Source organism: Oreochromis aureus, linkage group 23 (genome assembly GCF_013358895.1).
Source record: "Oreochromis aureus strain Israel breed Guangdong linkage group 23, ZZ_aureus, whole genome shotgun sequence".
Classification (NCBI taxonomy): Eukaryota; Metazoa; Chordata; class Actinopteri; order Cichliformes; family Cichlidae; genus Oreochromis; species Oreochromis aureus.
Genome location: NC_052963.1, coordinates 12222127 through 12353440, shown reverse-complemented (window position 1 = coordinate 12353440; position 131314 = coordinate 12222127). Strand labels below are relative to the sequence as shown.

The 131314-nt window shown below is 41.6% G+C and overlaps 4 protein-coding genes across 10 annotated transcripts in view; 2 read left to right on the top strand and 2 right to left on the bottom strand.

Moving 5' to 3' along the window:
- Positions 1-10134: 10134 nt before the first annotated feature.
- On the bottom strand, positions 10135-82861 carry LOC116319214 (fibroblast growth factor 14-like). 4 transcript variants are annotated; one of them, XM_039606221.1, is made up of 5 exons: positions 81547-82861; positions 46376-46486; positions 40675-40778; positions 17424-17622; positions 10135-17315 (listed from the first exon to the last, which is right to left on the bottom strand). In XM_039606221.1, the coding sequence occupies exons 1-5, from the start codon at positions 82223-82225 to the stop codon at positions 16930-16932; spliced, it is 1479 nt and encodes a 492-aa protein (XP_039462155.1). In that variant the 5' UTR covers positions 82226-82861; the 3' UTR covers positions 10135-16929. The 4 variants fall into 4 exon arrangements, with proteins under 4 accessions (XP_039462155.1, XP_039462157.1, XP_031594340.2 ...); XM_039606223.1 differs by lacking the exon at positions 81547-82861 and adding an exon at positions 54456-54547; XM_031738480.2 differs by lacking the exon at positions 81547-82861 and adding an exon at positions 53811-54424.
- Positions 82862-90665: 7804 nt separating this feature from the next.
- Positions 90666-98926, top strand: rcbtb1 (regulator of chromosome condensation (RCC1) and BTB (POZ) domain containing protein 1). 2 transcript variants are annotated; one of them, XM_031738467.2, is made up of 13 exons: positions 90666-90771; positions 91508-91796; positions 92275-92425; positions 93033-93199; positions 94027-94185; positions 94269-94376; positions 94515-94657; positions 94920-94983; positions 95102-95228; positions 95329-95455; positions 95635-95786; positions 95878-96008; positions 96842-98926. In XM_031738467.2, exons 2-13 carry the CDS (start codon positions 91674-91676, stop codon positions 96980-96982), a joined length of 1593 nt encoding a protein of 530 aa, XP_031594327.1. In that variant the 5' UTR covers positions 90666-90771; positions 91508-91673; the 3' UTR covers positions 96983-98926. The 2 variants fall into 2 exon arrangements, with proteins under 2 accessions (XP_031594327.1, XP_031594326.1); XM_031738466.2 differs by lacking the exon at positions 90666-90771 and adding an exon at positions 90786-90904.
- Positions 98927-99532: 606 nt separating this feature from the next.
- On the top strand, positions 99533-107531 carry cdadc1 (cytidine and dCMP deaminase domain containing 1). Of its 3 annotated transcripts, none has more exons than XM_031738446.2 (12): positions 99533-99587; positions 100841-101037; positions 101463-101563; positions 101699-101876; positions 102630-102927; positions 103839-104045; positions 104139-104239; positions 104443-104492; positions 105127-105296; positions 105388-105577; positions 105834-105882; positions 106014-107531. In XM_031738446.2, exons 2-12 carry the CDS (start codon positions 100938-100940, stop codon positions 106118-106120), a joined length of 1551 nt encoding a protein of 516 aa, XP_031594306.2. In that variant the 5' UTR covers positions 99533-99587; positions 100841-100937; the 3' UTR covers positions 106121-107531. The 3 variants fall into 3 exon arrangements, with proteins under 3 accessions (XP_031594306.2, XP_039462666.1, XP_039462665.1); XM_039606732.1 differs by having other exon boundaries at positions 99548-99587; positions 100922-101037; XM_039606731.1 differs by lacking the exon at positions 99533-99587 and adding an exon at positions 100431-100449.
- Positions 107532-107728: 197 nt separating this feature from the next.
- The window catches only part of cab39l (calcium binding protein 39-like), a 25508-nt gene continuing 1922 nt past the window's right edge, over positions 107729-131314 (bottom strand). The window contains exons 2-9 of the mRNA XM_031738458.2: positions 122194-122333; positions 115930-116094; positions 115446-115564; positions 115156-115324; positions 114611-114670; positions 110746-110811; positions 110470-110613; positions 107729-109618 (exon numbers count right to left, since the gene is read on the bottom strand). Of these exons, the coding sequence (XP_031594318.1) occupies positions 109439-109618; positions 110470-110613; positions 110746-110811; positions 114611-114670; positions 115156-115324; positions 115446-115564; positions 115930-116094; positions 122194-122295 (1005 nt within the window). The 5' untranslated portion in view covers positions 122296-122333 and the 3' untranslated portion in view covers positions 107729-109438. The remainder of the gene's footprint in view (positions 109619-110469; positions 110614-110745; positions 110812-114610; positions 114671-115155; positions 115325-115445; positions 115565-115929; positions 116095-122193; positions 122334-131314) is intronic.

The following is a 131314-nucleotide window of genomic DNA, read 5'->3' as shown; positions in this document are numbered from 1 at the left end:
TCCGTATTTAAACTGCTGCAAGTAACTATAATATGGGAAATATATGTCAAATGTATACCTCATGAATGATATCAAGTCATCTTGAGCCACAAACAACATTCCTGTCACAAGAATGCCACAATCAGTTTTTGGCAAAGTGACTTTTAGATATTCTTTATTTATCCAGTTTAAAAATCTCTTTGACATTAAAAATGTATTTTTAAGCGTGATCTGGCCAAGAGTGTAGCTGAAATTGTAACAAATATAACAATAGTTCTGTAAAGTTAATTATAAGTGGCCAAAGAGGACCGATCGGTTATAATGTAGATACAATAATAAACAGAAGATACTTGGAAAACAGGTCATTTAAAAAAATTATATATGACCTCATTGTAAATCCTGCACACTAAAGTATATTACCTAATAAAAATAAAGACATTGCACATAAAAAAAAAACCCCACACGGAAACATTGGAAATTAGTGTTTGGAAGAAGACCACTTTTTGACACAACAAACCCCGCACACATCTGGACAATTACCTGCTGTGAACGAGCTGAAATGGCTGAGTGGCGGCTGCACCCACGGGTGAAATTGCTGGAAGGTTCGGCGTGTCTCACATCATCATCATCAGCTGACAAAACCGTCTGACTCATCGGGCTAAAAGGCTTCTTACCTATTGTGTGCCTGAAGTAGCTGCTCGAATGTGGGACCGAGCGGCTTTTATTTTGAAAACACACGTTGCGCATCTGTAAGTGAAGAATGTATTGATTTTACCGTTTGGAAATGTTGACCTCCTCCCCTGCCCGTGACATACACACACGCGCACCATGTTGTGCTCCACTTCCCGGTTGCCAAGGTCACCAAGCCCGCACACCTACTGCTCCCTAACAGCAAAGAAAAACACTTTATTTTTCTTGCTGTTTGTGCTGCAGTCGGGCATTGATCTCTCTGTCTGCCTGACTCTCTCTCTCTCTCTCTCTGCTCCAGTCCATTTTCCTCCTCTTACGCAGAAGTAAAGAGGTAGACAGAAATAAAGTGGGCCTATTCTCAGAAATCTCCAAAGGAAGTGCTCCCTCCCTCTTTCTCTCAATCCACGGAGCTGTGACTTCAAAAGCCCCTCTCTAAAAATGTGGGGAGGGGAAAAAAAGGCGCTCGATATGGCTCCTACCTGCTATAGCTTAGCTGTTTTGTGAATGAACCAACACGCTGTTACCTGTTGTTGGTTCTTTTTTCCACTTGGAACCATCTTGCTCTTCCTTCCCATTCCCACAGTGATCGTTCCACAGCGGAGAAAACCCCCCAATTCATCCTCGAGAAGCTGCAAATTGCTGCACTCATTAAGAGGTGCTGTCCGCTGTTCGTGTGACAGCACTTTGAAAAAGTGCTCAAGATGTCAGTGGGCATTAAGGAGGTGACCAGCATGTCAGAGCTGGCACAGCTTTACATTTGTTCCACTGTAACGGATTTATGTCGGCAAACATTGTTACCTCGTTCGAGCCATAAAGAAGGCAGAGGCGCCCGTCTCATCCTGTTCTAATGTGCACCTTGGATGCAGGACGTTTCATGTGCAAAATGACATTTGCAACATCTCTTATCTCCCAGTGCAACACACGAGGCATGCATCAATGAGTTATTGTTTGGTAAATGATTATTAACATAAGCTGCTGCAATTCTATTAGTGCTCACTAATGGGAAAAAACACCATCCGCCCATAGATAAATTCATTTTATTCCTAAATGAATTAAAAAAGAAATCAATAACAATAACAACAATAGCAATAAAACATTGCTGGGAATATATAGAGCTGCCTTTGTTTTCCCTGTGCTCACTCCTCCAACCACACTGAACTGCTCACCCCAGGCTGACTACACGTCTTGTTGAAAATTATGTTGTTGGGTTTTTAGAGAGAGAAAAAAAACATTAAATTCATTCCATGTTTATATGAATAGATGGAGAGCATCTCTTTCCATATGCATATTTCTGTAATTTTTATTACAGAGGTCAACTATGTTTTTAATGAGGTCTTCTTACTGGTGGAACAGCTCCATTTTCACGTCTGCTTTCTATATATCTCATATATTTCTTTTCGAAATTGCTGTATATTACTGCATGGAATATTCATAAACTCCGGGAAAGAAATGCAAATGAATGCAGTGGACATAACTGTGAATATACACACATTCCAGATGTTTTAAATTAGGAAGCCCCCTGACTGAGAGTTGCTAAAGACCCCACAAAGCCAAGCACTCCAACTAGAATTTGTTTTAGCGTCTTATTAGTAAGTTAAGAGCTGATGAGGCAGCTCAATAATAGAAGATTTGAACATCTCAAATTATAATAGGATATTGGTGTGTGTTTGTCTGATGAGAGCCAGCCAGGGAAATCACAGTGAAATGAAATGCAATATTTATGAATTCTGATATTGAAGGCTTCTTTCTAACTTCAATATTAAACCTGCCGAGGTGCCCTTCAAAATCTCGTAATAATCCACTCCTCCCTTTCTCTATTCTCCCCCCATCTGTCTGTCTAATAACCCTACTCGCACAAATCCAAACATAAAGCAGGTGCTTGCTCCCACAATTTAGGAATTTAAAGGAATATTTTCCCCCGGTTTTCCTGTTGCTTGTGCACTAAAATGTTGGGTAGGCAATTACAGCTTAAAAGCACAAGGTCATCTGTCAACAAAGTGAGCTAAACCCTGCAGTCCGAGCTACATCTCAGACTCTACAGGCCTTAGTTAGCATGTTAAATGTTAAAGTTCATGACAGTGCAAATAACAAAAGCCTGAACAAATATGGCTTGTTTCGAAGGGTTGCTGGAAAAAAATCCCTTCTCTCTGAAAAGAACACAGCTTAGACTTATGAAGTTGCATCTGAGCAAAGCACAAGACTTCTGGAACAATGTCCTTTGGACAGATGAGATCAAAGTTGAGGTGTTTGGCCATAATCCACAGTGGCGTGATTGGAGAAAACTAAGCAGCATATCAGCACAAACACCTCAAAACAACTGTCAAACGCGGTGGTGGAGCAGTAATGATTTGGGCTTGTTTTGGACTCCAAAGAACCTGGACACCATGCAGTCATTGAGTCGACCATGAACGAGTAGGGCAGTTTTCCCATATACAATTGGACTTGTTCTGAGTCGCCCCCTGATGGCATTAGAAGAAATGTAGGTTTAATGTAATTCTACCTTAAACCAGAAGGCCAGAATAAGTCATGAATAGGTTAAATAATTTTCTTCTTCTAATCTTCTCTGAACCTCTTTGGAGCTAAAGCTAGAACAGTCTTCCTCTTAAAAAAATGAATACTAATAAGCATTTAAAATACAGCTTCTATTCAGTACAGTCCGCGATTGCAGACTTTATTATTCTTTGCTTGTTTCACTACAAGTTTCAAGACTCTTTAGGTCATTTCACTGAAGTACCTTTATTCCGTCATTGCCATTGTACGCCTTTATGGATTAATACAGTTAATCCAACTGGGTACTGGTGCTTTTGTCGTGAGAGATTTGGTTCACTTTTGACCTAAAAAGGAATCAGCTGAAGAAAAAAGAAAAATACCTTGTTGGATGTTCTTTTCTGGTAAATTTAAACACAGTTCTTTTTATACGTGCTGCTTTTTGTGTAGTAAGGACAGACTCTGACTACTCGGGCTTTGTGGCTAATCCAAAAGATTCAAGGAAACACTTGTTAAACTTTAATCCAAGGATATTACAACTGAGGGTTAAAGCAAGGATAACATTCCACTCAATAATCCTTCAAATTTCCACCTGGCTTACAGTTCATCCTTTGATAGCGGATGCAGTTCACGACCAAGCTGATCCTGATCAAGTGCCGGGTGAAAGACGCCGCTCGTGCCCCCGAATTCTCAAGGTAAATATACTTGTGGTTTGTCTGTTTGGCAGTACAATAGTGTTCAGTGTTCAGTGGTCAAAGCTAAACACGACGCAGCACAACAGAGATGATAAGTGATGCATTGGCTTGAAGTGGACGTGATTACTGTGAAAACCTCCCTGTGACTCACTGCTGTGTGAGAGAGTGTTTCTGCCAGCATGGATGGGGTGTGCAGAGAAACCTAAATCTTGGGGATTGGATGGGTAAATAAGGCTGTTTGTGCATGAAGCGGTTCTGTGCTATAATAATCTCCGAATGTGCAAAATACTGGGGGACACATAAAGGAAGTGCCATGTTTTAATTGCACTCATTTACTGTGGGTTTCATTTTTAGGTATGCTGTGGGGAAGTGAGGATAAACGTTAGCCATTTCAGGGTTACATCTACCTTTTAATGGTGAACAATGGTGCTTCCATATGGAATAATACATTTCAATAACTCTCTCCCTCACACTCTGCCCGTTTCCCCAATGTTTTCCTCAGTCCGCTGCTCCTCATTTGCATGACAGTTGAGAACAATATTGCCGAAGCAGTCCAGACAAAGGCTCTTTCTGTCTTTAATTTTGTTCTCTTTTCTCTCTTTCAGAGCCTCTCAGATAATGGGATGTTTCGCAGTCATCAAAGCGTGACCCCCTGTCCAGACTGAAGCCAGCAACAGGTTTGATCACGTGGACCAAATCACAGAGAGCAGTGATGTCACGTGGAAATAATATTCTTCTAATAATCTCCATAAATCTTTGTGCCTTGTGTCAACACACACTTCTATGGTAGTTTCGGTTTTGCAGCATGTTTACTGCTTGTTTAGTGGTTCAGCTTCGCATTTTAACGTTGGAAAACAAATCGTGGACATTCATCCACATGCGCACACACACACACACACACACACACACACACACACACACACACACACACACAAGTCTGAAGTTTTCTTCAGGAGGAAGCTGCAGCAGCATTTCCAAATAAATGAATTTATTCTGCTTCAAATCATTTTTAGGTTTGAATTCAGCTGAATAATTAAATAGGCCTCAGTGGATTGAGGATGTCGAACTTGGTTTTTAAAGGCAGCAAAACCAAATATTCTGGAGCGCAAACTGAGCGCTTCCAGCTGTCACACACATTGACGTACTGCCTTCTTTTAAAATAGTAACGGCGCGTTCTCGTCCCGGGGCGTAAAACACTGCCATTCTGAGGTGGCTGGTGTTGCACAGACAGGCACAAGTTGCCCCTTGGTGCACCGGTCGCAGTAATGCTCAATGCTGACAGGTAACGGTGCTCTTCTAAAGAGCGGGAGGATGATACTGGAGGAGTTGTTGTTTATGTTCTGTGTAAACTTGGAAAGCTTCATAACAAACGATGTGGAAGTGATCATTTTAACATTAGATACTGTCACACACACACACACACACACACAGCTGCACTTCTTTCCCTCTCAGCTATGATGCTTTCTCGGTTGCCATGGTGGCCAACAAGTATCTCTGGTGCCGGGCAGAAATGGCCTCTGATTGGCTGATCAGTATTCCGACAGCATGCTTGCTTGGCTGGATGCTACCCTACCCTGCTCTGTGTGTGTGTGTGTGTGTGTGTGTGTGTGTGTGTGTGTGTGTGGGTCTGTGTGTCCATCAAATGTCACTTATCACCTGAGCGATGAATTATTCCATCCTCTCCTCTTTCTCTTTCTTCAATCAACTTTTCCTTTCCTTTTTTTATTATGAAGAAGAGGAGAGAGAGGGAGGACCAGCGACTGAGAAGGAGAAGAAAGATGGATAAAAAAAAGGGAATGAAGTGGGGAAGAGCAAGAGAGGCAAAGAGATGACAAAGAGTGAGTGACAGCAACTGTATGACCACTCTGACCAAGTGCCACTCTGAAGACTTTGATCTATATGCTTTTGGTCGGCTTAGATTGTCAATGCAAACTGGGTTTTCAAGTATAACGAAGAATCTGGATAATAATACACATGAGTAGCAGTGTGTTATACATTATGATCATCATCCTGGGCCTCACTGGGATGTTTTTGTGTCCTGGGATAATCTAAAGAGAGCCTGGAGAGTGAGAGAGAGAGGGAGAGAAAACAACATCAGTCAAATGGCGATAAAAAGAGTAGGGGGTTTGATCTTAACCTTTCAGAGTGACTGACAGCAGCCTGGTTGCCATGGGGATATAATGAAACCACAGACTGTCATTATATAATGCGGCTGTTGTGTGAAAACCTCACAATGTTGCTCCATCATACTTCATATTTCAGTGAAATTAATGGATCACACATTCCTCTGTTCTCGGGAAATTCCTACCGCAGAACAGTGCCGGGCAACTGAAAACAAACACTGTGGGTTAAAGCTCCTGGCTGCCCTCCTTTGCTCAGTTTCACAGTTGTTGACAGCTTAGGGGATACAAGGTTTTCACGTGACAGGCAGCAGCAGCGGAGAGGGGCATTGCAGCTTCAAGTGGCCGTGATTGCAATGGAAACCGTCTATGACGCACGCCTGTGTGTGTGTGTGTGTGTGTGTGTGTGTGTGTGTGTGTGTGTGTGTGTGTGTGTGTGCTGGAGTGCCTGTTGTCTTTGATGATAATGAGGCAGACAGAAACAGGCTCTCAAGTGAGTTTTCATTGCCACCTCAAACACACACTGCTGCATCCTATCCCTGCACGTGTGTGGGGGGTGTGCGCGTGCGTGGCAGGCAGATAAGAGACCGAAAATCCCAACTCGATGCTGTTTTAATGAAATTAATCAAAAAGGACGGGAAATCGAAACATTTCGTGTTATGTGATAACAAAATGCCATTTTGCTTTCTGGCTATAATTGGCTGCTTTTTAATAAGAGATTACTGCTCTGCCATTTTGCTTTGTGAATAATGGAGTTTTACTTTAGATGGTGGCCAGCGTGATTTCATGGGGGTTGGGTCGAGACACATTCATTGGGTCCACTCATAATTTATCCATTCAGCTATTTATTCGTATATGTATAAACATGTGCTAAAGCTTTTAAATTTAAGCATCTTTTATATACATGTCATTCACAGTTACTAAACCTTTAACCTAAGTATTAATACAATTTAAAGGGGCTAGACAATGCTGTGTAAAATGCTTCACACGCCCCTCATTTCTTCATATTTTGCTAGAATAATGGGAACTAGGGACAACTATATATGGAAATACAGTATATAAGGCAAAAACAGAGGTTGTCATATCTTTAAGCAATCTTAGGGCTTCTTGAAGGACATCCAAAGCTCGTCTTTGGATGTTTCTGCCTTTTGTTCTGTTCTCTTTTAACATGATCCCACACTGCTTCAGTGATGTTGAGGTCCAGGCCCTGGGGAGGCCAATCCACGATTGGGATCATTGTCATGCTGACAAAATAAGCTGGTGCTTGATCCTTTGATCTCTTGATCTTTGATAAGATCTCCAACACCAAAGGCTGAAATGCAGCACAGACCATGATTTAGCCTCCACCGTGCTTTAGAGATGGCTGTAGACACTGTTGTGATATTATGTACATATTGATGACAATTTTAACCAAAACCTTTCAATTTGGATTCATCACTCCATCAGACGTGTTGCCAGTGATTGCAGTTCTTGTATAATTTGGCTTACTATTCCTAGAACCAGTTCCGATAGTCACAGTGGAAGGTTTCACAATAGATGGATCGACCGAAGTGCCAGATAGCTTTCTTTTTTTACCACTTTCAGATAATCAGATAATCTGCTATAGACAATAACATCAAGACCAGTTTAAATATTCACAAGGAAGTTTATAGATATTTTCCATTAAAGGGGAAATTATCTACAGGGCCCAAACTCTATTTTCCTACCAGTCTGCAAACATCTTTATTGCTGCTTCAGAGTTGGGAATTTTAGCATGGGAGCCTGTGGGAACCTAAATGGCCATCCGAGGAATCGTAGTGTTTGGCGGGGTCTTTGTTGGCTTTTTCCCACATTGTTGTCACTTAATATTTTCAGAACTAACTCTTAAAAACAAGCATGAGCTTCATAAATAAACTGAAGTGTATAATGATCAAAACACTTGTTTATATATATCTGGGCCTCCTCATCAACTCCATCCACGATCAACACAAAAAAGAGGAAGATGGATGTTTCCAGAATGCAGACGACACTGCCTCCAGGTAAGGTAATATCAATAAAGCAGGATATGTTATCTCGTCCTCACAAGATAAAACGCTCCATGCTGAGGTCCACGCTTACAGATACATGAAGATGGAAGAAATCCAAACGAGCAGCTAAATCTGATCTTACTATCGCTTTGCTCATATTTAACTAGTCTAATTGAATTTATCTGCAGAGTGATGAATTACACAGTGCGGCACCATGAAAGCAAGGAAGTTAAAGCCTAAATTTATGGAGGGGGCCTCTGATTTCACCACGAAAGAAAGCCTCAATGTCACTGCGCGCATGAGAATATTCCAGATAGTGCAACAAAATGCCTAAAAAATAATAATAAATAACTAAGGTGTGATGGAAGAAATATAGTTAAGTCCAGAGTCTTAATCATAGTACTGAAAAGAAACTTGTGTGGAATTAGAACAAGTTTCAGCTTGAAGGAGAGCTGAAGTTGCAGTTTTTTAATGCTATAGTTGAAGCTGGAGAGCTAACCCGCTAATTAAGCACTGTGTTATTCTTCAGAGAACACTTCATTTACATTACATTTACATATGCAAATTATAATTATATCCACTTAATTACAGTATTTGCTGGTTCATCCGCTATTTAGAGGAGGCAGGTGATGCAACGTGGGAATGTGTATGTGTGTGTGTGTGTGTGTGTAATATCTGTCAACCTGCAGTATCTGTCTGTGTCTATCTGTCTTTCCAGCTATCTGTCTGACAGTGGAGCACTTCAGTGGTACTTCCATCAAAGTCTGCATTGTAGAAACTGAGTGATGGTAATTCTGTGTGTGTGTGTGTGTGTGTGTGCGTGTGTGTGTGTGTCTCCAAGGCTGATCTGGCAGCCAGGAAAAAGCAAGTAGCCCCCAAGGCTCTGGGTTTATTTGTTTGAGGTCATTTAATTAATTATAGGTTTGTAGCAAATTCAAGTTCTCGTGCTAGACGTTCTTTTCGCCTCGTCTTCCTTTTTTCTCAAAAAAAAAATACAAGACTGTTTTGCGTAAAGGAGAAAAACAAGAGCCGCTTCTTCTGACATTTACTGATCACCGCTTAATGAAATTCGGGGAACAACAACAGAATCGAGGCGGTGGCAGGTGTTCTGCGATGTCTGCGTAGTCCACATCTTACTTTCATGATGATGACTCAAAAGTATTCACACATACTGACGTCTAGGCCGGTCCCACACCTCCGAATCGCTGTATTTTGAATGAGCCAGTGTTTTCTGGTCTGAAAGCATTGCATCTGAAGCATTTGCATCAGGCTGAGCACCAGACACCAAGCGTTTATAATAAAAAAAAAAAAAGTGAAACAGGCAGTTTTGCAGGAGAATTTTAGTTCAGACATGATTTAAAACAGGCTTTTGCATTTTCACCTTCTTCTAGATGAAGGTGGGAATCATCAGACAGTCACAATAAAATATTACTGCAATTTTTAAAATTTTTCAATATCCTGTGTATTACAGTAACATATACTGTTATCTATCACCTACAAAAAAATGTCCTCAAAGTTAAACTTCGCCAATATCTGTTTTATCCAATAAGAACGTTATCTCACTTCACTTATCTTTTTGCTGAAAAATGAAATTGTTAGTAAAACCTGCCGTAAATGTTGCCATAACACAGTAAGTCTGTGATCGAGTGTGTCAAGTTGGCAATCTGTTTCTGATAATTCAGCAATTAACTCAAAACTCACATATCTGTTGCTGTCTCCACACACAGAAATTCACATTTAACTGTTACATTTGCACTCAGGAACCTTCCCATTTCACATAACCAGAATACAAACAGTTGAGTCGAGTTTGATGGTTTCGGTTATCTGAGGATGGTGGGAGCCCTCTTGTTTGTAGTATTTTAATTTATTAAATAAAAATACAGATAATTGGCATCCCCCGTATTCATACAATATTGCCATTCTAAAAAATATCGCAGTGGTGGTGTATCGATCCCTCCCCACTATTAAGGGGCTTTTATAATTTCAAATGGCACAGATTGAAAAAATCAAATTACTCTAGATTCACTGACACACGGGGGGTAGTACTCCAGCAGTCTGTTTGGTATTTGAAGACAAACGAATGCAAACACAGTGGACTGAAATGTGAGAAATCAATCAAAGCATTTAAAATCAATCAATGAATCAGCCCAGTCACACTTCCTTTCTATAAATCCTTTATTCAATATCTTTGTTTTCATTGTGTATACAATGGATTGGACACAAACTGTACAGTGCAGACAAACTCTGTTTGCATAAGATATATTTATATATATATATATATATATTTATATATGTAAAGGTAACTGTACATTTACTGACAGACAGAGGAATCTCCTTTAAAGTTAGCATGAGCTACACTTTGCTTTTGGCTCATAGCCTGCATGGCTTGCACTGGGGAGATACAACCGGCTGTGGTTTTGTTATTCTTCGTCTTAACTTTGCTTTTATGTGAGTTACATCTGTTCAACTTAGTAAAAATCTCCTTTTGAAAGCAAACATAAATGTATATACACGCTCTTGCTGTTTCAAGGCTATCAGTGGGAAAAGCCTGGGTAGTTTAGTCACTAATCGGCTCATAAAATATGTTTTATTTGATTAAAAAAAAAGAAAAGTAAAAAGAAAAGAACTAACTGCACGAAAAGAATGTAACTGCATGAAAAGCTGTTGTCTTTGTGACTTAAGAAAAAGCAGCACCAGCTGGGTGCCAGGTAACATAAAGATGATATATTCTGACTAAGAAAAGTGTTTTTTAGAGCCTGGCTTCTGAGTGTACTCACACACCACAATCCAGACACTGAGTGAGGAAGAAAATCTGAGTCAATTCTGGCTTTGCTATTTTCGAGTCACAGAAGATTACTGTGTTTTAGGAATAGGGGGAACAGTTTAACTAAAACAACTTCCTAATCTCTAATCTGCCATCGCTATTAAAAGCAAAGGCTCTCATTCAACAATCTTATTTTCATGTCACAACTGTAACGTTTCTTACTCTCAGGCAACAGAATTAAATATTGATGGCCTGCTTAAAGTATTAAGACTAAGACTTGCATTAGCGTAACAATATTAGCGAAATTGCAATGATGGATAGTGTTTAAAAAAAACAATATTTCTTTGTGAGTCGTCTCTGATGCCCCTGGAAACTGATCCCATAATACTTAAATTAATAAATGACCAGTGCGAACCAACAGCAGAGATGAGCCAGAGGCAATGCTTCACCGGTGCTACGCTGTAAATGTTTGTTTTGTTTTGAGAGCACATTTCCTACATAACCACATGCATTAGCCCCCATCGTCTTTCCTCTTTTGAAAACCATGCAACAGGTGGGGAAACTGTCCAAACAGAGAGAGCGAGAAAGACTGGGGAGGGTTGAGAAGGACCAGGAATTGGGGGGGTTGTTGTGGAAGGATAAGTTCTCTGGCTGCATGATTACACGACGAGCAGAGAGCGAAAGCTAGCATAGTTACAGTGAACAGAAGATTGGGGATCAAAGGATAATTGAAAAGTAAAATAGGATGAGGAGTGACTATCTGCTGCGTGTGTGGGATGAGAGTGTTCAGAGAAAGAAACAGCTGGGAGGAGAGCGCGTTTACTGTCTCGTTGCAGATTCAGATGTAATAAGGCAGTCTTTTGTAAGAGGAATAAAGTAGAACAGAAAAAAAAAGAAACCTGAGGGAGACAGGCTACATCAGGAGTACAGTGCTAGCCATTACATGTTCCTGTGTCTCTAAAGTGCACCTGCACCGCAGTGGTCGAGTCACAAAAGCTTTTTTTCTTTTTTGCCCTGCTATGTCTCGTCTTGTTTTGTTTTTTCCAGAAGCTACAGTTCACAGAGGACAAAGTAAGATGGCTACATGTGTACCTGCCACAAGAACACGAGCGGTACTGGTATGTGGAAATTAAAAATGACCCGGGCTGCCGCGATTGCTCGCTTCTAATTAAATCAGATACTCTCTTCCTGTGCCGAGACGCCTGCTAGACGTTTCGTGACTGTAGCCTTGCTACCCGGCTACCCACCCGGTGGAGAAGAATCTCTCACAGGAGAAGCTGACAGTAATTGTGCCTTCGTTGTTTGAACCAGGAGCTGTGATTACCAGCCTGGAAACACTATTGAAGCTCTATATTTGGTCAGTAGCCAGGAAACCGGGCCATTTTTCGGTGGCCTCAGCCATCATTAATTCTTGAGTATGTCCCATAGATCTTTAATAGCTGCTTTCACAGGATGGGACCCCTGCTGGTAACCTAACAAGCTCTCTGAATAGAGGAAGGTTCGGTTCCCTCTCTAAGTCGATCTTTTTCCCCTCTGCCAGCAGCGAAGCGCAAATTAGTCGCTTGACAATAATTCAATGAAAAGCAGCTGCTGTCCTGGAGCCTTGTTACCAGTTGTATCTCCTAATGGTTGTTAAGTACAAAAACATCGTCCTCTATAGCGCCATTAAAAAGGTTCTGCTTTGACACAGGCAACACCGGACACATTAAGAAATTAAAAAAAAGGGAGTTCACAGACCTGATTGTCAGGGTTTATTTTTATTTTTATTCTTTTTTTAACCTTTTTTTTATTACTAACCCCTAGTGCGACACGACGAGTAGTCAACAAACGATACATCCACGTTTCTTCGATGTAAGACGAGCACAACACCAGTCAAAGACGTCTTCCTTATCAACAAGATCCAAAGTAATGTCAGGCAGAGCAGAGCTGGAGTCAAACCACTCTGAGAATTTGGGGAAATCTTCAGTAAACCTTGGCGAATTCCAGGAAGGCTGAGGGTTTAACACAAATCTACAGCCGCCCTGCAAGCTCACAGCTCTCTTAGCTGGAGATGAATGAGAGGCACTCATTTAGCTAGCAATATATATATATTTTTTTTTTTTACCTCATAACCTGCACATGTACTTGCAGATTTTCAGTATCAAGATTACAGTTTGAAACACGACATGACAAAGAAACATCTCTCTCTTTTTTCATTTGGCTCAATAAGACTAACTAATGTTTTTCTTTCAAAACAGCATTTAAGGGCTGAGAAATTACACCTGCATCACCACATAGACTGGATAAGTTTATGTAACGCTGGTCAGCCACACATACTGGAACATGAAGGCAACAGCTAATGAGATCAGGGAAGGAGAGAAAAAACGTGGCGTATGTGAGGAAAAAAAAAATCTGAAAATTAGAAACACTGTGAGCTGTCTAGTGTTTTTCACAGTCTCTTCAGTCACAGAGGGGATCTTCTGCACAACGCAGCGAGACGACTTTTACACCAGCTCTGCGTTTCGCCCGCTACGGCGACACGTACCTGTTGCTGAGGTCCGCAGATTCGGGGCCAGCGCTCGTTTGATGTAGGTGTTGGGCTTGGTTTGTGTCGGCAGGCTGCTGAACAATGGTTCAGTCGTGTGATTAACGTGCAGAGCGCTTGTTCCCCCCCAAAAACTGGGACTCGACGCAACAGGGAGAGGGAGAGAGATGCACAGTGTCTGTTTTCATCGATTAAAAGCAGACGCACTGCAATCCTGAGCCTCGCAGAAGATATTCATTTGCATGCCTCATTGTCACTGAACGCTAATTTGAAGTGTTGGATCTCAGCAATGTGACCAACTACTTAGTGTAACTTCTCGAGGAGTTAATTGGCATGTAGTGTTGCCGTCACAAGAAAGACGAGTAAACAGAAAGGCTGGCAGCCTGAACAGGATTCAGGCCCAGAACAGACTGGCGCCATGTTGACAGTCACAGTGAGAGGGCGAAGCGGGGGGAATCTATTTGGTTTGATCTCTTTGATTTTCTACCTTGTACTGTTGTTCTCGAGTGTTTCGATTTTTACAACCGCTTTATTCAACGCCGGGATCGATGCGTGCTGTTTGTTGGGTTTTTTTTATTGTGTTCTAAAGAAACTACCTTTTTTTTCACACTTTAAGTAAACTACACAGATTTTTGAAGGCCATTGCGCAGGCTGATTTAAAGCCACTGTGTGTAAATGTAACAGCAAACAAACATTTCTCCTGCCTGATTATGCAGCGCTGATAGGCAGTTTGCTCGGATCTTCACACATCCAGCGTTGACACACAGATCTGCAACCAGAGGTGGAAGGTAAACACATGCTGCATATTTTAATGGACTTAAAGGGAAGCGATCATGCTTTTCCTTATAATCTGTTATATACATATGCTGTTACAGTGGAGTGTGTTCACATCGAACATGGTCAGAGCTTCAAATAAAGAAGTTAGTGTACGCAGGAGTCAAAAGCTCAGGCGCTCGGCTCTGGAACCAGTAAACGAGGGGCAGCCAATCAGAAGAAAGTTGGCTTAAAGGAGGAGCTAAAACAACTGCCTTCAGACACTGGATTAACGAAAGGGCAGCAAATAAGCATTATTTTGAACAGTATTTCATGCAAAGCTAAAAAAAATAAAGCTGGAAATAACCTTAACACGCCCACTTTAAACATTTCAGAGAAACATCTTCTTCTCCTTATTCCACCACATTTATTTGGAATCTGTTAGCTCTCGGATAACGAGTTTACATTACAAAGATTACACTATAAGCCTTATAAAACATATCGTAGGCTAAATTACTTGAGAGGTTTTTTCTTACTTTTAATTATAAGTGCCTCATTTTAGCTTCGTTCGTGTAATTACTGTCGGCCCGACTACATCAAATAACCCGACATTTCACAAACATCATCTTCCTTCCCAGCCCATTCATCACACAGCACAGAGTTATTTTGTGGCTCTTGATGTTTAAAAACCACTAAACTTCTAGACTCAGCTACAATGGCACTTGAACATTGAGGCAGAGGTAACTAGTGACTAATATGAATTTCAGGGCCATTTTTTTTTTGATAACAAGAATTTTTATTTTATGATGACTGAACCTTTTGCAACCCTGAAGTCCTTGTACTTGGACCAGACAGAATCTGTTATGAAACTAAAGCTGACACACTGAAGAGGACCCGCTAATGCTATTATGACTAAAACTGAAGTGGCTGATTTGTTGCGCCTAATTTCTGTTTGTGTGAGTTGAGAGGTTTTAAAATGTGTTTAATGACTCTAAATTACTGTTTACCGACTCACTGTTATAATCCTACAGTTTACAGTTCAGATTATTTTTTTAAACTCACAATGAAAACTGATAATAAAGACACAAAGACCTGTGAAAACCATGGATGAGTTAATTATAACACAGAGCCTCATATTCGCCCTTTGATGGCAGAAGTCTGTCACTTGGACTTGCAGTATACTTAGCTGATAGCACACTTGTATCATTGTTTATAATTTGAGTTTAGCAATTTTTTTCATTGAACCAACTTCACGGTGCGTTTTTGTTAAATTCTCTGAGGAATCTAAATGTTTGACTAATGCAAAAGACCCTTGGCAATACCAAAGCCAGTATAAAAGTCGGACTTAGCCACTGTTACGTCCCCCAGTTCTCAGTAAAGTCTTGCTTTAAAGCCTCGAGCTGAACGTTTTTACCGTCACTGTGTCTTGGCTGTTGTTTACTGGCTCATTTGCTCACTGGCTAGTGACTTGGCAATCACCAGCTGTTAGCCAATGAGCACCATAATTGACAAAATGGACTCGATGTTTTATACAGCGTGACTTGAAAGCACATAAAGCCATCAGGAAAGTGTTTACAGGTGTCACAGACCAAGAAAGCCAAGGCCTGTTTTCCCATAGATTTCTATACAGCCAGAAGTCTTTTTGCAACCAGACGAGTCGCCCCCTGCTGGCCATTAAAAAGAGTACAGGTTTCTAAGGCACTTCTGCGTTTGCTTCGTTTTTCAGACCCAGAAGCTACATCCATATTTTTTACTGGCTTTTGGCAACACTTCACGATCTAGACCTGGTTTTCGTTTCGACACACTGGGGTAGTCAAGCGAGAGATGTTCAAGTTCTACACACAGTGGCTTTAACATCAGTTACCCTGTTCAGTATTACCCTAATTCCTGCTTTTGTTTTCAAGTACATGGGAAGGCAATTGAAAAATAAAATAAAAATAAAAGTTCTACCAGGCTTATAGCGCCATCTGACCAGTCTAGAATATCTGCTACTCTATGTAAACACTGACTGCTACCATGCTGCTTAGACACCAGCATGCCTCCAATACTCTCTGTGCTGCTACAAACAAGGAATTTGTGTAAATCGTTCTGCTTTCAATACTCAGCTACACGCTGATTTGAGCAACTCGATGCCTAAACTCTTCATTTATCAGCCGACCTCCTCCTCTCCTGAGCTGCACTTATGTCAGCGATGTGGAAATCATAGCATTTGTAAAGGAACCAAAACAAAAGAAAGGGGTGGGGAGTGTAAGACACAGAGGTAGAAACTCAAATTTGATTTACGTCTGTACAACAGTGTAGCTCAAAAATCACTAGTGCTTTGTGTGTTTAGAATAATAACTGACAAACAGATAGTAAAGGAATACTGAGAAGTCAAACATGCTTTAAGCTATGTGGTCATAAATGACAAGTCTCTCTTTATTATGTGATCAAAAGTAGGGGCAGGTGAACCGGTGCGTTTACCTTGTATTTAGTGCATTCGGCAATTTCCAAGCACATGTCCCCGTGTGCTTAGTACAGAATGTCCTGTGCCAAATCTTAATTGATCGATGACTAAGCGTCCTCTGAATCATCAGTGTTTGGTTTAAGGTGTTCTCTTCGCCCAGTGTTTGCTGATGCTTTTAATCTGTTCCTTATTTACTCAAAGATCGAACCCGAACGCGCGGTCGATTTCTGTGGGGAGGCTGCGCTGCGTGCATGTGTGTCTGTGGCCACCAGCAAGTGAGCGAACCTGGCAAAGGAAAAAACAGAAAAGGAAAAAGAGGGCGCGGGGGGACGAAAGCCTCATTCTTACAGATTGTCACAGAAAAATACCGGTGAGAACGACATTTTTTTTCAGATTTCTGTTTGTTTTGTTTAGATTTTAAGTCCTGCTTTCTGCCATATGATGAGGACATGCTACTGTCCCAGTTCAGAAATATGAGTCAGACATCAGCCTGACTTTACTCTCTTCCTTCTCCCCTTTTCCCCCCGCCGTCAACTGCAGCGTGGTCTCTACGGGCCCCCCTGGTGAGGCTGGACGTGTGGTCCCACTGTTGTTTGTTTTGTTACCTTTTTTGTTGCAGTTTTTGTTTTTTTGGAGAGCGCAGCAGTGGGGGTGGGGGCGAGTTTGTGGCTTCTCCTGGCCTCCCGTCAGCCAGGCGAGGTGAAAACAAGGAGCGGGGTTATGTCTCCTCCTTGTCGGGTTTGTTGACTGGTTTACCGGTTCAGTGGTTGTGCTTTTGGATGGCGGGCCCCCGACCAGTTTAGGAACTGCCTCTCCTACATCGTGTAACGAAGGCTCTCGGTACATCGCAACTGCAGGGGCGGAGGAAAGGAAAAGCAGAAGGACAGCGTGAAGAGAGACAGAGGATATATGTCTATGTATACATATATAAAGTGAAAATAAAAAGCCCAGTTTGTTACCTTCTATGGGTTTAGGCAGGAAATGTGCTGCTGGTTTGGTCTTTTTGACCCTGTTGCCCTTCATGACCTGTCCCTCTTTATTGAGGCCAAGAAACCAGGCCCGACCCGACTCTTTCTGCCTGTAGAGCATCGAGCTGTAGATCACATAGTAGTTCTCGAACACCGACTCCTTAAACTTGCACTCCGCCGTGAACAGTTCCTGAGGGAGACAGAGACATAAGAAAATATCGATCACATTACTTTACCACAGTTTGCGAGCCACGTTTTCTTTCGCAGTGCTGAACTCATGAAATATTTATGTTTTCTACACTATTAAACCAAATTCTGAACTGAAATGGTATCAGAATAAAATAAATGAACTGATGAAATAGCTGCACACATAGTGTATGTATGCATCACTGTTACAGAAAACTTAATTTACAGTGGTGTTATATTTGCTTTCAGTTTAAAAGGGAAAAAGAAAAAGTTTTTAATGAGAGTCTACCAAGACGTCTCTGTGTATATTATTCTGAATGTGGGCAAATGTGAAAACTTTAGAGCCGTAAATTCCAATAAAATTGCAATAAATGTTATACTGCCTGCATTTCTATGGTTTAACTGTCTTGTTCTCTCATTTCAAGCTTAATACGGTTTTCTATTATGTGTGCTTTATGTATAGATACTACTTTGCACTGTATATTTGCTGCTATTGTCTGCGTGAGACTTTAATAAAGTTTATTATCTGTAAAGTCTCGCTTCCTCACAAATTGTCCCTTTTCGACTCAGTGCTTATGCTTGATCTAGTATTATTTTCTTGCAACAGTTCTGTAGAAAAAAAAGGAACAACCAAAGAAAAAAACCCGATATTGACCAGCCGCAGACAGAGAGTAGAAGCACAGCACCGCCTGAATGATGTACTGCTCTAACCCGTGTCATTCTCGTTCTCCCCTGACGCTCTGGCTATGTGCACCGACAGCAAACTAAACAGATAAAAAGAAAAAGCAGATAGATTCCGGTGACACAAAGCCCCAAAGATCTCACCTCCCCACCTACATCAGCTCTGCTGTTATGTGTCAAAACTCTTTTCCATGGATGCGGGCGCCTCCAGCGGAGCATATTTCAGTCTAGAGACAAGGTGTTATTCTTACGGGGAGAAAAATCGTCTCTCCCCAGTGTCCGCTTGCACTGCCGAGTACGAATAAAAGGCAGGCTGGGATAAAACGTTACTCTTTTCTGGGGGTTTTCAGACTCGGATTTGATTCAGTTTTATTTTTATAGCACCAAATCACAACAACAATCGCCTCAAGACGCTTTATATTGCAAGGTACAATAATACAGAGAAAAACCCCAACAATCAGATGACCCTTATGAGCAAACACTTGGCAACAGTGGGAAGGACAAACTCCCTTTTTCACAGCTACAAACCTCCGGCAGAACCAGGCTCAGGGAGGGCAGGCCATCTGCTGCGACCTATTGGGGGTGAATGGAGGGAGGCATGACAAAAACACTAAAAAAACTCATAGAATAATTTCAGATGACACATCAGGAGGCTCTGCTTTTCGAACCAAAGTGCTTTATACATATTTGTTATCAACTCTGAGCTTACATCAGTCGTTCAAATAACAGTTTGGCTTACTTGGTTTATTTTCTTTTACTTTTATTTAAAACAGGCAGGAAAAAAGCCACACATAAAAGATATGCCTTTTTAAAGTCTTCATCCCACTGTATTTGAACATTTAGCCATGAAAAAATTAATGCACCACAACAAATAAGCACTGGTAACAATGCCTTCATATACAACTTCAGATACAACAATTCCAGTGATGTATAATGTCTACTTGGATCTTTTACTTGATATTCTAACATGTTTATCACAATAAAATAACTTTTATGGCCCTCACATTTTTATGAACCTCATTAATTAAAACTCATACATGCAAATTAATATGTATTTATTTATCTTTTTTAATTTGTCAGAAGGTTCAATAAACACTCCATTTTCAGAAAATATGCATTTTCAAATTATCTCTTGGCTCAGGCTTTAAAGGGATCATATATCCTGTGAAATGCATATTCCTGACATTTCTTTTTTCTTTACCCATAATCTCATAATCTCATAGCTCTCTGTTTTAACCTGGACTTTATTTATTATATTTATTTATTTTAGTTGTACACCATGGGTCAGGGAGAAACCACATTTTGATGCTGTGTATGTGCTGTACATACTACAGAACTGATTTTGATATCATAGCTGATATAAACACAATATGTTTCTTGCATTTATTTCTTCATTCCCTTATTTTTGCTTTTTTAGAGGATTAGCAACACAAGTACTTTTCTTCTTTGTTGTATTATGTAGTTTGTTAGTTTGTAAAATATGTATATGACGGTGGAACGACTCGCCTTTGGCGAATCAAATCTATGTTTGGGGTAGAAATAAAAGTAATATCAAACCAAACCAGCATGAAATCATTTATGGAGAGCGCGCTTTCCCCTTAGGGCTGCACTTAATGATTAATCTCATTATCAGTCCATTTTTGATTAAAACTGTAGGGTTAACAGGAATGGGAGAACATTTTGCATTTTCTCGTGATAAATTATTAGAATAATACAATGGCTGTTCTTTAATCTGCTGTTTTTTTAAAGCCGATCAGTTAATTGAATAATGGTTGGGAGTTTCTATAGTTCTGAGGTTCAAATGCTTTCATTAATGCGGAAGAAGCAAAGAAGAAGCTCCCAAAACGGTATTCACTTTATCTGTTATGTCCTTTTACTCTGTGAATAAGATTAAACTTCAATAGGCCTTGTGGGGAAATTAGAGTGATTTTCAGTCATTATATCAAAGCGTGAGAGATGATTAGAAAACCAAGATTGCATATTAATATACATACCGAGACAGGGAGATGACTTGTGTCTGTGTGGCTGGAAATGGAGTGACTGAGGGTCTAAAAACCAAAACAGTGAGCTAAAGGAGGCTGAAAAGCTTTGGTGAAATTCTTCTGATTATGTGAGGAGCTTTCTTCATGGTCAGTAGCCCACTGTCATAGAATATATATTGATATATATTGACTATGATAGCTCTAACTACCTCTGTTTTACTGTAAAATTTTAATCCAAGCATTCATTTTGATTCCTCCTCGTGCAACAAGAGCACTCTTGTCTTAATCAAGCACAGATATCAATCACGCAATAATTTACAAAACGCTGCTGGAGTAATAATTTAATAAAAATAATACTAAAGCGTTAATAAACTGCACCTCGTTTGGCTGCAAAGGCTCCTGCAAACCCAAACAATCACCCCAGAGGTCCCCAGACCCCAGATTAGGAAGTGTTTGTCTAGACTGTCTCTTATTGGTTGTTGTGGGCCTCTTGCCAGAGCCACAGACACATTGTCATTCAGCTCAGGTCTGTCGGTCCGAGTCTCATAGCAACATGAGGAAGAGTGGCGACACGGTAGCCGTGGCAACCAACCAGCGCTGAGAGGGAGGGGTCAGCGGGTGGGTGGGTGTATGTCTGTGTGTGTCTGAGGGGAGGGCTGCACTAGCGAGAGAGAAACACTTGCATTGGTAATTTAACACAGTAACAATATGATGCATTCGGTGCTCTGCAACATCCACTCACGCTAACATAGGAAGACATTTAAAGTGATACGGTTTTAAAGGTACGGCCGGGAGACGCCGCCAATGCAAAACACACACTTGTGGCTCTAGGGGATGAATGGAGGGAGGTGCAGGAGGGCTTGCTGGGATATGAAATGTGACTACATGATTGGCTGGTGACGAAACAAGGCAGATTATAATGAATGAATGCTCTATTTATTGGCAATGTCAGTGACACCCCTTCCGCACACAAACACAGCGCAGCAAATCAGATGGCTTCCTTTTAAATAAAGAGCATCTCCGCAGAGCTGAGTATTTGTGATTCTTGCAAAACACCAGCTTAATAATATATATATGTAGTCTTGACCTGCACCCTGTATTCATTATTCATTTGTTAAGTAGGGTGATCTTTGCCGGGGCGCGCAAGGAGCGGTGCCAGACACTTATTAATGTCGGTCAGTAAGGTCATACATCATTTAATACTGCTTTTAAAATAAAAGATCTTTGATGTCTGATGGTCTGCAGCAGCAACATATAGTCCAGTATGATTTCAGAAGAAAAAAAAAGAAAAGAAGAAGTGAAGTAGAAGAAAGACTTCATATGAAAATCTCACAGCCTTACAGGTGAGTCATTTTAACAGCGTGGCCCGCCTCGAATGTGCTTCTGTCGTCATTTCTAAATAGCTATGTTCACGGGCTGCCCGCAGAAAGAAAGACAGGGAGAAAGAATGAATGGAAGGGTGGGGTGGGGTGGAGGGGAGGGGAGGGGAGGGGAGGTTGGAAATTGGGACATGAAGAAGAGGGGAGAGAGAATAAATCACCAAGTGAGGAGGACGACGCCTCCTGATTGGAAAAACAGCAGGGGATTCTCTCTCTTTTACTCTCGCTCCCTTTTCTTATCTTTGTATTTCTCCCATCACTCTCCTTTTTTTTTTTTTTTTTTTTTACGCTGTCATTTCTCTGCGCTCTGCAGAGATTTAGAGAAAGTGCACACACACACACTGCACACATGCATGCACACTGTTATCTTTTTTGAATAGCACGCACACACACGCATGCTAGACTGAACAGACGCCGCTTTTCAGGCCAGCCATAATCAGAGAGAGAAGAGCCCATTAACATGTTAAACATGCTGCTCAAAAACAGACTAAATTGATACAGGCAGCACTTTGTCCCTCATCCATTAAAGACCTAAAAAATAAGGAATTCAAAATCAGACCGAGAGAGAGAGAGAAGCAATCTCAAGTCTTGGCTCAGCATAAGGCTGCACTAATAACAGAGCTTGGCACCTAGCTGATAATGCTGCCACAGCTTGACTGCTGGCCACTGGGAACTTCCCAGTAGAAACATGGGCAACAATACACCACTGTAAGTAATTACTGCATTTTACCAAAGCCTATAATCTATTGAGAATGAGGAACATGTACTGCTGAAGGGAGCTGAATCAAACACAGGTTAAAAGAAGACAAAGAGTTCAGACCTGTGGCTGTGGCACCTGCTACATGACTCACAGGCTTCATGATTTGCTTGTCCTGGACTGTGGGCTAAAAGACTAAAGACTGAGTGAGCAAGTTAAGACGGAATTGTATCAGTCTTAACTGCGGTCTTCTCATGAATCCTTTTGAAACTGTTGACAGCAGGCTGGAGTGAGGTTAAGTAATCTGCAGTCCAGTAACATGCATTACTTTATGAAAGTGAATGAAAACAATGTGAACACCATTACTTCAAAATGACCCGGCGGCAGTCTTCCATTCAGTAAGGAGACGAGCCAAACCGTTCTGTCATCGATCTAAATTAATTTAACCAGAGAACGTAAACACAAATATTTTAGGGGCCATAATTAAAACATGACATGGGCTCATTTAAAATCTGATACTGAACAATAAACCAACCCCTCCAGCATGACTTTATACTGTCACACATTTTTGCTTTATCACGTATGTTCTTTGTAAATTACATCCAACAAATGTTCATAATTAGTTACAGCCAAATATAAAAATATAGGGTTTTTAAGACTGATTCCAATGTTTCTGAACTTAAAAATCTGATATTCTGATATATCGGACAATATTTTTTTCTTTCAGAAAAACAAAACATAACCAGAATTTTCTGCCGTATGTTTTGTGTTGTTATGTATTTACTCGCTAACGCTCTGCCCAGCTCTGCTCAGATCAGCTTCTTGTTACCTTTCTGGCATTCATATCACAGGTCGTGAATAGGGAAGCTGCAGAGTGCCCTCTTGTGGACAAACTATGCAATGACATCACAGATAACATGGTCGAAGGGTGTTTCTCTCGTCTTTTTTTGCTTTTTTCATTTTCATTTAGTGGTTGTTGTAAATGCCAATACCAAGATCTAAGATATTATGATTCACACAGAGATCCTTTTCAGATAAAAGTTAAAATTTCCCATCATTTTCTTATGACATCCACAACTCGAAATTTTGAGTTGATAAGTTGAATTTCAGGTTAGCTCTGCCAATCAGGTTGTTTCCTTGTTACCAAGAAGCAGATGGCACAGATGCATGCACCCTCAAAATCAGGTAGTATCATCAGCATGAGTGAGCTACCAGTGTATAACAAACATGACTTAATCAACACCAGGTTCTTACGCTTTGAATGCCTTCTAGCAAATGATGCCAAATTGTTGGACAGCTGCCGTCTAATGCTTCCAATAACAAGGAATTAACGTACTACCACAGATATTCCTGATTGGGAGAGCTAACTCGAAATTTCGAGTTGCTACCTTGAAATTTTGACTGATTAACTCGAAATTTTAAATACCTTACTCCGAATTTTAGGTTATGGATTGTAATTTTTTTCTGTGGCGGAAACAAGCTTCCAAACTTCCTCGTTAAATGTCTACTTAATCAAGTTATTTTTATTATTATTTTTTTAATTGAATAGCCTAGTGTCATGTTTTTCATTATAACAAAAAAAATCTCTATTTAATTGCTGCCGGTGTAAAATCGAATCAACCACCACAAAATGATCATAATATTATATTATCGAGACACCAAGTAAGTTAATGGCAGCGATTATCACCCAACATTACGTTCATTTAATTTGGTTCAAACATCATATAAATTGTACAGTTTTATTATTACCAAATGCTGAGACACGTTGCTCGTATTTGTTCCCCTTTTTTAACGTGAATTTGCTCTCCTTGTAACGAGACTTAATGCGACTTAGCTCAAGAAAGTTGTTTTTCATCCCAATGCGCGTGTGTTTGTGTGTCTGTTTGTGTGCACTGCTCAGTGAGTGGGTGTGTTTGTTTCCAACACCAGTTATTATCACAGCGCTAATTACCCACGGGAATTGTGGGTAAACAAATCATCCTAAAGAAAAGAAGCCCACAGAGAAGGAGGAAGAGGAGGAGTGGAAAGAAAAGTGTTGGCATAAGGAAACAAAAGAGTGAGGAGTGTGCTTGGGAAAGAGACTTGAAAGGATGTCCTCCAGCCCAGGCATACTGAATTACAGCATAAATCTGATTCAGATCACAGCGTTGCTCTCAGCATGTCAGCAACACCACAGTGTTCCTCAACCACTTCAGATCCGCACACCTGATCCAATTACTCTGTGATGAAAATGTGTGGCTCTTAATTGGATCAGGTGTGTTAGAGGCGCAGCAACAACCACAGCACAGGCTCCTGTTAGGGAGGACTAAATATTCCTTTCCTTCTCTTCTGTCATATTTATATTATTACAATGGTGGATGTTCATATTGAATATGGCCCCATCACACTGAATGTGGCCCTCTTACTGAAAATAAGGTCAATGTGTAACAGTAATGTGATCCAAAAGCCCATGCTTGGGCCTGCTGCAAATGCTCCATTTCAGACAGATTCTAGTTTTGACCCTGCACGATGTCAGCAACAGCAGATATCGCTAATATGGTCATCTCAGGGACACAGGTATGGCTATGAGGAAAGAAGCCCCACACACCTTCTCTTTAAACCTTCTATTTGGAAGTTATAGCCAATCAGAAAAAAGGGAGGATGGCCTTAAAGGGAGAGGTCTAGGGAGCTTGGAAAGAAAAGCATCTGGACTTCTTTAAGTTTCCTTGAAGACGTTTCACCTCTCATCCGAGAAGCTTCTTCACTTCTAAGAGCAATTGGTGGAGAGGCCCAGATTTATGCCCTATGGGAGTGTCCACAAGAGGGTCATGGCCCCCCTATTGATCCGCTACTTAATCACATGAGCCAAGGTGTGAAAAGGGTTGTGGGTCCCAATCAGCTAGGGTTTCCCTAATCAAGGTTTCGGGTGAACCCACTGGAAAACCTAGCCCCACCCTATCATGTGATTTACTGAGGTCAAATGGCCCAGGATGTGAGTGGGTGTTAAGGCGTCTGGGAAGCTTTATGGGACACTCCCATAGGGCTTAAATCTGGGACTCTCCACCAATTGCTCTTAGAACTAAAGAAGCTTCTCAGATGAGAGGTGAAACATCTTCAAGGAAACTTAAAGAAGTCCAGATGCTTTTCTTTCCAAGCTCCTTAGACTACGATGAGCAAGATGACTGAGAACCTTCACAGACATACCTGAGAGGCTACCAGGGGTAGGCAACTCCAGGCCTCGAGTGCCGGTGTCCTGCAGGTTTTAGATCTCACCCTGGGTCAACACACCTGAATCAAATGATTAGTTCATTAACAGGCCTCTGGAGAACTTCAAGACATGTTGAGGAGGTCATTTAGCAATTTGGATCAGCTGTGTTGGATAAAGGACACAGCTAAAACCTGCAGGACACCAGCACTCGAGGCCTGGAGTTGCCTATCCTTGGGCTAGACCAAGGCCCAGGCCTAGCATAGAATAAATCAGGATTTTCTACCACTGAACTCTCTGGTGTCTGGAAGAAAAAATATGGAACCGGAAGTGAGAATCATAGGTTATCTGGTTTAACAACTGCAGTCACAGTAAATGGCACTACAACGGCACTTATCATTCTTTACGTTGCATGTTCACCTCTGGTCTTAAACCAGATGACCAATTACAAACTCAGACAGGACTGAAGCTGCATATAACTCAGACAAAATAACACAGATTTAAAGCGAGACAGCTGCTTCAACCAAAGCACAGTAAGGAAAGCACACCATCAAGGCATGAATATATCTGACTATAATTCTATTCATGCACTCCATTAAATTAATATGGCCCTTAAACATATTCCTATGGGGTGAGAGACAATTTTAGCCTTATTTTTGAAGCTGCAACCCTGGCAGTGTTTAATCTTTGAACAAATATGAAAACATAACTCAAACTGGTAAGCAGGCTTACTTGTAATTCTTATGAGGTCAACAAGTGCTTTAATGAGCTTACAAAGATAAGCAGTTCTCTGCGCTGATCTCTCATACCCTACAGGTGCTCGTCAGGTAAAGCCTCTGTACACTCTTGCTCTCTTGAGACCCTCTTAGCAAACTCTGTGGGATCTTCTACAGACAGCATTTTCCAGCAGTATGTTTTAGTTTTAAGGCAGTGCTTGTATAAGTTATAAGTTAACATAACATCACTTGTTAAAGCTCAAATTTGAACATTTAGACACCTAGCAAAATGTGCCTTTTAATCACTGCATTTGGAGACTGAGCAATCCATGATGGGTTGCTCGTGTACAAATTTTAGGTAATTTAATGAAGAGTCATTTCATATTTTTTTGTACATTAGTCTTTAAGGCATAAATAAACCATTTCAACTTGTTCATTTTGACAAAGTAAAATAGTTTAAAATAACATATCTCCCAAAGCCTGGTTCAGCCAAAGGTTTCTTCCTGTTAAAAGGGAGTTTTTCCTTCCCACAGTTGCCAAGTGTTTGCTCATAGGGGTCATCTGATTGTTGGGATTTTGTCTTTATTATTGTAGGGTCCTTGTAGGGACCTTACAATAAAAAGCATCTTGAGGCGACGGTTGTTGTAATTTGGATCTATATAAGCAAAACTTAATTGAATTGAATTATACTGAAATGCAACATGTGGCTTCGGGTGTTGATGTTTTCTAGTTTGGTTCTGTTTGTCTAATCATCCTTAGGATCCCTCCATCACAGAGCTATCCATTTTCTCAGAATCTAATTCACACATGTTGAACATGGTCTGCAAAATTGTCTCCAAGTTGATAAAAAATATTTCTTGTCCTTGACCCAGGGGTGTTTTGAGTTTCTTTAGATTTCTCTATGCCTCCATCTTAGTGATGTGAGTTTCTGCAAAAAGGTGCAGATTCACTGGAGAAAGGTTGAAAAACTGCCACAAGTACTGCATATCACTCATTTCTGAAACATCAGCCGTGGACAGTATGTTTCTCTAAACGTTCAAACCTGCTATTAGAGTGTGAAGCCTGTCCTGTGGTACTTCAGTGTCATGATTCACAGAGTGGTGTCTTTGAAGAGGCTCCACAGCTCCACGGTAACTAATTTATTCTCTAGTTACCAGAAAATGTGTGCGTGTGTCATGACTCACATGGCTAACATTTATTCTCTCTGCCACTCCTCTTCCTTCTCATCTCTCTCTGGATGTAGACATCACAGGACTCACTCTGTCTGAGTGCTGTACCAACTGCGTTTTGAATGGAAGCGCACGCCTACGTACACAGGCGTGTGTCAGATACACAGACATGAACGTACATACAAAGCACACACACCCCTAGTGTTTGCTTAAAACATCTTGTTCTGAAACATGTCGCAGAGCTGTGCAGAGAAGCTGAAAAGGGAAAAAATATCCTCATTGCAGATACGGATGGAAAAGAACTCTTTTAACAGTGTGCTGAGACAAATAATTACCCAATAGATCCGTCACACAATTAGTAACCAACTATTTTCATACTTGATTGACTTTCTTGTCGACAGCTATGCTCTCCAGATCGACTGGTTGCTTTCAATTGACCTGCCTGTCATTGGTCGGACAATAGTCTGTGAAAGCACCACATCAATGGAGTTAAGGATTAAGTCATTACTTTTGGCAGTGGGAGAGTCAGACTACCTGCAAAGCCATTTTCAGCTGAAAAAAAGAAGCTTTCATATCTAATAATAATTGACTTAAGCTAATGTGAGATTGAGAGAGGTCATCGTCAAAAACCAATTGATTAATAGAGAGTAGAGACAATTACAGATTTTCTTTGGTTGACTTGTCATAATAAAGGCCTGTCAACACAAATGTAGACAAGCAGACGGATATTAGGTAAAAGCTGAAACAAGGCACACAAGAAAGCTAGTTATCAAAACAGCAAATAACCAGAAACCACACAAACACTAAAGAGACCAAAAGACTCAAACGTGATTCTCAAATGACAACAGAGCTAAATAATTTCACAAAAATCACAAAAACTCACCATCAATAGAACAACAATGAAATCAAGAGGACACGAGATTTAAGAAATAAAAAAGAACCAAAAGTTCAACATCACCAAACCCCAGCGTGAGAACACGACTACAACCCTCACGGTTTTAGTTTCAAGCAAAAGAATGATATGATATTTATATGTTCTTAAATAATAAATATTCTATGCCTTTCTGAGCATATCCAAATATTTTGCAAACAATCTTTAAAAAAATTATTGATCAGTAATGAAATAATCATTACTTACAGCTCAGTGAAATAATACAAGATTCATCTCTGCAGCAGTTGCTGATTTGAAGTCTTTTGCATTAAACACAGGCTCTTCCTTCACATACTTGCCCCTCACTACTTCCCTGATCTCTTTCTCTCTACACACGCCTGAAATCTTTGCTCCTGTGACACTAGGAATCCGTCCTTTTTCCTTTTCAGCTTGGAGACCATTAGAGAAAGCCTTTTTTAGACTTCTCTCCTATGCATTGGGAGCCTCTCCTTCTCGACATCTGAAATGTCAAAACCCGTCAGTTTTACTGTGTTCCTGATTTTACTTTATTTTATTTTTACAGCGCTACTTTTTTTAATGTAACATGTTTTAAATCATATGTCATTAATTTGTTTTTCTTCCCTACATAACTATATTTTATCATGTAATGCTACTTTTGTTAAATGCTATAATCTTTATTATTATATGTTATTAGTCAGCTTAGGAATCTCAAAAGGCAGTTTTATAAATTGCACGTGTATACAAAGCTTTTGATAAACTAAAGAAGAGTCAAAGATTAGATTTATGGAGTTTAATTTTTAAAGTAGCACACTGACTGTATTCCAGCTGTTCACTTATTTTATATATGGTGTAGTTTCCTTATCACAAACAACAGTTATTACACTTTATTATTATCTTGTTTTTTGTTTCAATATATTGTTTTAGTCTCTTTTACTGTGTGGAGGGTATATCACAGAGGTAAGATAAAGGAAAATCAATACAGTTACTGCAATAAAAACATAACTTTTAATGTTTCATGACTAATAAACGTGTCCGTTAAGGCCTCATCAGGAAAGGTGTGATGACAAATTTTTCAGTTTCAGTTCATTTTTATTTTGGTAAACTAAAATGCTTTCTCACATTGAGTTTTAGTTTTAACTATAATAAACTTGTCATGAACTGCTGTGTATGATGACCATTAGCTATAGTATATAATGTGTAGAATTAGTATGTATACTGAATATCGTGTGATATGGATCTGAGAAAAGTGTATCACATATTACAATGTTTGTGTATATAATAGCAGAATGCCTCTGTTGTAAAAAGTGAATGATTTTATTGGGGCATTAATGGCTTTTATACTTGCAAACTGATATTATTCAAAGCCAAACAAATGGCCTGTCCCAAAACCAGTCCACCTTAATGTATTACATTTACATTTTTATTCACTGAGCTCTTTTATTTTAGTTGACCTTTTTGTATTTTCTATTTAATTATGCTTTCTCTTTTGTACAATTTCTACCTTACTAGCCCCTTATTTAATTTACTAATTTATATAAGTATTTTATTATTATTTAAGTTATATTAGGCTAGTTTCAGTATTTTGTTTCTGTGTTTTTGTTTAAAAATGCTCCTAATCATCTATTTTTTTAAAACAGGTTTATTAAATACTAGAGATGGCACGATACCACTTTTTTATGTCCGATACCGATATCATAAATTTTAATATCTGCCGATACCGATATGAATCCGATATAGTGTGTTTTTTAATCAATAAAACTGGTTTTTTTTAATATCTTGCTGCATTTTGTATAAGTTCATCCTCAAGTTTAAATAAACAACAACACTAAAGCTATTCTGTTATACCTGCATGCAAAAAATACACTGCGCCCGAAATATTTCATAGTTCAGCAACACTGATCAATCTAATAAACTTAAACCTACTCCATCCTCCCTATTCTGGTATTTTAAAGAGTACTTAGCAGAAATATTAAGCAACCTAACTAATAGGGTTGCAAACTCCCAACAAAAAAAAAAATAGGGAACCACCCCCACCCTCCACCTCATGATGCTTAATCGATGTAATCAACTTTAATTTGATGCAGGGTGAAAAAAATGCACAAAAATAAATTATTTTTCAAGAATAATTAAATAGATTCAACATCTTTCTTCAACAGAATTGCAGAATTCACAGATGGTACCTTCCCAAAGGAAAAAGTACTATAGCTTACTAGGGTATATTAGACTTAACAGTTACTATATACAGTAATGGACTTCTATACATTTTACATCAGATTAAAACTTTGGGTGTAAGATTCAGATAATTATTTATTAAAAGCTAGACATTTTAAATGAGAATAAGAAAGAAAAGTATGTCTTTGTGCCCCTTTTCCTGTTCACGCCCTATCGGCCCCCTGGCTAAACTTTGCTAGATCCGCCCCTGCACAGTTACCAGCCGTCAGCTACGTGAAAAGGATCCTGGTGTAGAAAGTAATATTAAATAAATTCTAACAACAGCTTATCAAGTTTAAACGTGCTGCTGTTGTTCAGCTGCTGGTTTCCTCTTTCTGGTGCAAAGTGGGCCAAAAACAAAGAAGAGAGACGGACTCACGACAGAAAAGCCGATCAGCTGATCATTAAGCAGTTTCACGATTGAAGTAGCGGCAGGAAGGGGAGGGAGAGAGAGAGGCAGTCGCTCCATATATCGGTTGTTAAGCTTAACGTGGGTACGCTTTACAAACATTCAGAGATGAACTTACACACTTGCTTTACTTCTCTCTGGGATAACTTCCTCGGAGATGAAATGCTGGTTTGGTAGCGAGGCTACAAATACACGCAGCCGCTCTATCACGTGAGGCATACTGCTCCGACGTGCTACGGTTATGAGCCGAGTTACGCCGTGTCGCAAGTTTTGTGAGGTGCTTTTTTGATATTTAATGGATCGGATTACATTTTTTATTTCTCGCCGATATCCGATCCAGTAATTTAGGTCAGTATCGGACCGATACCGATACGTAATATCGGATCGGTCCATCTCTATTAAATACCATTGTCCTTTTCTTTTAAGGTAATTTATATATTGGTACGCCAATATGTTTCTATCACCTAGTGATACCTGAACAGAAAGGTGACTGAAAAAATAAGAGGGGTGTATAAAGTCAAAGCTGGAAGAGTAGCAACAAGATGGTGTGTAAGCTCACAGGGGACTCCCAAACAAGCAGACCAGGGCTCTAAGGTCGATTCACTGAGACTTCACTGCATGAAGGACTACATTTGCATTTCTAATCTTTGATGGTGGACAGTCAGCAAAATACAGATTGAAAAAAAAGGAGAAAAAAGGAGCTTTCAGGGACAGTTGTCAAGATACACACACCTAATGCCAACACCTACACAAACCTAGCATACAGAGGCCCTTTATTAAATACATCTGTTTGTTAATGCAAATACCTAATCATCCAATCACATGGCAACAACACGGTGCATTTAGGCTTGTAGGCGTGGTTAAGAGATTCTGTTTAAGTTCAAACCGACCATCAGAATTGAGAAGAGGTGCCAGAGGTCAGAGGAAAATGGCCAGACTGCTTTAGACATGGGTACAGCAGCGGAAGACCACACTGGGTATCAATCTTGTCAGCTAAGAACAGGAGATTGAAGGTACAATTCACAAGAGCTAACCAAAATTGCACCAAAAAACCTTAGAAAAACTTTTTCCACTCTGACGATGAGTTCGGTGTACTCAAATCGTCTCCACAGTCACCAGATCAATCCAACAGAGCACATTTGGGATCAGGTTGACAAATCTCCAGCAACGTGTGATCGTGTCATGGCAACATGGAGCAAAATTTCAGAGGAATGTTTCCAGGACATTGTTGAATATATGCAACAAAGAATTAAGGCAGCTTGAAGATAAAAAGGGGGTTCAACCTGGCCCTATCAAGGTGTAACTAATAAAATGGCTGGCAAATGTATTTAAAGTCATCAACTTACCATGTCTACAAAACGTCCTTACAGGCCTGTTGGTAAAATGTATGAAAATATTCACCTTTGAAAAATGTTTCTGTTTTGTTTGCTGTGTGTCACAACAGGTATTATCAACAGGAAATAACGTTCAAAGCTGTCCCTAATGTAATATTGCCTGTCTTTTTTCTCATCCATATACAGCAGCGGTAGAAGAACACAGTGTGGCGGTAATAGCGGTGTGATGCAGGAAATGTGCAATGATTTTGCAAAAAAAAGAAAAAAAAAGAAAAAACAAGGCAAAAACTCAATTTCCTCTTTCACCTCTCAGCCGACATCTTCACACCTACACCTACCCAACACCCCTGATACGTCCGCGCACACACAACATACCGATGCGTGGAATATTCACCCTTCTGCGCAGGGACGCACTCTTTTACCACTCTCGTCCTCATTCACACGCAAACACACACAGTCCCAAACTCATCAGCACTTTTTTTCCACTTCCCCCAGCATGCTCCATAATTATCACATAGCAGCTCATTGCACACTGTGCCATCTGTTAGCTGAGCGCACGCACTCCCAAACCCACACACATACGTGCACAACCACACAGCCGCCAGATGCTGGTTATCTGGGATTAATAAGAGCTACCATGTATAACTAAGTTTGCAGCATATCATTAACAATTTGCAATAAGAGGATAAAAAACACACCAAGAGCAGAGCAGCATACATCCAGGAAGAAGCTGCAAAGAAAATGCACTATACCAGGAATAATGTCAATTTCTGAGGATGATGTAATCTACATACACAGCTTGGATACTGAAAGCAATTTGGGAAAAAGAAATGTTTCCTTTTTTTTGTCTTTTCTGACATTTAAAGAGTAAAAAAACCCACGCAACCCTGAAATGCACATTATTACATTTTACATCTCATATTTTTTGAGATTTGGAGAAGAAAATTCAGTTTCATTTACAATTGAGAACTGTGAGTGATGACATGTCAGAAGAAAATGTGTTAAAATTGATTACATTACTTCACATTTCTTCAAAAATGTCCTTTTCCTTGTTTTCAGTGACAAATGAGACACATTTATTCAGGGATTTGAATGCATAATGTAGGCTGTGAAGTCGTGTGAATCGTTCTGGCACTTTTAATTCCGAATATGAAAGTCGAGATCGATGGAATTATTTTTCCATCTGCAGGAACCTGAACTGGACTCCTGTTTAGTTTAGTCCATCACACTGCACACACACACTGATGCTTAATGGGTCACAAAATAAATGTTATTTAAACTATATCGGATAAGAGACTAGAAATCTTTAAATATACTCAAAAAGAAACACATCCTGTAGAAACTGTGGCTTTTTCAAGCTATTTAGACAAGCAAATATTTTATTTTTTTGGCATTCTGTCACATGAAATCATGTAAAAGGTTATATTTACGTAACCTTCAGATTTACAAAATCGGAATCAGGAGTTTTATATTAGGTGCCAGTGATTAGATCCTCCTTAATGACCGTCATCTGGAGCCTGTTTCATCTGGGGTCTGGTGTTCTGCGTGCTACTGATGTGTCACCACTGGAAAGATCTAAGAACTGTTAGGCCTCTTGGCGCGCATCAATCAAATCAAATGAAATCTATTTTCTATTCAATTTATTTAAATTCTACAATCAGAATAGAGATGGCAAAATGGTAGGTAAGCAAAACTAAGGCTACGTTGACACTGCAGGTCTTAACGCTCAATTCCGATTTTTTGATCAAATCTGATTTTTTTGTCTGCTTGTTCACACTACAAATAAAATGCGACAACAAACGCGCTCTAGTGTGAACGCTCAAAGCGGCCCGCATGCGCAAAAGAAGACGTCACACACAACGCGCTCTGTTTAGACCCAGAGCAAACAGTATTGTTTGACTGATGGCCTTTAATATAAAGACTTCGGACTTTACGTTTCCCAATTTTTGCTTTAAGTTATTTTGTTATTTACATAATAATGTAAATAACCTAATAATGATCCTTATTGCTGTTTTAGAGGAGCGGTGCTTCAAAGGATAGTTGCAGATTTCTGTCAGAATCTGCAGATTATACAGTACAAATAAAATGTTCACGTTGTCTTCCCAACAGTTTCACTGGATGGCCAGGAAGCGTTCGCGATGTCTTCTCGGGCGCTTCTCCGGCGCTGATAATTGGCGTCTGTCTTGTGTCAGTGACGTAAAAGACGGATTTAATGCGACATGACCGTTCAAACAGCAGTCGCTTTCTAAAACATCGGATACGTGTCGGTTCAGTACCACATACGAAAGTGACCCAGATCGGATTTGAAAATATCGGATTTGTGCCGTTCACACTGTCATACCATGATCGGATATGGGTCGCATGGGGTCAAAAAAATCGGATTTGATGCGCTTTCGCCTGCAGTGTGAACGTAGCCTAACATTTTCTAAAAAGAAAAAAAAAACTATGCAAAAGTCTAGAGCAGGGATGACAACCTCATTTTTACATTCAGTCCACTTTGATGATAAGTGGGCCAGTCCAGTGAAACTATATGATTAAATGTGTGTTACAGACAACGTTCTGGTAGATCATTGCTCAGACTGTTATGTAATTATGAATTTAGTATATAACCTTTTCATTAAATTACAGAAAATGTCCTTGTACTGTGCTGTAGTACGGATGGCAGTGGGTGGTGTGGGTCTTTATCGATAGGAAAATACAGTTAAAAGTTCAATGATAATGTTTGCTACCTAGCTTCAACATTAACATTACTGTTTTATTATTAGCCACTGCTGTTATCTTAATGATACCTTAACAGATGGCCGATGTGATTGTGGAATAATTGCTTATAGTGAAATAGCTAATGTTAACACGTGTGCCTGACAGGCTGATGTTTGTGATAACAGTTTAATACTTCAATGTCATTGAAATAGGAGATTTACTGACCTCTTTGAATTCCTCGTAAAGTGTTGTTTAGTGTTGTGAATGTCACCTAATAACATTAAAAAAGTTAGCTGTTCGTGTTTGTGTTCAGCTGTTAGTGAGGTCAGGTGTGCCTGTCTGCAGCACTGCTCTATGAGGTTGTGTTGACTGGAAGAAGCGAAGACGGCTCTGTTGGTATCAGTTCTGTTTGCTGGTAAGTATCTAAAGCACAGGTATGGAACTCCAGGTCTCGAGGGCCGGTGTCCTGCAGGTTTTAGATGTGTCCTTGATCCAACACAGCTGATTTAAATGGCTAAATTACCTCCTCAACATGTCTTGAAGTTCTCCAGAAACTAATCATTTGATTCAGGTGAGTCTAAACAGGGTGAGATCTAAAACCTGCAGGACACCGGCCCTCGAGGCCTGGAGTTCGACACCCCTGATCTAAAGCGACAGTTTTTAGTATCAGTTAGTATCTGACGATCTTTCTTTTTTGACAACCCTACAAACATCAAAGATCTTTTGCACTGGGCACATTATTTGCTGTGTTCACAGTAACGATACTCATGTTTGGCAGAGACCAAAGACAGCTTTGTTAAGAGAAGACTCTTATACCACTTGTCAAGCGTGGTAGTGGAAATGTTACACTTCACTTTTGCTTTGCTTTATTATGGCCTGACCAGATCCCAGCCATTACCTAAGCTGTGGACTTTCTATCATATTAAAGAGGTAATGTGCGGCCATCCGTCTAAAAACTTAAGTTGAACTAGAGGTGGTCCTTGTAACAAGATAACGACCTTAAGAGCATCAACAAGTCTACTAAGAAATGTCTAAAAAAACTGGATGGTTACTGAATAGCTCATAGTTAAACATTAAATTGTTGTGGAGTATTTAATACAGGCTTTATATGGAAGAAACAAGAAGGCATCCTTGGAAAAAAAGGAATTTAGGGAAGCACATAAGTCTTATGTCAAAGATGTACTTAAATTCTCCATATGTCGATATTAGAGGTCAACCAATATATTGGCCCCGCTGATATTAGCTATTTGCCAATATCAGTATTTGCCGGTATATCAGTATTGGCATTTATAGCAGATGATAAATTAAAGTGTAAAAAGTAACAAAGAGCAGGGAGAAACACCCTTCAACCATGTCATGAGTGTGGAAGTTGCATAATTTGTCGGCTTCCCCATCACTGTGACAAAAACAACCGACTGACCTGAGCAGAGTTGGTCAGAGAGTAAGGGGGTAACCCACAAGTTGTGACAATAGATTAATATTATATTGATAATATTCTCAATAAGGATTCATAGAAAAGTACACATAACAGATGTTTGGGAAATCTGTTTATGTTTTGTGCGTTGGAAAGAAAATATCGGCCGATATATCAGAATTTAAAATCACCAAGTATTGGTATCTGTCTTAAAAAAACTTTAATCAATATACTGGTAGAAAAAGCTGATTTTCCTTGTGGTGTTCTTGAAATATATCACCTTTATCTGCAGGCACTGTTTGAAAGGGTTGCTTACATTTTCACACAACTGCGGCTACAAGATAATGTCTTGACACCTGCTAGCAAACACGCTGTAATGTAAAAGTCCTTCCAAGTGCAAAATGCTTTGGACTGCTGGTCTATCTTCAAGTCGTTACAGAACAGACTGCTAACAAGTGCACCATGTCTTCTTGAAGTTGCAGGCACTGGAGTCTGATTTCTATCTAGCCAAGACGGATGAAAGATAAACCAAACTGTGTCCAAAATAAAGCTCTTTGGTTAGTGCGAACCTAAACCAACCAATTACTAAATACATAAAGCTAAACGTCGCTGCTCATGTCCAGAGCAGGATAAAACGAACTGTGATGGCACCCTCGTAACATTTAATGAGTATTTCTACAGGTTGGTTCTTACTACCAGTGCGAGGCACTCCAACAGCCAGGACCTTTGCAGCAACCAATTAAACATCAAGCAGTGCTGACATCACAATAAACCCATCCTGCCGTTTATAATTTATATATTTGTTATCTTGTAGCTGTCTGCACATCAGTCACAGAGCTGGAAAATGATCAAACATGCTCACTTTCCCTCTATGCAGCTTTAGAGGGGATTTATGCTGAGTGTGAGTGTGTGTATGTAGGGGGGGACTCCCCCTCTTCAATTATTTACAGGAAGCCCTCATGCATCTGTGACTTTCAGCGACAGGCTGAGGAAGCCCAGCAGAGCAGCACAGATCTCCGTTCTTTCTCTTCCCGATTACCCCCTTTGTCTACAGGCTTGTTTTTGCTCCTTTTTTTTTTTTAACAACTTTTTCCTCTCGTCCTTTTCCCCCTTCTGCCTAAACATTTTGCCTCCTCCCTCTCCATCCTCTCCCTTTTTCTCTATACATTTTTCATTTGTGTTTTGCACGTCTAGCTCCACAACATTTTACCTCATTTCATTTTGTCTGCAGTCCCCTCCCTTCAGTCTTTTCCTCTGTTTTACCCTTTTCTCCTTCATTTCCAGATTTCTTTCTTATTTAATCAATGTCGTTTCCTCACATTTACATCACATATTTCTATTTTCTCTTGTATTTCTTGCATTCATCTCCTCTCTCCACCTCCTTCTGTCATTTTTTGCGACTTTTACTCTCGTTCCTTTCCCATTTTTCCTTGACTGTCTCGTCCTTTTACTTGCTCTTCATTTTCACCTCTTCTGTCCACATCTGTGTCACCTTCCCTCTCTTTTTTCTGTCTGCAGCCCTTTTCCTCCCTCCTCTTGATCTTTTCCTCATTGTCCTTGCCCTACTTTCTCTCCACTTTCTTTTCTTCTGCCTCACATCCAAGTCTATTCTTTCTTCTCCCCTCTCCTCCTTTCATTTTTTTTTCTGTTATGTACTGGCCTCACCCTTTTTCCTCTCACCTCTCCCTTTCATTTCCCTCCTTTCATCTCTCTTGTTTCTGCCTCTCCTCTCCGCTGCCATCCATTTCTATTCCCCCATCTCCTCCCTCCCTCCCTCTCTCTCTCTCTCTTTCTCCATCACCTCTCCTTACCTCTCTCCTTCTCCCGTCACCTCCTTTCCCCTCCTCCTCAGCTCCTGTCATCTCCAACCAAAAAAAGAAATGAAGGGGAGGAAGCAGGGGTGATGTCACAAGAGGGGACGTCAGTGGAAGAGGTTGAACTTTCTCTGAAGAGTCAGCATGGAAATAATTCATATTCTGCTCAAACATCTTCACGCCGCCACTCTTCTACCTCACTTCCCCTCCATCCTGCTCCGCTCCACTTGCTCTTCACCTCCTCTGCCGTCTCCCTGTCATGTCTTTCTTATTGTTCTCCATGTCTCTTTCTTATTTCAATTATTCGACAAGGTTTTCAGATTTTTCTTTCTTTTTTTTTTTCATTGTCTGAATTTTTTATGTTCAGGAAGGAGATGCTTCTGGAAAGGACGCAGAATCTAACGATTATCAAATAATAAAAGACCGACTGAACGCATACTTGTCTGTAATCAGGCTAATATGCTTCACTGGCATCTATTCAAAGCAATTTATCTCTCTTTTCATCTCTCTCTCTTTCTATCTAATGAAACTGTCTCCAATCTTCTGTCCCACAAAACCTAAAAAATGAGTCTTTCACAATATCTTCTGACATGAAAAAAGCTTTTTGTGCTATTATGCACCGCTGGCTCTGACTCAGTATTCGTCTCTCAATTCCAGTTTATTTTTTAATTGATTTTAAGAATTAATCAGCTGCAGCTCACAACAGTGGGGTTTTTTTTGGGTTTTTTTTCATATTTTAAAGCCAGATTTCAGTAAAGTTCCCCAATGCATGCTGGGTTAGTGATCTTTGCATCTGATTTTTAATCAGTGTACCGTCACACAGAGCAGAAACCAGAGGATCTGTGACGTAGTGGCTCACACAGCTCACGATCCATCACAATTCACAGGTTTTTGTAATGTGTGAAGTGCAGAACGGAAGTGAAAAGTACTGCACAAGCTAATGAGAATCAAAAATCCTTTAATAAGTCAACGGGGCTTACAAACACTCAAATTCAGGACAAAGGAAAGTGTTTTAACACATTTCAGAGCACTGGTCCCAATACAGATGTTAGGTTATGGTAATAGGGAGGCCCTCCAATAAGACCACTCCCTCCACAATCATGACCAATAAGATCATGCTCATCACCATCTAACAGGATATGTGGGATTCAACACATGTGCAAAGTGATATTTAAAGCTATCACATTTTTTTGTATTTTCATGAAGCTCATTCTTTGTACTTATGTGCATGCAGAATTCATAGACACTAAGAATCTTTGCTAAATGATTTCAACTGACTATTGTTCAGTACATTAAGAGTGAGAATTTGGTGAAACTGTAAGTAGTGCGCAAGAAAGTTATGCTGTTAAAACAGAAGATAAAACAGCAAATATGACCTTGAGCTTGACCTCAGTTTGGGTGAGGACCCATGAGATGATTGTTGTGTGAAAGTAAAATATAACTAATACTCTAGGAGGAAAAGCGAATCTTGTGAAAATGGAAAAGTGCCTGTAAAATGACAAACTTGTCCTTGACCTTGAGCACAATTTGAGTCAAGACGCATTGTTGATCACTGTGTGCACGACTGATAAAATTTTGAAACTCTAGGAGGCGTTGTGATTCTTGTGACACAGACAGATGGATAACGGACGCCTAACCACGGCATAAGCTCATGTGTCCTTCGAGCCCAAAACTCCACATTAAGACCAAGGTCCCTGGATACAGTCCAAACAGTCCCTACACCTGGTAACTAAGCAGGGCTGTACAAAAAAATCCCCTCATGTTTCTTCCACACAATACAACGTCAGTGTGGAAGGTGATGATATATGTTTAAAATATCTGTCACATTAGCCGGACAGTGATTCATTTAGTTCATATCCGGCTCTTTTAAAGCCCCAGTTAGTAGCTTTAATTGCCAAGAGGAAAAAACCCTGTAATATTAACTTGTTATCTTTTTAAACTGATTTTTTTCTCCACCAAATTAAACAATTAAGGTGAACGTGACAATTTCTTTAACATTTTATTATTCAAATGTAAAATAAATATATGAAGTTTGAATAAATAATGAAATAACACCTTAAAAACTATCTCTGCTTAATTCCCAAACTATTTTTGAACAGTTTTGAGCAAAGAAATTTACCACTTTAATCAGAGCTAAATTTAACAAACTAATCTCTCAGCTCAGTTTCCCTTTGCAGACAAAGCAAAGCCTTCTGACTTTTTTCAAAGCAATAACATGTCCAGTTCTCAATAATTAAAATCACACAAGAAGTTGTCATTGATAAATTCAGATCCACAAGTAAGCTAAACACTTTCTCCTGAGCATTGCTCCCCAATGCACAAAAAACAGGAAAGCGCCGTAATGCTGGTTGTATTCGGTTAAAGCTCCCTGTGCTGTGCCGCACGCATCAAAGAAGCTGAAACAAAGCATTTCTTGTTGTGTTTGTGTGTGTGTGTCTGTGTGTGTGTGTGTCTGTGTGTGTGCGTGCACTCACCGAGGAGTAAAGGTGACCCTCTCCGTTCATTGCGATGTAGAGACCGGTCTTAACTGATTGGATGGCCACGACTCTCAGACCCACAGGAATTAAGTTAAACAGAGCTGAAGACAAAAGGAGACAAACTCAGTTCATGTGTTTGCGCTTCCTGCACACTTGTTGTGTGTCTCTTGTTGAAATGCAGTGCTCCCAGAACTGCTCAGTTGGTTTGGTCAGCTGGTGAAGGGTGAAGCAGCCTCCACGGTCTCGTGGGGCTGCTTGCAGGGCTTTTAAATTCTGAATTTTACAGAAGAGAGATGCATTCAGAGAAGTGATGGATTTCTTTTCTTCTATCCCAGTGCTCATAGGTGTCTATTAAGATATTTAATATGACTGGATGAGAAATATTATTTGTGTAGCAAAAAAATCATCCATTGTTCGGCTTAACATATAAAAGACTTTGTGACCAAAGTCTTCTTAGAAGCAGGAGAGTAAAAAAGGTTTGTTCAATCTGAATCTGAACACCAGAAAAATAAAGATCAGGTGGAGGACATAAGGATATCTTAACCAAGGACTCTGTGACATTTTAATATGAGCCACTTCTCATTTTTTCCAGAGGCACAGTCCACCTCTCAGCTCCATCAGGTCAGTGTTATTTGAAGAATGGCAGTCAGTGACGGTAAAGAAACAGACGGCTGGTCGCACCCATGTAGCCCGGGGGGCTAGCATCACCGGTGGTTTTGTTCACTTCCTGCAATCACGTAGCATCTTTTATCTTGTTTTCTTTTCTTAAACTGAATAATAGATAAATAATCTAGAATTATAACTCAACAAATACACATAAATTTAAACCAGAATATCAGTAGATGACATTATTTACTTTTTGAGGGGTCAACTAAGGAATTCATTTAGGCAGTTTACAAGAAGAAGAAATAACATTTTTGTGGCTCTCCAATCTCACTGTGCTTTCTAATTATGTTCTTAGCTCTATGACAGTGACTTCAATTTTACCAAAACTGCTTTACAAACATCAGTAAGACAGTAATGGATTCTGCATGCGAGAGAATCAGGATTAAAATTAAATTGATGCAAAAACGGAGCAAATAACCCAATCAGGCCTTGAGTGTCACTTCAGTTAAACAATCACAAGCAGCAAATCTTTCAATTTTAAAATAAACCCGCAAAGACAAAGGCAGGGCGTGAAAAATCACCGATAATATGCTCACGATTTCCATTCTGATATAGTTTTTTAATCTAGATCCTCGGATGTGAAAAGATGAAAATGATCACGCCCGTCGGCAGTTATGACCTTTCAAGGTTGTTAAAATTCTTCTGTCTCTCACTGAGGTCGGCTAAAGTGGTGCCACATTTAACTCGTGTGATCTGCGTGCTGACAGCACCAACACACTAACAGCATCAAGCAAGATTTAAGGTGAACCTTTCTTTCTTTGTGTCCACAGAGGAGAATATTCGGGTGCAAATTTTCAATGTAATTAACAGCTTTGGTTCCTCAGGTCAGCGTAAACTAATTGTGTGTTAGATTAGCTGTAACCTAACATCCACAACATTTTTTTTAACTCATGATGTCTACCCTTGATTTTATTCACCTATACTATTGTACATGTCTAAGTTTCATGAGAGTTTGAAGTCTGTTGTCCATTCCCTCGCCTCCTCTCACCTACCTGAACCTCTCCAGCTGATAAAAAAAAGCATTTTATTAGGTTTTTCATTCTCCGTTGCATTCTGTGAATCCGGATCTAGACTTTACATTATTGTCTTATTGTGCGGATGCTTTCCTCTATCGCTGCCGGTATAATTGTCTCGGGCGTTTGTGACTCCTCTTTTGATTAGCTGCCGCGTCCCACGGCTCGAGCTTAAAGATGTCATCGTTTCATGTTGCGAGTTTGAGGCCCGGCTTCGAAACATCCGCCTCTGAGATTTCTGCCTCCAACAGCAAGTGTGTCTTTCCTACGACAATGTCCCAGATACTCCGGATAATCCACACAGTTCACTGTCAACTGCTGAAAGCTTTTTACGACTGTCAGGCAATGAACACCTATTGATGTGATATGCATCCATCAACCATATACTGTATTTACCCTTAGGTATAGATACTTGCTGATTAACATTTGGATTATTTTTTTCGACAGCTGAAGCCTTTAGAAAGGAAACGAGTGCACACATTATCGCGTAAAAACATAAAAAAACAACCATGACCTAAAATGAAGGTCGCAACAGTGGATGTGCTCTTTTCTTTGTAATCAAAGGCTGATTACACCTGATCAGAGCCCTCATTAATCAAGGTTGCTTAGAAATGGTTGTTGATTTCTCAACCAACATTTACAGTGGAAATATGCCCAAGCACACCTGCGAGCAATCAGACTCGATAGATATCACAGTTAGTCAACCACCATCGTGCTGCACAGCCTTCATTAACATGAAGACATGAGACCAGCTGATCAGAGGTGCTGACAGCTGTCCCTTTAAATGCTGCTGGAAATGTTACTGACCAGTCAAATGGAAAAAAAATAAATAAATAAATTGGAGCTTGGCAACAAGCTTTGTCTCATCTACTTACTGCAGACTCGTTGTGGTAGAAATGTTAAAAAATAAAGTAATTAATGTAGATGTGAGGACATTTGGCAAAATAAATAAAAAAAATAATAATAGTAAATAAGTAGAACACTACCGCAACAGGCGGACCGCAGAGCTCAGGCGGCTCGGCCAATGAGTGAGTGGCACGCCGCAGTGATTACTGATTAGCATTTGATTTTCTCTAAGCCCAGTACATCAGAATATTACAACAAAGCTACATCAGTCAATAAGCTGTCCACCTGCTGCTCCTCCCCCGGGGGGGCTGGGTTGGGCAAAGAGGGTCAGAAAAAGTGAGCCTTAAAAAACAAATAAAATAAACTCTAAGAGCAGCCACTTGTCGCAGAACATTTGGTCAGCTCTAAGAAAATGTCAAATGCCCCAAATGGAGCAATGATAAACACTCTGTTAATGTCTCATTGCTTCTTTCATGACTGCAGCTTCACTCATTGCCACCAGTTAAAAACTGTTCAGGTCAGATCACTGTGACTGAACAGTAAAGCTGAAGAGCATGTTACTAATTCCCCCACAAACTGAGGAACTTCTATTTAACCACTTATAACTACTGTGAAATATTTATGAATGCCTATCTTATCTTTTTTCTCTCTTTCCCACTGGACTCTCCTCTTTAACAGTGGGAAAAAAACACGTGCCCCAACCTTCATATTAGATGAGGGTGGAGAGATTGACACGTCATCTCTAAATACCCAGGCAGCCTAGAGAAACAGTGTCAGTAGTTTTTACACTGCTATGAAATATATTTGGTTTGAAACGCTTCTCTCATTTCTCTCTTATTTACTGTAGATACTGGTTGATGTGCCTTGCGTACATGCATCTGTCAAGAGTGTGCAACTGTCTGTCCAGGAGGCCAATTATTAGCAATGGCTCTGACCTCTATACGACCCAAATGATGCTTAAATGTTAAAAAAGGTGTTTTGCCACCAAGAAACATAAGGGAACATACATGAACTGAGAGCTTTTCTTACGTATCTTAATACATGTTTAATCATTGTGTTAACAATGCTATTTCAATCACGAACGAGAAACTATTTATCATGTAAATGTCTGCAGTTCATGGATAGCCTGAAAAACTCAGAGAGGATGTCACTGAATGTGTATTCAGTCTAATTCCAATTTACTTGTATTGTTTATGCAGCAGCACATGCATGAGATACTTTTAATTAATGTGTGTTTTTGATGATTAATTAGGTTTTACATAAATAAATTCATGCTTTTTCATGCATTGAGGCATGTGTGGCATTCACGATAATTCACGTGCCACCTAAAGTTTAAAGGAAGCTCTTTTTCCAGATAATGTAAATTCTGAAAAAATAAACACATCTGTAGTTTTAGTTGCCATGAGCAGATGTTGTAGGAAAGCAAATAAAATACTAAATTTGGCAATCTGGCCATTACGTTAAAGCAGTTTCCTATAGACGTCTTGCAAAAAAATATCATTCCACATCCTGCTATTAATCTGTAGAATAAAAACTGCAACAAACTTCGTAACATATTGTTGTTAGCGGACTGTGAAAAAGCCTTGTCCACCTTTGACACCGATTTCCACAACAGAAATACACATTTGGGTTGTTTGTACAGTCGTGGTAAAAGGAAAATACACCCTCTGTTAACTTTAAGGTTTTATATATCAGGACATAATAAAAAAAACACATATGTTCTTTAACAAGTCTTAAAATGATTTGAAAACAGTCTCAGATGAACAACAACACATGACATACCTGTTATTATTCATTTAACAAAAGCCAAAATGCAGAAGTAATGTGTGGAAAGTACACCCACTCAGTAGCTAGCTACCTTTAGTAGCAACTTAATCGTAATCATTTCCTGTGTGACCTTTGGTCCGCTCTTCTTTACAACATTGCTTCAGTTCTTTGAGGTTTGCAGGCATTTGTTTATGAAAAGCTCTGTTAAGATCCCACCACAGCTTTATAATCAAGTCAACCTTGATTCTTTTCTGTTGTAGATTTGCTGCTGTGCTTGTGACCATTGTCCTTTTGCATCATCCAATTTGGGGCTTTAGCTGTAGGACAGATGGCCTCACATTTGACTCTAGAATAATCTGGCATACAGAGAAGTTCATGGTCAACTAAATGACTGTAAGGCACCCAAATCCTGTGGTTGCAAAACAAGCCCAAATTATCAGTACGCTACCACCGTGCTTGACGGTTTATATGAGGTGTTTGTGCTGCATTTGGTTTTCCCCAAACGTGGTGCTGTGCATCATGACCAAACAGCTTCACTTTGGTCTGGTCTGTCCAAAGCACATTGTTCCAGAAGTCTTGTGGTTTGTTCAGATGTAATCTTGCAAACCTAATCCATGCTTTCCATGTTCTTTTTAGGGAGAACAGGCTTTCACCTGCAACACTACCAAACAATCCATACATGTTCAGTCTTTTTCTCATTGTGCTGTCATGAGCTTTAACATTTAACACACTAACTAAGGCGTAGACTCGTAGACTCTGAGATGTAGCTCTTGGGATTTTTGCAGTTTCTCTGAGCATTGCATGCTCTGACCTTGGGGTGGATTTGCCAGGACATCCAATCTTGGGAAGACTGTCGGCTATGCTGAATGTTTTCTAGGTTACTGAACAACCTGCTCTCACTGTAGAATGATGAACTTCAAATTGTTTGGAAATGACCTTATAACCCTACCCAGACTGCAACAGTTGCTTCTCTTCCTTGGTATTGTATAAACACACACCCGAATGCATCAGACCAGCAAACTTCCCGAACTTCTGCTTTTATAGAGGTGCTCACACTTGCTGATGATCAGTTAACCAAGTGCATTTGATTAGCAGCACCTGTCTGATACTGACCTTCTTAATTCCTATGGAAGCAGTAAAGGCACACTTAATTATTTTACTTAATTATTTTTGTTGCCATATTATATTATATATTGTATTTATATAGTTTTAAGACCTTCTGAGGAACAGATGATTTTTCATTATGTCCTTATGAATAAAACCTTAGACTTGAAAGAGAGTGTGCTTTCTTTTGACTATGACTGAATATCTCCAGATGTTTTATTCCTTATATACACATGATTGTTTATGATGTCACATATGTGTGTATGTGTGCGTGAGTGTGGGTGTGTAACGTGTCTACTAACAGGAGTTGGTGCTGTCGTCTTTGGTCCCGTCCAGACTTCCATCCTGGCCCATCTGGAGATAGAAGCCCTGCCTGCAGAACAACCTGGTCACTATGCCCTTCAGCTGTGGTTCTACACGCCACAAAACACAGACAAAAGACAGAGAGAGGAAGAGTTGAAAAAACAAGCTGATCTTCAAATCAGAGCATGCCGCACATTGTAAGGACCCGTGCATATCGTTAAGCAACACGAGACAAAACCAAGTGGTGATTAGTGTCCGTTTCAACGCTGACTTATGTAGAAAATTCCTCCTCTGAACTCACATCCTGCGCACATCTCTGAGGACACATTTGTGGCACAGTACAGTTTAAAAAGAAGGACAATGTGACCACATGAAGCCTCCTGCATCCTGAGGGATTTCCTGTGGAGAGACTAGTCAAGCACATCCAATCCATTACAGGATTCTTGGACTAATCCGTCCTTCGTGGTCATTGTTCCACTTGAATAACATTGATAAATTATTTCTGAACCTTTGATGGTAACGTGCAGCCTTAAATAGCTTTGTGTCTACTGTGCTCTGTCATGATTTACCAACATCTTTGTATACAGGTGCTATTCTGTCTGCTCTAATGATTTCTCTTTATCTCAAGCACTTTCCCCCCGCCCATAATATCCATAATATTTTAAAGCTCAGATTCGACTACATCGTACGTAAATACTTAATAACCGTCGCAGATTTTGAAACCTCTGCAATAATTAAAAAGCACATCTAATGTAGCAAACAGAAGGCTGTGCTCTCGGCTATTTCATGTGGCTACAATTAAGCAGAAGCTGCATTTGCCTCTCGCCGTTTGGCTCTGTGCATCCTGTATTCGTACAAGGAACAACTAAAACGAGACAAAATGACAAAAGTGACAGCGGGCCTGAAGGAGAGGGAGGAAACGCACGAAATGACAAAGGACATGGAAAGCAGCTGAGAGACAGACAACAGACTGATTCACTAGACAAAGATCGAGATCGAGAGAGTCACAGATGGACAGAGAGAGACTGACAATCGGACGAAACTCCGACTGGGTCTAGGCATTTAGGCGCTTCTTCGACAGGTACTAACAGTTATTTTCTCTATCATCTCTCCCTCTGCACAACACTCATCCACACAAACACACACACAATGGTTGCAGAAGCTGATTATCTAAAATGACATCTCACAAACATACAGACACACGTACACACACGCACACACGTGACCACGCCCATTCTCCCTGCATAACACACATCGTGACTTCGCAGCTATAAAAGGGGGTGGGAATCCCCTTTGAACATGTATGTGAGAGACAGAGAGGGACTCTGTGGAGGTATACCCTAATGCATAGAGAAGGAAAAAAAAGCTGCGAGTGACCCAGTTAATGAGGACCATGTGTGTGTGAGAGAGGGAGACAGAGAGGGAGAGGGGTGTTTTCCATCTTTGCGTAGAATCCATCTTGTGCAGCAGGGGAGAAGGAGGGAAGAGGAGCCATGACGCTTGTAACCAGCACTTGAACTGCAAAAATTCACAGCACACAACCAAGCACGATATGCGGTGGCGTCTGTAATAAAATCTTAGTTAGAATATAAAGACGGCTATTAAATCACAAGGGAAGGATCGATCGCATTTTATACTAAAGATTTCTAAATAATATAATAGATACTTTCAAACGCTCCTCAGTGGAAATCCATTTTATTCTTGCCTCTCTCTTGTAAAAAAAAAAAAAAAATCGTGCATTTAAGTAAACATGTTTCCAGCTGACGGTTTGGGTATTTCGTTTTGCTTTATGATCCCATATAACTCTCAACATTTGAATCTAAACTCAGGGAGCACACCGCCTGCTTCAGACACGCTGAAATCAGTCACATTTCAATCTATCCTTGTTCGTGTGACGCGTATTCTCAGACAGCTGCTAAATTGAATTTATTGTCTCTCATCCTCATCTTTTTCCCCCCATGGTGTGCCATCAACTAAAATGCATTAATAAAACAGAGTGTGAAATGTATTTTTGCATTAGAGCTAAACCTGGAGGCACAGATGAGACCTTTCAGTCGGGCTTTGCCTTGATGCATCTGTCTCTCGGTAGGCTTTAAAAAAAACCCTGTCTGATATGGATATACTGCAGCAGGTGGATTTCAGTGGCAGCATGTAATAAAAGAACACGTTTTCTGGCTGGTGTTGTGACTCCGCCGATGGGAATTTACAAGGACGGGCGATTTGTTTAACAGAACAATTTATTTCCAAGTTGGGCTGCAAAAATCACAATATGTGTGACGTCTAAACTTAATCTCGCATCTACAGAGAAGAGTGCAGGAATCTCCTTTTTTACAGAAGGGTGGTAAATGAGTCGTGCTAACGTGGCTTCTCAGACTGTGGGGTGTCCCCCACTGTGTGTGTGTTTTTTGGGTTACTGAGGTGTGGCAGAAAAAGTCTGATTAACCACTGCCTTCGCTTGAAAGGTCACAGCAAATCAATCCGAGGTTGTTCTGAGAGATCCCCTCTATCCTGTGATGAAACGGTTCTACCCTGATGGGAGTGAGCTCTTCCAGCCTCCATGCTGCACGTGAAGGTTCACTGAATGGTAGGACTGACTCATTATGCTCGGCTCAGGCTTGTCGTCAGCTGCGATGGTCGTCGTGGAAGATCGGGTGATCATACAGTCATGAAATGTTTTGTGTTTTTTTTGTGGCTGAGAGACATCAGTCAAAGCTGCCATCTTTTGTGACGTAAGTGATGTCGTCAAGAAAGAGGTGCTAGCTAGCGGTTTCCAGTTCCACAGTCTGCACCAGCAACAAGGCTCCTCTTTAGCTTTGTCTTATTTACAGGCGAGAGAATATAAAGTTCTGAACAGATGGTGAAACAAAAGTGACAGAAGTGCTCTGGAAGACCCCCCCCCCAAATAAAAATCATCATTCATGGTCTTTCATGGTCAAAACACTAAATAAACAAATATCTTTTCTGATAATTTTGTTGTTGAGTTTTTCATAAAATGATCCAATTCAGCTGTGTTGGTGTTTGTTGTCTTTTTTACAGAAGCCTTCACCTGAACGCCACGCTTCAGGAGTTTAGCGTGAAAACAATACACTCATGTATTTAAAAGTGGTGAATGTTGGTCTTTGCATAACTCGCTGCTATAAAAGATGAAAAAAGACACACACAAAAAAAATCAATAACCCTCTAAGAGTCACCTGCTCGTCCATTCACTCCTTCTCCCACCGTATGAAGCAGCCGCTGCCACAGTCATGTCCCCACTGTTGTTGAGGTGATATTCCCACTATTCCCAGTATCTCCCCTCCATCCTGTCTGTTACTAGAGAAATTCCCATTCTTGGGTTGCCATGGCAACAGTCTCGTGATTCCAGACTGTTCCAGTGAAAGGGTATTCCCCAGTCCGCACACACATACACACACACACACACACACACACACACACACACACACGCACACACACATGCACACGCACACACAGAGCTAAATTTTCTCCATGATGTGATCTGATTCAATCAGTCAGCCAATCAGGCTGCCATGCTAATTTGACATGTCGTATTGTCTGTTAATTCGCCCCAGTCTGAGTCTACATGCGGCGTAAAATATGGTTTGCAACACAAGTGTCTCATACAAGCGAGGCGCTTGAAGACCTTCTCTCTTTTTCTTTGCACACACACACACACCGTCTCACCAAACAAAAGCACCCGAGCGAAGAATTCACGTCCAGAAACCGAGTGCACCAATTTCATCCTCATTTGCATCAACGTGATTAGTGATTAGAGGAACACGCGCTGCTGAAAAGGGGGCATTTATATGAATCTAGAGATATAAATAATACAAGTCCTTAACCTGAATTTGTCATAATGAGACAGCCTGATCAAATTTTATGCCAAGTCTGAGCCACATCTTCATCGTCGCTTCAATGCTGCGCTGTGCTGGTACTTCTTCACAGGCTTTTCTAGCCTTGACAAGAGCACCGTCCTTCATTGATTATCTATACTGCTTCTTATTATGCATTGACTGCAAAGCACGGGAACACCCTGTGCAGACATGCAGCTTCACAGACGTAGCATCTGGGCAAACAGAGGCGACACAGTGAGCCACAGAGCTTCCCCTCGCTGCCGTGGGTGACAATCAGTCACCGGCTTTAAAATGTGGCAGAATATTGGCAATTTGGCACCTGATCCGCGGAAATCCGTTTTACTGAGAGCAACTCAGTTCAGATTCAGGTTCATGTGGCAACATGGAAGCAGCTCAGTTGTCTTTTAGTTCGGCTCTGCCTCTTGGGAGAGGGTCTGCACGTGATCAGAGGTCAGCCTGGAGAAAACATTCCTACTGCAAGGCCTGAGTAAATGCCAGGTCAGGTTTTTATGTCCTGGGTAAAACACTTACAGGTTTAAAAGAAAAATCTGTTTTTTATGACTAGAAACAAAAACAACTAGAAAAAGCAACTATATCTCTTTAAGTGAAGCTAAATTTAATGAGAAATTAAAGATCTCTGCACGCACATGTATGTTATCACTAATTGCAAGCACAGATTTAATGATCTCCCTTAAGAGAAGTAACTTTGCTTCTTATTGGATTCAGGAGAGGTTAAAGATGAAATCCATTCATAATTTGTTGCTCATCATAAAAACGCCTGTCTGTAGACGGTAATTTCTTTTGTGTTGTCTGATAAAATGAAACCAAGGTCCATTTGTTGCAATGTCTGGACTCAAAGTTCATGATCATTTTAAACACTGAACGTTTTTTTAAATGATGGACAAAACACGTGTTGCGTCTCTATACACAAGACATTCCTCGCTTCAGCTGCACTTTTCTTTTGTTTCGTGCTCTTGTGAGTCCCATGTTTTAATGTAAACATCATTCCAACTGACAGCTGTGATATTTATGATTCAAAATAAGACTTTACCTGCCCAGCATCCGCCTGTCACCACAGAACAGAAATCAAAGCACACTGCTACAGACAGGTTCAATCAGTAAGTCATGCTGTTAAACTTTATGTTATAATTTTTTTTTAAAAATTGTCATGTTCAGTATTTTATTCGTGGAAATATTTGTTTAAAAAATGTATTGAAAAAAAATGTATTTTGTATGCAATGCATCTGCTCTAATTAGCCGCAAAGCCAAGAATGAGAGTGCGTTAAGAGTGAAACATTGATCCTGCATGACAGCAGGTGAATGTTTTTTTAAACCACAATTTCTTTATTTTTTGGCAACAATTGTTTTATTTTTGTTTGTTTTTTCATTTGCTGGGATGATCGTGTCCGTCGTGTGGCAATCAAATCCTCCAGTGATGGCAGCAGCTCTTAAGTGAAGCTGATTTCACTGCAGGATTTAAAGACTGTTGACTAAAATCCACCCACACCAGTGTGATGAGTTCTCTGCTCAGATGTCTAATTACTAATAATAACAACTAACAAAGAATAACTATGGACGAGAAGGCGCTTTGGTCAGATATCACATTTTCAGCAGTAAGAAGCACGCAGATATACCGTGTGTGTTCGAGTTATTGAGTAATGGAGGCTGCGGATCACTGTGAGTTGGGTGTGTATGTGTCTCCTTCACAAAACCTCTGGAAGACAGTAGGGGATGTTGGCAAATCTTTCTCATTTTAACACACACACACACACGAAGCACAGACACTATGGATGTTGCCAAGCTTCCACCAGCAGCTCTCACAGCTGAGAACACAGAAATGGAGGGAGGCAAGGGAAAACAACGGGTGGAAAGACAGGAATACCTAAAAGGAAGGTAGAAGGAGAAGGAGGCAGGGACGCAGGACGAGGTGGCGAGGGTGGGGAGGCAAGGGGCAGGAGATTAAAGGAGGTGAGGAAGAATGAAGAAGGGGAAAAGGAGAAAGGAGGAGAAAGAGACTGAGAGAGAAGAAATTGAGGGATGAAAGCAAGGAAGGAGATTTGAATGGAAAGAGGAGCAGTACGCTGAGGAGACGATAAAGAGAGAAAAGGAAAAAAGGGGAGGAATGAGGAGAAAGGATAGGAGGAGGCCACAATGCACAGGAAGTGACTAGGTGAAGCTTGAACAACAGATAAAAAGATCTAAGGCAGGTGGGAAAGATTAGGGTGTGGGGGAGGAGGTGGAGGAATGAAGAAGAGGAGAAGAAGAAAGGAAGTGAAGAAGAGGGGAGGAAGAAATTTCTGAGGAAATGGAGGTGAAAGGTGGAGAAATGTCAGCATGAGGTGGGAAAAAATAGAAAATTAAGAAAAGAGGACAGGAGAGGTGAAAGGAAAGACGATTAGGAAAGAAAGGAGATAAGGATGAAAGGTGGCAAGGTGAGAAAGGAAACGAGAAGGAAACACAGGAAAATAAGATGAGAGAGAGAGACGAGAGAAGGGTGGGGGGGTGGGGGACAATGGAGAAGTGAGACCACCTCCAACTCCCACCGAGCTCTGGAATCAGGCTCTCAAATCCCCCACAAATTTTCCCATCAGTCACCAGACCAAACCAGTGACAACAAATTCATATCAGCGCAACTCACGTTTGCCACCCCTCCATATCATCCCCCCACCTCCTCCTCTCATTTCCTGCCTCCCTCTCCCCTCCCCTCCCGCACGCCGTCACCTGCTGGTTTCTCACACAATCAATTGATTACAACAGCACTTATCGTCTCTGCTATTGAACGCTTTCTATAGCGCACCATCACAACATTCTCATTAATCTACATTCACTTCTACGTGTAATCACTTCCCTTTGTGGCAAAGAGCCCGTCCCATGATGTAACAATGATGTTAATTTGGATTTGAGTGGGACTTGAGAGCTGAATGGTGGAAAATTTTCCTTACTTTTTTCCCTTTTCTTGTTTTTTTTTTTATCTCCACATAAACAAATCTGTTTCCATCTTTCTCTATAGGGAGGAAACAAGAAAGAAAGGTTAATGTGTTGCTGTCATTGTTTTGTTTTGGGGGTTTTTGTCTTACATTTTGCTAGTGTTAAGGCAAAGTGTGATCTTGGTGATAGGGCACTTTCAATTATGAGCTGAAAATGAGAGAGCCAGGCAGAGGTCCACATAGAGACAGGCAGAGAGAGAGAGAGGCTAGACAGACTAATCTGCTGCTTCAATAATGGATGTACCTGGAAACTACTGAACCATAGGGCACAACAAGGCATGACAGTGCGCGCGTGTGTCACACTACAGAGGGGAAAGAGAGATGGAGGATACAGAGAGAGAGAGACTGGGGCTGAGTCTGGCAGTGTGTATTTTTGCATGTTCGGGGTGCTTGCGCGTGCGTGTGCGCGAGCGTATACGCGTGCCCCAGCCAGCCAGGGCGTGAACGTGAAGGAGATTGTGCACAAAATGTGGCCGTGCGTAAAAGTGTATACCCGCATCCGTGTGTAGAAGCGCGCGCGCACGTGCCTATCAATAGGTTTGCGTCCCTGCAACCGAGTGTATGTGTGCATGCATGTGCAACCCCCCCCTCCACACCTTGCCTCCGTAGCCTTCTCTTCTTCAATCCAAATATCCGGACTTTGGAGAAGATGTCGACCAGGTTCCCGTTGCACAGCCCCTGCTTCTTACCGGGGCTCTTCCGCCGCCGGTGAGCAGTCGGTCGGTGGGCGTGTTGCTCTCTGGCTTGTCGCTTCTGCCGGATCAAACCGCTGGCGATTGCCGCTGCCATGGCTCAGCCGATACAAAAACAGCCTTGTCTCCGTCCTCGTCTCCAGTCTCTTCAGTTGTGTCCACCGGAGGGGACGGAGCGCAGACGAATCCAGACACAAACCTCCAGTCTCCGCTTTACCGGCTATAACGGCCCCATACTTCAGCCACAACGCGGTAAAGTCCAAGAAAAATAAAAAAATATATATATATATAAAAAAAATAATAAACCACACCGCTTCACGTTACTGCATATTTTCTGCTGCCGTTATTCTTCTGGCCATAGATTTGAAACGCACAGCGGTTTACCCGTCCGTCACGTTTCACCGGTCTGTCTGTCAGTCAGGGAACAGCAGCTGTCACTGAACGGCTCCTCCAAACAATTTTTCCACACCCCGCTCGTCAGTTTGTGTTCCCATGGTCAACGGGCGAGACCGGCAATTTAAAAAAAATATCTGAAAGACACAGCAGTACCTCAGAAAGCAGTTGCGTCCTCTCCTCTGAAAAGCGCCCGTTTGTATTCCGCTGACTGAAGCGCGAGGCGCGCGTGCTGCCGGCGCGAGCCCATCCAGCTGTGTGCAACTAACGAGAGTCACAAAGAGCATCACCGGAAAGAGGGCGGTTTGTCTTTCAAAGTGAAAGCCTCATAGCCCTCTCTGTGGTTCCAAAAGGGTTGTGCGCATTAATGAGCCACTTGACGGCAAAGAAAATAAAAATATTTTGCTCATAAAAAAAAGATCATCATTATTATTATTATTATTATTATTCACAGTCTGACTCTGTTATTCTATTCTGATTGTTCCGTGATTTTACAACCTGTTGCTGCCATCAAGGGGTCAGTTTTATACATTTTAGGAAAAAAATTGGCACTAATTTGTAAAAACATTTATTATGTATTTATTTATTTTTAAAAAACACATTTAATGACTTATGCACGCCTTTCAGTGTAATCAAACTAAGTGTTGCGTTATTGTTAAATCTGTCCTGCAATAGTCTGATTCTTATTTATTGTAATTATTGTTTGTTTGTTTGTTTTGACGTTTTATTGAACCTTTAATTAATTATTTAATGCATTAATTTTATTTCTACGCCTAATTGAGTAAACCTGTTATTTTTAACGCTTTAAGTAAAGCATAAATAAATAAATTTAGGCTTCCAGTTGGGAAACTGTCCCGTTAAGTGATCATTTGTGGTATGTGTCAAAGCTTCAGCGTCAGTTACGGCGCTTGTTACTTTGAAGGTAATGACCGGATGTCCTCGCGTTGGTACCCTCAGGTTATTCGACGCTTGAAAGCGCGAGCGCTCTCTGCCTGAAAGCACACGGCTGCTGGAGCCACGCGCCGGGCGAGCGGCCACACACGCGCTCTCAAAAACAACTGGTCATCCTCCGGCCGGTGGGGAGGAGGGGACGACGTCACCGGCTGGAGCGGCAGCAGGTGGGTTTTACTCTGAAATAAAACGCAGGTAAATGCAAGCTGCGAACTTCTACGGTCCTTTACGCGCGCCTTAGTCCTGCTGCAAGGCTGAACCCAGATTTGTGGCTAATCATTTATTTAAAATGTTTCTAATTAAATGCACAGCCACTGTTTACATATGAGTTTACGGTGTCACAGTGCTGTCAGCACTCAGCAGGACAGCCAGTAATGCTAAACGTTCTGGTTTTAGCATTTTCGTGATTGGTTTTCAGGGAACTTAACAGCAGTAGGTGGTTTTTAGTTTAGGATCTGCATACATTGTTTGACCCATTAAGATGCAAAATACTGTTGCTATTTGGCTATAAAATCTCTTTGTAAACACTTTGGGTCTCTAAATTTGATTAGATTAGATAAAACTTTATTAATCCCTCGGGTGGGTTCCTCCGGGAAATTCGGTTTCCAATAGCACAGCACCGACAGAAGTTACAGAATGTGGGCAGAAATATACCATATATACACATATATAAATACAGAGACATATATAAATACAGACTATACAAAAGGGATAAATAGAATAAATAGGAATAAGAATCCAAGGGAATTGCACATTTCAAGTATTGTGAGTCTATTGCACTGTTGGATATTAACAAAAAGTATTGCACAGTGAAAAAGGCACTACAGCTTAGTTGTCCCCCCCTCTTTTGTCCTCCTGTTTCCCCTCCCTCTCCCCTCCAGAGAGGAGTTAAACAAATTGTGATCTGTACATTGCAATGAGTTTAAGACGTAGCTCAATCAAGTAACTTAAGTAATCAAGTGTGGTACGGGTCGACTTTCAGGTAGATTTATGGTATCAGCTTTGTAAAATCTCAGCTATAGCCGAGAAAGGGAACATTCTGGAGGGCTGTTTTCTTTTTATGCCAGTCTGGCCCTTGATTTATATTCGTTAATGTCTCAAGTGTTTTCTATGGAGGTGGATATAGACATAAAGCACTGTGCTGGCTTCAGTTCCGCTTTTTCTTACATTCACCAGCTTCATTCTACTTATTTCATTCTATACTGGCAAAAAATGAACAGCGCTTTAGCCAGTGAAGTCTGTTCTGCTCATTACCACATCACATATCCCCGCTGTCTGTATTCAGCTCAGGAAAGGCTGTCTGAATGAGTGGTTTAAAAATGCAAGAGTTGGGCTCCACTGATAGCCTGATAAATTGCGGGGCAGCCTTGCCTGTGTGGTTCGCCTACAGTGTACACATGCACCTGTAATATATATACATACATATATATATATATTACAGGTACAGGTTTCCGGCTGTAAGGTTACACCACGGGACGGACTACACGATACTCACGTTTCATCCACAATGTGACAGCGTGTGGGCCGGTAACAGGTGTAACTTAACTCTGTGCGCTGACGTCACACCTCTATTTCTAAGCAGGTAAATACACCATAAGGACACCTTACATTTAATCACCCCCCAAAAAGTGAAACTCACTATTATTATTTTGAAAATGTATGTTTTGCCTAAACTTCACAAGCCTGCCTGAATCTGTCTTTTCCAGTACTGCATGTAGGTCAGCCATCTCTCCAGAATAAAGAGCTGGGCTGGGACCCAGTTGGACACAAAGAGCACTGAAATGAATTTCTCCCTCTTTCTTCTGGGGAAACTGATATCAAAGAAAATCCCGAAACTGTCGCCAGTCTATCTGTCTTTACGATGAGTAACGGGGCCGTGGGGTTAGGGCCCGTGGGTCTTTGAAGACGCACCGGATAGAACCTCAATTTTTTATCAGAGAACGACACATTTGATCAAGTTGGCACGGTGCAGTTCTCTGCAGATATGCGACAGCAGTGATACTGACGTGTGCTTTAAATATGCTGGGCTAAACTTCAGTGTGGAGGAAAATACGCACGGCTGTAATTCAGTTGAATTTAGCTTTTGCATATTCATAATTTAACCAGGAATCACAAGGTGCTTTTAGGGGTGCCCTGCAACCAGAAGGTGCAGTTTGGTGATTAATGGTAATTACTATACTTGATAGTATTCATTTTTCCCTGCAGGTAAATCCTTTTGATTCTGGTATAGTCTGGGGCTAAAATTATTACTGTGTTAATTTTAAAATATATATATTTTTAATTATTCTTGTTTTTTTTTTTTTACTATAGTTTCTTTATCTTACTTTGAAAATTCTCTGTTATAAAACTTTGCAATAATAATGAAAGTGCTATCCTGTCTTAGGTCTTTTTTTGTCCTTGTTGTGCGGCTTCAAAAAAATGACTTTAGGGCACTGGGATGTGATTAAAAAATAATCGGATGTTGCTGTGAGGCTTCCTGACGTCAGAAGCAGGTCAGGAACACTTGAACCAAAATATTTCAGCACCAGAGACAGCGACAGCTCTGTCACCCTGTTTTCTCTCTCTCTCTCTGGATGTGTGTGTGTTTGAGTTCTACACACACACACACACACACACACACACACACACACACACACACATTGTGTTTTTTTTAAGAAGGTAACACAGAAATATGATGTATGTCTGTCCTCATTGCCACTAGGTGGCAGCAGAGCCTGTCTAAGCGAAGGAGCTGTGTAGCAGAAGTCGTTCATTAACATGATGACTAACAGTAAGAGAAAAACTCAAATGACTGTAAAACCTTCAACGTTAATGATTTAATGAAGTCCTGAAGAGTCTATCAGATCTTTCATCTCTGAGAGATCTAACTGTGTCATTGCCACTGTGTCCTTAACGGTGTCCTAATGTTATATTTAACTGTGCTTAACAGACCCAAGATCCAACAGCAGCATGACGTCGTCACCCTGCATCTATTGTCCCATTTCAGCAGGTATCTCTGAAATTTCTGGCATTGATGACGCGCTGCCATTAAAGCATTTCTCTCTGTTTTTTTCCTCCCAGACAGCAGGAAAAAAAAGAAAAAAAGAGAGCAAAGAAAGTGTTGGTGTATACCTGCGTTTTTTCATTTTTTATCCAGGTCACTTCAAGTAAGGGAGTCATGAATAAATCAAAGCTACATTTCCATTAAAATTCAACTCCACAGCTGCTTTTTATAACATCCCAGGGAGGTGGGACACTGCTCAGAAGCTTCAAAAAGGAAAAGCCTCGCCTTCTTCCATCCACTTATTCCACTGCCCACACCCTCAAAAAAACAAAAAACTTTATGCTTCAGGGTTTACAGGGAAACAGACTCAAAGGGAGACAAACACAAGATCACAAACACATAAGCTATAGCATGCAACATTGTGATTCTTTTTCTTTTTAAATCAATTCAAGATCTTCTCCTTGAGAGGAAACACACTGAGAGACACTCTTATCTTCTGTCTCAACATTTTCCACACACTGAAGTGTTCTTCTCAGCCTGCTCAGAGGCAGCGGCGCCCTCTACGGGCACTAAAGGAGACCGGCACTCACCCCTCATTCCTTCACCTCAACTTTTCCTTATCCCACTCTCATTATAATGTACTCTGTCATCAGCTGTGAAGACATTTTCATGACCACAGGGATGAAAATGTATTTTTTATTGCAGCTGTAAAGCTCAAATTTGGTGGTGACTGCACTAAGCTTTTCTCACGGTTTATGTCTATAGTTATGGTTGCTTCAAACTGCAACCAAAAAAAACCCCTTTACAAAAGTAAATCTGTGGTCATTAAAGAAATTAATAGCCTCAAAAACATTAGCAATGAAATGCTAACAGAAGAAGAGTGCCTGTGACATTTTGAGGTGTTTGTTCTCAGACACAAACACCAAAGTGCTGCCAAGAAAGAGAGAAAAAAAAGAATTATTGTACAGTTCTGGCAACAAACCACCAAAACTGCTCGACTACCTTGAGAGAAGCGCACAAACATGTTGAACATGTTGGATGTGGGAGGGTGAAGCTGGCTCCTTTGGTTCTTGTAGGGCACTTTTATTTTCCTTTAGTGGCATTTTGACTGTTTTTGAACAGGGCGCTACTTTCTGTCTACTTTGATTTGATTTTTTTATTTCCAATGAAGCGAGACCTTACTGCTTCTTGTACAGCATGTAGCGATGTTTAGGAGAATGATGTCCTCATAAGTTTGTGTTTTGGGGTCAGATAACAAGCAGCAAAATTTGATTGATACACGCAGATCCCCATCCAGCACCTTCGGGGTGAACTTGAACATTAACTTTATCACCTGGCACCCAACATCAAATCCCTTTAACGTTAAAACAGAGTTCCCAAATTAGTTATAAATGAATCAATCCAAAAACAAATCAAGAAGTAGAAGGGTTTACTTTCAAACCTACAGTTTACAGTAAATGGCAACACTTTAAATCCTCAGTGTCTCAGTTCTTAGAAAAAGCACGCAAAGTTAGAAAAGATGGGAATAAGATGGGAAATAGGGAAAAAGTTTCTGCCTACAAACGTATAAATGAATTATAAAGTTTAATTAAATTTTTGATTTCTTTTTTTGCTTTGATAACAGGGTTAATGGTTTATGGCATGCACATCAGAAGTAACTGATTTAATATCATAAAATGTGAAAATAGTGTTTTTTCTTATAATTAAAATGATAACAAAAACACAGAGATTTAGTTTTTAAGAGATCTTGATTCCTAATTTCTGCTTCATGTGTATTTCCTATAGTTAGAGTTGGGTGTGCTGCACAGGATTGCAGGGTGGACGGTTAAACTGCTGGCCACGAACACAAAGTTTCACTGCAGGAAAGCACAAATGGTCATAAAGCACAATCTAATTGGACACACCAGTTAAAATAACCTCCATCTGAGGCTATTTTATCAGTCAGCATTACACTTCGAGCGGTTCTCGGGAATCACTTCTTAAAAAATCTCTGCAGGTGGCGCTCTGTCTGCCTGCCTGGCTCCGTCATGAGGGCTACAGCAGCTCGCGCTGACTGATCTTTCTCTCCTGCTCTGATCAAAGCAACAGGTAAATAATGCATCCAAGTGTCGAGATCAAGAATCAAAGAGCTATTAATATCAGTGCGTCTGGGAGGCAGGGGAGATAAGAGAGCCGGTGAAGAGTGGATGATGGAGCGATGAGGGGATAGAGATACAGACAGGGAAGGTAACAGATGTGGGTGGGTGTTCCCCAGACGGGAGTGTGAGGATAGCCGCTCTGAACTCAGCAGGATGAGTCATAATTCGCGCTCACACACCCGCCCACATGCAAGTACGCACTCGCAGAGGCACAGGCGCGGGGAAGTCCACTGTTGCCTAGGTAACGAGTGATTAGTGACGCAGGTGGGTCTCCGAAAGGAGGGAGGGAACACCTGCTGAATGCTGAGAGGGTAACAAACACGCACACAGGCACACACACACACACACATCTGGCATCAATTACATTAATCACAGGGCTTTTCTGACTTTCTCCTCTCTGCTGCTGCTGTGCCTCGCTCCTGTGCGCACACACAAACACTGAAACACAAGCACATGATCACACACACACACACACACACACACTCGCCTATGCTGCTGTTAGACATAAGGAAAAAAATCACCATTAAAAGATGCCGCTTTCTTTCTGTCTCCACTCCTTGCTTCCCTTTGCTCCTTTCCTTGTCACCTTTCACTGTCCTTTCCTCCTCCCCTGTCCCATCTCCCCTCTTCTCTTATCCTCTCCTTTCTTCTCTTCATCTGTCTTTGTAACATCACCAACACAGCGGGGAGGAGGAGAGAGGGAATGGGGGGACTAAATTATTCATTCACCCCCCCCCCCCTTTTCCTTCCATCTCTGCTGTCTCTGGTGTCTCTAGCGCTCCTCCTCCTTGTTTCTCTCTGTTTGTTATACCTATTCCCGTCTCATCCCAATTTTTTAAGCATTCAGCAGCCTCCCTCTCTCTCTCTTTCTTTTGCTCGCTAGCACAAAGACCAGTGAGAAACTTTGCATGTACTGGATGTCAGCAAACTCACAGGGACATGTGCATCACAAGGACAGACGCAATAAAAACACAGAGTATTTTTGTTCCTGTCATAATAGTTTGTCATTCGGGCTGTTAAAGCAAGCGTTAAAGTTTTTGAAGGAGGGTGGGGGGAAAAGGGTTAGGGGGATTGAGATTTTGAGGTTTTGTTATTGCTTTAAAACTTAAAATTAGCGCCAGAAGCGCAGAGTTATAAAGACACTGCAGTGACTGAAATCTCATGTTAATATCAATGATAATTCAGTGTCCCAGCTAACTACCCTCAGGTCAGTGGCTCAGAGTTTTACTGGCCTACGTACATTTTTTTATTGGCTTGTGAAAAGGCTTTTATTTTTATATTTAAAATATTAATGCAATTTAAGTAATACAATATTTTATATTATTTTACTTTTTAAATCTGAAAAATGTTACAAAAGCCTTGAAACAAATATGGTCTATTACACCTCATGCCCCCTTGCATATTTTAATACAACTTCTGAAGGCTTACTGCAGACTTTTCTCTGTGTAGCACAAACAGAGGTGCATGGAGCAGCTACAAAGTTCGCTTTTTCTCCAACTCGGAATTTGTTGATCAACAGCAAAGGTCTTAAGGTCGATTACAGGAACAGACCTGCTGTTTTGGGAGCTGGGAACACGCCGATTGCTCATAAGACATTTGAAGGGCGTTTTTCTCATCTGTTCTTTATTTCTTTAACTTTCACTTATCGGTCGTAGTAAATGTCAGTACAAGCTAATATATAGCCCAGCCCATATATTTCAGGCTATTCTTATAGTATACAAACGCTCATTAGTCTGCATATTCTGTAGACGTGTTAAATACTGGTTTAGCAGATAATGAGATAATGTGCAAGAGATGTATTTTTTTTATGTTTCTCTAAAAAATAGAAAAATAGAAACCTAAAGAAGAAAAAGGACATAGAAACTTATCACAACAAGAGACAGAGTCACAGACACAAACATGTGTACAATGATTTGACACTCATGTTGTGCCATTACTTACAGCATTTTGCAGTCCACTGTATCATGCATACATCACAGAATAGAAAAATTGTCTGGATAACCTTGAATGAAACCACTAAAAAACAATAAAACACAAAACACACACACACAATTCCCCCCTCTTTTGTCATGGCTGATTTTCTTGACAAACATGAAAAGCAACTAACTCAAGTACCTCCAAGATCAAGTAGTCTCGAAAACACTCTCACACTGATTACATAGTGATGTCTCAGTTTTTTGCTTAGCGTACATATTCCCATGAAATGCCATTCAAAGCCTTCTGCCATTTGTGCCACTTTGAAGTATGAAGTAGTGACAGTAAAGTTTATATTAGTCATGCCAATTTCCATAGAGTTACCAAGTGTTTACTGAAAAAGAAAAATGACACTTGAATTACCTGAAATGCTCCAATCAGGTCCACATGTTCTTTATCTGTATGGCTGCTGGTTAAAGTCGCAGCTCATTAACTGAGAGGAGCACAGAATAACCTGCAGTCCAGTTTCCATCTCTAATTTTAGACATTTATCTCACATTACACATAGTATCTGATACTGTATTGGGCTGACTTAATCAAAACTCTTGTAGGAGCAAGACAAATGAAAATGGTTAATAAAAAACAAAACAATCCTGCACATTATATCACATATAAAAATAGCTACATATAGGACAGTAAATAAATTTGTGATTTCACAGGTAAACTTAGCTCTGTCAGGACCACTTTAGCACCAAAAGCAATTTATATTTTGTGGCATGGCTTTGTTCTTGGGCCTTACCACTCTTCCATGTGGCAAACCAGAATGCAGGGAGATCAGCAGCAAGGCACAGACCAGAGCAGATATCAATAAAAACAGACTCAACACTGATTAAACTGCAGGAAATTGAGAAGTGAGTCTGCAAAGAGCTTGCAGATGTAACAGTATGGAGACTTTCAAGCGCATAGGAGATTTGTCAATGGGATCCCCAAAAGGGCATCGGCTGAGTCATAAACTGATGTGGGCTGGCATTGGTTTGAGGCATTCCCATATGCACCCATCCATCCAGCTATCTGTTTCTTAACTGCTTATCCATTTTGATAGGCTGGAGCTGGGCTTGGTGAACAGTTCAGCTGGCCATCGCAGGGCTAACAGGCTCACACTCACACTTAGGGCCAATTTAGAATGATTATAGATGATCAGAGTGACCCTAGCAGTCGAGCAGAGAAACTCCACACAGAGCAGCGTGTTTGAACCAGCAACTTCTTGTAGCTGTGCTTACCGCTGCACCACCAAACCGCCTGAGGCTCGAATCATCAGCGATGATTTTAAAAAGATAACAGCTGAAAATGGAAGGCTTCTAAATCAGAGCAGTTACATAATCACTCCAGATCTTTCCCCCCTCCAAAAAAAACTCCCAACTACATGGGAAGATGAAGGGGGGGGCGGCGGGGGCAGAGAGATAACGAGAGTGAAAGGAGAACTCCTTCAAGTGAGAGTTTGAATTAAGGAAGACGCTAAAAGCTGGGTGGAGGTGGCAGAGAGATATGAAATATATATGCATTTAAAAAATGTGGGAAGAAACGTAGGGGATGATATTCTCTAGTTTCCACCTGCAGTCCAGTGTTCATGAATACCTTTATCTTACATCTCACATGATATCTGATGTTGTATTTGGCTGACTTTAATAAAACTCTTACAGGGACAAGAGAAAAGACTTACAAAATGCACAAAAAAGCATTGTCAGTCAGCACGTCGTGAAATGAAGTTGATGTATAACCACTGCTAAATTATTCATGACCATCTGATGTCACGATTTGACTCGTGTCTGTGTGTCTGCACACATAATGAAGAGAGAAGAAACAAACTTGGCCACATCCATGTCTACCCCAACTCTGTCACAACATATATAAAGGCTTTGAATTGATTTTAAAAAAGTGTATTTACATGTATTCCACCAGAACACAAAAGTTGTGGCAGTGACAGAAAACAATCCCTCAGATATGGATGAAGCCACGGATTTTATTATATGGATGCTCAACATATATTTCCAGCTGCACAGAACAAGTCCACACAGTGGGAGCCTAAGCTTAGCTTTACTAATTCAGTATCAGCACCAAACCTATAAAATCATGATGTCACTATTAAGTTGTTTTTGAATATAAAACATACACACACTTACCATTTGGCTTGTAAATTCCAAAGTTATGGCCAAAAATGTGTTTTGTGAGGACCGTAACACCAAAATCTAAGTACTTCTTCTGTAATGTGAAATTAGTCCGGGGGAATGGGGTACAGGGGGACTGACCGAGTTACAGAGAACTGACTGGACACAAGTGAAACTAAAGATGAGACAGCAGACAATTACAGTACGGAAACAGACAAAGATGCAAAATAAGTATGGCTGAGAAGCTACATGCATGTTGTGTACCTTCTATGGCCAAAATATAATCCCTGAGTGACCACTGGTGCCAAATTTGCAGAGATGGACAAGCATCACCTGTTGTCCTCCATGTATAAGCTTCTTTTCCTTTTACAGCACATATCATTTATACATTACCCCACCCCCACCCCGACCTCCCTTTTTGTGTATCGATCCATTTTGTGAAAAAAATGTACCCTCCTGTTGATAGTGCTGCAGTGATGGACAGTAAAATTACTGTGTGGTCCAGGAGAAGAACATTATTGTCCTGAGCAGACTGGACCACAGAAATCTAATATATCTGTCAATGCTAATCCATTTACTTCAGAAGGCACTCCCAGCCAAAGTAAAACTGATTTGCACTCCCCCAACCTGCACTAAACCTCAGCCCCCAACCCACAGCTCCTCCTGCCAACAGTTTGTGGACTTTTAGTGAGTAATGGCAGTGATTTTCTTCTCATTGCTCTGAGAAGTTTTACATCACTGTAATTTTCTGGCCTGTCTGTAAATGAGTCACTCAGGCAGGTCATGGTTTCACTGCGTTCGCAATGCTCACAACACTCTGGCAGAATACAAAAGGCTGGAAACTCGGGTTAGTTTTGATGTCCTCCATCTGTACCATTATGCATTGAAGGTTTCGTTCTGCTTGTTGCAGCTTGAAAGACAGACAATATGTTAACTGTGTGCTCCATAATTTCCCCACTGAAGGGGATTAGAGCTCGGCTTGACGCTGCAATGACAGACGCCTTAATTTTCCCTAACAGTGGTTTTTTGTTTAGCTTTCATACACGTCTGTATGCAAGGCTTACCGAACAAGACGCACAAATTAGTTTTCAGTGACGGGAGCAAAGTGTATAGTTAGATAATATGACAAAAAGATAAAACTTTGTTAAGCATTTGCTGCTCAACAATGGAGAATGTTTTCAGAGCCACCCACAGTTGTGCACATGCTGTGTGGGAACTTAAGCTTATTTTTCTCAGCAGCAGCTCCAGGCAGCCCGTAGACTGAGCGACAAAAGGTCTAATTTCAGCCACTGGGCCATAAAAAAGTTGCTTTAGCTCACAGTTCTTTGTAGTTAGTTGGGAGAGGTGGAGTTACCAACTAAGAAAATGTAGCATTTTAAGAAAATGATTAGGTCGTTTTCAATTTGTGGGCAGCAAGATGTCTTGTATAGCATCAAATCTTCTTTTAACAACAGTCCATAAACATCTGGGCGCTGAGGAGACCAGCTGCTGAAACTTTTGGGAGAGCAATGTTGTCCTGTTCCTGTCTGATAGAGGATTGATTTGGATTGATTGGAAATGATTTCATGCTTTTGGTTTCATGATGTGCCAAATGTTTTCAGCTAGGTAAAGGTCAGGACTTCAGGAAAGCCAGTTCAAGGACTCTTCTTCTATTAAGCCATGTTGTTGTAATAGATGTATTAATGCACCACAATACCATCGCAATTCAGGCTTTTGAACTGAGCACCAATGACAAGCCAGACGTTCTTTTTCCTCTTTAGACTATAGGAAGCAGCATCTGTGTTTTCCACAAAGAATTTCCTTTTTTTTTTCATCTAACCACAGAATAGTTTTCCACTTCGCCTCATCCCATTTTAAATGAGCCTTACTTGATTCCTTTATGTGAAATTAAGACTTCAAAAGCCTTTTACTCATGTCTTTGTTAGTTCTGCTCTTGGGTCTGTTATAAGCTGCTGGTCTAGTGGCCATCTGTTCTCTGTCAACATGATCCCACACTGCTTCAGAAATATTGAGGTCTAGGCTCTGATCCATGATCCACTGATGGTGTTTTACTGTGTGTTTTTCTATCCAGGTATGAGTTTACTTTCCTCTTTTGTCCTCCACTTGTCAAATTTCCTTAATTTGCTGGGGACACTGCACACAGTGCCAAGTTTTCAGCTGATAGCTTTTTGGGAATAATCTCATTGGTCCAAAAGTACCATTTTGTCAAACTGTCTTATCTTTGACCGTTTTGGCAGTTTAACTTAAAAAATGGGAACAAATAATGTGTTTTGACAGATACAAAGTGCCTAAAGACATACTTTTAAATAACTTCTTTACTAAGTTGTCTGTTATGTATAGAAACACTGGTTCATCCCTTGATTTAGGTGTGTTATTTTATGTTTGAATGATTCATTGGTTAGTTAATTGTCTTAACAAAAAGCATTCCTGTGAAAGTGGTCAGGTACAAAGACTGGACTGAAAATAAATGTCCAAAGAAACAGAAAGAGCTTCAGAAAACCTGGAGAACTAGTGTCCCTAAAACTATATATCCTCTTACTAATTGTGCACCGAGGTTGATGGCATATTCAGTAACACATGTTCATCTACAGCAGGTCTACAGCATGAGTTACCATGGCGATGTAAGAAATGAAAAGTCTTTGTAACCCTATGTCAACATGAAGTTACCTCCCTAAAATTCAGCTTCATAGTACAGGCCCCAGCTTTGATGCTAAACCCTTTTTGTTTCTTTTCTACCAGAGTCACACTCCATGTTCAAAAGGGCAGAACATTCACCAGCTCAGTTATTGCACCTCTCAAAGAAACACTTTTGGAAAGATTTGAGCCTTTTTGAACTTCCTCCTCATGTCAGTTTCTTCATGCAGAAATTCTCCTGCATAAGTGCTGAGGGCTCTGGCTTGCAGTAGCTACAGTATTGTGCCCTGCAGCGGTTGTAATTTTTGGTGTGAGTTGCAGTGCAATATCCAGTTACAGTGCCCTAAGGGGGTGTACAGTGTCTGTGTGGTAATTGCCTCCCGCCATGTTTTTAATTGACACTGACTGAGATATATGTCTTATTGTTTGTACTACAAACTGTTTGGTACGAGGCAAATTGAATTTAATTGTGATAAAAATGATTTCGTCCTTCATCTTGAGTTTTCTTTTCCTTGATTGTGGTATAAGGTTTTGGGATCTCTTGCTCAAGACAAGCTTTTTCGTTTTTTTCCTCAAGCCTGTAATGTATAAAAAACAGAAGATAATAACTTGCTGCAAGCACAAAGTCGTGGGAATGATGACACTCCTTTGATTAGTATTGTTCACTGTGCTATTTCAACGCAATCTGCAGCTGAATTAACCGTTTGTACAGTGGTTATGTTAGAAAAGTTCATGGAGTAGGTCGTGAGCAGTCGGACTGATCAGAACAATTCGATTTGGCAGCTGTGGTTAAACACTTGGATGAGGCACCTAAACTTCAGCTCATGCCTCACCTGTTGGCAGTGAAAGGAAAGGACAGCACAGCAGTTTGCTGAGGAAGGCAGAGAACATCAATGCATTGATGAAGCAGGCAATGAGATAGTGGCGATAAGGGGGGGTTGTTTCACATCTACCTTGGGCAGCTGTCATCCTGCTAATCCATCTTGGCTCGCAAGTCGGTCATTGTTTGAGGAGAATTCACATCTATTTCCATCAGGCTGGGACAGTTAACGCAAAGCCAGTGCATCTAAAACAGATGCTTGGAAATGAAAATGACTTAATTCGACCCTTGAACCCCTGGACAAGACAAGTTCTGGTCCTCAAGTGGGATGATTCACTTTTGTGTTGACTATTGTACAAGCTTGTCCTTGATAGCTTGAGGATCTCAAAGACAAACCTAAAGACAAACCAGCATCCATTACCAGTGTCTCTCTTTTACAGCTCAATAGCCCAAGCACATTTAAGAGGTTAACGGATTTGGTGCTGGCATGTTTACGTTCAACAACTTGTTTAGTGTACCACAATCAAATTATTGTGTTCAGCTGGACTTTTCTGGAGCCTTTGTCATGCTTGGATGAGGAGCTAACCAAATTATGCCAGGCTAACCTCAAGGTAAAGTCAGTTAAATGAAATATATTTGCTTGCAGAGCAACATCATCCGGTGCACTGTGTAGAAGCTGGAAAAGTAGAAGCAAGGCATCAGCAACTAGGGCTAAAGAAGTGGACTGAAGTAAACAGTTTTATTCGGTATGTTTTCCATTACAGGGGTTATGTGAAAGACATTATATAGATTCCTATTCCTTAGCATGAACTCACTAAACAAGGGAGGTGTTTTAAATGCACTCAGGTCAGCTTTGAACAGCTCAAGCTTAGTTTGATTTCAGCCCCAATTCTTGCATATCCTGATCCCCTAAATATGAGATACAGAAGCTAGTGATGGATGAATTAGGGTGGTCCCATCACAGGCACACGTCATAACCCATGCTAGCAAGGTCTTGTCTTGACAAGAAGGATAATAATGGCAGAAAGGAGCTGCTGAGCATGCTCACACTGACTTATCACTCACTGCGCTAAGAGTTTCCAGGGGCTGGATGTACAGGAAGCTCATTTCAGGAAATATTGTTTCCTCATTAATCTTGAGTTTCTGCCTCGTTGAGCGTGGTATAAAGTTTTGGGATCTTATGTTCTCTTGTGAATCACAATCATTTGGTCTATTACTCAGTGATTGTGATTCACTAACAGGTGAGCACGTTTGATGAATCCAGCAGTAGTTTTGCATGCGTGCTTGTTTTAGGTGGGAACATTTTTACACACTACTGTCTTTCTACTGTCTGGTTTATTTCATCTGTTTCTCTTTGCGTTTCTTTCTCTGATGTTCTAAATGGTAAAATGGTGAATCAATTCAAGCATTCAAAGCACTTTCAAACACATGCTTCATTCATCCATTTACACATGCACTTATGTGCCGATGAATGCATTAGAGGTTCAGTATCTTGCCCAAGGATGCATGACTGGGATATCAGGGGTTCAAACCACCAACCTTCCAGCTAGTAGACAACCCGCTCTGCTTCTTCAGCTACAGCCACCCAAATTCTATTAATAATTTAAGTCCAAATTAACAAAGTCACAAAAACAAAGCAAATATTCTTTGGGAGTCTCCACTTATTGCACACATTACTGAGCCTTGCTGTGACACTAAAAAGACCCCACACACCAATCTGGTTTAGCCACAGTGTTACATAAAAGGAAACACCTTTTATAGAAATATGTGCATGTGGCATGTCTGTGTGTACAGTAATCCCTCTAACAATGACAATGTGAACAGTTCAGCAGCATGGTGCATTAGCCTGTGAGGCTAACATGGGACTGCATCCAATTCAAACTGTGGCACAATACCGATGTGAGAGTAAATCTCCTCTGTGGCGAAAAAATAAAGGAGATTTCAGTTGAGTGAGAAAATCGGATATATCTAAAAATACGCACTCTGTAACAATTCCTTTATTAACAGATTTATTTTGATAATAGCTGAAGGCATTGGTGCAACCTTTTCGTGGCCGGAACAGAACATTTATCAAATAATAACTCTACATAATTTTTCTCAAAGCAAGTCCTTTAAAATTCTCACTGCACACAGCCTAATAGCTCCAAGTCATGTTCGATAAAGCAAGATCCTTCTGCCCAGTTAGAGTTAAATAACAGTATGTTTAAAGAATACAGTTTCATAAAAGCTTTCACTTTTCTTCAGCTTTCAATTTACTTCAGTAAACAGAGAAAAAAATACAAGCAGCAGACTCGAATGCTCAGATAAATCTACTGTATTCTGCAAATCCCGTAAAGACCACAGCAAACAATGAAATTTTACAATTGACAAGTATCGTCTGTGTTCCCAAAGCCTGATGTGGCTCAAAAAGAGCAAAACAAGCGACTGCAAGAGGAAAAAACAACTTTGCAAAGAATCAAGCACCAGATGAGTGGATGACCTCATCTGTCCGCTAGATGCACACATACTGACACACCATCGACAGCTATATAACACAGTCCTCCAGGCAGACGTTAGAGAGCGACGCCTGACTTATCAATTACTACAAAAGGCATTTTAAGTGTTGTGTGCATCTAAATGTGTTCTCTGTGCTCTTGGTCCTAATGCATAAGGACAGTGTGTGTCCTTTTGAGTTGTCGTGGTCAAGACCAGACACTAAAATACCTCCAAATATTAATATTATTAACGTAGATCGGTGGGATTATTCACATCAGTCACATTTGTGATATTTGTTGCTCTCTGTCCTGAACTCTTGATTGCTCACATGGCACAAAACATGCACCAAAGAAAAAAGTTTGATCTTGTCACAATTTCAAGTTTACACAAGAGAAATACATAAGAACCTGCTATTTCATCTCTACACTCCCCAATAATCGCGTAAATTTGACACCAAACAATGAATATATTTTAAAAACTCTGGTTTACAATAACTTTGTGATCAATTTTTAACTAAAGTCAAGACTGTGATCAGTTGTGATTGGCCTGTTTCTGACCAACTTTCTCAAAGTTGTTGTAAAGATCTTGTCAAGGGATTTCAGGTTTTGGGATTTTTATTATGTTATGCTTAAAAGTACATTTCATTATCTAGATGTGTTTGCTCTTTCAGTGTTCAGCTTAAATAGAGAAGTTACGCTCTGTTCAACAGGAAGCCTGCATGCAGCACAGTTCTATTTTATCTCTTCCTGTACATGCTACACGAATATGCTTGGGGTATAAATAAAGCCTGACCACTGTTCCAGGGTGCGAGTCTCCCTGAGTCTCACCCGTGTACACGTTAACCTGTCTGAGCGTTTTTATTCTGACCTGAGTTGCAATACAGGAAAACTCCTGACATTTCTTGGTCCTTCGGGTGAGTTTAAATCCTCCTAAAATCTTCTATGCAAAGCATAGAAGTATGTTTATGACTGCAGGTATTATTGAAGCTGTGTGTTTCTAGGAAGGTGTTATGTAAGCAAAGCTAGTCTTATTCTTATTCTCTACCTCCTTTAGCAAAGAGTGGCTTACCTGCTTCAGCTTTGCCTAAAGCAGCCTTTATTCTCTTCTCCGCTACCTTCAATATAAACTCAAAGTCCATGGTGCGCACACATCTGCAGACACCAGCCCATTGGACTTACTTGGAAAACGTACTTCTTAAATTCTCTGGACCCCTCTCTGGTGCTGTGTGTGTGTGTGTGTGTGTGTGGGATAGATATGGTGATTATGTCATGCAGGGCTGTCATCAAGCAAAAGGTTAACACAGACAAGAGAAGACTAAAAGTCAGCTCGAGTGTGTGACTGAGAGGTAGAACAAAGGGAGAGATATCAAGGAGAGGTGCTAAGAAAAGCTACAGACTGAAAAGTCATCAAAAACAAACAACACAGGAGGGCTTTTCAAATGTTTAGAGTCGCCTTTAATGGAAGGAAAGTTTTTATTGTCCTTTCGGCACTATTGATGAAGACCATAATGTGGGTTTGCGCTGATTTGGGGTGTTTTTAGAAAAATACAGAATTCCTCCAGGCTTGTCTTTCTGTACTCGAGCAATGGTAACAGTGACCGAGTGTATCTGGCAGCTCCGGCCGCACCAATTAAACACTTTTTATGTAGCCAGTCACAGAGAGAGACTGAGATGCCGTCAAGTGCTTCTCTGCTCCTTATCGTTCAGTCTGTGAAAACACTTCTCAGTGGAGCCTTTGATGCCCTGTTGCTTTTTTAAGTGCACTTGGAAAAATGTCACTGGGCACTCATTCTCTCGTGACGGATACCTGGAGCCGAGTCCAGACACATGCGGGTGCGCCTATACCCACGCTGAAACACACACATCCTCACCTTTCCTCACTCGCTCATTGCTTCATTTTGAAAATTATAGTGTTCCCAGTGTGAACGCTGCTCCACTGTAATTAACAGAACTAGCTTCTCATACGATTTTTTGACACCCTGCAATAACTACACTTATTTACCTCCACATCTCTGCTGTCCTATCCAGGCAGAAATCTAATGACACAGGATTTGCAGCAGAACTGAGATGTTTCATAAGATTAAATAACTCACTGTCTTGGCTTACAGCATGCATGAAAGCTTCCTTTTTAGTGAAGACATTGTCCTTGACATAAGATGTTAGCAGTGTGGCTGCAGTCTTTATCAAGAGTGATTCTTTTTTAAAGACATCCTAACTACATTTTTATTAGGGGTGGGGAAAATTGATAGAGGATAGTGTTTTGCATGGCGACATTGTATAGATACAGAGACACCAAGTATTGATATTTAAATAAATAAAAATACTCTTGGAGCACTAAGAACAAGAAGGCTTATAAGTGAGCCACCATCCTGTGATAACGTTAGCAAATTCATATTAAATTGACTCCAACACTGGTCTCACTTAGCTTGAAAAACCCACCTCTTAATTCAGAGCAGGCTAACAGCTCGGTCACACAAGTCAAATAGGACAGTAACCTTCTTACAGCTACACAGAACTGGTGACTGCCAGCTGATTATATTGAATGTTTTCACATTTTGCAACTGTTTCCACCCCAGAGGTTGTTGCGCGTGTGTGTGTGTGTGTGTGTGTGTGTGTGTGTGTGTGTGTGTGTGCGTGAGTGCGAGTGCGAGTGCAAGTGCAAGTGCTCGGTATGGCATATACAGTGGCTTGCAAAAGTATTCGGCCCCTTGAACTTTTCCACATTTTGTCACATTACAGCCACAAACATGAATCAATTTTATTGGAATTCCAGGTGAAAGACCAATACAAAGTGGTGTACACGTGAGAAGTGGAACGAAAATCATACATGATTCCAAACATTTTTACAAATAAATAACTGCAAAGTGGGTGCGTAATTATTCAGCCCCTGAGTCAATACTTTGTAGAACCACCTTTTGCTGCAATTACAGCTGCCAGTCTTTTTAGGGTATGTCTCTACCAGCTTTGCACATCTACAGACTGAAATCCTTGCCCATTCTTCTTTGCAAAACAGCTCCAGCTCAGTCAGATTAGATGGACAGCGTTTGTGAACAGCAGTTTTCAGATCTTGCCACAGATTCTCGATTGGATTTAGATCTGGACTTTGACTGGGCCGTTCTAACACATGGATATGTTTTGTTTTAAACCATTCCATTGTTGCCCTGGCTTTATGTTTGGGGTCGTTGTCCTGCTGGAAGGTGAACCTCCGCCCCAGTCTCAAGTCTTTTGCAGACTCCAAGAGGTTTTGTTCCAAGATTGCCCTGTATTTGGCTCCATCCATCTTCCCATCAACTCTGACCAGCTTCCCTGTCCCTGCTGAAGAGAAGCACCCCCAGAGCATGATGCCGCCACCACTATATTTGACAGTGGGGATGGTGTGTTCAGAGTGATGTGCAGTGTTAGTTTTCCGCCACACATAGCGTTTTGCAATTTGGCCAAAAAGTTCCATTTTGGTCTCATCTGCCCAGAGCACCTTCTTCCACATGTTTGCTGTGTCCCCCACATGGCTTGTGGCAAACTGCAAACGGGACTTCTTGTGGTTTTCTATTAACAATGGCTTTCTTCTTGCCACTCTTCCATAAAGGCCAACTTTGTGCAGTGCACGACTAATAGTTGTCCTATGGACAGATTCCCCCACCTGAGCTGTAGATCTCTGCAGCTCGTCCAGAGTCACCATGGGCCTCTTGGCTGCATTTCTGATCAGCGCTCTCCTTGTTCGGCCTGTGAGTTTAGGTGGACGGCCTTGTCTTGGTAGGTTTACAGTTGTGCCATACTCCTTCCATTTCTGAATGATGGCTTGAACAGTGCTCCGTGGGATGTTCAAGGCTTGGGAAATCTTTTTGTAGCCTAAGCCTGCTTTAAATTTCTCAATAACTTTATCTCTGACCTGTCTGGTGTGTTCTTTGGACTTCATGGTGTTGTTGCTCCCAACATTCTCTTAGACAACCTCTGAGGCCATCACAGGGCAGTTGTGGAGCTGTTTTGCAAAGAAGAATGGGCAAGGATTTCAGTCTCTAGATGTGCAAAGCTGGTAGAGACATACCCTAAAAGACTGGCAGCTGGAATTGCAGCAAAAGGTGATTCTACAAAGTATTGACTCAGGGGCTGAATAATTACGCACGCCCCACTTTTCAGTTATTTATTTGTAAAAAATGTTTGGAATCATGTATGATTTTCGTTCCACTTCTCACGTGTACACCACTTTGTGTTGGTCTTTCACGTGGAATTCCAATAAAATTGATTCATGTTTGTGGCTGTAATGTGACAAAATGTGGAAAGGTTCAAGGGGGCCGAATACTTTTGCAAGCCACTGTATGATGAGTTCAGACGAAAGGACCAGCAAAGTCATCCCTCTTTTTGCAGACTAAGTGTGTTTGGACAGTGACGCCATGATCTAATAAGCATCCTTACACACACACACATACACACACACACACACTCATACATACATATGAGGGGGGCATATTAGAGTACTGCATCAAAACCCTCCATGTGACCGTAGAGGACAGACATCACTACGGCTGTCACTATTTTGCCAACTCATCATCTTTGGACAACATAACAGCGCGCAACTAGAACAGAGAAAGAAGCACACAATTCAGTTGATTCAACAACGCACACGAAGGTGGATTTTGAAGGCAGATCTCAGCATAACCGCTTTTTAAAAGCAATATATTTAGATGGCGTGTGTAGTCCATGCGTGTTTGTGTATATGTGACCCTTTCGCTTACAGCGACAGATCTGAGTTGGCACGAACCCTGCTGCTATACTCCAGAGTTTGAATAAAATATAAAGTAAGACGCCTTAATGGAAACTCTCCAAAGAAGGTGAGCAAGCTTGTGTATGTGGATGCATGGACTCGCACGCCTACGTGTGCTATAAAAGGTGAAAGTCTCTATCTGGGTCACGCCACATAGGACACAAGACATTGAGTAACACCGTGCTTTATTCCTCTTAACAATGAATGATACCGATGCTGGTGGAGACGTTTTTCAGTACTCAAACACCATTCACTCAGCTTCTTTCTGTCAGAACATATACACTGACAGCGAGGCCAAACCAAATCACTAAACTCAAGTATTTGATTTCATGGCCTTGATTCTACATGCATTAGTTGAATTTAGTCCCTGATATCAGTTATCTGGCCTGTAGTGCCATCCTTTGAACAAAATCATTTAACACATAGACTGTATATAAAGGATGGCAAATGGCAAGTCACCATAACTACAGGTTTGTAGATCGTTTGTAAACCTTTCAGCGTCTTAATTTTTTTGTAGCCAGAAGTGTCTATATTTGGACAAGAGGGCTTGGTAATCAGCGGCCTTGATTAGTGTGGTGGATCTTTAAATTGTGCAGATGCAGCGCACACTCACCGGTACCTGCTAATTAGCGCTAACTAAACGACCTTATCAAGTATAGGAATTTCTCTTACTAAAACTTAAGCGCAAAATTCTTGGTCAGCTTGTTGCCATACAGTGAGTCTTGTTAATTGTCATTTAATTAAAATGCTACCAATAGGGAGTGGCAGGGTGGTGCAGTGGTTAGCACTGTCGCATCACAGCAAGCAGGTTCTGAGTTCAAATTTAGGCAGTGTGGCGTTTACATGTTCTTGCTATGCCTGTGTGGGACCTCTCTGGGCACTCCTGCTTCCTCACTGTTCAAAGCCTTGCATGTTAGGTTAGCTTAACATTCTAAACTGGCTGTAGGTGTAAGTGTATTAGCCCTCCAACAGACTGCCAATGTGACCAGGGTATACCCTGTGTGGCGGGGTGTGGTCTGCGGGGCAGGGCAGGCGAGCACACTTGCAGGGCATCGGCAATCATGCCCCGCCAACTTAAATATGGGACTGGGTCCTGACTGGTTGTTGATGGTGTTGATGTGCACAGAATAATAAAAAATGTACAGAACACAACTGGGTCTGCCGTGCATGTTTACACTCTGCTTTTAACCTTACTGAACTGGTTAAGTGTTTTTTTAAAAATGGATGGATTGATGTTCCAAAAGGCACCAGCACAGCTGAGAGGTTCAGTTCAGTGGCGTGAATTAGCTAATGTAAATCCCAGTACACAGCTAGAACCAACAAAGTGGTGCATTTGAGCCCAATTAACTTTTAAAAATAGATCCTTGTAGTGTGATGAGGGGAAATTAGCTAGAGACCAATAAAATACCAGGCTGCAAACATTTTAACACTGAGCGCCAGCCTCAAGTGGCCACTGGAGGAACTGCAAGTTTTGGTGCTTTTGAACTAGGTTATTCGTCAGAGGTCACTGCTTAGCTTGAATCCCAAATAGCTAAATCAACTCTAGATCAAAATGTATTGTATTTCATACCATCATCCAACAGCAGCAACTACAATTATAAAGAAGCCAAAACCGAAGCTTGCTTCTGATCACCCGCATCACCGCATGCATCTTTACACGCTGAACAAAGCTGTATTTCAGCCATGAAGGTGGACCCTCACTAAACAGTGTAGTTCACGGTAAAAAAGAAAAAAAAAAAAGAAGAAGAAGAAGAAAAAGAAAAGGTCAGCAAATGCTGAGTCAGCTAAACTTTGTCTCCTTCCCATCAGCAGGTCCGTATTTGACAGCCAACATAAATGCACGCACATAGAGAGAACGAGAGCGAGAGTTCATATGTTATCTTTAATTGAAGAAGAGGGAGACAGCTAAATAGTGCTGGCTGCTATAAATCTGCAAGCTGAGCTGCAGCAGGATACTGGTGGGAATTCATGTCTCTCAAGATAGTGTTAAGTACATAGTGCCGTTCCTCTTTACATTCACGCTGCGCGTGTGTGGGTGGGTGAGATATTATTTCTTCAGTTAATTGCCTCATATGACAAAACAGCACACGCAGAAGCCGAGTTTCTGAAGCCGAATTCAATATTTGCAGTCACTTGCATTTCAACTATTTACACAACATTGTGTTTGGTGTTACAACAGATCAACAGATTATTTTCTCCATGGCAGAATAAACTAAAATTGTCACAAAACACAAATAGTGTGATGTGCCCTGCTGTTGCAGAAAAATGAGATTAACTGCATCCACTTACAAACTTTTTGATGAACTTAGCACGCATGTTATTGGAAGCAGCTAGTGCTACATTGTATTCAACACAAGTTTACCAAAAAATGTATAGCAGATTATGTATTTAGTCTATTGGTCAACTGTTTGAAAGCAAAGCTGTGACTCGTTATATAGGCATTTAATAACATTTTACACCCCTAAAAAAAGACTGGGTGTGAAAATAGCAGGGTTGCTCTGGTTAGGAGCATTTCAGTTGTCAGAGTCCCTGCTTGTGTATCACAGGAATGCACGCGCTCTCTCATAAACCCGGCAAGCTTTGCTCCGAGCCAATTCATCAAATGAGCACACAGGAGCGCAACATAAAAAGGAATTAAAGCAGGAACAAAGCGCCCAGAGGTAACAAAACACATCCAGTCATGTGACACTTTGTAAATTGCCAGCTGTGACGTTTTGGCAGGATTTAAAGCTGTGAACACTTTGCAGTTATTAGCAAACCAGCTATTTCACCTGTGCCAGCACAGCAAATATGGTTTGGTTTGGTTTGTTTTCAACTTTAATCTGTAAGATTCAGGAGCCAAACACTAAATGAGTGTTTTCTAATAAGACAAGCCTTTTTCCTTTGCACATTTATTGATAAAGTATATATATTTGGAATAAAGGTGATTTCAGTGACTTTGAATGTGGCATGGTTGTTGGTGGCAGTTAGGCTGGTGTCAGTATTTCACAAACTGTCTGTAGTTTTCAAAGAGACCATGTTCATTCGTTGACCAATAACTTTTATCATAGTTTTCATCAGTGACACTTTTTTCTGATGAAAACAAGACGATAAGTAAATAAAAAATAATGCACGTACAAAAACTACGATCAATTGTACTGACACTTTGGACAATGAATTAAAACGAGATGAAAATGTTCTGGTGACACGAGATCAAATCAGAACTAAATATCTTGTTGGAAGTGATCAATTCCACAACCACCGGTGACATGCAAGGTCTGGAGAAGAGCATCTCTGAATGCACAACAAATCAAACAGATATGCTACAGCACCAGAAGACCACACCAGGTCCTACTTCTGTCCACTAACAACAGGAAACAGAGGTAAGAATTTGCGCAGGCTCCTCAATACTGAACAAGAGAAGACTGGATAAACGTTGCCTGGTCTGATGAGGCTATATAGTAGGAGCAGAATTCGGTATAAACAACATGAAAGCATGCCTTGTATCAACTGCTCAGGCGGCTGCTAGTGGTGTAACACTTTGCGACCTTTAGTACAAGTTGAGCATCTTTCAAACACCACAGCCTACCCGAATATTGTTGGGCATGTCCATGCCTTCATGACCAGGGTGCCCATCTTCTGATAGCTGCTTCCAACAGGATAAAACACCATGCCACAAAGCTCAAATCATCTCCAACTGGTTTCTTGAACACGACGATGACTTCTCTGTACTCAGACAGCCTACATAGTCACCAGATTTCATTCCAACAGAGCACCTTTGGGATGTGGTGGAGGAGGAGATTCCCATCATGGATGAGAGATGTATGGCCAAAATATCTGCAGCAACTGTGTGACCCTGTCATGTCAATATGGACCAAAATCTCTGAGGAATGTTTTCTCCACCTTGTTGAATCTGTACCATGAAAAATTAAGGCAGCCCTGAAGGCAACAGGGGATCCAAACAGGTACCAACAAGGTGTACCTAACAAAATGCTGGAAATATTTACAGCTTTAAGATCATATATCGTCTTTATCTAAGGCTTTCTGTTTCAAAGTCAGACACACCAACTCACAACAATGTTTTCTGTTTATGCTTTTATGACACACAGCATGCTGTCTCCATGATTAATATGATTAACACAGTATGCTGTTTTATAGGACAGAATAGGATAAGGATATATATTATGTTCAAACTTCTTCGTTGCTGCTTCAGAAAACATAACAAACTAAAAAGCAGGAGCTTATTGATGCTTACACATACAAAAAACATCTAAAAACAATGAAATAGCCTAGCACTGACAGCTAAAATCTAAATAATTGTTAATTACTCTGGTTACACTTTTCAAAAATGTTTCAGCACCTAGGTTTGAAATGCTGGTTGCTGTCTATGGTGCTGAAATTTTTTCCATACCTGTCCTTTTCACACATCAGCTCCAAACCAAAAAGGGAACAGTGCTTTGTAATCACTCAAAAAATATGAGCGTTTAGCATTCAGGGACAAAGAGAAGACACAGCATTAATGGCTGACCTCATCGTACCCTCTGAAGATCCGCTGTGCATGTCAATTTTCTTCTCAGCGCTGAATATTTTTTCACTCTGCGGGCTCAGTGGACTCTCAGATATTACCTCACTGTTGCAAAGGACTTTGTAGAAGGACAGAACAATATCAACATCCTGTATGCAGCTGCTGCTAACGTTTTAGATTCTTTTGGTCAAGTATCATTATATTTATGCAGTCCTCTCTCTGTCTGTGTGTTGCACCTGTAGTGTTTATGAATGCATCTTGCTAACCAAGCTTGCTAGTCTTAGATGAGAACTCAAAAAGAGCCACTTCAGACACCAGAAAGTTACACAGCAGCAGCCAACACTGAGGCTCCAAAATGACAAAACCAATGGGTGAAGTCACTGGTGGCTATGTCCATCTTTTAGATACAGTCTACTATTTGCACCAACACCTTCCTGCACTTTGTCCAAAAGCAGATAGTGACAAAGAGTGAAAAACGTCTCACAGGTGGTCATACATCACCCCTTCAAATAGTCCTCTGTCTATTTGACTGGTGTAGTGTACTGCTCCTTTAACTGGTGAATAGCTGTTGAGACACAATAAAAAAAGGCCAGCTGCAGAATCTGGACACTGACACTGCATGTAAAATGAACTCCCCTCTCAGTTTCTATCTATGGTGACTCATAATCTATTTTTTTTTCTAAGTTATGGGATTGCAAATGTGCACATTCCAATTTACCACCACTCATACTGACACCTGAGATCACTTGTTAACTCCTTATTACTACCTGTTGTCATTTCATCAGCCAATGAAGTACTCAACAAATGCCCGGTGAATAAAAAAGTGACCAAGCCATGAGTAATCTGAATAAACTTTTGCTTGTGTTCACTGAAAATATCTGACTACAGGGCATGCATGATTTAACTGCCCTCTCAACACTGCGTGCAGGTTACATGGGCCAGCTCTCTGGTGCAATGTCAATATGCCAATAAAGTCAACAATGTCTGCTTCATTAGTGATGCCAGTGTCAATCTCTGCTCTGCTTTCAGCCACATAGAGGGGAATCTGCTGGAACAAAACAAACACACAAAGCAAACTAATTAAGTTTGATAATTAAGTTTGCAAGACTAAATCTGCCCTCTGTACTCTCTGAGAAAGTCCTGTTGGTAAATTCAATCTAATCGCCCTCTGACTTCAAATCTTTGCATATTTGTGTGACAGATCCATCCCTGAAGGTGGACATGTTGCGTGAGCATGAGGAGCGCTAACTCTCGGCTCACCTGAATGAAAAAAAAAGTTGGCGCACATACAGTATTGGGGGTTCTCCCCACACCCCCTACCCCTTCGCATTCAGACTTCGATCTCAGGAGAAGAGATGTGACTGAAATAGAAAACACACACGCGCACACACACAGACATGGGACTCTTTCCTATTCCACATCATGCACTGTATATCCACAGTGGAAGTCTAAATAAGGCCATGTGCTGTTTAATCATGCAGAGTACTGGAGCCTGAACGGGTCTGCATGCTGCATTAGACTTGATTTTTCTGCAGCATCTCTGCCACGCACGGCACGGCACGGCACGCTTTTCCTTTAATTTTATTTTTTTTTTTTTTGTCGACACCCACTGCCACCGTATAGTCAGTATTTGTGCTAACAAGTTAGCACCCCCACCCTACCACCTCACCTCCCCACCCCACCCACACCCCCACCGTTCCCGTGGCGCTCTCACTTGCTGCACAACTGCGATTGCGGAGGAACACCAGCGAGCGCTCGAACAGTGCAGTCTCGGGAGGGAATTCACACACAGGCTCGCGCTGGTGCGCGCACGCACACACACACACACATACAGAACACCCAATAAAGTCTTCTTCTGTCACCTCCGGGCACGCACACGCACACACGCGCACAAAACAAACTCACCAGTTGGGTTCTTGTTTTTCTTGAGGCTCCTGCCACAAAGACACTGCAGCATATGCGATCCTTTGCTGAAAATGTTGTTCCAAATAAACCGCATGGATTTGGCCGAGACGGGGGGAGAGGAGGAGGAGGAGGAAGGAGTGGAGGAAGAGCAGGTGGGGGACGAGAGGCGCTCCGGATGCGGCAACCTAAAATTCACCCACCGCATGGGGGCTGATACGCCCCCCTGTTTGCATGCCAGCAGAGCCGGCCAGCTGTTGGGCTCAGTTCGGCGGTGCTTGGCCGCCCCGACCTGCACCATAGACAAGAATAAGAGCAGGAAGCCCGGCTCTTCGCCCGCTTTCTCGCCCGGTTCCCCCACGAGCTCGGAAACCACCAAACGCACGTATTCCGCGTCGACGTCGTCCCCGTGCGGCAGGAAGAGAGCAACCGCGGCGGCGCTTGTCTCCTCGGTCCCCGCCTCCGGCTGCCCCAGCTGCCGGCGGTCCTCAGCCGAGGAGCGGTCGCTGCTGCTGCCCGGCCGCCGCGGCGTGGAAAGCCCCCGAGCGCTCCTCTTCAAATGGCGTCGTCTGCCGCGCGGCGCGGGGAGAGGAGCGGCAGCGACGGACAGGCATGCGGCGGCGCTAGCGTGAAGTCGGCGGTACGCGGCAGCTGTCGGCTTCTGCACAAAAAACCATTGCATATTAGTGGGGATGGCAGGGGTCGGTGCGTCCGTCCGTCCGGGAGGAGGGAAGGGGTGCGGATACCGGGGGTCCGTCAGCAAGTCGGTGGCATCCCTGTACCCGCGCGGCGAGCGAGTAGGCTACTGCAGCAGGGGGGCTCCTTTCCAAACGCGCACACCAGCACGCTGCACACTCGCAAACACGCACGCACGCGCTAGATGCACGGTCCTTTTTTTTTTTTTTCTTTTTTTTTTTACCCAGCAGCTTCTCTGGTCAAGTGAGAGCGCACACACGGCGCTGGAACGGGCAGGTGAATCACTGCGGGGAATCTCTGCGCTACCCCGCTCTGTCTTTTTCCTTCTTTTTTAAAAAGTCCTCATAAATATTTGATCCACGTTTTGGCCTTCACTTCTCAATAATCCATAAGCTCCAATGCGCCAAGACACTGCTGCTGTCTGTCTCCCCTTCCTATCCTCTCCTCTCTCCTCCACCTCCTCCTACTCTTCACCTTGCTGATAAACAGGAGCTGCTGGACTGTGGTTCTGCTTGCCGTGTGTGTGACTCCTGAAAGTAAACGAAGAAGAAGACCCGAGTCTGGCTCCTGGTCCTCACGCGCTTCTTTCGGCGCTTCAAAGTCTTCCACAGCTGCGCTCGAGGCAACCAGCGGCCGGCGGGGCGCGAGGAGGTGCACTGACTAACGATGTCAAATCAGTTGCAAAGCCGAACCCAATTAAGCAAAACATCTTTTCCGCTTGGTAATTTCAAAATAAAAGCCAGAATAATCGATTTGTATTTCTCTCCCCCTTTCACCAATTTTGAGTTCATGTGAGGTAACTGTCGATTCTGAAGTAGGATTTCACTAATACAGAGGCTACAGCAACCGTGGCAGTTTGTCTTGAAACAACAACTGTAAAAAAAATTTTCTTAATATGGCATTAATATGCCTTCATAGAAATGAAATAGATACTATCAGAAAAGAAGAAATAAATAAAACAGGAAATTTGTTTAAACATTTTTAAATATTTATAAAGTAAAAAAAAATTGTTTTAGTAAAATTAACCTTAAACAAAGTAATATAAGCTACAGTACAATTCCCAGAAAACACAAATAAAATAACTAAGAAATAACAAATCAATCTTCTTTATAATTAAAGTATTTTGGTGTTTTTCCCTCGACTTTTGTTCTGAAGGGAGAAGTCACCTCCGGTTTCCTCGTGCAGTTTGATGCGGGCGTGCTGGCAGAAGCAGCATCCAGTAAGTGTAGACACGTGGTTTCCACACCGTCAGTCTCCGATTGCCTCAAACACAGAACCGCAATCAACAACATTTTGGAGGCAGGAGTGACATGAGGTCACTGATTGGTGGAAACCACCGCCTGCCTTTGTCTGTCTGCTGTTTATTTGTACCCAGTAGCGGCTGCTCTAAACTCACATATCCGACTGTTTAATATCGCCTTCCCTGCTGCCAGATGCACACACCTGTTGATTGAGTCGTTTAAAAAACAGTGGGCCGGCGTTTAGCTCAAATATAACCTGCAGTCTATAGGAAACTTAGACCACGATTGCTCTTGTGTGGTTCGCTCGTTCAGCTTTCTCCAGAACCTCCAGATATGTGGACTTGTAGAATACCGGCTGAAAATGGTGCAGTGATTTTGTATTCAGAGAGAGAGAGAGAGAGAGAGAGAGAGCTGGCGCTGTCCAGAGTGCTGAATCCGCATTCGCCTGTCAAACTCACACAGGCCAGGGAAACTGATCGTTATAACGCTTCGTTATCCTGTTGTGTCAGTGACTAAAATGTCCATGTAATTCATAAAACACTCACTATGTCTACATTTTGCTGAGAGAAATCATTTAAAATGAAAAAAACAAACAAACAAACTATAAGAGTCGGTGCACACATTAGTGTTTGGAGTGTTCTTAGAAGGCTTTTAAAACACACCATCCATTCTCTGGATAGCTTTGTGGCTCATTTGCCTTTGAATGGGTCCATTTAAAAGCCTTAAACAGCACTTTTACTGAGGGGTGGGGAACTTTTATGCAATGCTTTTGATGTTTGTGATGCAAATTAAATCCGCCTTTGGGAGCTGACAGGAAAGAAGGTGTTAGCCTGGTAACTTAAGAAGAAGTCATACTTTAAAAAAGAAATAGAAGCAGTGTAGGTGAAGATATGAGGTCTAGCATATGTATGAAGTCATTAGTAGAATAAATCCTCCATTGCTGACCCGCCTGCACCACTGCTTCAAATGTACTGAACAGTCTAAAGTTGTCAAATATTGCAGTCTTTGCCCTTTAAAACCTTACTATAGATTGTGGTCTGTTGTTTTGGTAACCGATACTATCCAGATTTGTTTTGGGACATCCACAGTTGATCATTGGAGATAGTCTGAGATCAGTCCACATCAGTGTCTTTTAAATCTCTTTAAAACATTCTCATTGGAAGGGTTTTATCTATTGGATCCTCTATGATGAATGGAGATACCCTATCCCCATAGGTCAGTCATTCACATCTTCTGCTGCCGGGTGGTGGTCTCAGCTGACCCCACATGGCTTCAGACAGACTGCACAGGAGGTGAGGGAAAAAAGAGCGGACGTCCAGGTGAAGCTCGGACTGTTCTGGAAGCGTGGAAGCGTGTTTATGATTAGCAATGCTCAGATGATTTCCCTGGAATGGATTTTTTTCTTCAGTGTCCCTGCCTGGAGCTTGGATTTATGAAGCTATGCTATCCCAAGAGTGTTCATCCAGACTCTCTGCTTGTTTTGCCTTCTTTCCCCTCAGTGAGTTGAATCTGTGAGCCTCATGGATCAAACCCTGATTTTTTTACATCCCCAACTCAACTTGGGCAGTTTTTATTAATAATAGATATCGTCCACTTGGACCAATAGCTTGTTCTTAAAGGAGTTCACTGACTTTTTAATCCTACACCATTAAGCTGTCCAGATTGGTTATTACAGCATTATTATTACAGCATACAAGTATTATCGAACACTATTGATGATACTGTTACTCCTGCTCCAGCTACTGTCCCAGCTTTTTTTTTTTTTTTCAAATGACTGAAAACGTTTTTGCTTTCTTTGTAGAAAAACAACAACAAAACAAAACAAAGCAAAAATCCTTGGTAAATTGAGAATAAATATTTCTCCATTGTTTTCTGTGGCTGCTTCTAAGTATGGGTGCTCTGCAAGGTTCTGTTTTGGGGCCTTTACTCTTTCTTCAGCACATTTTGAATTTTAAGCACTTTTAAGGATATTTCTTATTAGTTATGTATGTCTTTTAAGCCCCAAGATGTTTCTCAGTTACAGAACTTACAGAGGTGTTTATACTTGATCAAAGGTTGGATGACTGACAATTTTCTCCAACTTAATGTACATTAAAATACCCATTATTAATAATAAAAAATCTAATTATGTATTATAAGAATAAGTATTTTTGTGTTCTGATTTTGGATTTTTCTCATTTTTCTGTGAATTGCTTTACAACTGTGGTTAACAAGAACCTGTTTCATCATAACATATAATCAAAAGAATATAATAACTATAACTATACGTTTGCTCTTTCTATTTTATATTGAAAGTTTGCAAATGTAGACTTTATTAAAAGTACTGCAGTGGGACATGTTGCCTCAGCTGCACATGATCATTATCTACCTTGCACATCTACATGTCATCAGAAAAATACTACTGGTCCATTACAGTCTCATTTTCATGGTGACTGGAGTCACCACAATGGATCATCTTCCTCCACCTAACCACCCTAACCCCAGCATTCTCCTCTGTCCCACCAGTCCTCTGCATGTACTCCTGCCTGGCTTCAACTCATTGCCTCCAAACTCCAGCCACTTCTCCTCCTCTTCTTTCTTCAGCCAGCAGTAGCATGGCTTCCACACAGTTCCCCAAGCAGAACGGGAGAAGCTTGGTTGGTGTAAGGTGGGTTGCAAAGCAGCTTGTAGATACCCAAGAACTGTGGGTAGTATAAAACACTTTGAACACCATGCCCTATATGAAATTTTCACACTGAATGTGTGTCATGATAGGAGACTGGAGGCAGAATATTGCACTCACTGTGAAAAAGTTAACTAGAACAGGGCAGCAACAACGGACAAATCGAGAAAATGATGACAAAAGACTAGATTTGATTGCTCAACAAGAAACAACCAGGAGCGGAGCACAGATAAAACAATCACAGGTGGAGACGGACTGGGGGGACAATCACAGTCACAAAGGAAGGGGGGAAGTAATACTAGAACAACTCTCAAAGTAAAACAAGAAACATAACGGAGACGAGACTCCATACGAAATCAGGGGCTAACAGATGCATGAGACAGTGGGAGGGAGGTAAAGGGAACCAATGAGGGAACTAACCAGAATTAAAAATACAAATACAAATACAAGAACTAAGGAACAAATAGAAAACAAAAGAGAAAATATGAAATAAGAATCCCAGACAATACTCTGCAAAGTCCAGCATTGTGCAGTTGCACCATCAACTGATGTTGGCTGGCACTGAGATCACCCTATCTGTCAGGGCTGCCCAGCATTGACTTTGGTACTTGCTTGAATTAATGCTGTGCTGGATTTAAGCTATTACTACGTTAGTCCTTTCACTGCACTATAACAGTCAACAGCTTGGTGTACGTTTGAGCAAGAAGACATCTGCATTTTTATTTTAATTGTCAGGCACATGCTGAGAAGAGGGAAATTCTGTGCTGGCACAGATAAGCAATTACATCCAAACACTGAAGTTTCTGGAACAAATCTCATTCTCTACTGCAATGCAGTATTGGCAAATTAGTCCAGTATAATGGTCCTCACAAACAGCCCTGTCTCCTGCTTGTTTGTCTCTAGACTTGTAGCTATATGGCTGCACATACTTAAGATACACAGACATACTTATTACTGAAGCATGACTGAGACCTGGCAAATTTTATTTTCACACTCTGTTTCCACCGTATTTTGTTTTGAGAGCTTCAGTGCAGTAGCATGGGATTGCTGTCATCAAAGGGCAAACTATCATCCCTGCGCACAGAGAGCTGCTTCAGCTAAAAGTGACAACAGCTACAGAGCATGCAAGTGTGTGTGTGTGTGTGTGTGTGTGTGTTTGGATTTAACAAATCCGCACACAGGATGCAATGAATGCAGAACAGCAAGAACAATGGAGAAGGGAAAGTAAAAGGAGTGGGGAAGGAAGAAGAGAAAGAGAGTGAGAGTAGAGTTAGGAGGAGTAAAAGGGCCAAAAAGAGGAAGTACGAAAGCAAAAGACAGACATGTAGAGAGTGGCACGCGCACAGCCGGTGAGGATTCACAATAAGAAAAGGAACCAGAAGACAAGTGACTTAATTACAACAGTGAAAGAGATCGTTTTCATCAGAAAGAAGCTGACACTCAAGATTCCGACTTTACTGTAGATCTTTACTCACTTCCATCTGACAGCAATGACACTGCAGTAATGCCTCTGAAAAGACTTTTTTCCTTTTATATTTGAGTGAAATTTATAGGTTTTTATGCTGTATGCATCAGGTATATTACTATGCTTAATTAGGGAAACATTAATAATGTTGGGGTATTCTAAGTGACTGGAATTTAAGTTTCTTGAAGACATTTCAACCTCTCATCCGAGAAGCTTCTTCAGTTCTAAGACCAAATGGTGGAGAGTCCCAGGTATTTAGGCCTTAATGGGAGCTGTATCTTAAGAGGGTTGTTGACCCACTATTGATCATGTGCCTCATTACATGAACCAAGGTGTGAAAAGGGATGTGGGTTTGGATGAAACCATTGTGAGACCTTGCCTCAACCTATTATGTGACCTGATGAGATCACCTGACGCAAGATATGAGTGGACGTTAAGGCACCTGTGAAGGGATCTCAAAACTAAATTGTAGGTGGCTGACAATTGGTGTTGTAATCCACCCCCTCTGTTCAAAAATGGTTGTTCACAGTGGACATACATGGCTACTTTCACTCCTCTGGCATCCTCAAAAGAGTGACCTTTGGCCTTTAGATGCAGACGTACAGCTGCGTCCTGTCGAGGTGGCTGTTCTATGTTGTGCCATGTGTTTATGGAGTGGCTGTTTGGTTTATCCAGTGTAGAGTTCTGAGCAGTCCTTGCTGCACTGTACAGATACACAACATTGTTTGCTTTGTCTTTGGGATGAACCAGTTTTTGTCTAAGTGGCTGGCTGGGTCTGAAGTGCTCTGGGAAGTCATGCTTGGAGAAGATTCTCCTGAGTTTCTATGATAAACCTGCTGGGACAACAATGTTGTTCCACTTGTCCTTCTGTTTCTCCCTTCTTTATTGTGTATCTTTGCCTATTTGATGAAAGCCCAAATGGACTTTCCATGACCTGGATGACTGATAATCAACACAGACAATGTTGGGGTATATTTATGAAAGAAGGTTTCTGCAGCTGTAGGTGGCAGATAAGAGCAGCAGAAGTACACAAGTAGTGAAATACATCATATGTTGGCTAAAGCAAAGAGCTATTATTATAGAAAAAGTGACACTTCCTTTGAATGGTGGATTTTTTTTAGACTGCCCCTGGAGCGTGTCATGGACACCATGCTATTGAGAATTGGGTTAGCACTGAGCCTGCTGATGTATTGATCTGTTAGCTCAGAGAGAAAAATACAACATGCCCTGCATCCATCCAGGGAACATCATATAACCAACCACTAAGTAACCAAATAGACCACAACTGTATGAAAAGGGGAACCCTAATTGGACAATATCATCTGTAAGGCTTCACATTCCCTTTTGATATAAAACTCATTTGTTCCCCCTTTTTGTAGTATTTAAAAAAAAGAAAAAGAAAAGTAAATTATATTCCTTCTGGCCAGCTACCTGTTGGTGGTCCACTGGAGCCATTGCACTGAAAATCTAAATTTCAAAATCATTCAGTGAATATTATTTTAGTTTAGTCTGTTGTTTTCAAACCACAAATGCGTTTTTATACTCAGTCAGACTGAACTGACCCCCTATTAAAGCCTCGATGTTCTGCTGTTCACTTGGAAAGCATCCCGCTTGTTGCAGCGCATTAAACCTAAAGAGCCCAACGCTACAGTGTGTGCCAGTACTCCACCTACTGTTCATAAATAGGAACTACAAGGTGGTTGAGACAGGATACGTTTTCTGGTTGTTTGTTTTTTTCGACAGAAATGGAATAATAATGTTTTATTTATATGCAGTTTTTTCCCCACATATGGGGATTTAAATAAGAAATCTTAACTTGTGAGTATCAGTTAAGTCAAAGTCAGCTTTATTGTCAAGAGATGAAGACTCATCAGACGAGGCAACATTTTTCCACTTGTCCAGTTTTGGTGAGCCTGTGTGAATTGCAGCTCCAGCTTCCTGTTCTTAGCTGACAGGAGTACCACACAGTGTGGACTGTAAAAGGTATGTTTCGGACCTCAGACCATTACAGAACCATGAGAGCTGTTGCCCATCTGGGTAACGTAATAATACGGCCCACAACTATTGCATAATTCCTCAGTAATTCAAAGGAATTTCAGTTATTTTATTTGAAATTACAAAGTAATTATATTTGTCAACAAAGACTTCATGGTAAGTACACTAGAATAAAAGGGTCATGTATCATGACCCAGGAAGCAAAGAAATAATTATACTGTAAGTATATTTAAGTAGTTAGATTAGTAATTTTAGGTACTTCCACTTTTCATAGTAATTTTGTAGAAAATTTGGGAATGGATTAATCTTGCCTTGTCACTGCTTTATTTTTTGAAAACTTCATTTGAGTTATGCTGATTATTCAACTGTCTTGTTTTTAAACAATATAACTGTGACAAGGACTGTTCTCCCTTACCAAGTAACAAGAAAAAATAAGTACTATCAACATTTGTAGGGCTATGTGACCTCATAATGATGGAGCCTAGTCTAACTTTTTTCTTGCACAATCACAGCTCAAACATAACTTTTAAAAGAGCGTACAGAAGTTGGAAGTACCTGAGTTAGACCAAGTAAAGCCACTCCATAATACAGCCTGCCCCCCAAAAAGTACAGTGTACTTATATTGTTTGTTTTCCCACAAATTACAAACATACTTAAAATTACTTATGCGGCACTTAAAATTACTTACAGTATAATTTATGTCTCCTTTCCTGCAAAATACCCAGAATTTAGGCACTAGTTAAATATACTTTGAATATAATTATTTCGTCTTTCCTGTAAGTTGAGTGATGCTTAAAACTACTCATACGACCTAAAATTAATTACTGCTTAAGGTATAATTATTTCTTTGTCACCTGCAAAAACTTGACTTGCTCTAGTATACCTACCTTTAAGTATTTGTAGATAAATATAATAACACTGAAAAAAATTAAATTCGTTGAAGATCGATTTTATTACAGGAGAATTGCGGCTTTGGTTCGGCTGTGGCTGGTGAGTGCACATCTACATCTAGGTGTTATTTAACTGAGGACCGGATGGGGCAGTGGTGCTCCTACGCGCCTGCTTAAGCAACTGCGTGTATCATGCGCAAAGAAGAAAAACCGACCACTCTCGACGCAGCTTGACAGCTGTGCTAATGTAAACACCGGACGAGCGATTTTTTTTTTCAGGTAAATGTATTTATTAACACGAGTTTAGACGTTGTAGAAGTAGTCGTTTTTATTCTTAAAGTTGTTGCCGTAACGCTGTCGCTGTCTGTTTGTCTTTTCTCAGTCGACTCGTTGTTATGGAGCGATGCTTTAGGTAGGAAGAGCACAAGAAAGCGCTTAACTAAGCTACTAGCTTCTCCGTTCATCACAAGCTTTTATTCGCAGTTAGCTTTGCTGCTGTCGTGCCTTTAAGGAGTGAAATTAAAAGTTTTTCTACGTAGGGTTGAAAAAAAGGGGAGCAGTAAATTAGAGCATGCTTGTTTTGTTCTTTTTTTTTATTTTATTATTGTTATTATTATCATTATTGTTATAATAATAATTATTGTTGTTGTTGTTATTATTATGCTGACTAAGGTGGAGAAAAAATGTAGCAGTTTAAAACTTCCCCTTCTTATCAGCTATATCCAATATCACCTCGCTGGCTTTTCTCGGGAGCTTAGCACTAACATTATGTGTTGTTGCTTTGGCCTCACGCTATGCCTCATTTACATGAGATTGAGATGTATTTCCCAAGATATACGGGTGTTATTTTATGTAGTTCTGAACTTGCCAAATCCTTGCCTCTCATTTCTTTAGTCTCCTGTCACAGCATTTCAAGAGAAGAAGAATACATGTTACCCTTCTTTATAGTAATGTAACTGTTTAAAAAGCAAACTTTGTCTATTTATCTTTAATATATTTCTTATCTTGTCTAAAGCGTCAGCAGGGATGGTTCTTCTGGCTCCACGCCACCACCACCATCGCCTCCTCCTCGAGTCCTCCCTTCCCCTCGTCATCCCCCTCCTGTGCCCTCCTCCTCTCCCCGATCATCCCTGACTCCCCCTCCTTCCCAGCTAGGAAGACTGAGTTTTGCAGGAGCGGTGATGGATGTCAGTAAATGGTCCCTGTTCTACCTGCTGAGTGCTCAAGAACTAGCTACAGTGCGACAGGCCTGTGTCTTTGGCACCACTGCCAATGAAGCAATCTATATCACGCATGGAAATGAGGTGGGGAGTGCGCATTTGATAGTTTCTGTTTATGATATGAGCTCTTTAAGTAGCACTCGAATCATTGTACTTGTTTCGTCTTCCTTATGTTTGTGCCTGAATCTAATTCTGACTTTACATGAAGTGTATCGTTTGCTCTGTAGTTACGTGACAGTTTAAACAACAGGAAAACGTATGAAGCCGATGGGGTTTGCTGTGTGAAATGCCTCCAGTGCTCTTTTTACGTGAAGGTTTATTTCATAAGAGTGTGTTTTGTGTGGAAAGAAAAAATATGCTGCAGGAAATCCTGCATTGTTTTCACTTTCCTGTTTGAATGCCACCATACCAGAGCACAGCTGATCTCAATCAAAACACATAAGTCACACATTGAGCATCTCTTTGCTTTGTGTTTGTTGATAACCTACAACACAGCTTTAAATGTATATCTGCACTTAAGTTGTGTCTCTGTGTATTTTGAAATGTGTGTTACTGTTTGCAGGTGTTTGTGTTTGGGTTAAACTGCAGCAGCTGCCTTGGTACAGGAGACGGTCTGAGCACTGTTATGCCGAAGAAACTGGACTTCCTGCGAGGGAAGAAGGTAGCCAGTCTGAGCTATGGCAGTGGACCTCATGTCCTATTGGCTACTGACGGTAGGCTGTTTTTTTTTATATATATATATATATATATATATATATTTTTTTTTTTTTTTTTTTTTTTTTTTTTAATTTATTTATTTATTTATTTATTTTTTATCTCTTCACGTTTCTTATATAACAGAGCGCTCAGAGTGTAATGCAAATATATCTTGCTGGCATCAGTTTTCATCCTGCTGCATAAACATTTCACTGTATAGTCATGTTTAACATTGGTCAATTTCTACAGAAAGGTTGACTTTTTCTATTGAACAGAGGAAATGTCACTAATATGAGCTTAACCCTTTCACACATAGTGGTCACTACAGTGGACAGCTATTCAAAGGGTGTTTTCTTGTATTTGTGTCAGTGTTGATGGTATACTTGCACATAAACCACTACATTGGACACTGATGTGTCAGTCCATACACATCAGTTGTATGCACATCAACTGATGTACATACAATGTATACATATCAACCCTTTGAAAAGTACATGTTTAAAAAAAATTAAGTTCAAAAAATTTTTTTTCATACCTAAAGATGAATAAAAATACTTGAAAAAAAATCCTGATTCATACATCTGTATAGCATTGACAGCTTACATTTGTTTTTATGTGTTGCAGATGGACAGCTGTTTGCATGGGGGCACAATGGTTACAGTCAGCTGGGGAATGGGTCGACCAACCCGGGACTCTCCCCGGTGTTGATCACCGCTAACCTGCAGAACAAAAAAGTGAAAGAGGTGTCGTGTGGCTCACATCACTCTATGGCTCTCACTCTGGATGGAGAGGCAAGTCCTTTTTTATTTTGTTTTAATCACCGTTAAATGTGTTTAGCGTGTCTTTTCCTGTCTCCCTCCGTTCTCTTCTTTTCCCCTCACCCCCAGCTGGTCCTGGCAGATGCCTCTCCCTGAACCTTGTTCTGCTGGAGGTTTCTTCCTGTTAAAAGGAAGTTTTTCCTTCCCTCTGTCACCAAGTGCCTGCTAGTGGGGGTCAACTGAGGGATTAGGTTTTCTCTCTATTATTGTACACTCCTAACCTTACAATATAAAGCATATTGAAGTTACTGCTGTTGGGATTTGGTGCTATATAAATAGAGTTGAATTCATGTTTGGATGGTAAACAGTTTCCATTCAGTCTTAAACAACAAAAGAAAAGAGCAGGGATGGCAATAGTAGGTAATGAAAAGGGATATGTGGCACACATAATTTAATTAAATTAATAAAATATGATCAAATATGACTGAAATTAGAATATTCTTATTTTTATGTACCACTCTAAATAAAAAGTTTAGCCCTAAGGGGGTCACCCACATATACCTTGACCTGCCACCTTGAGGCCTCCTAGTGTCACACTAAGAAGCTTGTCTTTAACCCAGCGGCATTAAAGCTAATGGGGTTGTTTGTGTGGTAAGCTGGAAAGGCTGTTGCCATTTAATATGTTACTAAGTGTACGATAAGTATTATCGTAAGCATCCTTTTCCCAGTTTGTTCATGTACATTCAAGTTTTTCTGTTTGAGATGTTACTCAAACAGAAAAACTCAGAGTACAGCATCAATAACATCATTCTGAGAAAAGGTGTTTTTTCTCACACTACAACATCGTCAACCCTCTCTAGGTCTTCGCATGGGGATATAATAACTGTGGCCAGATTGGTTCAGGCTCCACAGCCAACCAACCCTACCCCAGGAAGGTCACTGGATGCCTGCAGGGCAAGAATGCATCGGGCATCACATGCGGGCAAACCTCCTCTATGGCTCTTGTTGACAATGGAGAGGTGATGTTAAATAAAATCTTAGTGATCTCATTGAGAAATCTGAACTTGTTGTAGTAAACAGGGTGACTTTTATTTCTCTTTAGGTTTACGGCTGGGGCTACAATGGAAACGGGCAGCTGGGAATTGGCAACAATGGAAATCAGCTAACACCTTGCCGTGTCGCTGCACTCCAAGGGATGTGCATTCAACAGGTGAGACAACCAACAACCACATGAATGAGTTTTTAATATCAATAATTGCCTTGAGGATGACTCATGATTTGTGCTTACCTCTGATTGGGTAATTTTTTTTTTTTATCAGCCGCATTTAAATCCATCCCTACCTTCCAGATTGTATCGGGCTATGGACACTGCCTGGCCCTAACCGATAAAGGGCTGCTGTATGCCTGGGGAGCAAATACCTATGGTCAACTGGGAACTGGCACCAAGAGCAACCACCTCAGCCCTGTGCACATCATGGCTGACAAAGAGAGGTAGGAAGGGGAGAGGGAAGGGTGTCGGACGTTTCCTGTTAAGATTTAGTTTCCTGTCCTCATTTCCTTCCTCTGTACCTCTGCCTCCGCTCCTGGTCTTAAGTAGTCGTCTGCGGTAAACAAAACAATGCTCTTTCCCTAATTGTAGATATTGTGGGGCAAATCATGCCACAGCAAAACAGCTTTCACACTTTTGACATGTTTCAGTACAATAATTAAGAAGGAAAAGCTTCTCTGTGTTAACACGTCTCTCATTTGGCAGGGTCGTCGAGGTGGCAGCATGCCATTCGACACACACGTCGGCAGCCAAGACCCAAAGTGGGCAGGTATAGCACTCATCATTCAAAGTGATGCACAGTCTTGTATTTCTTTGGTTTCTGGAATTCTTTATTCTAAAAAACACCCAAAAAATCCAGGACCATTATCATTTCACTCCTCCTCCAGGTTTTTATGTGGGGTCAGTGCCGAGGCCAATCCATTGTCCTGCCACACCTCACGCACCTCACCAACACAGACGACGTCTTTGCCTGCTTCGCTACGCCATCCGTTATGTGGCGCCTCATGTCTATGGGTGAGAGAAGAGACAACAAATTGTGGATTATTTGTGTAAAAGAAACAAAAATGAAAGCTGTCTAAGTACTAGAACTGTTACTACTTTTTTTTTCTTCTAGAGCAAGATGACTTCCTGACGGTTGCAGAGGCTCTGAGGAAAGAGTTCGACAGTCCAGAAACGGCTGACCTCAAGTTCAGTGTTGATGGCAAATACATCCACGTTCACAAAGCTGTGCTGAAGATCAGGTGTGTTTATTATCCACATAGCTATAAGTGAAATATAGCCTTGATGCATTTGGTAGCTGTGCTTTGTTTCCGTGCAGTTAAGGCAGCCTGTGATTTTTGTTGGCAGCCCTTAACATGTCAGGTTTTGACTATTTGACCATTTGTATACATTGTAAATAAAGTATTTTTATCGTGGCTAGGTGCGAGCATTTCCGTTCAATGTTTCGCTCCCAGTGGACGGAGGATCAGCAGGAAGTGATAGAGATTGGCCAGTTCTCGTATCCCGTCTACAGGTCCTTCCTGCAGTTTCTTTACACAGACACTGTTGACCTTTCGCCTGAGGATGCCATTGGTTAGTATGAATGCAACTGTTAAATATGTTCTTAGTGTGTAGAAGGATGGGTTTTTTGACACTGTGTGTGTGTTTGTGTGTTGTGCTGCAGGCCTGTTGGACCTGGCCACCTCTTATTGTGAAAACCGCCTGAAACGCCTGTGTCAGCAGATCATCAAGAGAGGAATCACTGTGGAAAACGCCTTCACCCTGCTGTCTGCCGCCATACGATACGACGCAGAGGTACAGTTATAAACAGGTTTGTCAGGTGGATAAGCTGAGGTGGTAGATAAATTTACTTTTTTTTTTTTTTAAATGCAGCCGGAAATTACTTTTTACAAAGAATGGTTACATCATCTGAGAAACCACCATATTATTAAGGCACCAGTCCCTCTAGGGAAGACCAGACGACCAAAATGTTTGTGTACTATGAGCTTCTGATCTTGTTGCCTTTAAAATAATTGCTTTGAAGACACAGATCAGGTCTGTGACAACTCACAGTCAGTGTCCATCTTCAAAAATGACTTGGGTACATGAAGACAGCAATACAACTACAATACCACAGTTTACAACTATCAGTTTGAGCTTGGGTCAAGGCTGCAATTACATGCAATCTGTTTGTGATAATATAGTGATTAACTGTAATAAACTGAAGGACAAAATGAAGGACGTACACACATATATAAACAGGAATTTATATTAACTGCACACATTCCGAGTCAGAACCTCAAACACCTGAACAGAAATTCCTCCAGAAATCGTGACGTTGTTGCTGCAGGGCAGCAATTTAACAGCAGCCGCTCAGCAACCTTGCTGTGTAGAAGAATACAAGCAGTCGAGTCGGGTCTTCTATTACACTGATCAGCGCACTCACACAGTGATTGCAACATGTTGACAATCAGTCTGTGTTTAAATATTAGACAGCAGTTATTTGCAAGCTTTAACCAGTCTGTCTGAGAGTGATGGCAGTCTGCCCGATTACAAGGTTTAACACCCTGTAAAATAAGCATCGGAATGTTTGTTCTTTCTTTTGCAATCTAATCTCCTTATTATTTTTCTATTGTTTGCTTTTCCAGGACCTGGAAGAGTTTTGTTTCAGGTTTTGTATAAACCACCTGACTCGGGTAACTCAGACCGAAGCCTTCTGGCAGGTAGACGGAGCAATGCTGAAGGAGTTTATCAGCAAAGCTAGCCGCTGTGGAGCCTTCAAGAACTGAGTGGTACTTTTAGGCTCCTGCAACCTAAAAAAGAAAGAGAAAAAAAACAACAACTAATGACCAAGTGGATTTGGTCGTGCTGCATGTGCAGCAGCAGAATGCAACACCACAATTACTATTTCAGTTTTCACATTCCTGTTGATCCCATCCACGACAAAAGAGGAGGCCCTTTCTTGAAACACTTATTTATATAGACTTTAAAGAAGCACTTAAACAACGTTATTCACAAGATGCTTAAACTGGATTTTTAAGCTGCGTTATCTGTGGATCTGAAATGAGCACTTTGGCCAGACCCATGGCGCCTTTTCTATGGCAGTTCTTTACATATGTTATGTATACTTGAATTTTTTTTTCTCAGCAGTGTTTGCTTTGTTCATTTACTTTCTGGAAAAGTTCACATGAGGGACCAAAGATCTGGAAGGAATAAACTACTGAAGAAATCTAAAGAGATGAACACTGTACTGTACTGAAAACATGTTTCACACACTTGGCAGTAGAGCCCAGTTTATTGGTGAATTGATTGCATTGCCTAATTGTCAGTCTGTTAGTATTTGCGTTCATACAGGAAAACTAAAGAAAGTAACGAGGAGATGGGAGAAACACCATTCTACCATGTTATGATTGCTGACATTGCATAGTTTGTCCACCAGAGGGCGCATTGTAAGTTTGGCATTACCTGATGGAGTATTTAACTCAAAGCAACTGATTGATAAAGACAAACTCATACATATACATGACATACACAGCTGATGCAGAGCCTACTGTGGTTTGTTATGAGTTGCTTGCTTGGTAATTGTTCTCTTAACTGGTTCTTTGTACATTTGGGGAAGTTCAAAACTGTTGTTATACTAAAATCTGTCTCTTCTTTAGGTGTGTTCATTCTGCCTGACATTTCCTCTGCAGCACTACAGTCATTTCTTTATATTCCGTAATACTAAGAGGTTGTTTTTTTAAGCTTATTTAAAAATCTATGGAATATATAGACTGAGAAAGTTGCACTTTTCTGTTAAGAAAAATAACCATCTTTGGTAAAATTACGATAATAGCTCCTTTTTTCTTCCATTGCCAGTACAATGCGTTGTATCTAAGGCATGTTGTACTGTGGAAGCTTGCTCAGGTTTCCGCATTATTAGCATTTTCATCATTACAGGTTGGTTTCTGTGTTCGGGCAAATTCAAAATAAATCTACAAAAGTACTTAAGAGGAATTCATCTTAGTTTCTGTAGGTTTTTCTATATATGGAGCAAAAATTGCACTAAACAAAGCTACAGGATACATTGCAAATTAAAGCAAGAGGAATGCTTTGAAGCACTTTTTTTTTTTCATTCTTTCACTTTGTCTTCTGATGACCAAAAACTCCCTGTGCGTCCTAGCCTTTAGGACAACATGCGGTCAACCATGTCGTCTCCCAGTAAAGCCAATGTGAGATCAGTTTCTATTTCCTTGATAGGTTTCTATTTCTTGATGTACTCAGATGCTTGAGGAGGAGTTTCTGTTCGCTCCAACTAAAGCAGAACTGCTATTTATTATTAAGCACAGCTTCAGTTCAGGCCGTAAAGTAATTTAGGATGCTTTGAGAGCTTCTGTGGAAATCATTGTTTTTGGGAAATGACGTCTAGGTTTACAGTTTCCGCTTGTTTTGTTTTTTTATGAGCTGTTCCTTTGTTTTTTTATGAGGAAATTTAAACTGGAAGAGTAAAACTGATTTGCATATTGTATTCAGACACACACACACACATTTTGTTATACTTTCATCATTTAGGAGAAGTTTATAAAACCATTAGGTCCATGCTTAAATTCAGCTTACAGCATTGCAGTGTTTGGGGTATGCATTATTATTCTGTTGCTGTTACATACTTGAGACATACTGTATTATTTTACTTTTTTAATTTAGCTATGGGGATTATATATTTCTGTGAAGAAATAAATATTTCTTAAATCTGATTTGTTCACTTGTCATAACTATTTTTGTTCTTGTACATTTTTGTATTTTTTTTTTTTTTTAATTGTCTAGCTCTTTATTGGCTCTTTGAAGCAAACAATTATGTTTTATGGCAAAATGATAACGTGAAAAATGTACATCCAAATAGAATGATATAACATCTATATATCAAAAATATAGATGGGAATGTGAGATTTTAAAAAGAATATATCACTTAAGGAACATTTTAATAAAAAGTGGTACATTGAAAAAGTGGTATGAATAAAAAACAGAATGCTTGGACACTGCTGGCATAATGCACAGGTTTTTTGACGGGGCTCCCACCAACGCAAAGCAGAAGATGAAGCATCGCCAAACATGCTTCCAAGCCAAACACTACAAAATATGAAGACGCATATCTTGCCTTTGGCTTCACCTGCACAACGGTGGTGCCAAGGTAGGTATCCCCAGCAGAATTAGTTTCCTCTGCGTCGGGAGCACGCGTTGGGCTGTCCAAATCACGGACAAACAGTATCCCACATTCTTGATTTTTAGTTCAAAAACACTTTGTAACAGTCACAATTGTGTGGTGTCTCTTTAAGACCACGTAAGGTAAGGGTTAGTGATGTCACAAGTATGCGCCGCTGCTCTCTATGGAGTATGACAGCAGCAACGTGCTTGCATGTAAGTGTATGGGCTCGGACAGACTTATGTCTTTTACCTCTTAAACTGGGCATACACTGTGCGATTTTTTTCAGTCGCGTTGTTCAGCTTCTGCTCAAACTGCACGATTGACTCGCAGGGGTTAGAAGTTCGCAGGTGACGATGCTCCGATGCGACCTGAGTGCTCACACTGTGCGTCCATAACATGAAGGTTATAACGGAAAATCTGTTGCTCGCGCTCCCTTTCTCTCCCTCTCTTTCACTCACACAGACACGCACACCGCCACCATCAACTTTGCTAAATTGCTAATGAAAAACATTGATTAGACAGCTGTGATTGAGCAGCAATGTTCATCCAATTATTTTCACGGTTGTTGTGGTCATGATAATTTTGTGAGGCCACATGGAAAAGGCTCAGATGAGCTTGCCAAAGTTCTACAAGTTGTGCCTCCATCGCTTGTGTCCAGATCACACGCTGCACTGCCGTGCTGCCCGGTCTTTTCGCTTTCATCTTTGTGTTTGCGCGTGCGCAGTGTGAGAGGCTGCGGTGACACCCTCACGACGGCCGACAGGATTTCAAACAGGTTTGGTTTTCTGATGATCGGGAGCTGGTCGTGAGGTGTTAATTGCTTCTCATTACCCCATGTATACTACACGATGAAGGCCAAACTCGGGCCGATCCCCAAAACGGTCGCACGACTGAAAAATCGGCTCAAAATGAGCTAAAAATCGCACAGTGTATGCCCAGCATTAAGATTAGCAGTTGAAATGATTCATACTTGGTTGCGTGCTGCGAGCCAACCAATTGGCCCCGCCCATGTGACAGCGTCAGAAAATATTTCCGGAAGTAATCCGGAACTGTCAAGATAGCGAAGTCACAGAAGTACGGCTCCTTCTCCTTTAAATAAGAGGGAGGCAGGTTCTGCTTGCGGTAGAAATACACGAAGTTACGTTCGTCCAAGTATTTATCGGCTGTACAGTGTTTTATTAAAAATCTTTGTACCGTAATACGCGAGTTAGTGCTAGTAATGTTAGCACTGTAACACTGTAACTTAAAAAGTCGCAGGTTGCTGAGAGTTACCGTTACTAATCAGATTTCAACGTGACTTTAACTAGTCGTTATAGAAAAATAAATTATTCTGAAGCGTAAATTCAGATTTGTACGTGAATTTCTTTATTGGTGCAACTTTATTTGCCAAATCGGTGTCTTTTTAGGCTTTTATTTTGAAAGCGTCAGTTGAAAATGGTATTCGTGTGACTATCCAACTTAACAGTGAAAAGGATACCAAAAGAAAGCTTCATCCGGCTCTTCTCTTGCTGAACGTCGGGTCGACGTATTATATCGTTTTCTGTAGCTGACTGATTGATTGAATGGAAGAAAGCCAAATATGGAACCGAGCCGATCCGGGCCAGTCCAAACCGTGTCGGGAAACAAGAGACAGCAGCACCCAGACTGACAGCAAAATACAAGGTGAGCCAGCTGGAGGAAGAGTTCTTCCAGTAGTTTAGCTTCATAGGTTTCCCTTCTGTCATGCCACAAAACCGCGGCTTCATGAGATACAGTTTACCAGGGAGGCACTGACAGCCTTTATTTACACATTACACAATGCGGCATATATTTATCTTAGACTCGGCCGATCATCTTATCCTATTCATATGGCGAAATGCCCATCCTCAGATCAATAGACATAGGTCTTCACCTGCGTGAATCTGAAATAAATGTTATATTTTTCTAAGTCTCAGTTAACGGGCCAAGTTAGCTTCAGTGGAGCCTTTAAACCATGCAAACATTAGTAATCTTCACGGTATATATTCTCATACAAGCATGTGTTACTGCAGCTTTTCAGGGAAGCATTGTGGACAAGATGGCTTAATTCAGCTTTGTCTCTGCTTCAGGTCATGGCCCCAGGTTGTCAAAGGTAAACCTCTTCACCTTGCTGAGTTTATGGATGGAGTTATTCCCTCAGGAGCAAACAGAGGAGGATGGTGGTAATCAGGTTAGTTTGAATATAAAAACACAGTGATGTATGCAATCTAAGGAAAAAAATCATCAAGTTCTGTGGAGCGATTCATGTCCATCTTTACTAGCACCTGTGTGTAAAATTAATAACTGTAGCTGTACTGTGCTTCAGCTCCATGGGATGGGTCTGGTGGTGGTGCGGGAAAGCAAAGTGGTGGGACTTCACTGTTCAGGAGCTGAGCTCCACGCCGGACAGGCAGCCATCATCCAACATGGTGCCCGCCTGGCTGACTGTCAACTATACTTCTCGAGGAGACCCTGCGCTACTTGCCTGAAGATGATCATTAACGGTGAGCGGAGAAGGAGGCATGATGCAGGAATGAGTAGACAGCATTAAGGGAGCCTAAAAACAACACGCAGCGTGAATGTATTTCTTTGTCACACTCTCAAAAAACGAGATGTTCTTTATCAGGCAGAACTACTTACCTCAGACCAGTGCGACCTTTGACTTGGAAGTTGGCCTGCTTTATAAACATAGTTATGAGGTGGCACACAAATTCATCAAAAATGCAATGTGACATGTACACACCACTGATTATGACTGATTCTGATTGCATGAACCAAAGTACCTGCCCTTCTGTTGTCTCACCCTTACACATTCCAGCCTCTGTGTGTTTTGGAGTCCACCACAGTGCTGTCACTTTGAGGCTCTACCCTAACTGTAGTCAGAATAACTGTAGCCTTTCTGGTACAGCACCTTCTTTCATTTACTTTCATTTACTTTGAAGTGGACCTGTTTTATAAGACTTGGCGAGCAGCCTCTTTATGATCAGACTGTGGCTCGCTGATTTCCAGATTTGAGAAATGACACATTGAGAAGTGAACACACTTAGAAACTCAGGACAGACTTTGACACCATAATGTTATATTTATTTACTGTGAGCGTATGACTGAATATGTCCCACAGGTGTTGCCGTACTGTTGTAAACTGCATTATCGGCATTAAGCTACATCAGCAGTTTGCTGAACTTTGGAGCTCTGTTCTCTCATTCCTGGGCAAAGTTAACTAAGATGAATACATGCTGTTTGCTTTCCTCCTCCAGCTGGAGTCAGTCAGATCTCCTTCTGGCCCGGGGACCCTGAGATCAGCATTCTGAAGTCCCCCTCTATGAACAATCCCAGCTACTGCGGTCCAGCTCACTTCATTTCAGAGGAAGCTTTACTAGATGCAGTAGCAGTAGAGAAGCTCAAGTCCAACAGCCGTCCTCACATCTGCATGCTGCTGCAGCCGCTGGCACCCGGCCTGGCACAGTTTGTCACCGAGACGTCCAGAAATTGTGACTTCACAGAGAGGATCACTGATGACGACCCAAAGCAGAACACAGAGGAGCTTTTCAACAGGTACCTTACTGTAGTTACAGTATCTGCTTCTGCGGAGCAGCACTTTTGAGCTGTGTGCTGAATTTGCATTCTAATAAGTTATACTCAGTTGCCTGGTATATTTTAGAGGGAAACCCAAGGTGGTTCTTGACACGCACCAAAAAAAAAAAAAAAAAAAACTGAACCTGAAGCAGAAATCTCAGCTGATGAGAGCACCAGATGGTTAACTCAAGAAAACGGACGAAAAAAATCCAGTTTTCATAAATCGGTGTCAAACAATATAAAATAAATGTGCACATTATTATTTATATTACAGTGTAGTGTAATAAAGTGCATCAAAACAGAAGAAGTCATAACAATTGTTTGCTATGTAAATGTAGTGACTGCAGAATTAACTTAAATATGAGAATGATGTGGCAGAGAGAAACCTGACATCTGTATCTGATTCATGAGAGCGTTGAGAGTGAATGAATAGAACCAAATTATTTCAGCTGTGTGGTTATGAATACAACAGTCATAGGACGGTTATTGCTTTCATGACACTTAAATTCCTGATGTAGGTATGGTCAGAATTTAAGTGTGGGGTTTGGCAGGTAGATATTAAGAATGAACTCGCTTGATGTTATTATGTATTAAACCGCCCACTATATATTTTTATTATTTACTTATTATTTGAAGATGCTGGAACTCCGTTGCATCCTAGTTTAACCTCTGGTCAGACTTCAGCCATCAAGGGGCAAGAAAACCTGTAGATGAGGCACAAAGCAAAGATTATTCTGCAGAAATAATTAGAGAACTTCTTTCATCTTTAATTTAACCAGACTGAGAAGGAGAAATATTTATTGAGTGAATCAAACTCAAGTTGCGAAACTGCTGGATGACCACAGCTGGATTTTCAGCTCCTTTAAAAGAAATATTCTGTGTCGTTCCAGAGAACGAATGAGATGCCTGAAGGATTTCTCCAGACAGTTCCTGGTTCGTAAGTCCCAGCAGCATCAGGAGATTTTGAAGCACATGGGCCTGGAGAATTTCTGTATGGAGCCTTACTTCTCCAGCCTGAGAAACAACATGAGGGAGCTTGTGGAAGTTTTAGCTGCAGTGGCTGCCGGGGTGCCACAGCAACACTACGGCTTCTACAGGTTAGAAACTCTCAAATCTATCTGTTTTCAGCACAGACATCGCCACGCGCTTGTACTTGATGCTCATTTGATCGTGTCCCTTATGTGACCCAGGGAAGAGTCGTCAGTGTCACTGCCTTCTTGTCATGAAGATGTGCCCCAAGAAGTGGCTCGTCACTGCATGATCCAGGCCAGGCTACTGGCCTACAGGACAGGTGTGTTTGGTTATTCATAACACACACTACATTCTTCTACATTCTATTGCATATTGCCTAACAAGCATCATAACAACTGCTGTTAGGCTGCAGGACTTTTTCCTGAGTGATGTCGTAAAGGTTATGATCATTTCTAACAATGACCCTGTCAATAGTTTGCTATTTGTTTCCAGCTTCTTATACATGCATAACTGTCATTTCAGAGGATCCTAAAGTGGGTGTGGGCACTGTGATCTGGGCCAAAGGACAGTCGGTGAGCTCAACTATTCTCCTTTTGATTTGATTTAACTCATTAATTCATCACAAGAGTAGACTGTTGGTATTTGTGTGCCAGTTCGGGTAGGATTTGACACCGGATTACAAGGTGACAAACCGACAAAATCTAATAACATCAGGCTCGTACAGAAGGAGTTTTTTTTTTGTCTGCATTAAATTGGATTAAATAAATCCATTTATGGATGATTGTATTAACGCATTGAGGTTTTCAGTGTGGGTGGATGCAGTTGGCTGTTTCAAGTAAACAATTTGTGACAAATGTCATGATGATGAGCCCAAAATGTTCAAATAAATCCTGACGTGTTCCTCAGTAGTGGGTGCTCTCTCTGGACAGTTTGAGATAGTGAGTGTTTTTTGACAAAAAGAGAGAGAGCTCAGTGTGGAAGAGGTCAGGAGACCGGTACAACAGTGAGTGTCCACACTCATCTGTAAAACACGGTAGAGGCTGTGTTGTGATTTGGGGCTGCTTTTCAGCCCGTGGTATAATGCAGATGGAATTATGAACGCAGGAGAGAACACTTTATTTCATCATTTAAAGCAGTGCTACCGATAGATTTAACACCTACACTGATGTTGTTAATGTAGTATTTTGATCTGTCCCCTCATCTCAGGCTGGCTGTAATGGAACAGGGTGTTTGTACCTGGTGGGCTGTGGGTACAACGCTTACCCCGCAGGTTCGCAGTACGCCGAGTACCCTCAGATGGACGCCAAACAGGAGGACCGCCAGAGACGTAAATACAGATACATTATCCACGCAGAGCAGAACGCCCTCACCTTCAGGTCAGAACTTGTCAGAAATGGCGGGAGGGGAAACATGAATGCAGAAAATCGGTGTTCATCATCGCTTGATAGGTGTTCCTCCTCCTTTCAGGACGCGAGACATCAAACCGGATGAGCCAACCATGCTTTTTGTAACCAAGTGTCCATGTGATGAGTGTATCCCTCTGATCAGAGGAGCCGGTATCACACACATATACACCTCTGACCTGGACCGGGACAAAGATAAGGGAGATATTTCCTACCTGCGATTCGGCACCCTAAAGAACATCAGCAAGTTCATAGTGAGTCCACAATGTTCTTCTTGTTTTGTTTTTGTTCCCTTCTGCAGCTACAGTAAAGTCCAGGCTGCAGAAAGGGGTCATTTCCTCAGCAAACATAGCAAAAGTAGACTTGGATGAGAGAATATGTTGAAAAGGGAGATATATGTTAATTTATTCTGGTGCATAATAAGCTGACTCAGCAGCTTCTGGATGTCTTGCTTCTTGAAGATAAGGCTAACATTTCCTTAAAGAATCTGACATTTATCTGTCCTCACAGTGGCAAAGAAGCCCTTCAGTGTCCTCAGCGCCACCTTTTCATCTTGCCAGTAAGTGGCGCCCTATGCCTTTTTATTTGTTTGGTTTTTTTTAACCATCTCCACAGATAAATTACAGAATTATGAATCAGCCAATTTTCCTTTGCTGATTCGCGTTTTAACCACAGTGCCATTTATTGCAGACGGTTGTGTCGGAAAGCACAGCAGACAGACTGAGAGTGAGAGCCCCAGCAACAAGAAGCTGTGCACCAGCATGTCCTGCGAATCACCTACTGTGAGCCGTCGATAAATCCACGTACCAAAAAAACACCCCCCACAGAGGCAGGTTTTAAGATCGCGTGCCACAGATTTGATCGTTCACAGCTGGAATGAATACAGCTAAATGTTGTTTCCTTCCTGAGCATCAAATCTGTGGCACATATGATTTTACCCATTTGTATCTTTTCCAAGTCCAGTCATTACATGAGTGAAGAGTTGGAAACAAACTGAAATCAGTGCAATGCAATGAGCTCAAAGGGACACCACTAAGAGCGGATTAATAGATCCATCGAAGATTAAAGATTAAAAAATGGGTACAGAAACTATGGACAATTTTTTTTTAAGCGTTTATAGGATACCACAAAGAAATAATTTATTTAAAGTAGTTATTTAAACTATGATATGCAGATCTGTTTGTTTTTGAAACAAATGGAGGGGGGGAAAGCTAATTATAAAAATCTTAATAATGAAAAAGTGTGAGGTTAACATCATCTGTAGCTCCTGGTTGTTCAGGATTGTCCTCACGGCACAGAACGGTTTGAAAAGAATTACTGATGCTTTTATTTTGAAGGCAGCTGCTGTGAGAGTGTTTGAAAAATGTGTTTCAGACTGTGAGAATGTTATTGTTTTTAAACACAAGCAAAATGCACTAAAGTGTGTTGAGCATATGGATAATGCTTGAATGATAGTTTAAAAAGTGATCCTGCAGAGCAGAGAGGACGGTCAAAGGTTTGGTTTTGGAGCGTGAAGGAATTTACTCGACTTTACCAACTTTAATTTTCTACATGAACACACTGTTTGTATTCTTTTTTTTTTTTGTTCAGGTAAAGTAAACAGGGGTTTAAGTGTTTTTGTAACTTGAGTCCAAATCACAGAAAAGGCAGTAACTGTGGAGCCATCTGAAAAATACCTGGAAAATGACACACACTTTGTCATACACACACAAAGCATGCATTCCCATCTTTTCTTTTCTTTTTTATTTGTTGTGAATGTTGTACAACAGCATCGAAGTGGGAAAAAAAACAAGGTGGCTTCTTTTAGAGGACGTCATGAAGAATGGTTAAATCTGCTTGACAAAACGTTGCTCATAGTTGTAAAACGGGCATCAAACCAGCTTATTTGGCTCAAGTCTGATGTAAAGCTGGTTGGCTTACATTTGCATCTCGTGTGATATCACAATATACCGTCACAACCTATGGCATGTGAACATGGCTGGTATTGGTTTTTGTCATCCAAAAAACAAAAAGACAAACTGTTTTGCTTTTCTTTTTTTAGAAAAAAGAAAAGCAAAACAGCTTTTAACGTGTTTACTTCCTTTAAGGAAAGTTTGGGCTCTAATTAGGAGACTTATCATGACTCCATTTTGACTTTAAGTTTGTTTTTAAAATTTCTGTGAATGCTTGTCAGATATCTACTGGGAAATAAATTCACATTGTTCTCAAGTTTAGTCTCTGCATTTTTTTTCCAAGTTCATAGTTGATTTAAAGTTACAGAAAGAAATCGAAGCTGCTTTAAACTAAAAGTGGATTTTTATTCATTTATTTGTTTTCACAGTTATGTTTCACCGCTGAATCCTGCCGTTGGTCGGCTTTGGCCTCGTTCTGTTTACCGGCGAGTTTACTATGGCAATGGCAAGTGATGAGCAAAAAAAATAGTTTAAAAGGTGTCAAACGACAAAAGGAACTCTGATGTAGTGAGTTAAGAGGTTCACTGCTTAATCACAACAAATATGTTCTATCAGAGCATATTTTCATCAACATAACAATTAAGCTCCCCCTAAAAAGATACTGCAAATACAGGAAAGAAAACGAGTACAGAGAAAGGAAAACACACCAAAACAAACAAAAAAAGGCACCTCTGAATCTTCTCGTCCTCTCTGATTACAACGTCAGATCCAAACCAGAGTCAAACATCCGTTACAGTACAGACAGAACAGGGAGTGAAACAAAAAAACAGCCATCTTTACAGCTCTACAGCGTCAACACAGCAAAGTGCCTCCTCCTCATGTTCTCCCTCACAATGGCACTCAAACCAGAAACTGTACATGATGAGAAATGACACTATATATTAAAAAAAACAACATTAAGCAGTGTTAAAACAGCGATCAGCTTCAAACAAATTGAATCACCATTATTATTATTATTTTAAATCATACAAAGTGCTATTAGCCACCAGCAAAGAGAACCAGTGATCAAAATTGTTGTTTTTCCTTCATTTTCTTTTTTCTTGTTTTTAAAATTTTTGTTTGAAATCAGTTTGTTTTCAAGACCTGTGAGTAATTTAGAACCGCACGGGTGGGCTCGGCCTTTAGACCGGCGACGAGACTTGTACCATGTTGGTGTGACACGCTGAAGCGACGTTGGCCTTTTGGATTGTATGCAATCCAATCCTTTTTTTTTTTTTTCTTCTTTTTCCCCCCCTCAGCTTTAAAGTGAAAAAACAATCACTGATTTTTAGCTCGCACAAAGGGCCATTATAATAAAAAAAAGATTATAGAAATTTAGAATTCACTAATCTCAAATGTGACCGAATATGCTCGTAAATTCACGACTCAATAAAATCACGTTTAATGTTCTTAATTATATCAGATTACTTTAGTTTTTCCCCTTAAATTTCAGACTTGTAAATTAGTAACTTCATGAGTTTTTCCTACCCAGTCTGCTACTATAATTTTTGAAATACAAAGCTTTTTTTTTTTTTCACTCTTACCGCCTCCTCCCTTAATGATTATCTTTAATTTTTTAAGCTACAATACCCCAATACACTGTTGTGGGCTACTGAGCTTTACCATTGCCATTTGGCTAAAAAAAATTGCTTTTACTGATGACTAAGAATGCATTAAGATATTCACGCTATAAAATATACTTCACCTGGTCCTAACCAGACAGACCAACATCCTCACCACACATCTCCCAAGAAAAAAAGTTCTTCATTTTTCTGATTTGCAGCCACTACTTTTAAAAATTTGCAAATTCCTTTGCAAGCAGAGGCTAATAAGATTAAAGAAAATGCTCATCCACCTGGAGGATTTTGGCTGAAGCTTTTTTTTTTTTTTTAACCCCTGGTTCACCCCCAGCAAATCAGCTGCCTCTAACACCATGAGTTGTGGCACTACATGCTACAGATGAGATTAAAAAAAAAAAATTACAAAAAAAGATCAGTGATTAAGAACTACTCTTGCACAAGTTTTTAATGAACTGACAAAGAGGAAAAAAAAAAAAAAAAGACAAATGACGTCTCAAAGATTTTTTTTTTTTTCAAATAGAGTAACCATTATTGTTAATGTGTTTTTTTTCTATGTCTTCCTATTAATAAAAAGTTGAAGCAGAGGGCAGGCAGGGATGCTTCTCTAGGAAGCCGGTTTCTTCAGATCCCTGATCTGTTTGATTAGGTAGGTCTTCTCGTCGTTGAACTGCTCGTCGTCCGTGCGGTCCTTCTGGAAGTTGCTCAAGAAGTCGATGAGTTTGGTCTGGTTCTTGAGCAGGATGTCGATGATGGGCTGCGTCTTGTTGGGGTTTGCTACGAACACCTTGGGGAAACAAAAAAGGACAAGAGAGGAGGAAAATTCACTTACAGTTACATCATTTCAATTCAATTTTGTTTTATTTATACAGCACAGATTCACAACACCGGTCGCCTCAATGTGCTTTTTATTGTAAGGTAAAGACCCTACAATATTAGAAAGAAACTCCAACAATCCGACGACCCCCTTATGAGCAAGCACTTGGCGACAGTGGAAAGGAAGAACTCCCTTTTAACAGGAAGAAACCTTCAGCAGAACCAGGCTCAGGGAGGCGCGGCCATCTTCCATGTCCGGTGAGAACAGAGAGAGTTTAATTACTAAAGACTAAATATATTAGTGGTGTATAAAGAAAGTGAAACAAGGTGAGTGAATAAGAAATGCTCAGTGGATCATGGGAAGCTCCCAGCAGTCTAGGCCTATTGTAGCATAGCAAAGGGAGGATTCAGGATCAACTGATCCAGCTCTAACAACAAGATTTGTCAAAAAAGAAAGTTTTAAGCCTAATCTTAAAAGCAGAGAGGCCGTCTGTCTCCCGAAAACAAACTGGGAGCTAGCTCTACAGAAAAGGACCCTAAAAGCTGAAGGCTCTGCTTTTAAACATCGTAGGAATCACAAGTAAAACATCGATATGAAAGCAAAGTTCTCTATTAGGCAAATATGGTACTATGAGGTCTTTAATATGAGCCTTATTATTCAAGATTTTATGTGAGAAAGATTTTAAATCCAATTCTGAATTTAACAGGAAACCAACAAGAGAAGCCAATATGGGAGAAATATGCTTTCTCTTTCCAAATTTCTCATTAAATGCATCTGCTGTTGTTTGTTTGTTTGTTTGTTTGTTTGTTTGTTTGTTTTACCTTGAAGACGTGGAAGGCCTCAAACTGGATGTTGGCACTCTTGTCTCGGAGCAGATTCATCATCAGCTTCAGGTTCTCTGTCCTGCTGATGTACCGTGTCATGACCGTGAAGTTATGTCTGTCCAATAACAGCTCTCCCAGAAGCTGGAGTGGGGATCATTTTGAAACAAAGTGACAAATTATTATTAGAGAAGCCAGCTGTGCAGACCTTCCCCCCACCCAAAAAAACCATCAAGTCTCAGTAGGAATTTAAATCAATACGGGTCGGAGACAAACCTTTAGAGACTGCCGCTTGGTGACGTAGTTCTCAGAGTGCAGCAGCTTCTCATAGTCTGCAAACACCTGCAGTGAAAAAACAAAATGCAGCAACAATCTGGGATCAAATTTCAAACTTTTGGGAAATATGTATATGGACAATATTTTTTCCAAACAATATTTGATAGATGTTGTAAATAGAGGGCTTTTCCTCCAAATGGAAATATGGTAAATGGTAAATGGCCTGTATTTATATAGCGCTTTACTAGTCCCTAAGGACCCCAAAGCGCTTTACATATCCAGTCATCCACACACACATTCACACACTAGTGATGGCAAGCTACATTGTAGCCACAGCCACCCTGGGGCGCACTGACAGAGGCGAGGCTGCCGGACACTGGCGCCACCGGGCCCTCTGACCACCACCAGTAGGCAACGGGTGAAGTGTCTTGCCCAAGGACACAACGACCGAGACTGTCCGAGCCGGGGCTCGAACCGGCAACCTTCCGATTACAAGGCGAACTCCCAACTCTTGAGCCACGATCGCCCCAAATATGAATGCAAAGTTTATATAGCGCCAAATTACAACAGCAGTCGCCTCAAGGCACTTTATAATGTAAGGTAAAGACGCTACAATAATAGAGAGAGACCCCACATGAGCAAGCACTTCCCTTTAAACAGGAAGAAACCTCCAACAGAACCAGGCTCAGGGAGGGGCGGCCATCTGCCATGACCGGTTGGGGATGATCATTGGTTTAACATGCCCACTCTCCTGTGTTTAGGACACCTTTCCATTTGCTTCGTAAGTTTAACCTGGCTCATTTGAAAACATTAGTGCAGAGTGCTGGTTTAGCTAACTAGGTTTAGCATATGGGGTCATAAGGCTAAAGCAAAGACCTGGGTTCAAATCTGTTCAACAATGTAAAAAATGACGGATGCCACCACAGAGTCATAGAAGGTCTTTAAAAGTGCTCCTTGGACTCCAAATGACCTCAGCAGCCTCAGCAGGTAGAGTCTACTCTGACCCTTCCTGTAAAGAGCATCAGTGTTGTGGCTCCAGTCCAGTTTATTATTCAGGTGAACACCCAGGTACCTATAAGAGTCCACTATCTCAGTGTCCACTCCCTGGATGTTCACCGGTGTCAGTGTAGTGGGTCTGTATCTCCGGAAGTCCACCACCAACTCCTTGGTTTTCCCGGCGTTGATCAGCAGGTGGTTCTGCTGGCACCAGTCCACGAAGTCCAGAGTCCACTGTCTGTACTCTGAGTCGACCTCACCTGTGATGAGGCCGACTATGGCAGAGTCGTCATCCATGACCCAACAAAAACTCTTGTTTATAGTGGCTACTCTTCCAAAGGCCGTTCGTCGATCCCCAGCTATTTCACTTCTAAGTTTCCTTTAGCGAGACACTGAACCCAAGTAAACCCTGATATCCATGTATCCATTGCCTGTGTGTGTGACCATTAATGAAAGTGTCTGTGGATGCAGCTTCTAGTTTTAAAAGTGGCAAAGTGCTTAGGCAAACTAGAGAGAGTGCTTACCAACCTGAAAAGCCACGCAGTGCAGTCATTTAGTTGCAACAATTATTCAAAATTGCCAAAACAGTTTGGCAGCACAGTGAACCAAGAAGGTTGTAGGTGTGAACCTGTCCAAAGACACACTTGTTGGGTTAGCTGGAGATTCTAAAGGAGCTGCTGGTGTGATGGAAAATGGTTGTTGTGCTCTCTGTGGACTTAATAATAATAATATTAATAGGTGTTGGGTTTTTTACTTTTTACATTCTGCTACTTCAGTGTCAAGCTGACCTTACTAAATGAAAAGCTCCACATTCCCTTCCTCTGATTCTGCGTAATCTTTCCGATATACCACATGTTGATGGACGAGTTATCTTTTGCACACAATGTTCCGAATGTATTCTGGGAGCATGGCGAATGATAACTAGTCTCTATAAATATTCTAGACTTACAATTGCTTTTTCCTCGCATGCTGTCTGTATGGTTATTTGACCCCTTTGCAAAGGTAAATAAAAATCGATCAATAAATAAAAATCTAAAAGAGGAAACCTGATTGTTCGCATAAATTAGCACCAGATGGCTGTTAAAAACATCTGAACCTAGATCAAGACAGTGCTATCACTTGGCTTTTGAATGTATGGCTGCAGAGGGTCAAACACATACTTCCTGGTGATGTTTAAGTAATCAATATGATGAAGGTGCTTTTGAATCAAATATTAGATTATACAGGACTTTATAATTTATGGAGACATATCTGATATCATGAGGTAGGAAAAAAGGAAATCTGAAATATTTAATGGTAAGAACGGTGCTTTCGCGTTGCAGTGTGGACGGCAAAAATCAGACTTTCTAAAAGGATGACGCCTATTAGTCATATGATGCAGTCATATGACTAATAGGCGTCAGACAGAAATGAGGCAGGTCGAATCTTCTTGCGTTTCACGCATGCGCAGTACTGGAACGTAAGCGTTTTCGGCCGTTTCAATGTGGACGTGCAACTCTGTGAAAACGACTGAAAACGCTAGTGTAGATGCGGAACCTTTTTTAGACGAAAACGCCATTTTCAAATCTATCCGGGCTACTATGGATGTAGCCTAAGAGTTCCAACAGGAAAATGACTTGTGTAGTTCAGATGAATATGTTAATTGTCTATGCACACTCTGTAGCTTGGGAAAACTTGGAGACAAGTATCAAGACTTCTCTGAATGTAGTTATTTTAAAGACAGAAATATCTGCCTGTGTGTTTTAGGTTGAGACAAATGCATATATGATGGAGAAGTTGCTTAACTCTGTGTTTGCACATGGGTAATTTGGCTTGTTAGTATATTTTCTTTAGCTCAGAAGGCATCTAATGAGATCAGTTAAAGCAAATGAAAATACTGCACTGCATCCAAAAGGACAAAACCTGCAAAAATGTAACATATGTAACCAAAAGGAATTGGATGAATTAGAAGAAACTAATTCATCCTAACCCTAGACACTTGACTTGAGTAAATCAACACATTGTTATTACAGCTTTCCCTCTTCTCGCAGTCACGTGGATCAATTATCAGTTGCTGGGTTTGTTTTACAATATTTGGCTTTGAACTGTGGGATTTAATTGAAGTATGAACAGGTGATGTTTACTTTAAAACTTAAAGTGCCAGTACAAACAGCATTATAAGACTTTGACGAGTATATCACCAAGCTTATGTCACAGAACAAGAAATTCTGTGTGCCGTCATAGATTTACCACTAAAAGCTAATCAGTATGATAGATTCTGGGTTTTTTGTAGCTTAGCCTGATCACTGACTCTACTGAGCCAGCAGTGACATCTCCTGACAGGCCGTCGGCACACATGCCGGGTGAAAAGATGGTTTTGTGTGGGTTTCTACAGGCTGAGAGCCCTGGGGGGACCCTGCTCATGAGAGGGGCCCCTCTGCCTAGAAACGTTGAGGACACAGAGCGGAGCTTTGTATCAAAAGACGTTATGACATTAAGAGAGGCTGTGCAGTTTTCCTATAAATTTAAGAGTTTGTTTTTTTTTAATCTGCCTTCACTGCCAGCTCATTGAATACTCTCTCACAAGGCTCCTTGAATGCCTGTGTGTGATGTGACTGGGCCAGTGAGCACTGCGGTGACTGATACCTGATCTCGCTGTGCATCCGTGTAAGGTTTCCTCATACAGAGTCATTCAGAGCAGTGGACAGTGTTTGCAAACAGAGCTCAGTGACTGACCTCTGTGTGTGGTTTGGGTTAACGATTGCTAATGCTGGTTCAAAATAGCAAGGCTAATGTGCATTAATGTGTGTGGTGGCTAACAACCATCCCAGACTAATCTCTTCTCGGGAGCTGCAGATGTGCAAATGTGTTTGTAAGTCGAAGCACTCACAGCTTCATAGTTCTGCTCGAGGAATTCGGCCACAAGCACTTTGTGTCTCGTCAGGAGGTCCTGTGGACAAAGACAGAAAAATGCATCTAAGCTGACGGATTCAAATGTTACCGAACACTTTTTACAAACATACATGTATGCATACACTGTACAATCGCACACTGCCCAACATTTGTCTCCCGTATTGGATGCAATACAACCATCAGTTGCTCGGGAAAAAAAATGTATTCCCCAAATGGTTGCCAGAGGTTCCTGGAGGTGTTTACTTTCCAGTTTTAATAACGATTATCACACTTCAAAATAGCTGACAAGTTAGCGTCACATGGTCAACGGTCACATGTCTGCAAAAATCAGCGTATGTTAAGAATTTTCCTCAACAACCTTTTCTAGGCCTATGTGGGGAACAAAAATATCAAAGAAATTAAAATGATATTCACGTGGGATGTTGGCTTACTAGATCCAAATCCAAACACTGTTGTCAAAGTCCGGTCTGGCCCTAGTCTAGCATCTGACCTGACAGCCAAAAGAAGAAGAAAGACAGTTACCTTAAAGGTGGCGAATGCATCAGAAGCAATGTCGAAGGTGGACATCTCCACGTAGTTGAAAAAATTGTGGAAATGCTCCGAATGGAGAACTATCTTGGCAAGTGGCTCGTGGCGGATGCACTCCCTCAGCATGATCCCACAATTTAGCGCCACCTGGGGCATCTCATATCTTCAAACACAGCAAGAGAGAGAGAGTAACGCATCACCCCCTCCTCGTTATAGAAGCCATAGATATTGTGTTAAGATGCCATTAGGCTGAGGACAGCATGTGCACTGTGTGTTTATCTCACCCTTTCAGCAGTATGAAGAGGACCTCCTGGTGGGAGCCGAAATATTCAACAGTGGGGCTCCTCGTCCCAATCTGCCTCCTGAGGATGTTGTTGAAGATCTGACACACGTCCTTCTTCCCCTGGAAACATGCACGTAAAACTGAGCTAACCACATAACAGCATCTGTAACATTTAGCATGTTAAAAATTAATTCATTGTGTACAGTAGGAAAAAAAGTTGTTTTAAAAGCAGTACTACAACCTAAAGTAACTTAAATTTATGAGTTGGAGTCAGAGGAGGCCTGTAATGGTAAGAAAACTGTACAAGGTTTTTAAATACACCATCAAATCTCATTATTTTCACTACATCTTGCAAAACTACAGCCACAATATGCAGCGTTTCTTAAAAAGTCTAGAAGAGCTGTTAAGTTTTCTATCGCGTTTCTGTGTCAGCTTTATCACAAGTGTGCTTCTGCAGCACATCTGTGATACTTTCTTCTGCTTACCTCAAAGTCTATGACCTGCAGGTTTTCTACCAGCGCGATCAGCAGGCCGCTGTTGTACAGCTCCTGGGCCAACTGGGCCACAGTCTCGGTGTGGGGCTCCTTGTCATTGCTTCCATACAGGATCTCCTTCATGGACACCAAACACTTAGACACCTCCTCAGAGGCCTGTAGAACAGAAAACTTGAGGTTACTTTATTCCGTAACCCCCGTTCTCTGATAACATGAGTGAGGTGTCTCACTATGGGGAACGCTCTCTCAGCGTTGTCCTCAGAAGCCTCTATATCATTACTCCAGCCAGTATTGGCTGGCAGTCGTGACGCCTGCGTCAGGGAGGGGCCACCCTCCTCCCTATAAAAGGTTGTGACGCAGCGTCACCCGTCATTCAAGATAAGCTCACCTCTTCCTCGCTTCGTGCAAGGAGGGTGATCTGGTGAGACACCTCACTCATGTTATCAGAGAACGGGGTTACGGAATAAAGTAACCTCAAGTTCTCTTTCAAACATTCGCTTCGGTGTCTCACTATGGGGATATGCAGACTCCCGTATTGCCAGATAAGCCCATCTGAACGACTGACTGCCAACTTAGGAGGTCTCGTGGGGACCCACACTCAACACAGTGTGGGCTAGAGATGGTGCAGTGACATCCAACCTGTAAAACCTTGCAAAGGTCGAAGGTGAAGCCCAGCTCGCCGCTGCACATATCTCCTCTACAGAGACACCCCTAAAAAGGGCCCAAGAGGTTGCCATCCCTCTGGTAGAATGAGCACGGAGTCTCCTGGGGGACAGGCCCGTGCTTGAATAAGCCAATTGGATTGCCTCAACAATCCAGTGGGAAATGCGTTGTTTGCTAATGGGCTTGCCAAGCTGTGGTTTAGCCCAGGAAACAAACAGCTGATCCGACCTCCTGAAAGCCTTTGTTCTCTCCATATAGATACACAAAGCCCTAACTGGACAGAGAGCATGTAGGCGCTCCTGTCCAGGGAGGAGAAAGGAGGAGGGCAAAAGCGTCCAGCTCCAATGGGGTGCATTGGAGATAAGGATTTTGGGCACAAAGGCGGATTTGGCCTGAGTGTGACTCTAGAGTTATCCCGCGTGAACCGGATGCACTCTTTGTGTACTGACAGCGCATGAATATCACTGACACGCTTCGCAGACGCGAGGGCCAGGAGCAATGCAGTCTTCAAAGACAGGATTTTTACTTCCACCTGGCTTAGTGGTTCAAATGGTGGCTGTGAAACTGCCTCCAACACCAGAGATAAATCCCACGTGGGAACGAGAGGTTTAGACACTGGGTGGAGCCGTCGTGCCCCTTTCATGAAACGGCAGACCAGTGGGTGGTGGCTCACTGGGCCATCCACGAAGCCCACATGGCAAGCTGAAATAGCTGCTAGATATACTTTAATTGTGGAAAAGGCCTTTCCTTTATCTAACAGTTCTTGGAGAAAGGAGAGAATTGTTGTCACAGAGCATTGAAAGGAGAGAGTGTGAGACTTTCCACACCACTCCTCAAATACCCTCCACTTGTTCTCATACAATGATCTTGTGGAGGGGCTCTAGCATTCTGAATAGTGGCTATAACTCCTGGGGAGTCCTGCCGTACTCAGATTCAGCCTCTCACGGGCCAAGCCCACAGGGCGAGGCGCTCGGGATGAGGGTGAAAAATCTCCCCTGGCTTGGGAGACTAGGTCTCGTCGGAGAGGAGAGGCCACGGTTCGTCCCACAAGAGGGCATAATTTCCGCCAACCAATGGGACCTCGTCCACCTTGGGGCGATCAATATCACTGTTAGCCCTTTTTCTCTCACTCTGGTTAGAGTGGGAGAAATTAAAACCAGCGGAGGGAACGCATAAAGCAGAGCATGTGGCCAGTTGTGAGCTAATGCGTCTACCCCAGCGGAGCTTCCTGGTCCCTCAGGGAGAAATACAGTGGACACTGAGCGTTCTCCCTCGAGGCAAACAGATCGACCTGTGGCTGGCCAAAGCGGGTCCAGATTTCGGTCACCACATGTGGGTGCAGGGTCCAGTCCCCGTATTGCGGGTTTCCCCTGGACATTAAGTCCGCTCCCAAGTTCAGAGCTCCTGGAATGTGAGTAGCTCTCAGTGACAACAGATTGATGCTGCTCCACATGATCAGTCTGCGAGCCAGCATGTGCAACGGACGGGAACGTAACCCGCCCTGTCTGTTGATGTACGCCACAACAGTGGTGTTGTCTGTTCTGATCAGAACATGGTGGTTCCTCAACAGGGGAAGGAAGTGTCTCAGTGCTAGAAATGCTGCTAGCAATTCTAGCCAATTTATGTGAGCACCCCTCTGTTGTGAGTCCCAGCTGCCGCTCACTGCTCTGCCCTCGTGAGTGGCGCCCCAGCCCGTGAGACTCGCGTCCGTGGTTACCACCTTTCTGGCTGTGACAGCCCCAGTGACACCCCCGAGTGAGAAATGTGGGATTTCTCCAACAGCGGAGTGCTGCAGCACAGTCTGCTGTCACTCTGATATGGCGGTGGGTATGGCGCTTTTGATTCAGTCTCAGTGATGCGACCCATCGCTGAAATTCCCTCATATGCAGTCTGCCCAGTGGAATGACCGCCAGTGAGGATGCCATCAATCCCAGCATCTGCAGGCATTTCCTGAATGGGAGATATCTTCCCAACTGAAAAATGCCGGCATGTGATAGCATTTTCTGTGCTCTGTCCACAGAGAGACACGCTCTGTATGCTTTGGGAGTTGAGGGCTATTCCTATGAAAGAGATGGCCTGAGCTGGCTGCAGGACACTCTTTTCGTAGTTTATGGTGAAACCCAGAGCCATCAGATGATCCACTGTCAACCTGGTGTGCTCTCTTCCCATTATTTCTGACTCTGATAGCAGCAGCCAATCGTCTATGTATGATGCTATGCGGATGCCCCGCCTCTTCAGTGGGGCTATGGCTGCCTCTGTGCATTTCACAAATACCCGAGGGCTCAGTGAGAGACCAAACGGCAGGACCTGGTACTCGTACATTCTGCCCTGAAACGCAAAGCGCAGGAATTTCCTGTGAGGCGGGTAAATAGGAATGTGAAAATATCGTCCTTCAGGTCTATTGATGTAAACCAATCGCCTGGGCGCACTACATGCAGCAGAGTGGTGGGCGTCAGCATCCTGAATTTGTATGACCTCAGATGCTGATTCAGAGCCCGTAGGTCCAGTATCGGACGCAGTCCCCCTCCTTTCTTGGGCACGAGAAAATACTTTGAGTAAAAGCCGCACTGGCTCTGCTCCTGGGGTATTTCTCGTACTGCTCCCTTTGACAGCAAAGTAGTTATTTCTTCTTGCAGGATCCTGGCTGATTCGCCTTTGCAAGAGAAAAATCACTCTGTGAAATCTGGGAGGGTGTTTGCGGTGCAAACGATAGCCTCGTTCTAATGTCCTCACAACCCATTCTGGTGCAGCGAGAGCTCGCCATCGCTCTATTCTCGCCGACAGCGGTCCCAATGACAGGCACTCCACAGTAGACGGAGCTCTGGCTCCCTCTTGTGGCGGAAACTGGTCCTTCGGCCCAGATCCGACTGCGCATGCGCTGCGGGCGGCTCGCGCCTGACCAGCGCTCATGGGTCCGGACACCACTGAGGAAATCAACCCGGTGGTGCCTGGGTGCGTGGGGGCATTATGTTTTCAACATACTTTCTGTGTTTTCCACATTTTTCCCCCGTGCCCTTGGCAACATGCCTGGATGCAACGGGTGAGTTTTTAATAAACAGAATGTTTTTATGAGACTGTGACTCGCTTGACTGCGCTGAACAGTGTCTCGTCGTCTCTTTGTTGAAATGCGCTCTGTGGGATCCAACTCGAGTCCCAGGCGCTGAAAGGAGGAGGCAGAACACACTTCTCCGAACGGGCTCCGGAACTGAGCCCTGGAGTGAACTTGGAGCTCGGGCTGGTCCGGCTCCGATCTCCCCGTGGGGGATGTTAGGCAGTCCGCTTCTTCTTGCGGTCGGACTGCTTCGCTGGTGGTGGGGCACCCTGAGCGGCAGCAGGCGGGACATGCTTCCTGGGCCAGTGGGTCTTAGGGTTTTGCGATCCTAGGGGACCCTGGGCCGCGACCTGCGGGGCTGGGCGGCGAGGGATTTTAAACGTCGGCACGCCGGCTGGACGGCTGGTGACCTGAGCGAACGTCTGCGGCGACCGGGTGGAGGCGGGCGCAGCCTGGGCCTTCCTAGGGAGACACAGCTGCAGGGCCTCTCCTCTTTCTTTTTCTCCTCGCACCGTCTTTGCATGGTGGCAACAGCGGTCCCGAAAAGGCCAGCGGGTCGATGCTTTCATCCAGAATGTCACGCTTTCTCTCTGTCCGAAAGCCCGACAGGTTCAGCCATCTGGCCCTCTCCTGTAGGACGATGATGCTGAGAGCCCTGCCCGCCGCTTGTACTGCCGCTCTAGTGAGGTGGAGACACTGGTCCGTAACGACGCCCAGCTCATCCCATAGCTCACTAGCATCCGGGTTCGCGGCAGCCTGGTCCTGGAGCTCCGCCGAGTAAGCTAGCAGGAGCGATGAGGCGTTCAATGCCCTCGCGGTGGTGGCAACCGATTTATACGCCTTGTCAGCCAGGGAGGACTGCAGGCGTTCGGCCTTGGAGGGCAGGGACGGACCAGATGACATGGAGAGTTTCTGGTTCGGGTGGAGATGGGAAGCCACCAGATTTTCCACTGTAGGAATTTGGTAGATGCCCTTCTCCTTCATTCCAGCGCAGTCAACGCCGCCGCTCCCTGCACGGGGTTGGGTGGCGAAAATGGCTTTGCCCAGCAGCGTGACCTCGTCCCACGCATTCGGGAAAAGCGGCAGTACCTGCTTAGTAGTGCGCTTTGCTTTGGGGAGCCTTTTACCCTCGTGATCGTGAGGTGGAGGTCTCCGTTGTCACCGCGGCCATGGGATTGCTAGCTTGTCAGCCGCCCGCTTTGCAACGTCGAATAGCTCCATGCCGCGGGACTGTGTGCCGGGGTTGTCACAATCGGCCCCTTGTGTCGCAGAATTCCGACCAGAGGGGCAAAAGAAAACGTCGTCATCCTCGTCCGAGACGAGATGTTCCGACGCCCCTCAGAGGATTCGCTGAGTAGCTCGTCATTAGCCTCGAGGGAATCAGACAACATAGCTTCGCAGCTGACCTCGGCATCATCCACCAGCGGGAGGACGATATCCATCTCGTCGCCCCAGCCGGTGCCTGGTATTGCAGACTCAGTGTGCTCCATCGGTGGGTCGATTGGAGACAGCATTGGGTCCTTCTTTGACAGGCTAGCCTGGCGGGCTAGCCTTCGGCGAAGGCTTTTTAGGGTGAAGCGAGCGCAGTGTTCGCATATACCCGGTGTGGAAATAGCCGCCTGGGCGTGTTGCAGCCCGAGGCACATCACACACGCATCATGCGTATCTGAGCCTGAGATTTTGCAACCGCAGGGGCAAAGTTTGGGCAGCGGTTTGCAGTCTGCCATGTTAAGGAAGCTTGGTGTAGCTAGCCTAGAATGGCTGGACGGCTAATGCTGATTTTTATTTTCTTCTCGGTCGAGTAGCTATGGTGAGCTCGTATGACCTAGCTAGTGTGGTGGCTAGCGCTTGTGCTACTTGGCTTGGTGACCGTGTGTAGCAAGAACAGTTAGCTTGGTCAGCTAGCTGTTGTGTTAGGTGCGTGGTGGCAGCTAACACACTCTCCGACCTGGCTCCGTGGTGAAGAGCAGGCGACTCGAAACGCGAACCGTGCAGCGCCCGGTGACCAAGGTGTTAGCTTGCTCGCGTGGACAGTTAAGCTAGCACTCACGTTCACAGTCAGGAGAGATGAGGTTTCTAAGAAGCGAGAAGAGGAAATTGAATGACGGGTGACGCTGCGTCCACAACCTTTTATAGGGAGGAGGGTGGCCTCCCTGACGCAGGCGTCACGACTGCCAGCCAATACTGGCTGGAGTAATGATATAGAGGCTTCTGAGGACAACGCTGAGAGAGCGTTCCCCATAGTGAGACACCGAAACGAATGTTTGAAAGAGAACTACAGGTGAGGAAGGATGGAGGCAAAGAAGGCATCATTTAGAGGAATAACATGTAGAAACTATCATTAGTAGAAGAGGGTGTGAGCTTGAATGTGGCTTGTGACTGATTCTTTGAACCCCTGTATGCTTGTGTGAGAGAGTCTTGACAGTGAAGCGTCAGAAGATGACAGGCGCAGGCTGTTTCACGCTCCCACCCTTGGGCCTCTGGACACCCATTCACACACACACAGACGCACACAGACACAATCAAGTAGACTCTCCTACCTTGTCTGTCTTCTTGTCCTGTTTGACCAGGATGGCCAGGTTTTCCTTCAACGTCTTGACAATGTCGGCGGGACTCTTGTGTGATTTACCAAACAGCGGCATGATGGATGGGTGGACACGTGTGCACACGCCTTTGGGACCTGTGAAACACAGCACTCAGTGTTAAATGTATTGTTTATTGATTGATGAATCAATTCAAGCTACAATATAATAGCCTGTAATTATAAAAGCTACAATCCATTTTTACCAGACTTGTAAAACTGCCAAACTTGGTGCTTCCCACCAATTCCCACAAACGTCAGTTTACAGTGCTGCTTACTGACAAAAATTCCACTTTTAATGTAGTGCATTACAGAGATGACTATAAAGTTGTAAGTGCCCTCTTGTGGGCAAACAATATACTGTGCTCACTTTTATTAAATATTTATATTTGATTAAATATGAATGAACCACTATTTTCAATCATTTTTCCAATATAAATATTCCAAGAAGCATTCAGAGGCTGCACCGATTGTGATTCCAGCTCCAAGTCGTGCATCCCAGCCAAGCAAAAACATTTTTCAAGGCTGGTGCGTAGGAGAGGTACAATGCAAATAATTTGCCACATGAAGGGCTAGCACTGAAACATCACAAATAAATGTATTCCTGCGAACTGCAGCCGTGTGTCTGCGGAAACTGTCATCACCCTGTACTGCACCTACAAGTCACAAACAGATCTTTAGATGGGCTGATGACACTGTGTTGACTCACTGTGTAACATTGTTCTCGCTCCATCTATTTGATATGAAAAGATAACAAAAATGCTGCTGATAGGGAAGTAACAATCTGTGTATCACAGGGTTTTAGTAGTCTTCTTCTACCGTTGACCATATACATGTCTAGAAGTCAGGTCGGTACACATCTGACAGCCCTAAATAAAGAGAAACAACAGTCCATCATTACTCTAAGAACTGAAGATCAGTCAGTCCAGAAAACTGCTAAAACTTTGAATGTGTCACCCAAGTGCAGTCGCAAAAACCACTAAGGTAGGTATATATAGTCAAGTCAGTAGTTTCTGTAATTTAATAACAGTTTAAAAAATCTTAAGATTCAAAAGTAGGGGAGTCCAAGCTGCACCGTAACATGACATCTCCGTCATATTATGAAATAGCCAGTTACTTTTTGATTGATCTTATAGTTGGGGCTGGACAACACGAACTCGAACCATTCCTTACTTGTGCTGCTATAGTCTCTCTCTGCTGGGGGAGCTCCCATGATGCACTGAATATTCCTTCCCCACTCAAAACTTTTCACTGCTGTTGCATTTACATGCCACTGTTGCATTGCTTTGTCCAACCAACTGACTGTGGCAGATACCAGCCCCTCCCTGAGCTTGCTTCTGCCGGAGGCCTTGTCCTTTTAAAAGCGAGTTCTCCCTCCCTACCATCACCTAGTGCTTCTCACTCGGATCTTCTGATTGTTGCGGTCCTCATTCTTATACTATAGTGTCTTTAGCTAAAAATACAAAGTGCCTCGGATCAGCTATTTGTTAATTTGAACTGTCATCCTGTCTTGAAAGAAAATAAAACAAATAAATACCTGAGCATTCAGGATTAACTCAGATTTTTCAAGGCCAATTGCAACAATGTGACAAAACCGGCCTGCCCAGAGAAAAATCTAAAAACGTCTTTATTTCGGGAAGCTTTAGAATCAAACCTTTTATGTTTTTAACCACTAAAAACAGGGCAATGTGAGCAACCTGCTGTTCAAACATTCAGTCTATGAGGAAGAGAAAAAAGTTGATTCAAAGGAAGGCAGAAGGGAGCTAAATATTCTCTGACCAAAATGAGCAGGAGTTATGATGCAGGACAAGGTGAATCATGCAAGGCTTCTCTAGTAACGACCAACAAAATACAAAGCTGGTATGGAGCATAGTAGTTAGTTCACGTGCCCTGGGTTACATTAGTTACTCTCATCTTGACAGCTCAAGACTGTATGAAACCTGCAATTCTAGTTTATGTGCATCAAAGTAGGTGCCACGCTGTGTTTTGCCCTACTACTGCCAGAATGTCAATCATGCTACCAACAATGCTACTAGCAATCTCTTGCAGCCACACTGCGCACTAAGCTGACATTGTACATAATGCCAAGCACCTTAAAAGGACTTTCAGCATTTGCTCATTCAGTCACAGGTTCACAAATATAGCCATCAACTGATGGATTTTAAGATAAAATGCCAGGAAAACAACACATAAATATACTTGTTGCTGCGTATGTCGGGTATGTTAGAGAGGTTGTCCACGACGGAGTCTGTGAGCATATTAAAGGATCCAGGAGACAGCAGTGGCCTTCAAAATCCAGGCCAGGTCAGGAACAGCCACAGAACTTGTGACTGCTAATCCTCATCTGGGAATGTAAAAGGGCATTAACCCTAACTCCCACCATCATTCCTCCCTCCATCCGCTCCATCCTTCACTCATTTCATCCTCTCTTTCTTCTCCTCTTCACAAAACACTTCTGCTCCTCCTTTCCCCCATGTCCTCGGCCACTGGCTCACAAGAGATTTATCTAGAACTGATGCTAGCAGCCAAATTGTCTGAATGTTAAAGCCTCCTTCTACACTATACTTTGTAAAGCATTAACAGTGAAAAGGTAAAGTGACCGTGTCCATGCTGGGTGACACCATTAATGATATGAAGTGTTAATAAACTGCATGAGATGCTTGTAAGCACAAATCCATATTTGGATTCAGAAGTCACTGCCAGAGGTAATCCTTGGAAAAAACACCTGCACAGTGTTTTATGGAGGAGAAAATTCCTTCAGCTGGACCTACTGAGCTTTTATTTTAATTTTTACTTTTTTTTTTTATCCTATCTTGTATCTCTACAGTTATAATGGTGGATGTCTTTTTTTAACACGAACAAAGTTTAAAGTAATGAGGTCAGTCTGTGCACACGTAATCCCCCTGAGCCAAAAGCTCAGGTTTCAGACAGCTCTGAGCACTGCGTTCAAGGCCGTTTTCATAACTCCATATGATGCTTCTGTGAGCACAGAAGCCACGCCTACCTATTCATCAAACCTTCTGTTTGATAGGGACAACCAATCAGAAGACAGTTGTCTTAAAGGGAGAGGAGCCAAAACAGCTTTTGGAATGAACTGAGAGGCTACATCAAGGCTTCGACACTGCAAAATAAAGCTTATTTAGAACTGAGAGTAAGTGAATCTACTCCTTTATATTAAGTTGGAATAAAAATATGAAGCTTGAAATGAGTATACGTTCAAATGAGCCCATCTAAAGCACATCAGAACAGTAACTCATCTCTGGAGACTGTGGAGTGTCACATACTGGAAGCTTAAAGGAGCCTAAAACTTTAAAGCATTGAGGCCTGATATGACAGAGCCTTATGTGAGACATGTATATTTATTTGACTTGTTGAGACTGTTTATTAAAAAAGTTTCTGACTTGGGTCATCTGTTTTCTATCCTCCAAGGGAAAAAACAAACCTCGCCACAGAGCTACAAAAACCTCTTTGACTTGTTCATTATCAGATACAACAGGAAGTTCCCTTAACCAAGTCCACACACACACACACATACACACACACACACACACACACACACACACTGTATCGGTTTCTTCAAATGCCACTTAGCCCGGCAGATGTGTGGGCCACTTGAAATCACAAGACCGGGAGAATAAAGAGCTGTGACAGTAAAGGCTGATTTCCCCTGATGGTTGTAAAACAAATCCGTGTAGGTGTGCCGACAGAGTTATTACTTCAATCCTTCCCCTATAAAAACACGTCTAATTACATAACAATGCGCCCACCATGCTGGCCACTTACATTTCACAGAGTTTTTATAAAAAGCGCCATCCATCGCGAAACCTTATGACAGTTTACAGCTGCTGCAGATCCGGTGCGACAAAGGCGAAATAAGAAAAGTAAGCTGATGCATTCCAGAGGTATTTGAGCAGAGCAGTGAGTGCTTTCCTCAAACTGATAAAAGGTAGGAGTTGAAAGAAACATTGAAGGTAAAATGTCATCTTTCACATTATTCATGAAAGGGGAAATTGCACGGGGGATTGGACGCCTGCAAATAAAACTAAAAAAAACAAGAAAACAGCCTGGATTGGAATCACGAGGTTTTCACCTGACAAAAGAAAATCTCAGCTGACACAGCCTCCGCTCAGCTATGTTCATGTTCTTTATAATCAATTCTAAAAAATGTTCTGTGTTACTGATTTTAATTCTTTATTCTGAGGCAGTTGAATCACAGAGAGGGGAGACTGCAGTGACATGGAAAAATCATGCCTCCTATCAAAGGGAAAGTCAAACTGTATTGTCAAGAAGCTGCTAATAGTTTATTTACAACCCCATCAGAAGGTCAATGGTCCTCAAGGAGACCTTCAGACAGAAGAGAAGCTTTAGTCCATTAAATTAGTGTTAGCTTTTTGCTAAAAATGGATGGTTTACCATACCTACCTAACATACAGCAAGGCTGTATTTAAGGTATGGGCATGCTTTTATATTAACATAATATATGACATAGATCGTACTGTTACAATCCTTAAATTACCTTATTTGCCTATGTGCTTCCTCAATATATCCATATTTAATACACTACTATTATACTATCTGCATCTACTACCATGCACTTTGGTACGTCTATGAAATCCTGGAAATACCAACCCTGCCATGAAAAATGTTCTTCTGCAGGTTTATGTAATTTGAATACCAAGGTGTGCAGTGGGTGAAAAGGGAGCTGTTTTAAAGTCCATCCCATCCAGGAACAGGTGACAAACATAACAAGGCTACTTGGGTTTCACTTTATCTTTCGATGACATCATGATGGCAAAACTTTAGTCAGGTCAATATTTGTCGAAGGATAAGCTGGCAATGAGGAAGTGTTAATGAAAAGAGGGGAGCCGTGCTTGCAAACAACGCCTTCCTGCTTTTCTAATCTAATCACACTGTAGGCTAGTGCGTCAGGTAATAACCAGTCGAGCAGTGCTCCCAGTCCGGCCTTGTTCCTGCAGCTCTAACTAAGTGTTTCTGATTATTAAAGGATACTTAAAGGGCCCCTTTTAATCATCTAATAACATGTCTTTTGAGTCCTGGAAAGCTTAAGCAGCTGATTACTCTGAAGTCTTCATTTTCACTTGCACCCTTCTTAAGACTGACTAAATGTTATGTAATGGAATTAATCTGGTGCTCGCTGGGCTCGAGCGCACACTGCTAGCTGCTCAGCTTAGGTATAAGCTTACCTGAGAGGTTCCTTGTTGCCCCAAATATGAATTTTTCAACTAATCACAAGCATCTAAATTAGCCTTAATCCAAATACATATGTACAGAATATAAGGTTACCCAGAACAGGGAGTATAATTTCAGAAAGATTATGAGGCATTATTTCAACAGTCAGGTACAAGCATGTGCAACAGGGTTCATAATGCTTGCATCTGTCATTGCAGCACAGCAGTATGTCCCCTTAAAACAGTCTTACGGGGTTAAGGCAACTGTACTTCTTTTTGATCTGATGGTAAATGAGCCATGCCTTGATTCACATCTTGGCCCATGTGACTCTTAATAACTTTTACAGGATGGGTCAATAGCTGAGGACCACCACCCCAAGGGGGGCAATGCCACTAGGGATTAAACATCTGGGACTTCCCATTGGTTTTAGAGCTGAAGAAGCTTCTTGGATGAGAGGTCAAACGTCTCCATAAACCAAAAAGACACTCAGCTGCCTTCATTAGTAGCGCTTAAGAGTGCCATGACCTGAATGACTGAGAACCTACACAGACATACTTGCATTCTTGTTCTAAAGGACTGGCACCCGCATTTAAACTTGCCTATGTAAGCAGTGTGGTTTAAACAGCGTGTGAATTCCTTTAAAAGTATTAGAGGTTTTATATAAATGTAAAGGATTTGCACAGACTCCTACAATTCCCCTCTCTTCATTGCATTAGGACACCAACGCAGAACCATAAATCCTGCATAAAACAGCATCAGAATCATCAATATTTTAGGAAGTAAATAAGGAGATATTTTAATGTTTCTACTGCTACTCCATGAAAACAATGTATCCCTTAATTTCTCTTTAGCAATTCTTTTATATATTCTTGTAACTGCAAGGATAAATAACTTAACTAAACAGGGTTTTTTATATTAAATCTATAATTTACTGGAATATTGATTACCGGGCTCTTATTTTAGTAAACCAATGAATGAGAAACACAAATCTGGGGCTATTCATTGTGTAGATTCTTTGCCTGAACAGTCAGTTCACTATAGGCCAAACATAATCTTTAGAGTTCAGTCTTTAGTCTTTGATATATTTGCCTGTCCGTTTGCTACATGAAAACTATTTGTTCAGCTTCTGTCAAAAACTCATATCACATGCTCTAAAACTTATCAGATCCCTGCGTTATGTTCCTAAGGTACAAACCAAATCAAATTGGTATAGTATGGTATAATATAATAAAGACTGTCATCAGAGGTATGGCTCGTCTTGTGACATATCAAAGTATACTGACAAATTCTTATTATGTTAGAAACAGGCCGATCGCCTTCTCGTGCTGCCTCGCTGCACATTCTCGCCATAAGCAGATTTCTCTTGGATTATCTACAAGCATGACCTCTGCTGCTGACATATGGGCCTTTACTGTCATCTTAACCACCGCAGTGCTGAGGAGTCACTCAGTACATTTGATTCAACTCGCTTCCTAATGCACTACATGCATATCTGACTATAAGATCCATAAGATTATAAGATTTATTTGTTGTGTAGGTGTAGTTTTCCTGAACTACGCAATCCTTTTGTAGACCACCGAATGTTTGATCATTGGACTGATACAAATGCAGCTCTTATGAAAGAAGACCATGTCTCTCCTCACTATCAAAATATGGAGTCCCTCAGGGTTCAATACTAGGCTCAACTGCATTTTCACTAAAATGCTACCACTTACAAATTGTCTAACTGATATTAAAGTAGAGCCTGACTGATATAGAATCTTCAAGACCACTACAGATATCCTTGTTTGGTCATTTTGGCGTTTCAACCACATTCTTTTACGGTAAGATCTTTACCTTGAAATTTTAAACCCCACAAGGTAACTGTTGTTGTGAATTGTTAATATCACTGATACACAGACTACCATTAATGTTGTTATTTCCTCTCTGTTAGAGTACTACAAAGGTCTTTTTATAAGGTATATATCAGAAATCAAATAATAAACTCTAGTGTACATAAAACAGCAAATCAAATCAGAAAGGCAAAAACATTGTTCAGATTTTTAATGACCCTAGCTGATTAGTTTTAAATTAATTTGTAGAGTTACTCTTAATTGTCAAAGCCTTTAATGGGCTAACCCCAGAAAATACATCAGAACTGCTGTCCACTTACAAATCAGTGCTTCAGACAGATCCCCAGGCAGGAACTTGCTCTCTTTTAAACACTAAACAGGACAGAATGTTTGCTTTTGCCGAACAGAGAACCTATTAATAATCACTTTTAAATAATTTGTGCCATACAGCAATACATTTAAAAAATGACTAACAGTCATATTAGTCATAACTCTCTTGGCACTGCCCTCATCAAACAGCTGCCTTTTGCAGCGCTGGATTATAGTAACATTCACTGTAACAAACTGCATGGCAGTGGGCGGCTCTGATGACTAATCGGTGACATTCCAGCGTAGCAAGATAGTGATCCATGACAGGAGCTGGAGACATGAGGTGACGTAGCGATCTGTCACACCTACATGCCATTCCGGTGGCAGAAGAAGCGAAAACAAGCTGGACATTTCATGGGTTGTGGTAATACCAGGGGGAAGCAGTGGGGCAACTCGTTGCACACTTGACAATTCGTTAAAATAAATTAACCTTGTGCTCAGGAATTCTTGGCAAATTCATTTAATTAAGCCTAGAAGTTTTCTAACAATGCAAAGAATCTCCCACAGCCTTTTCAATGAAGGAGAAAGGTGACATCCTATTATTTTGCCTGGAATGTGAGCCATTCATGATGTACTACTAACACATGCAACAGGAATGCAAGTGCTGAAGGAGGAGCAGCTAAGGACAATAACCCGCTCGTTCAGCATGAATTATTGCTGTTGGCATTAGCTAAGTGATTAACATCAACTGCAATAAATTTAACAAAGCACTGCCTGGAAGGTTCACGTCTGACGAAGCTGGAACACGTCTATCAGTCGTAAGATCAAAGTGAAGACACACAGGTTGTAGTTTATAGCAGCACTGTTTCAGGCCTTTTTAAATAAATTTGACAAAGCTGGTCTTTCGTCAGCATCCTGACAGAGAAATGAGAATCTATGCCCACCTCCGACTACAAAGAGTGGTTTGCTTCAACTATATTCACAAGGAAGGCCGAAGTGAAAGACCAGACAATCATCAAGCAAAATCTCACTTACAAAGAGATCGTTAGGTAGGACCAACCAACCCAATATTAGTATAAACTCTGATCCTCACCTGCACTTGATGCACTTCACTGAAGCATACAGGGCACATCTGTAACATTTAAGACTGAGTTATGTTTTTGTGCTCTCAGTGGTTATCACCTGCTGCATGTCCAGCTGGAGGAAGCAGGCGTTATCAAGTATGGCTGTGAAAAGGTACGGCAATGCTTAAAGTGGGGACTTTTTTTTTTCCAGCAAGACAAGCTTTCCTTTTCAATCACATTTACTTCCTTACAGGTGGCCGATACTAACCTAAAAACAAGCCTGAGCATTTGATTGGTGGATCTACTGAGAAGCAAGACACAGAGGACATGACAGACAGGCTAGATGGAGTCTTTATGGCTCACACGGACTGCTTTGTGACAATACCAGTGTTATATATACACACCAGGTTAATGGTAGTGAAAGGTAACAGTCTGAGAAACCACAACTATAATGTGCAAGTTTCTTATTCAGGACAATATGAAGATTGCTCCACTTAAATGCAGAGTCATTACAGGTTAATACTGCAATCAAGTGTGAAATAGCTTATATGAGAAGCTTTTACCTTGAGATATCAAGGCCAGTGGATTTACTCATAATAGTACAGCATATATTGTAGTCCGCTTTCAAATTAAAAGCACAAGAGTGAGTCATGAAACAAGACTGTATGGAAGACAGCTTTGTGAA

Bases quoted from the DNA above. Each gene is read 5' to 3' on its own strand.
- rcbtb1 (XM_031738466.2), top strand. The intron at 91,797-92,274 runs GTGGGGAGTGCG...TACTGTTTGCAG, and splicing joins ATATCACGCATGGAAATGAG to GTGTTTGTGTTTGGGTTAAA. The intron at 94,658-94,919 runs GTAGGAAGGGGA...CTCATTTGGCAG, and splicing joins ATCATGGCTGACAAAGAGAG to GGTCGTCGAGGTGGCAGCAT.
- cdadc1 (XM_031738446.2), top strand. From the start codon at position 100,938: ATGGAAGAAAGCCAAATATGGAACCGAGCCGATCCGGGCCAGTCCAAA. The intron at 101,877-102,629 runs GTGAGCGGAGAA...TTCCTCCTCCAG, and splicing joins CCTGAAGATGATCATTAACG to CTGGAGTCAGTCAGATCTCC. The intron at 105,883-106,013 runs GTAAGTGGCGCC...CATTTATTGCAG, and splicing joins GCCACCTTTTCATCTTGCCA to ACGGTTGTGTCGGAAAGCAC.
- LOC116319214 (XM_039606221.1), bottom strand. From the start codon at position 82,225: ATGCAATGGTTTTTTGTGCAGAAGCCGACAGCTGCCGCGTACCGCCGA. The intron at 40,779-46,375 runs GTTAGTAGACAC...TTTTGTCTTCAG, and splicing joins AGACGACAGCACCAACTCCT to CTCTGTTTAACTTAATTCCT. The intron at 17,623-40,674 runs GTGAGTGCACGC...TGTCTCCCTCAG, and splicing joins AGGGTCACCTTTACTCCTCG to GAACTGTTCACGGCGGAGTG.